Source organism: Eucyclogobius newberryi, unplaced genomic scaffold (assembly GCF_026437365.1).
Source record: "Eucyclogobius newberryi isolate DKJ021-1_F unplaced genomic scaffold, fEucNew1.0.hap1 SCAF_199, whole genome shotgun sequence".
Taxonomy (NCBI): domain Eukaryota; kingdom Metazoa; phylum Chordata; class Actinopteri; order Gobiiformes; family Gobiidae; genus Eucyclogobius; species Eucyclogobius newberryi.
The window spans coordinates 7,907-152,085 of record NW_027315833.1 but is presented as its reverse complement, the minus strand read 5'-3'; the positions used below and the strand labels follow the sequence as shown (position 1 = coordinate 152,085).

Sequence of the window (144,179 nt, the reverse complement as noted above, 5' to 3'; positions counted from 1 at the left end):
GACTAAGTAACGATTAGACTCTAAGTAATGATGAGACTCTAAGTAATGATGAGACTCTAAGTAATGATGAGACTCTAAGTAATGATGAGACTAAGTAATGATGAGACTAAGAAATGATGAGACTAAGTAATGATGAGACTCTAAGTAATGATGAGACTAAGTAATGATGAGACTCTAAGTAATGATGAGACTCTAAGTAATGATGAGACTAAGTAATGATGAGACTCTAAGTAATGATGAGACTAAGTAATGATGAGACTAAGTAATGATGAGACTCTAAGTAACAATGAGACTCTAAGTAACGATTAGACTCTAAGTAATGATGAGACTAAGTAATGATGAGACTAAGTAATGATGAGACTCTAAGTAATGATGAGACTCTAAGTAATGATGAGACTCTAAGTAATGATGAGACTAAGTAATGATGAGACTCTAAGTAACAATGAGATTCTAAGTAATGATGAGACTAAGTAATGATGAGACTAAGTAATGATGAGACTCTAAGTAACAATGAGATTCTAAGTAATGATGAGACTAAGTAATGATGAGACTCTAAGTAATGATGAGACTCTAAGTAATGATGAGACTCTAAGTAATGATGAGACTTTAAGTAATGATGAGACTCTAAGTAATGATGAGACTAAGTAATGATGAGGCTCTAAGTAATGATGAGACTCTAAGTAATGATGAGACTCTAAGTAATGAGATGACTAAGTAATGATGAGACTCTAAGTAATGATGAGACTCTAAGTAATGATGAGACTCTAAGTAATGATGAGACTCTAAGTAATGATGAGACTAAGTAATGATGAGACTCTAAGTAATGATGAGACTCTAAGTAACAATGAGACTCTAAGTAACGATTAGACTCTAAGTAATGATGAGACTAAGTAATGATGAGACTAAGTAATGATGAGACTCTAAGTAACGATTAGACTCTAAGTAATGATGAGACTAAGTAATGATGAGACTAAGTAATGATGAGACTCTAAGTAATGATGAGACTAAGTAATGATGAGACTCTAAGTAATGATGAGACTAAGTAATGATGAGACTCTAAGTAATGATGAGACTCTAAGTAATGATGAGACTAAGTAATGATGAGACTCTAAGTAATGATGAGACTCTAAGTAATGATGAGACTCTAAGTAATGATGAGACTAAGTAATGATGAGACTCTAAGTAATGATGAGACTCTAAGTAATGATGAGACTCTAAGTAATGATGAGACTAAGTAATGATGAGACTAAGTAATGATGAGACTCTAAGTAATGATGAGACTCTAAGTAATGATGAGACTAAGTAATGATGAGACTAAGTAATGATGAGACTCTAAGTAATGATGAGACTCTAAGTAATGATGAGACTAAGTAATGATGAGACTCTAAGTTATGATGAGACTAAGTAATGATGAGACTAAGTAATGATGAGACTCTAAGTAACAATGAGACTCTAAGTAACGATTAGACTCTAAGTAATGATGAGACTAAGTAATGATGAGACTAAGTAATGATGAGACTCTAAGTAATGATGAGACTCTAAGTAATGATGAGACTAAGTAATGATGAGACTCTAAGTAATGATGAGACTCTAAGTAATGATGAGACTAAGTAATGATGAGAGACTAAGTAATGATGAGACTAAGTAATGATGAGACTCTAAGTAATGATGAGACTCTAAGTAATGATGAGACTAAGTAATGATGAGACTAAGTAATGATGAGACTAAGTAATGATGAGACTCTAAGTAATGATGAGACTCTAAGTAATGATGAGACTCTAAATAATAATGAGACTCTAAGTAATGATGAGACTAAGTAATGATGAGACTCTAAGTAACGATGAGACTCTAAGTAACGATTAGACTCCAAGTAACGATTAGACTCTAAGTAATGATGAGACTAAGTAATGATGTAAGACTAAGTAATCATGTGAGACTAAGTAATGATGAGACTCTAAGTAATGATGAGACTCTAAGTAATGATGAGACTCTAAGTAACGATGAGACTCTAAGTAACGATGAGACTCTAAGTAATGATGAGATTAAGTAATGATGAGATTAAGTAATGATGAGACTAAGTAATGATGGGACTCTTAATAACGATGAGACTAAGTGATGATGAGACTCTAAGTAATGATGAGACTAAGTAATGATGAGACTAAGTAATGATGAGACTAAGTAATGATGAGACTCTAAGTAATGATGAGACTCTGTAATGATGAGACTCTAAGTTATGATGAGACTAAGTAATGATGAGACTCTAAGTAATGATGAGACCAAGTAATGATGAGACTCTAAGTAATGATGAGACTCTAAGTAATGATGAGACTCTAAGTAATGATGAGACTCTAAGTAACGATGAGACTCTAAGTAACGATTAGACTAAGTAATGATGAGACTAAGTAATGATGAGACTAAGTAATGATGAGACTCTAAGTAATGATGAGACTCTAAGTAATGAGACTCTAAGTAATGATGAGACTCTAAGTAATGATGAGACTAAGTAATGATGAGACTCTAAGTAATGATGAGACTCTAAGTAATGATGAGACTCTAAGTAACGATGAGACTCTAAGTAACGATGAGACTCTAAGTAACGATTAGACTAAGTAATGATGAGACTAAGTAATGATGAGACTAAGTAATGATGAGACTCTAAGTAATGATGAGACTCCAAGTAATGATGAGACTCTAAGTAATGATGAGACTAAGTAATGATGAGACTCTAAGTAATGATGAGACTAAGTAATGATGAGACTCTAAGTAATGATGAGACTCTAAGTAACGATTAGACTAAGTAATGATGAGACTAAGTAATGATGAGACTAAGTAATGATGAGACTCTAAGTAATGATGAGACTCTAAGTAATGATGAGACTAAGTAATGATGAGACTCTAAGTAACGATGAGATTCTAAGTAATGATGAGACTAAGTAATGATCAGACTCTAAGTAATGATGAGACTCTAAGTAATGATGAGCCTCTAAGTAACAATGAGACTCTAAGTAATGATGAGACTAAGTAATGATGAGACTAAGTAATGATGAGACTCTAAGTAATGATGAGCCTCTAAGTAACAATGAGACTCTAAGTAATGATGAGACTAAGTAATGATGAGACTCTAATTAATGATGAGACTCTAAGTAATGATGAGACTCTAAGTAATGATGAGACTAAGTAATCATGAGACTCTAAGTAATGATTAGACTAAGTAATGATGAGACTCTAAGTAACGATGAGACTCTAAGTAACGATTAGACTCTAAGTAATGATGAAACTAAGTAATGATGAGACTAAGTAATGATGTGAGACTAAGTAATGATGAGACTCTAAGTAATGATAAGACTCTAAGTAATGATGAGACTAAGTAATGATGAGACTCTAAGTAACGATGAGACTCTAAGTAACGATGAGACTCTAAGTAACGATGAGACTCTAAGTAATGATGAGACTCTAAGTAATGATGAGATTAAGTAATGATGAGACTAAGTAATGATGGGACTCTTAATAACGATGAGACTAAGTAATGATGAGACTCTAAGTAATGATGAGACTAAGTAATGATGAGACTAAGTAATGATGAGACTAAGTAATGATGAGACTCTAAGTAATGATGTGACTAAGTAATGATGAGACTAAGTAATGATGAGACTCTAAGTAATGATGAGACTCTAAGTAATGATGACTCTAAGTAACGATGAGACTCTAAGTAATGATGAGACTAAGTAATGATGAGACTCTAAGTAATGATGAGACTAAGTAATGATGAGACTCTAAGTAATGATGAGACTCTAAGTAATGATGAGACTAAGTAATGATGAGACTCTAAGTAACGATGAGATTCTAAGTAATGATGAGACTAAGTAATGATCAGACTCTAAGTAATGATGAGACTCTAAGTAATGATGAGCCTCTAAGTAACAATGAGACTCTAAGTAATGATGAGACTAAGTAATGATGAGACTAAGTAATGATGAGACTCTAAGTAATGATGAGCCTCTAAGTAACAATGAGACTCTAAGTAATGATGAGACTAAGTAATGATGAGACTCTAATTAATGATGAGACTCTAAGTAATGATGAGACTCTAAGTAATGATGAGACTAAGTAATGATGAGACTCTAAGTAATGATTAGACTAAGTAATGATGAGACTCTAAGTAACGATGAGACTCTAAGTAACGATTAGACTCTAAGTAATGATGAAACTAAGTAATGATGAGACTAAGTAATGATGTGAGACTAGGTAATGATGAGACTCTAAGTAATGATAAGACTCTAAGTAATGATGAGACTAAGTAATGATGAGACTCTAAGTAACGATGAGACTCTAAGTAACGATGAGACTCTAAGTAACGATGAGACTCTAAGTAATGATGAGACTCTAAGTAATGATGAGATTAAGTAATGATGAGACTAAGTAATGATGAGACTCTTAATAACGATGAGACTAAGTAATGATGAGACTCTAAGTAATGATGAGACTAAGTAATGATGAGACTAAGTAATGATGAGACTAAGTAATGATGAGACTCTAAGTAATGATGTGACTAAGTAATGATGAGACTAAGTAATGATGAGACTCTAAGTAATGATGAGACTCTAACTAATGATGACTCTAAGTAACGATGAGACTCTAAGTAATGATGAGACTAAGTAATGATTAGACTCTAAGTAATGATGAGACTAAGTAATGATGAGACTCTAAGTAACTATGAGACTCTAAGTAATGATGAGACTAAGTAATGACGAGAGACTAAGTAATGATGAGACTAAGTAATGATGAGACTCTAAGTAATGATGAGACTCTAAGTAATGATGAGACTAAGTAATGATGAGACTAAGTAATGATGAGACTAAGTAATGATGAGACTCTAAGTAATGATGAGACTCTAAGTAATGATGAGACTCTAAATAATAATGAGACTCTAAGTAATGATGAGACTAAGTAATGATGAGATTAAGTAATGATGAGACTAAGTAATGATGGGACTCTTAATAACGATGAGACTAAGTAATGATGAGACTCTAAGTAATGATGAGACTCTAAGTAATGATGAGACTAAGTAATGATGAGACTCTAAGTAATGATGAGACTAAGTAATGATGAGACTCTAAGTAACGATTAGACTCTAAGTAATGATGAGACTAAGTAATGATGAGACTAAGTAATGATGAGACTAAGCAATGATGAGACTCATAGTAATGATGAGACTCTAAGTAATGATGAGACTCTAAGTAATGATGAGACTCTAAGTAATGATGAGACTAAGTAATGATGAGACTAAGTAATAATGAGACTCTAAGTAATGATGAGACTCTAAGTAATGATGAGACTAAGTAATGATGAGACTCTAAGTAATGATGAGACTAAGTAATGATGAGACTAAGTAATGATGAGACTAAGTAATGATGAGACTCATAGTAATGATGAGACTCTAAGTAACGATGAGACTAAGTAATGATGAGACTCTAAGTAATGATGAGACTAAGTGATGATGAGACTCTAAGTAATGATGAGACTAAGTAATGATGAGACTAAGTAATGATGAGACTAAGTAATGATGAGACTCTAAGTAATGATGAGACTCTAAGTAATGATGAGACTCTAAGTAACGATGAGACTCTAAGTAACGATGAGACTCTAAGTAACGATTAGACTAAGTAATGATGAGACTAAGTAATGATGAGACTAAGTAATGATGAGACTCTAAGTAATGATGAGACTCTAAGTAATGAGACTCTAAGTAATGATGAGACTCTAAGTAATGATGAGACTAAGTAATGATGAGACTCTAAGTAATGATGAGACTCTAAGTAATGATGAGACTCTAAGTAACGATGAGACTCTAAGTAACGATGAGACTCTAAGTAACGATTAGACTAAGTAATGATGAGACTAAGTAATGATGAGACTAAGTAATGATGAGACTCTAAGTAATGATGCGACTCTAAGTAATGATGAGACTCTAAGTAATGATGAGACTAAGTAATGATGAGACTCTAAGTAATGATGAGACTAAGTAATGATGAGACTCTAAGTAATGATGAGACTCTAAGTAATGATGAGACTAAGTAATGATGAGACTCTAAGTAATGATGAGACTCTAAGTAATGATGAGACTAAGTAATGATGAGAGACTAAGTAATGATGAGACTAAGTAATGATGAGACTCTAAGTAATGATGAGACTCTAAGTAATGATGAGACTAAGTAATGATGAGACTAAGTAATGATGAGACTAAGTAATGATGAGACTCTAAGTAATGATGAGACTCTAAGTAATGATGAGACTCTAAATAATAATGAGACTCTAAGTAATGATGAGACTAAGTAATGATGAGACTCTAAGTAACGATGAGACTCTAAGTAACGATTAGACTCCAAGTAACGATTAGACTCTAAGTAATGATGAGACTAAGTAATGATGTAAGACTAAGTAATCATGTGAGACTAAGTAATGATGAGACTCTAAGTAATGATGAGACTCTAAGTAATGATGAGACTCTAAGTAACGATGAGACTCTAAGTAACGATGAGACTCTAAGTAATGATGAGATTAAGTAATGATGAGATTAAGTAATGATGAGACTAAGTAATGATGGGACTCTTAATAACGATGAGACTAAGTGATGATGAGACTCTAAGTAATGATGAGACTAAGTAATGATGAGACTAAGTAATGATGAGACTAAGTAATGATGAGACTCTAAGTAATGATGAGACTCTGTAATGATGAGACTCTAAGTTATGATGAGACTAAGTAATGATGAGACTCTAAGTAATGATGAGACCAAGTAATGATGAGACTCTAAGTAATGATGAGACTCTAAGTAATGATGAGACTCTAAGTAACGATGAGACTCTAAGTAACGATGAGACTCTAAGTAACGATTAGACTAAGTAATGATGAGACTAAGTAATGATGAGACTAAGTAATGATGAGACTCTAAGTAATGATGAGACTCTAAGTAATGAGACTCTAAGTAATGATGAGACTCTAAGTAATGATGAGACTAAGTAATGATGAGACTCTAAGTAATGATGAGACTCTAAGTAATGATGAGACTCTAAGTAACGATGAGACTCTAAGTAACGATGAGACTCTAAGTAACGATTAGACTAAGTAATGATGAGACTAAGTAATGATGAGACTAAGTAATGATGAGACTCTAAGTAATGATGAGACTCCAAGTAATGATGAGACTCTAAGTAATGATGAGACTAAGTAATGATGAGACTCTAAGTAATGATGAGACTAAGTAATGATGAGACTCTAAGTAATGATGAGACTCTAAGTAACGATTAGACTAAGTAATGATGAGACTAAGTAATGATGAGACTAAGTAATGATGAGACTCTAAGTAATGATGAGACTCTAAGTAATGATGAGACTAAGTAATGATGAGACTCTAAGTAACGATGAGATTCTAAGTAATGATGAGACTAAGTAATGATCAGACTCTAAGTAATGATGAGACTCTAAGTAATGATGAGCCTCTAAGTAACAATGAGACTCTAAGTAATGATGAGACTAAGTAATGATGAGACTAAGTAATGATGAGACTCTAAGTAATGATGAGCCTCTAAGTAACAATGAGACTCTAAGTAATGATGAGACTAAGTAATGATGAGACTCTAATTAATGATGAGACTCTAAGTAATGATGAGACTCTAAGTAATGATGAGACTAAGTAATCATGAGACTCTAAGTAATGATTAGACTAAGTAATGATGAGACTCTAAGTAACGATGAGACTCTAAGTAACGATTAGACTCTAAGTAATGATGAAACTAAGTAATGATGAGACTAAGTAATGATGTGAGACTAAGTAATGATGAGACTCTAAGTAATGATAAGACTCTAAGTAATGATGAGACTAAGTAATGATGAGACTCTAAGTAACGATGAGACTCTAAGTAACGATGAGACTCTAAGTAACGATGAGACTCTAAGTAATGATGAGACTCTAAGTAATGATGAGATTAAGTAATGATGAGACTAAGTAATGATGGGACTCTTAATAACGATGAGACTAAGTAATGATGAGACTCTAAGTAATGATGAGACTAAGTAATGATGAGACTAAGTAATGATGAGACTAAGTAATGATGAGACTCTAAGTAATGATGTGACTAAGTAATGATGAGACTAAGTAATGATGAGACTCTAAGTAATGATGAGACTCTAAGTAATGATGACTCTAAGTAACGATGAGACTCTAAGTAATGATGAGACTAAGTAATGATGAGACTCTAAGTAATGATGAGACTAAGTAATGATGAGACTCTAAGTAATGATGAGACTCTAAGTAATGATGAGACTAAGTAATGATGAGACTCTAAGTAACGATGAGATTCTAAGTAATGATGAGACTAAGTAATGATCAGACTCTAAGTAATGATGAGACTCTAAGTAATGATGAGCCTCTAAGTAACAATGAGACTCTAAGTAATGATGAGACTAAGTAATGATGAGACTAAGTAATGATGAGACTCTAAGTAATGATGAGCCTCTAAGTAACAATGAGACTCTAAGTAATGATGAGACTAAGTAATGATGAGACTCTAATTAATGATGAGACTCTAAGTAATGATGAGACTCTAAGTAATGATGAGACTAAGTAATGATGAGACTCTAAGTAATGATTAGACTAAGTAATGATGAGACTCTAAGTAACGATGAGACTCTAAGTAACGATTAGACTCTAAGTAATGATGAAACTAAGTAATGATGAGACTAAGTAATGATGTGAGACTAAGTAATGATGAGACTCTAAGTAATGATAAGACTCTAAGTAATGATGAGACTAAGTAATGATGAGACTCTAAGTAACGATGAGACTCTAAGTAACGATGAGACTCTAAGTAACGATGAGACTCTAAGTAATGATGAGACTCTAAGTAATGATGAGATTAAGTAATGATGAGACTAAGTAATGATGAGACTCTTAATAACGATGAGACTAAGTAATGATGAGACTCTAAGTAATGATGAGACTAAGTAATGATGAGACTAAGTAATGATGAGACTAAGTAATGATGAGACTCTAAGTAATGATGTGACTAAGTAATGATGAGACTAAGTAATGATGAGACTCTAAGTAATGATGAGACTCTAAGTAATGATGACTCTAAGTAACGATGAGACTCTAAGTAATGATGAGACTAAGTAATGATGAGACTCTAAGTAATGATGAGACTAAGTAATGATGAGACTCTAAGTAACTATGAGACTCTAAGTAATGATGAGACTAAGTAACTATGAGACTCTAAGTAATGATGAGACTAAGTAATGACGAGAGACTAAGTAATGATGAGACTAAGTAATGATGAGACTCTAAGTAATGATGAGACTCTAAGTAATGATGAGACTAAGTAATGATGAGACTAAGTAATGATGAGACTAAGTAATGATGAGACTCTAAGTAATGATGAGACTCTAAGTAATGATGAGACTCTAAATAATAATGAGACTCTAAGTAATGATGAGACTAAGTAATGATGAGATTAAGTAATGATGAGACTAAGTAATGATGGGACTCTTAATAACGATGAGACTAAGTAATGATGAGACTCTAAGTAATGATGAGACTCTAAGTAATGATGAGACTAAGTAATGATGAGACTCTAAGTAATGATGAGACTAAGTAATGATGAGACTCTAAGTAACGATTAGACTCTAAGTAATGATGAGACTAAGTAATGATGAGACTAAGTAATGATGAGACTAAGCAATGATGAGACTCATAGTAATGATGAGACTCTAAGTAATGATGAGACTCTAAGTAATGATGAGACTCTAAGTAATGATGAGACTAAGTAATGATGAGACTAAGTAATAATGAGACTCTAAGTAATGATGAGACTCTAAGTAATGATGAGACTAAGTAATGATGAGACTCTAAGTAATGATGAGACTAAGTAATGATGAGACTAAGTAATGATGAGACTAAGTAATGATGAGACTCATAGTAATGATGAGACTCTAAGTAACGATGAGACTAAGTAATGATGAGACTCTAAGTAATGATGAGACTAAGTGATGATGAGACTCTAAGTAATGATGAGACTAAGTAATGATGAGACTAAGTAATGATGAGACTAAGTAATGATGAGACTCTAAGTAATGATGAGACTCTAAGTAACGATGAGACTCTAAGTAACGATGAGACTCTAAGTTATGATGAGACTAAGTAATGATGAGACTCTAAGTAATGATGAGACCAAGTAATGATGAGACTCTAAGTAATGATGAGACTCTAAGTAATGATGAGACTCTAAGTAACGATGAGACTCTAAGTAACGATGAGACTCTAAGTAACGATTAGACTAAGTAATGATGAGACTAAGTAATGATGAGACTAAGTAATGATGAGACTCTAAGTAATGATGAGACTCTAAGTAATGAGACTCTAAGTAATGATGAGACTCTAAGTAATGATGAGACTAAGTAATGATGAGACTCTAAGTAATGATGAGACTCTAAGTAATGATGAGACTCTAAGTAACGATGAGACTCTAAGTAACGATGAGACTCTAAGTAACGATTAGACTAAGTAATGATGAGACTAAGTAATGATGAGACTAAGTAATGATGAGACTCTAAGTAATGATGAGACTCTAAGTAATGATGAGACTCTAAGTAATGATGAGACTAAGTAATGATGAGACTCTAAGTAATGATGAGACTAAGTAATGATGAGACTCTAAGTAATGATGAGACTCTAAGTAACGATTAGACTAAGTAATGATGAGACTAAGTAATGATTAGACTAAGTAATGATGAGACTCTAAGTAATGATGAGACTAAGTAATGATGAGACTCTAAGTAATGATGAGACTCTAAGTAATGATGAGACTAAGTAATGATGAGACTCTAAGTAACGATGAGATTCTAAGTAATGATGAGACTAAGTAATGATCAGACTCTAAGTAATGATGAGACTCTAAGTAATGATGAGCCTCTAAGTAACAATGAGACTCTAAGTAATGATGAGACTAAGTAATGATGAGACTAAGTAATGATGAGACTCTAAGTAATGATGAGCCTCTAAGTAACAATGAGACTCTAAGTAATGATGAGACTAAGTAATGATGAGACTCTAATTAATGATGAGACTCTAAGTAATGATGAGACTCTAAGTAATGATGAGACTAAGTAATGATGAGACTCTAAGTAATGATTAGACTAAGTAATGATGAGACTCTAAGTAACGATGAGACTCTAAGTAACGATTAGACTCTAAGTAATGATGAAACTAAGTAATGATGAGACTAAGTAATGATGTGAGACTAAGTAATGATGAGACTCTAAGTAATGATAAGACTCTAAGTAATGATGAGACTAAGTAATGATGAGACTCTAAGTAACGATGAGACTCTAAGTAACGATGAGACTCTAAGTAACGATGAGACTCTAAGTAATGATGAGACTCTAAGTAATGATGAGATTAAGTAATGATGAGACTAAGTAATGATGGGACTCTTAATAACGATGAGACTAAGTAATGATGAGACTCTAAGTAATGATGAGACTAAGTAATGATGAGACTAAGTAATGATGAGACTAAGTAATGATGAGACTCTAAGTAATGATGTGACTAAGTAATGATGAGACTAAGTAATGATGAGACTCTAAGTAATGATGAGACTCTAAGTAATGATGACTCTAAGTAACGATGAGACTCTAAGTAATGATGAGACTAAGTAATGATGAGACTCTAAGTAACTATGAGACTCTAAGTAATGATGAGACTAAGTAATGATGAGAGACTAAGTAATGATGAGACTAAGTAATGATGAGACTCTAAGTAATGATGAGACTCTAAGTAATGATGAGACTAAGTAATGATGAGACTAAGTAATGATGAGACTAAGTAATGATGAGACTCTAAGTAATGATGTGACTAAGTAATGATGAGACTAAGTAATGATGAGACTCTAAGTAATGATGAGACTCTAAGTAATGATGACTCTAAGTAACGATGAGACTCTAAGTAATGATGAGACTAAGTAATGATGAGACTAAGTAATGATGAGACTCTAAGTAATGATGAGACTCTAAGTAATGATAAGACTCTAAGTAATGATGAGACTAAGTAATGATGAGACTCTAAGTAACGATGAGACTCTAAGTAACGATGAGACTCTAAGTAACGATGAGACTCTAAGTAATGATGAGACTCTAAGTAATGATGAGATTAAGTAATGATGAGACTAAGTAATGATGGGACTCTTAATAACGATGAGACTAAGTAATGATGAGACTCTAAGTAATGATGAGACTAAGTAATGATGAGACTAAGTAATGATGAGACTAAGTAATGATGAGACTCTAAGTAATGATGTGACTAAGTAATGATGAGACTAAGTAATGATGAGACTCTAAGTAATGATGAGACTCTAAGTAATGATGACTCTAAGTAACGATGAGACTCTAAGTAATGATGAGACTAAGTAATGATGAGACTCTAAGTAACTATGAGACTCTAAGTAATGATGAGACTAAGTAATGATGAGAGACTAAGTAATGATGAGACTAAGTAATGATGAGACTCTAAGTAATGATGAGACTCTAAGTAATGATGAGACTAAGTAATGATGAGACTAAGTAATGATGAGACTAAGTAATGATGAGACTCTAAGTAATGATGTGACTAAGTAATGATGAGACTAAGTAATGATGAGACTCTAAGTAATGATGAGACTCTAAGTAATGATGACTCTAAGTAACGATGAGACTCTAAGTAATGATGAGACTAAGTAATGATGAGACTAAGTAATGATGAGACTCTAAGTAATGATGAGACTCTAAGTAATGATGAGACTAAGTAATGATGAGACTCTAAGTTATGATGAGACTAAGTAATGATGAGACTAAGTAATGATGAGACTCTAAGTAACAATGAGACTCTAAGTAACGATTAGACTCTAAGTAATGATGAGACTAAGTAATGATGAGACTAAGTAATGATGAGACTCTAAGTAATGATGAGACTCTAAGTAATGATGAGACTAAGTAATGATGAAACTCTAAGTAATGATGAGACTCTAAGTAATGATGAGACTAAGTAATGATGAGAGACTAAGTAATGATGAGACTAAGTAATGATGAGACTCTAAGTAATGATGAGACTCTAAGTAATGATGAGACTAAGTAATGATGAGACTAAGTAATGATGAGACTAAGTAATGATGAGACTCTAAGTAATGATGAGACTCTAAGTAATGATGAGACTCTAAATAATAATGAGACTCTAAGTAATGATGAGACTAAGTAATGATGAGACTCTAAGTAACGATGAGACTCTAAGTAACGATTAGACTCCAAGTAACGATTAGACTCTAAGTAATGATGAGACTAAGTAATGATGTAAGACTAAGTAATCATGTGAGACTAAGTAATGATGAGACTCTAAGTAATGATGAGACTCTAAGTAATGATGAGACTCTAAGTAACGATGAGACTCTAAGTAACGATGAGACTCTAAGTAATGATGAGATTAAGTAATGATGAGATTAAGTAATGATGAGACTAAGTAATGATGGGACTCTTAATAACGATGAGACTAAGTGATGATGAGACTCTAAGTAATGATGAGACTAAGTAATGATGAGACTAAGTAATGATGAGACTAAGTAATGATGAGACTCTAAGTAATGATGAGACTCTGTAATGATGAGACTCTAAGTTATGATGAGACTAAGTAATGATGAGACTCTAAGTAATGATGAGACCAAGTAATGATGAGACTCTAAGTAATGATGAGACTCTAAGTAATGATGAGACTCTAAGTAACGATGAGACTCTAAGTAACGATGAGACTCTAAGTAACGATTAGACTAAGTAATGATGAGACTAAGTAATGATGAGACTAAGTAATGATGAGACTCTAAGTAATGATGAGACTCTAAGTAATGAGACTCTAAGTAATGATGAGACTCTAAGTAATGATGAGACTAAGTAATGATGAGACTCTAAGTAATGATGAGACTCTAAGTAATGATGAGACTCTAAGTAACGATGAGACTCTAAGTAACGATGAGACTCTAAGTAACGATTAGACTAAGTAATGATGAGACTAAGTAATGATGAGACTAAGTAATGATGAGACTCTAAGTAATGATGAGACTCTAAGTAATGATGAGACTCTAAGTAATGATGAGACTAAGTAATGATGAGACTCTAAGTAATGATGAGACTAAGTAATGATGAGACTCTAAGTAATGATGAGACTCTAAGTAACGATTAGACTAAGTAATGATGAGACTAAATAATGATGAGACTAAGTAATGATGAGACTCTAAGTAATGATGAGACTCTAAGTAATGATGAGACTAAGTAATGATGAGACTCTAAGTAACGATGAGATTCTAAGTAATGATGAGACTAAGTAATGATCAGACTCTAAGTAATGATGAGACTCTAAGTAATGATGAGCCTCTAAGTAACAATGAGACTCTAAGTAATGATGAGACTAAGTAATGATGAGACTAAGTAATGATGAGACTCTAAGTAATGATGAGCCTCTAAGTAACAATGAGACTCTAAGTAATGATGAGACTAAGTAATGATGAGACTCTAATTAATGATGAGACTCTAAGTAATGATGAGACTCTAAGTAATGATGAGACTAAGTAATGATGAGACTCTAAGTAATGATTAGACTAAGTAATGATGAGACTCTAAGTAACGATGAGACTCTAAGTAACGATTAGACTCTAAGTAATGATGAAACTAAGTAATGATGAGACTAAGTAATGATGTGAGACTAAGTAATGATGAGACTCTAAGTAATGATAAGACTCTAAGTAATGATGAGACTAAGTAATGATGAGACTCTAAGTAACGATGAGACTCTAAGTAACGATGAGACTCTAAGTAACGATGAGACTCTAAGTAATGATGAGACTCTAAGTAATGATGAGATTAAGTAATGATGAGACTAAGTAATGATGGGACTCTTAATAACGATGAGACTAAGTAATGATGAGACTCTAAGTAATGATGAGACTAAGTAATGATGAGACTAAGTAATGATGAGACTAAGTAATGATGAGACTCTAAGTAATGATGTGACTAAGTAATGATGAGACTAAGTAATGATGAGACTCTAAGTAATGATGAGACTCTAAGTAATGATGACTCTAAGTAACGATGAGACTCTAAGTAATGATGAGACTAAGTAATGATGAGACTCTAAGTAATGATTAGACTAAGTAATGATGAGACTCTAAGTAATGATGAGACTCTAAGTAATGATGAGCCTCTAAGTAACAATGAGACTCTAAGTAATGATGAGACTAAGTAATGATGAGACTAAGTAATGATGAGACTCTAAGTAATGATGAGCCTCTAAGTAACAATGAGACTCTAAGTAATGATGAGACTAAGTAATGATGAGACTCTAATTAATGATGAGACTCTAAGTAATGATGAGACTCTAAGTAATGATGAGACTAAGTAATGATGAGACTCTAAGTAATGATTAGACTAAGTAATGATGAGACTCTAAGTAACGATGAGACTCTAAGTAACGATTAGACTCTAAGTAATGATGAAACTAAGTAATGATGAGACTAAGTAATGATGTGAGACTAAGTAATGATGAGACTCTAAGTAATGATAAGACTCTAAGTAATGATGAGACTAAGTAATGATGAGACTCTAAGTAACGATGAGACTCTAAGTAACGATGAGACTCTAAGTAACGATGAGACTCTAAGTAATGATGAGACTCTAAGTAATGATGAGATTAAGTAATGATGAGACTAAGTAATGATGGGACTCTTAATAACGATGAGACTAAGTAATGATGAGACTCTAAGTAATGATGAGACTAAGTAATGATGAGACTAAGTAATGATGAGACTAAGTAATGATGAGACTCTAAGTAATGATGAGACTAAGTAATGATGAGACTCTAAGTAACTATGAGACTCTAAGTAATGATGAGACTAAGTAATGATGAGAGACTAAGTAATGATGAGACTAAGTAATGATGAGACTCTAAGTAATGATGAGACTCTAAGTAATGATGAGACTAAGTAATGATGAGACTAAGTAATGATGAGACTAAGTAATGATGAGACTCTAAGTAATGATGACTCTAAGTAACGATGAGACTCTAAGTAATGATGAGACTAAGTAATGATGAGACTCTAAGTAATGATGAGACTAAGTAATGATGAGACTCTAAGTAACTATGAGACTCTAAGTAATGATGAGACTAAGTAATGATGAGAGACTAAGTAATGATGAGACTAAGTAATGATGAGACTCTAAGTAATGATGAGACTCTAAGTAATGATGAGACTAAGTAATGATGAGACTAAGTAATGATGAGACTAAGTAATGATGAGACTCTAAGTAATGATGAGACTCTAAGTAATGATGAGACTCTAAATAATAATGAGACTCTAAGTAATGATGAGACTAAGTAATGATGAGATTAAGTAATGATGAGACTAAGTAATGATGGGACTCTTAATAACGATGAGACTAAGTAATGATGAGACTCTAAGTAATGATGAGACTCTAAGTAATGATGAGACTAAGTAATGATGAGACTCTAAGTAATGATGAGACTAAGTAATGATGAGACTCTAAGTAACGATTAGACTCTAAGTAATGATGAGACTAAGTAATGATGAGACTAAGTAATGATGAGACTAAGCAATGATGAGACTCATAGTAATGATGAGACTCTAAGTAATGATGAGACTCTAAGTAATGATGAGACTCTAAGTAATGATGAGACTAAGTAATGATGAGACTAAGTAATAATGAGACTCTAAGTAATGATGAGACTCTAAGTAATGATGAGACTAAGTAATGATGAGACTCTAAGTAATGATGAGACTAAGTAATGATGAGACTAAGTAATGATGAGACTAAGTAATGATGAGACTCATAGTAATGATGAGACTCTAAGTAACGATGAGACTAAGTAATGATGAGACTCTAAGTAATGATGAGACTAAGTGATGATGAGACTCTAAGTAATGATGAGACTAAGTAATGATGAGACTAAGTAATGATGAGACTAAGTAATGATGAGACTCTAAGTAATGATGAGACTCTAAGTAACGATGAGACTCTAAGTAACGATGAGACTCTAAGTTATGATGAGACTAAGTAATGATGAGACTCTAAGTAATGATGAGACCAAGTAATGATGAGACTCTAAGTAATGATGAGACTCTAAGTAATGATGAGACTCTAAGTAACGATGAGACTCTAAGTAACGATGAGACTCTAAGTAACGATTAGACTAAGTAATGATGAGACTAAGTAATGATGAGACTAAGTAATGATGAGACTCTAAGTAATGATGAGACTCTAAGTAATGAGACTCTAAGTAATGATGAGACTCTAAGTAATGATGAGACTAAGTAATGATGAGACTCTAAGTAATGATGAGACTCTAAGTAATGATGAGACTCTAAGTAACGATGAGACTCTAAGTAACGATGAGACTCTAAGTAACGATTAGACTAAGTAATGATGAGACTAAGTAATGATGAGACTAAGTAATGATGAGACTCTAAGTAATGATGAGACTCTAAGTAATGATGAGACTCTAAGTAATGATGAGACTAAGTAATGATGAGACTCTAAGTAATGATGAGACTAAGTAATGATGAGACTCTAAGTAATGATGAGACTCTAAGTAACGATTAGACTAAGTAATGATGAGACTAAGTAATGATGAGACTAAGTAATGATGAGACTCTAAGTAATGATGAGACTAAGTAATGATGAGACTCTAAGTAATGATGAGACTCTAAGTAATGATGAGACTAAGTAATGATGAGACTCTAAGTAATGATGAGCCTCTAAGTAACAATGAGACTCTAAGTAATGATGAGACTAAGTAATGATGAGACTAAGTAATGATGAGACTCTAAGTAATGATGAGCCTCTAAGTAACAATGAGACTCTAAGTAATGATGAGACTAAGTAATGATGAGACTCTAATTAATGATGAGACTCTAAGTAATGATGAGACTCTAAGTAATGATGAGACTAAGTAATGATGAGACTCTAAGTAATGATTAGACTAAGTAATGATGAGACTCTAAGTAACGATGAGACTCTAAGTAACGATTAGACTCTAAGTAATGATGAAACTAAGTAATGATGAGACTAAGTAATGATGTGAGACTAAGTAATGATGAGACTCTAAGTAATGATAAGACTCTAAGTAATGATGAGACTAAGTAATGATGAGACTCTAAGTAACGATGCGACTCTAAGTAACGATGAGACTCTAAGTAACGATGAGACTCTAAGTAATGATGAGACTCTAAGTAATGATGAGATTAAGTAATGATGAGACTAAGTAATGATGGGACTCTTAATAACGATGAGACTAAGTAATGATGAGACTCTAAGTAATGATGAGACTAAGTAATGATGAGACTAAGTAATGATGAGACTAAGTAATGATGAGACTCTAAGTAATGATGTGACTAAGTAATGATGAGACTAAGTAATGATGAGACTCTAAGTAATGATGAGACTCTAAGTAATGATGACTCTAAGTAACGATGAGACTCTAAGTAATGATGAGACTAAGTAATGATGAGACTCTAAGTAATGATGAGACTAAGTAATGATGAGACTCTAAGTAACTATGAGACTCTAAGTAATGATGAGACTAAGTAATGATGAGAGACTAAGTAATGATGAGACTAAGTAATGATGAGACTCTAAGTAATGATGAGACTCTAAGTAATGATGAGACTAAGTAATGATGAGACTAAGTAATGATGAGACTAAGTAATGATGAGACTCTAAGTAATGATGAGACTCTAAGTAATGATGAGACTCTAAATAATAATGAGACTCTAAGTAATGATGAGACTAAGTAATAATGAGACTCTAAGTAACGATGAGACTCTAAGTAACGATTAGACTCCAAGTAACGATTAGACTCTAAGTAATGATGAGACTAAGTAATGATGTAAGACTAAGTAATCATGTGAGACTAAGTAATGATGAGACTCTAAGTAATGATGAGACTCTAAGTAATGATGAGACTCTAAGTAACGATGAGACTCTAAGTAACGATGAGACTCTAAGTAATGATGAGATTAAGTAATGATGAGATTAAGTAATGATGAGACTAAGTAATGATGGGACTCTTAATAACGATGAGACTAAGTGATGATGAGACTCTAAGTAATGATGAGACTAAGTAATGATGAGATTAAGTAATGATGAGACTAAGTAATGATGAGACTCTAAGTAACGATTAGACTAAGTAATGATGAGACTAAGTAATGATGAGACTGAGTAATGATGAGACTCTAAGTAATGATGAGACTAAGTAATGATGAGACTCTAAGTAATGATGAGACTCTAAGTAATGATGAGACTAAGTAATGATGAGACTCTAAGTAACGATGAGATTCTAAGTAATGATGAGACTAAGTAATGATCAGACTCTTAGTAATGATGAGACTCTAAGTAATGATGAGCCTCTAAGTAACAATAAGACTCTAAGTAATGATGAGACTAAGTAATGATGAGACTAAGTAATGATGAGACTCTAAGTAATGATGAGCCTCTAAGTAACAATGAGACTCTAAGTAATGATGAGACTAAGTAATGATGAGATTAAGTAATGATGAGACTAAGTAATGATGGGACTCTTAATAACGATGAGACTAAGTAATGATGAGACTCTAAGTAATGATGAGACTAAGTAATGATGAGACTAAGTAATGATGAGACTAAGTAATGATGAGACTCTAAGTAATGATGTGACTAAGTAATGATGAGACTAAGTAATGATGAGACTCTAAGTAATGATGAGACTCTAAGTAATGATGACTCTAAGTAACGATGAGACTCTAAGTAATGATGAGACTAAGTAATGATGAGACTCTAAGTAATGATGAGACTAAGTAATGATGAGACTCTAAGTAACTATGAGACTCTAAGTAATGATGAGACTAAGTAATGATGAGAGACTAAGTAATGATGAGACTAAGTAATGATGAGACTCTAAGTAATGATGAGACTCTAAGTAATGATGAGACTAAGTAATGATGAGACTAAGTAATGATGAGACTAAGTAATGATGAGACTCTAAGTAATGATGAGACTCTAAGTAATGATGAGACTCTAAATAATAATGAGACTCTAAGTAATGATGAGACTAAGTAATAATGAGACTCTAAGTAACGATGAGACTCTAAGTAACGATTAGACTCCAAGTAACGATTAGACTCTAAGTAATGATGAGACTAAGTAATGATGTAAGACTAAGTAATCATGTGAGACTAAGTAATGATGAGACTCTAAGTAATGATGAGACTCTAAGTAATGATGAGACTCTAAGTAACGATGAGACTCTAAGTAACGATGAGACTCTAAGTAATGATGAGATTAAGTAATGATGAGATTAAGTAATGATGAGACTAAGTAATGATGGGACTCTTAATAACGATGAGACTAAGTGATGATGAGACTCTAAGTAATGATGAGACTAAGTAATAATGAGACTAAGTAATGATGAGACTAAGTAATGATGAGACTCTAAGTAATGATGAGACTCTGTAATGATGAGACTCTAAGTTATGATGAGACTAAGTAATGATGAGACTCTAAGTAATGATGAGACCAAGTAATGATGAGACTCTAAGTAATGATGAGACTCTAAGTAATGATGAGACTCTAAGTAATGATGAGACTAAGTAATGATGAGACTCTAAGTAATGATGAGACTAAGTAATGATGAGACTCTAAGTAATGATGAGACTCTAAGTAACGATGAGACTCTAAGTAACGATGAGACTCTAAGTAACGATTAGACTAAGTAATGATGAGACTAAGTAATGATGAGACTAAGTAATGATGAGACTCTAAGTAATGATGAGACTAAGTAATGATGAGACTCTAAGTAATGATGAGACTCTAAGTAATGATGAGACTAAGTAATGATGAGACTCTAAGTAACGATGAGATTCTAAGTAATGATGAGACTAAGTAATGATCAGACTCTAAGTAATGATGAGACTCTAAGTAATGATGAGCCTCTAAGTAACAATGAGACTCTAAGTAATGATGAGACTAAGTAATGATGAGACTAAGTAATGATGAGACTCTAATTAATGATGAGACTCTAAGTAATGATGAGACTCTAAGTAATGATGAGAAAAAGTAATGATGAGACTCTAAGTAATTATTAGACTAAGTAATGATGAGACTCTAAGTAACGATGAGACTCTAAGTAACGATTAGACTCTAAGTAATGATGAAACTAAGTAATGATGAGACTAAGTAATGATGTGAGACTAAGTAATGATGAGACTCTAAGTAATGATAAGACTCTAAGTAATGATGAGACTAAGTAATGATGAGACTCTAAGTAACGATGAGACTCTAAGTAACGATGAGACTCTAAGTAACGATGAGACTCTAAGTAATGATGAGACTCTAAGTAATGATGAGATTAAGTAATGATGAGACTAAGTAATGATGGGACTCTTAATAACGATGAGACTAAGTAATGATGAGACTCTAAGTAATGATGAGACTAAGTAATGATGAGACTAAGTAATGATGAGACTAAGTAATGATGAGACTCTAAGTAATGATGTGACTAAGTAATGATGAGACTAAGTAATGATGAGACTCTAAGTAATGATGAGACTCTAAGTAATGATGAGACTCTAAGTAACGATGAGACTCTAAGTAATGATGAGACTAAGTAATGATGAGACTCTAAGTAATGATGAGACTAAGTAATGATGAGACTCTAAGTAACTATGAGACTCTAAGTAATGATGAGACTAAGTAATGATGAGACTAAGTAATGATGAGACTAAGTAATGATGAGACTCATAGTAATGATGAGACTCTAAGTAATGATGAGACTAAGTAATGATGAGACTCTAAGTAATGATGAGACTCTAAGTAATGATGAGACTAAGTAATGATGAGACTCTAAGTAATGATGAGACTAAGTAATGATGAGACTCTAAGTAACGATTAGACTCTAAGTAATGATGAGACTAAGAAATGATGAGACTAAGTAATGATGAGACTAAGTAATGATGAGACTAAGTAATGATGAGACTCTAAGTAATGATGAGACTCTAAGTAATGATGAGACTAAGTAATGATGAGACTAAGTAATGATGAGACTCTAAGTAATGATGAGACTCTAAGTAATGATGAGACTAAGTAATGATGAGACTCTAAGTAATGATGAGACTACGTAATGATGAGACTAAGTAATGATGAGACTCTAAGTAATGATGAGACTAAGTAATGATGAGACTCTAAGTAACGATTAGACTCTAAGTAATGATGAGACTAAGAAATGATGAGACTAAGTAATGATGAGACTAAGTAATGATGAGACTAAGTAATGATGAGACTCTAAGTAATGATGAGACTCTAAGTAATGATGAGACTAAGTAATGATGAGACTAAGTAATGATGAGACTCTAAGTAATGATGAGACTCTAAGTAATGATGAGACTAAGTAATGATGAGACTCTAAGTAATGATGAGACTACGTAATGATGAGACTAAGTAATGATGAGACTCTAAGTAATGATGAGACTAAGTAATGATGAGACTCTAAGTAACGATTAGACTCTAAGTAACGATTAGACTCTAAGTAATGATGAGACTAAGTAATGATGAGACTCTAAGTAATGATGAGACTCTAAGTAATGAGACTCTAAGTAATGATGAGACTCTAAGTAATGATGAGACTAAGTAATGATGAGACTCTAAGTAATGATGAGACTCTAAGTAATGATGAGACTCTAAGTAACGATGAGACTCTAAGTAACGATGAGACTCTAAGTAACGATTAGACTAAGTAATGATGAGACTAAGTAATGATGAGACTAAGTAATGATGAGACTCTAAGTAATGATGAGACTCCAAGTAATGATGAGACTCTAAGTAATGATGAGACTAAGTAATGATGAGACTCTAAGTAATGATGAGACTAAGTAATGATGAGACTCTAAGTAATGATGAGACTCTAAGTAACGATTAGACTAAGTAATGATGAGACTAAGTAATGATGAGACTAAGTAATGATGAGACTCTAAGTAATGATGAGACTCTAAGTAATGATGAGACTAAGTAATGATGAGACTCTAAGTAACGATGAGATTCTAAGTAATGATGAGACTAAGTAATGATCAGACTCTAAGTAATGATGAGACTCTAAGTAATGATGAGCCTCTAAGTAACAATGAGACTCTAAGTAATGATGAGACTAAGTAATGATGAGACTAAGTAATGATGAGACTCTAAGTAATGATGAGCCTCTAAGTAACAATGAGACTCTAAGTAATGATGAGACTAAGTAATGATGAGACTCTAATTAATGATGAGACTCTAAGTAATGATGAGACTCTAAGTAATGATGAGACTAAGTAATCATGAGACTCTAAGTAATGATTAGACTAAGTAATGATGAGACTCTAAGTAACGATGAGACTCTAAGTAACGATTAGACTCTAAGTAATGATGAAACTAAGTAATGATGAGACTAAGTAATGATGTGAGACTAAGTAATGATGAGACTCTAAGTAATGATAAGACTCTAAGTAATGATGAGACTAAGTAATGATGAGACTCTAAGTAACGATGAGACTCTAAGTAACGATGAGACTCTAAGTAACGATGAGACTCTAAGTAATGATGAGACTCTAAGTAATGATGAGATTAAGTAATGATGAGACTAAGTAATGATGGGACTCTTAATAACGATGAGACTAAGTAATGATGAGACTCTAAGTAATGATGAGACTAAGTAATGATGAGACTAAGTAATGATGAGACTAAGTAATGATGAGACTCTAAGTAATGATGTGACTAAGTAATGATGAGACTAAGTAATGATGAGACTCTAAGTAATGATGAGACTCTAAGTAATGATGACTCTAAGTAACGATGAGACTCTAAGTAATGATGAGACTAAGTAATGATGAGACTCTAAGTAATGATGAGACTAAGTAATGATGAGACTCTAAGTAATGATGAGACTCTAAGTAATGATGAGACTAAGTAATGATGAGACTCTAAGTAACGATGAGATTCTAAGTAATGATGAGACTAAGTAATGATCAGACTCTAAGTAATGATGAGACTCTAAGTAATGATGAGCCTCTAAGTAACAATGAGACTCTAAGTAATGATGAGACTAAGTAATGATGAGACTAAGTAATGATGAGACTCTAAGTAATGATGAGCCTCTAAGTAACAATGAGACTCTAAGTAATGATGAGACTAAGTAATGATGAGACTCTAATTAATGATGAGACTCTAAGTAATGATGAGACTCTAAGTAATGATGAGACTAAGTAATGATGAGACTCTAAGTAATGATTAGACTAAGTAATGATGAGACTCTAAGTAACGATGAGACTCTAAGTAACGATTAGACTCTAAGTAATGATGAAACTAAGTAATGATGAGACTAAGTAATGATGTGAGACTAAGTAATGATGAGACTCTAAGTAATGATAAGACTCTAAGTAATGATGAGACTAAGTAATGATGAGACTCTAAGTAACGATGAGACTCTAAGTAACGATGAGACTCTAAGTAACGATGAGACTCTAAGTAATGATGAGACTCTAAGTAATGATGAGATTAAGTAATGATGAGACTAAGTAATGATGAGACTCTTAATAACGATGAGACTAAGTAATGATGAGACTCTAAGTAATGATGAGACTAAGTAATGATGAGACTAAGTAATGATGAGACTAAGTAATGATGAGACTCTAAGTAATGATGTGACTAAGTAATGATGAGACTAAGTAATGATGAGACTCTAAGTAATGATGAGACTCTAAGTAATGATGACTCTAAGTAACGATGAGACTCTAAGTAATGATGAGACTAAGTAATGATGAGACTCTAAGTAATGATGAGACTAAGTAATGATGAGACTCTAAGTAACTATGAGACTCTAAGTAATGATGAGACTAAGTAATGACGAGAGACTAAGTAATGATGAGACTAAGTAATGATGAGACTCTAAGTAATGATGAGACTCTAAGTAATGATGAGACTAAGTAATGATGAGACTAAGTAATGATGAGACTAAGTAATGATGAGACTCTAAGTAATGATGAGACTCTAAGTAATGATGAGACTCTAAATAATAATGAGACTCTAAGTAATGATGAGACTAAGTAATGATGAGATTAAGTAATGATGAGACTAAGTAATGATGGGACTCTTAATAACGATGAGACTAAGTAATGATGAGACTCTAAGTAATGATGAGACTCTAAGTAATGATGAGACTAAGTAATGATGAGACTCTAAGTAATGATGAGACTAAGTAATGATGAGACTCTAAGTAACGATTAGACTCTAAGTAATGATGAGACTAAGTAATGATGAGACTAAGTAATGATGAGACTAAGCAATGATGAGACTCATAGTAATGATGAGACTCTAAGTAATGATGAGACTCTAAGTAATGATGAGACTCTAAGTAATGATGAGACTAAGTAATGATGAGACTAAGTAATAATGAGACTCTAAGTAATGATGAGACTCTAAGTAATGATGAGACTAAGTAATGATGAGACTCTAAGTAATGATGAGACTAAGTAATGATGAGACTAAGTAATGATGAGACTAAGTAATGATGAGACTCATAGTAATGATGAGACTCTAAGTAACGATGAGACTAAGTAATGATGAGACTCTAAGTAATGATGAGACTAAGTGATGATGAGACTCTAAGTAATGATGAGACTAAGTAATGATGAGACTAAGTAATGATGAGACTAAGTAATGATGAGACTCTAAGTAATGATGAGACTCTAAGTAACGATGAGACTCTAAGTAACGATGAGACTCTAAGTTATGATGAGACTAAGTAATGATGAGACTCTAAGTAATGATGAGACCAAGTAATGATGAGACTCTAAGTAATGATGAGACTCTAAGTAATGATGAGACTCTAAGTAACGATGAGACTCTAAGTAACGATGAGACTCTAAGTAACGATTAGACTAAGTAATGATGAGACTAAGTAATGATGAGACTAAGTAATGATGAGACTCTAAGTAATGATGAGACTCTAAGTAATGAGACTCTAAGTAATGATGAGACTCTAAGTAATGATGAGACTAAGTAATGATGAGACTCTAAGTAATGATGAGACTCTAAGTAATGATGAGACTCTAAGTAACGATGAGACTCTAAGTAACGATGAGACTCTAAGTAACGATTAGACTAAGTAATGATGAGACTAAGTAATGATGAGACTAAGTAATGATGAGACTCTAAGTAATGATGAGACTCTAAGTAATGATGAGACTCTAAGTAATGATGAGACTAAGTAATGATGAGACTCTAAGTAATGATGAGACTAAGTAATGATGAGACTCTAAGTAATGATGAGACTCTAAGTAACGATTAGACTAAGTAATGATGAGACTAAGTAATGATTAGACTAAGTAATGATGAGACTCTAAGTAATGATGAGACTAAGTAATGATGAGACTCTAAGTAATGATGAGACTCTAAGTAATGATGAGACTAAGTAATGATGAGACTCTAAGTAACGATGAGATTCTAAGTAATGATGAGACTAAGTAATGATCAGACTCTAAGTAATGATGAGACTCTAAGTAATGATGAGCCTCTAAGTAACAATGAGACTCTAAGTAATGATGAGACTAAGTAATGATGAGACTAAGTAATGATGAGACTCTAAGTAATGATGAGCCTCTAAGTAACAATGAGACTCTAAGTAATGATGAGACTAAGTAATGATGAGACTCTAATTAATGATGAGACTCTAAGTAATGATGAGACTCTAAGTAATGATGAGACTAAGTAATGATGAGACTCTAAGTAATGATTAGACTAAGTAATGATGAGACTCTAAGTAACGATGAGACTCTAAGTAACGATTAGACTCTAAGTAATGATGAAACTAAGTAATGATGAGACTAAGTAATGATGTGAGACTAAGTAATGATGAGACTCTAAGTAATGATAAGACTCTAAGTAATGATGAGACTAAGTAATGATGAGACTCTAAGTAACGATGAGACTCTAAGTAACGATGAGACTCTAAGTAACGATGAGACTCTAAGTAATGATGAGACTCTAAGTAATGATGAGATTAAGTAATGATGAGACTAAGTAATGATGGGACTCTTAATAACGATGAGACTAAGTAATGATGAGACTCTAAGTAATGATGAGACTAAGTAATGATGAGACTAAGTAATGATGAGACTAAGTAATGATGAGACTCTAAGTAATGATGTGACTAAGTAATGATGAGACTAAGTAATGATGAGACTCTAAGTAATGATGAGACTCTAAGTAATGATGACTCTAAGTAACGATGAGACTCTAAGTAATGATGAGACTAAGTAATGATGAGACTCTAAGTAACTATGAGACTCTAAGTAATGATGAGACTAAGTAATGATGAGAGACTAAGTAATGATGAGACTAAGTAATGATGAGACTCTAAGTAATGATGAGACTCTAAGTAATGATGAGACTAAGTAATGATGAGACTAAGTAATGATGAGACTAAGTAATGATGAGACTCTAAGTAATGATGTGACTAAGTAATGATGAGACTAAGTAATGATGAGACTCTAAGTAATGATGAGACTCTAAGTAATGATGACTCTAAGTAACGATGAGACTCTAAGTAATGATGAGACTAAGTAATGATTAGACTAAGTAATGATGAGACTCTAAGTAATGATGAGACTCTAAGTAATGATGAGACTAAGTAATGATGAGACTCTAAGTTATGATGAGACTAAGTAATGATGAGACTAAGTAATGATGAGACTCTAAGTAACAATGAGACTCTAAGTAACGATTAGACTCTAAGTAATGATGAGACTAAGTAATGATGAGACTAAGTAATGATGAGACTCTAAGTAATGATGAGACTCTAAGTAATGATGAGACTAAGTAATGATGAAACTCTAAGTAATGATGAGACTCTAAGTAATGATGAGACTAAGTAATGATGAGAGACTAAGTAATGATGAGACTAAGTAATGATGAGACTCTAAGTAATGATGAGACTCTAAGTAATGATGAGACTAAGTAATGATGAGACTAAGTAATGATGAGACTAAGTAATGATGAGACTCTAAGTAATGATGAGACTCTAAGTAATGATGAGACTCTAAATAATAATGAGACTCTAAGTAATGATGAGACTAAGTAATGATGAGACTCTAAGTAACGATGAGACTCTAAGTAACGATTAGACTCCAAGTAACGATTAGACTCTAAGTAATGATGAGACTAAGTAATGATGTAAGACTAAGTAATCATGTGAGACTAAGTAATGATGAGACTCTAAGTAATGATGAGACTCTAAGTAATGATGAGACTCTAAGTAACGATGAGACTCTAAGTAACGATGAGACTCTAAGTAATGATGAGATTAAGTAATGATGAGATTAAGTAATGATGAGACTAAGTAATGATGGGACTCTTAATAACGATGAGACTAAGTGATGATGAGACTCTAAGTAATGATGAGACTAAGTAATGATGAGACTAAGTAATGATGAGACTAAGTAATGATGAGACTCTAAGTAATGATGAGACTCTGTAATGATGAGACTCTAAGTTATGATGAGACTAAGTAATGATGAGACTCTAAGTAATGATGAGACCAAGTAATGATGAGACTCTAAGTAATGATGAGACTCTAAGTAATGATGAGACTCTAAGTAACGATGAGACTCTAAGTAACGATTAGACTAAGTAATGATGAGACTAAGTAATGATGAGACTAAGTAATGATGAGACTCTAAGTAATGATGAGACTCTAAGTAATGAGACTCTAAGTAATGATGAGACTCTAAGTAATGATGAGACTAAGTAATGATGAGACTCTAAGTAATGATGAGACTCTAAGTAATGATGAGACTCTAAGTAACGATGAGACTCTAAGTAACGATGAGACTCTAAGTAACGATTAGACTAAGTAATGATGAGACTAAGTAATGATGAGACTAAGTAATGATGAGACTCTAAGTAATGATGAGACTCTAAGTAATGATGAGACTCTAAGTAATGATGAGACTAAGTAATGATGAGACTCTAAGTAATGATGAGACTAAGTAATGATGAGACTCTAAGTAATGATGAGACTCTAAGTAACGATTAGACTAAGTAATGATGAGACTAAGTAATGATTAGACTAAGTAATGATGAGACTCTAAGTAATGATGAGACTAAGTAATGATGAGACTCTAAGTAATGATGAGACTCTAAGTAATGATGAGACTAAGTAATGATGAGACTCTAAGTAACGATGAGATTCTAAGTAATGATGAGACTAAGTAATGATCAGACTCTAAGTAATGATGAGACTCTAAGTAATGATGAGCCTCTAAGTAACAATGAGACTCTAAGTAATGATGAGACTAAGTAATGATGAGACTAAGTAATGATGAGACTCTAAGTAATGATGAGCCTCTAAGTAACAATGAGACTCTAAGTAATGATGAGACTAAGTAATGATGAGACTCTAATTAATGATGAGACTCTAAGTAATGATGAGACTCTAAGTAATGATGAGACTAAGTAATGATGAGACTCTAAGTAATGATTAGACTAAGTAATGATGAGACTCTAAGTAACGATGAGACTCTAAGTAACGATTAGACTCTAAGTAATGATGAAACTAAGTAATGATGAGACTAAGTAATGATGTGAGACTAAGTAATGATGAGACTCTAAGTAATGATAAGACTCTAAGTAATGATGAGACTAAGTAATGATGAGACTCTAAGTAACGATGAGACTCTAAGTAACGATGAGACTCTAAGTAACGATGAGACTCTAAGTAATGATGAGACTCTAAGTAATGATGAGATTAAGTAATGATGAGACTAAGTAATGATGGGACTCTTAATAACGATGAGACTAAGTAATGATGAGACTCTAAGTAATGATGAGACTAAGTAATGATGAGACTAAGTAATGATGAGACTAAGTAATGATGAGACTCTAAGTAATGATGTGACTAAGTAATGATGAGACTAAGTAATGATGAGACTCTAAGTAATGATGAGACTCTAAGTAATGATGACTCTAAGTAACGATGAGACTCTAAGTAATGATGAGACTAAGTAATGATGAGACTCTAAGTAACTATGAGACTCTAAGTAATGATGAGACTAAGTAATGATGAGAGACTAAGTAATGATGAGACTAAGTAATGATGAGACTCTAAGTAATGATGAGACTCTAAGTAATGATGAGACTAAGTAATGATGAGACTAAGTAATGATGAGACTAAGTAATGATGAGACTCTAAGTAATGATGTGACTAAGTAATGATGAGACTAAGTAATGATGAGACTCTAAGTAATGATGAGACTCTAAGTAATGATGACTCTAAGTAACGATGAGACTCTAAGTAATGATGAGACTAAGTAATGATTAGACTAAGTAATGATGAGACTCTAAGTAATGATGAGACTCTAAGTAATGATGAGACTAAGTAATGATGAGACTCTAAGTTATGATGAGACTAAGTAATGATGAGACTAAGTAATGATGAGACTCTAAGTAACAATGAGACTCTAAGTAACGATTAGACTCTAAGTAATGATGAGACTAAGTAATGATGAGACTAAGTAATGATGAGACTCTAAGTAATGATGAGACTCTAAGTAATGATGAGACTAAGTAATGATGAAACTCTAAGTAATGATGAGACTCTAAGTAATGATGAGACTAAGTAATGATGAGAGACTAAGTAATGATGAGACTAAGTAATGATGAGACTCTAAGTAATGATGAGACTCTAAGTAATGATGAGACTAAGTAATGATGAGACTAAGTAATGATGAGACTAAGTAATGATGAGACTCTAAGTAATGATGAGACTCTAAGTAATGATGAGACTCTAAATAATAATGAGACTCTAAGTAATGATGAGACTAAGTAATGATGAGACTCTAAGTAACGATGAGACTCTAAGTAACGATTAGACTCCAAGTAACGATTAGACTCTAAGTAATGATGAGACTAAGTAATGATGTAAGACTAAGTAATCATGTGAGACTAAGTAATGATGAGACTCTAAGTAATGATGAGACTCTAAGTAATGATGAGACTCTAAGTAACGATGAGACTCTAAGTAACGATGAGACTCTAAGTAATGATGAGATTAAGTAATGATGAGATTAAGTAATGATGAGACTAAGTAATGATGGGACTCTTAATAACGATGAGACTAAGTGATGATGAGACTCTAAGTAATGATGAGACTAAGTAATGATGAGACTAAGTAATGATGAGACTAAGTAATGATGAGACTCTAAGTAATGATGAGACTCTGTAATGATGAGACTCTAAGTTATGATGAGACTAAGTAATGATGAGACTCTAAGTAATGATGAGACCAAGTAATGATGAGACTCTAAGTAATGATGAGACTCTAAGTAATGATGAGACTCTAAGTAACGATGAGACTCTAAGTAACGATGAGACTCTAAGTAACGATTAGACTAAGTAATGATGAGACTAAGTAATGATGAGACTAAGTAATGATGAGACTCTAAGTAATGATGAGACTCTAAGTAATGAGACTCTAAGTAATGATGAGACTCTAAGTAATGATGAGACTAAGTAATGATGAGACTCTAAGTAATGATGAGACTCTAAGTAATGATGAGACTCTAAGTAACGATGAGACTCTAAGTAACGATGAGACTCTAAGTAACGATTAGACTAAGTAATGATGAGACTAAGTAATGATGAGACTAAGTAATGATGAGACTCTAAGTAATGATGAGACTCTAAGTAATGATGAGACTCTAAGTAATGATGAGACTAAGTAATGATGAGACTCTAAGTAATGATGAGACTAAGTAATGATGAGACTCTAAGTAATGATGAGACTCTAAGTAACGATTAGACTAAGTAATGATGAGACTAAGTAATGATGAGACTAAGTAATGATGAGACTCTAAGTAATGATGAGACTCTAAGTAATGATGAGACTAAGTAATGATGAGACTCTAAGTAACGATGAGATTCTAAGTAATGATGAGACTAAGTAATGATCAGACTCTAAGTAATGATGAGACTCTAAGTAATGATGAGCCTCTAAGTAACAATGAGACTCTAAGTAATGATGAGACTAAGTAATGATGAGACTAAGTAATGATGAGACTCTAAGTAATGATGAGCCTCTAAGTAACAATGAGACTCTAAGTAATGATGAGACTAAGTAATGATGAGACTCTAATTAATGATGAGACTCTAAGTAATGATGAGACTCTAAGTAATGATGAGACTAAGTAATGATGAGACTCTAAGTAATGATTAGACTAAGTAATGATGAGACTCTAAGTAACGATGAGACTCTAAGTAACGATTAGACTCTAAGTAATGATGAAACTAAGTAATGATGAGACTAAGTAATGATGTGAGACTAAGTAATGATGAGACTCTAAGTAATGATAAGACTCTAAGTAATGATGAGACTAAGTAATGATGAGACTCTAAGTAACGATGAGACTCTAAGTAACGATGAGACTCTAAGTAACGATGAGACTCTAAGTAATGATGAGACTCTAAGTAATGATGAGATTAAGTAATGATGAGACTAAGTAATGATGGGACTCTTAATAACGATGAGACTAAGTAATGATGAGACTCTAAGTAATGATGAGACTAAGTAATGATGAGACTAAGTAATGATGAGACTAAGTAATGATGAGACTCTAAGTAATGATGTGACTAAGTAATGATGAGACTAAGTAATGATGAGACTCTAAGTAATGATGAGACTCTAAGTAATGATGACTCTAAGTAACGATGAGACTCTAAGTAATGATGAGACTAAGTAATGATGAGACTCTAAGTAATGATTAGACTAAGTAATGATGAGACTCTAAGTAATGATGAGACTCTAAGTAATGATGAGCCTCTAAGTAACAATGAGACTCTAAGTAATGATGAGACTAAGTAATGATGAGACTAAGTAATGATGAGACTCTAAGTAATGATGAGCCTCTAAGTAACAATGAGACTCTAAGTAATGATGAGACTAAGTAATGATGAGACTCTAATTAATGATGAGACTCTAAGTAATGATGAGACTCTAAGTAATGATGAGACTAAGTAATGATGAGACTCTAAGTAATGATTAGACTAAGTAATGATGAGACTCTAAGTAACGATGAGACTCTAAGTAACGATTAGACTCTAAGTAATGATGAAACTAAGTAATGATGAGACTAAGTAATGATGTGAGACTAAGTAATGATGAGACTCTAAGTAATGATAAGACTCTAAGTAATGATGAGACTAAGTAATGATGAGACTCTAAGTAACGATGAGACTCTAAGTAACGATGAGACTCTAAGTAACGATGAGACTCTAAGTAATGATGAGACTCTAAGTAATGATGAGATTAAGTAATGATGAGACTAAGTAATGATGGGACTCTTAATAACGATGAGACTAAGTAATGATGAGACTCTAAGTAATGATGAGACTAAGTAATGATGAGACTAAGTAATGATGAGACTAAGTAATGATGAGACTCTAAGTAATGATGTGACTAAGTAATGATGAGACTAAGTAATGATGAGACTCTAAGTAATGATGAGACTCTAAGTAATGATGACTCTAAGTAACGATGAGACTCTAAGTAATGATGAGACTAAGTAATGATGAGACTCTAAGTAATGATGAGACTAAGTAATGATGAGACTCTAAGTAACTATGAGACTCTAAGTAATGATGAGACTAAGTAATGATGAGAGACTAAGTAATGATGAGACTAAGTAATGATGAGACTCTAAGTAATGATGAGACTCTAAGTAATGATGAGACTAAGTAATGATGAGACTAAGTAATGATGAGACTAAGTAATGATGAGACTCTAAGTAATGATGAGACTCTAAGTAATGATGAGACTCTAAATAATAATGAGACTCTAAGTAATGATGAGACTAAGTAATGATGAGATTAAGTAATGATGAGACTAAGTAATGATGGGACTCTTAATAACGATGAGACTAAGTAATGATGAGACTCTAAGTAATGATGAGACTCTAAGTAATGATGAGACTAAGTAATGATGAGACTCTAAGTAATGATGAGACTAAGTAATGATGAGACTCTAAGTAACGATTAGACTCTAAGTAATGATGAGACTAAGTAATGATGAGACTAAGTAATGATGAGACTAAGCAATGATGAGACTCATAGTAATGATGAGACTCTAAGTAATGATGAGACTCTAAGTAATGATGAGACTCTAAGTAATGATGAGACTAAGTAATGATGAGACTAAGTAATAATGAGACTCTAAGTAATGATGAGACTCTAAGTAATGATGAGACTAAGTAATGATGAGACTCTAAGTAATGATGAGACTAAGTAATGATGAGACTAAGTAATGATGAGACTAAGTAATGATGAGACTCATAGTAATGATGAGACTCTAAGTAACGATGAGACTAAGTAATGATGAGACTCTAAGTAATGATGAGACTAAGTGATGATGAGACTCTAAGTAATGATGAGACTAAGTAATGATGAGACTAAGTAATGATGAGACTAAGTAATGATGAGACTCTAAGTAATGATGAGACTCTAAGTAACGATGAGACTCTAAGTAACGATGAGACTCTAAGTTATGATGAGACTAAGTAATGATGAGACTCTAAGTAATGATGAGACCAAGTAATGATGAGACTCTAAGTAATGATGAGACTCTAAGTAATGATGAGACTCTAAGTAACGATGAGACTCTAAGTAACGATGAGACTCTAAGTAACGATTAGACTAAGTAATGATGAGACTAAGTAATGATGAGACTAAGTAATGATGAGACTCTAAGTAATGATGAGACTCTAAGTAATGAGACTCTAAGTAATGATGAGACTCTAAGTAATGATGAGACTAAGTAATGATGAGACTCTAAGTAATGATGAGACTCTAAGTAATGATGAGACTCTAAGTAACGATGAGACTCTAAGTAACGATGAGACTCTAAGTAACGATTAGACTAAGTAATGATGAGACTAAGTAATGATGAGACTAAGTAATGATGAGACTCTAAGTAATGATGAGACTCTAAGTAATGATGAGACTCTAAGTAATGATGAGACTAAGTAATGATGAGACTCTAAGTAATGATGAGACTAAGTAATGATGAGACTCTAAGTAATGATGAGACTCTAAGTAACGATTAGACTAAGTAATGATGAGACTAAGTAATGATGAGACTAAGTAATGATGAGACTCTAAGTAATGATGAGACTCTAAGTAATGATGAGACTAAGTAATGATGAGACTCTAAGTAACGATGAGATTCTAAGTAATGATGAGACTAAGTAATGATCAGACTCTAAGTAATGATGAGACTCTAAGTAATGATGAGCCTCTAAGTAACAATGAGACTCTAAGTAATGATGAGACTAAGTAATGATGAGACTAAGTAATGATGAGACTCTAAGTAATGATGAGCCTCTAAGTAACAATGAGACTCTAAGTAATGATGAGACTAAGTAATGATGAGACTCTAATTAATGATGAGACTCTAAGTAATGATGAGACTCTAAGTAATGATGAGACTAAGTAATGATGAGACTCTAAGTAATGATTAGACTAAGTAATGATGAGACTCTAAGTAACGATGAGACTCTAAGTAACGATTAGACTCTAAGTAATGATGAAACTAAGTAATGATGAGACTAAGTAATGATGTGAGACTAAGTAATGATGAGACTCTAAGTAATGATAAGACTCTAAGTAATGATGAGACTAAGTAATGATGAGACTCTAAGTAACGATGAGACTCTAAGTAACGATGAGACTCTAAGTAACGATGAGACTCTAAGTAATGATGAGACTCTAAGTAATGATGAGATTAAGTAATGATGAGACTAAGTAATGATGGGACTCTTAATAACGATGAGACTAAGTAATGATGAGACTCTAAGTAATGATGAGACTAAGTAATGATGAGACTAAGTAATGATGAGACTAAGTAATGATGAGACTCTAAGTAATGATGTGACTAAGTAATGATGAGACTAAGTAATGATGAGACTCTAAGTAATGATGAGACTCTAAGTAATGATGACTCTAAGTAACGATGAGACTCTAAGTAATGATGAGACTAAGTAATGATGAGACTCTAAGTAATGATTAGACTAAGTAATGATGAGACTCTAAGTAATGATGAGACTCTAAGTAATGATGAGCCTCTAAGTAACAATGAGACTCTAAGTAATGATGAGACTAAGTAATGATGAGACTAAGTAATGATGAGACTCTAAGTAATGATGAGCCTCTAAGTAACAATGAGACTCTAAGTAATGATGAGACTAAGTAATGATGAGACTCTAATTAATGATGAGACTCTAAGTAATGATGAGACTCTAAGTAATGATGAGACTAAGTAATGATGAGACTCTAAGTAATGATTAGACTAAGTAATGATGAGACTCTAAGTAACGATGAGACTCTAAGTAACGATTAGACTCTAAGTAATGATGAAACTAAGTAATGATGAGACTAAGTAATGATGTGAGACTAAGTAATGATGAGACTCTAAGTAATGATAAGACTCTAAGTAATGATGAGACTAAGTAATGATGAGACTCTAAGTAACGATGAGACTCTAAGTAACGATGAGACTCTAAGTAACGATGAGACTCTAAGTAATGATGAGACTCTAAGTAATGATGAGATTAAGTAATGATGAGACTAAGTAATGATGGGACTCTTAATAACGATGAGACTAAGTAATGATGAGACTCTAAGTAATGATGAGACTAAGTAATGATGAGACTAAGTAATGATGAGACTAAGTAATGATGAGACTCTAAGTAATGATGTGACTAAGTAATGATGAGACTAAGTAATGATGAGACTCTAAGTAATGATGAGACTCTAAGTAATGATGACTCTAAGTAACGATGAGACTCTAAGTAATGATGAGACTAAGTAATGATGAGACTCTAAGTAATGATGAGACTAAGTAATGATGAGACTCTAAGTAACTATGAGACTCTAAGTAATGATGAGACTAAGTAATGATGAGAGACTAAGTAATGATGAGACTAAGTAATGATGAGACTCTAAGTAATGATGAGACTCTAAGTAATGATGAGACTAAGTAATGATGAGACTAAGTAATGATGAGACTAAGTAATGATGAGACTCTAAGTAATGATGAGACTCTAAGTAATGATGAGACTCTAAATAATAATGAGACTCTAAGTAATGATGAGACTAAGTAATGATGAGATTAAGTAATGATGAGACTAAGTAATGATGGGACTCTTAATAACGATGAGACTAAGTAATGATGAGACTCTAAGTAATGATGAGACTCTAAGTAATGATGAGACTAAGTAATGATGAGACTCTAAGTAATGATGAGACTAAGTAATGATGAGACTCTAAGTAACGATTAGACTCTAAGTAATGATGAGACTAAGTAATGATGAGACTAAGTAATGATGAGACTAAGCAATGATGAGACTCATAGTAATGATGAGACTCTAAGTAATGATGAGACTCTAAGTAATGATGAGACTCTAAGTAATGATGAGACTAAGTAATGATGAGACTAAGTAATAATGAGACTCTAAGTAATGATGAGACTCTAAGTAATGATGAGACTAAGTAATGATGAGACTCTAAGTAATGATGAGACTAAGTAATGATGAGACTAAGTAATGATGAGACTAAGTAATGATGAGACTCATAGTAATGATGAGACTCTAAGTAACGATGAGACTAAGTAATGATGAGACTCTAAGTAATGATGAGACTAAGTGATGATGAGACTCTAAGTAATGATGAGACTAAGTAATGATGAGACTAAGTAATGATGAGACTAAGTAATGATGAGACTCTAAGTAATGATGAGACTCTAAGTAACGATGAGACTCTAAGTAACGATGAGACTCTAAGTTATGATGAGACTAAGTAATGATGAGACTCTAAGTAATGATGAGACCAAGTAATGATGAGACTCTAAGTAATGATGAGACTCTAAGTAATGATGAGACTCTAAGTAACGATGAGACTCTAAGTAACGATGAGACTCTAAGTAACGATTAGACTAAGTAATGATGAGACTAAGTAATGATGAGACTAAGTAATGATGAGACTCTAAGTAATGATGAGACTCTAAGTAATGAGACTCTAAGTAATGATGAGACTCTAAGTAATGATGAGACTAAGTAATGATGAGACTCTAAGTAATGATGAGACTCTAAGTAATGATGAGACTCTAAGTAACGATGAGACTCTAAGTAACGATGAGACTCTAAGTAACGATTAGACTAAGTAATGATGAGACTAAGTAATGATGAGACTAAGTAATGATGAGACTCTAAGTAATGATGAGACTCTAAGTAATGATGAGACTCTAAGTAATGATGAGACTAAGTAATGATGAGACTCTAAGTAATGATGAGACTAAGTAATGATGAGACTCTAAGTAATGATGAGACTCTAAGTAACGATTAGACTAAGTAATGATGAGACTAAGTAATGATGAGACTCTAAGTAATGATGAGACTCTAAGTAACGATGAGACTCTAAGTAACGATGAGACTCTAAGTAACGATTAGACTAAGTAATGATGAGACTAAGTAATGATGAGACTAAGTAATGATGAGACTCTAAGTAATGATGAGACTCTAAGTAATGATGAGACTCTAAGTAATGATGAGACTAAGTAATGATGAGACTCTAAGTAATGATGAGACTAAGTAATGATGAGACTCTAAGTAATGATGAGACTCTAAGTAACGATTAGACTAAGTAATGATGAGACTAAGTAATGATGAGACTAAGTAATGATGAGACTCTAAGTAATGATGAGACTAAGTAATGATGAGACTCTAAGTAATGATGAGACTCTAAGTAATGATGAGACTAAGTAATGATGAGACTCTAAGTAATGATGAGCCTCTAAGTAACAATGAGACTCTAAGTAATGATGAGACTAAGTAATGATGAGACTAAGTAATGATGAGACTCTAAGTAATGATGAGCCTCTAAGTAACAATGAGACTCTAAGTAATGATGAGACTAAGTAATGATGAGACTCTAATTAATGATGAGACTCTAAGTAATGATGAGACTCTAAGTAATGATGAGACTAAGTAATGATGAGACTCTAAGTAATGATTAGACTAAGTAATGATGAGACTCTAAGTAACGATGAGACTCTAAGTAACGATTAGACTCTAAGTAATGATGAAACTAAGTAATGATGAGACTAAGTAATGATGTGAGACTAAGTAATGATGAGACTCTAAGTAATGATAAGACTCTAAGTAATGATGAGACTAAGTAATGATGAGACTCTAAGTAACGATGCGACTCTAAGTAACGATGAGACTCTAAGTAACGATGAGACTCTAAGTAATGATGAGACTCTAAGTAATGATGAGATTAAGTAATGATGAGACTAAGTAATGATGGGACTCTTAATAACGATGAGACTAAGTAATGATGAGACTCTAAGTAATGATGAGACTAAGTAATGATGAGACTAAGTAATGATGAGACTAAGTAATGATGAGACTCTAAGTAATGATGTGACTAAGTAATGATGAGACTAAGTAATGATGAGACTCTAAGTAATGATGAGACTCTAAGTAATGATGACTCTAAGTAACGATGAGACTCTAAGTAATGATGAGACTAAGTAATGATGAGACTCTAAGTAATGATGAGACTAAGTAATGATGAGACTCTAAGTAACTATGAGACTCTAAGTAATGATGAGACTAAGTAATGATGAGAGACTAAGTAATGATGAGACTAAGTAATGATGAGACTCTAAGTAATGATGAGACTCTAAGTAATGATGAGACTAAGTAATGATGAGACTAAGTAATGATGAGACTAAGTAATGATGAGACTCTAAGTAATGATGAGACTCTAAGTAATGATGAGACTCTAAATAATAATGAGACTCTAAGTAATGATGAGACTAAGTAATAATGAGACTCTAAGTAACGATGAGACTCTAAGTAACGATTAGACTCCAAGTAACGATTAGACTCTAAGTAATGATGAGACTAAGTAATGATGTAAGACTAAGTAATCATGTGAGACTAAGTAATGATGAGACTCTAAGTAATGATGAGACTCTAAGTAATGATGAGACTCTAAGTAACGATGAGACTCTAAGTAACGATGAGACTCTAAGTAATGATGAGATTAAGTAATGATGAGATTAAGTAATGATGAGACTAAGTAATGATGGGACTCTTAATAACGATGAGACTAAGTGATGATGAGACTCTAAGTAATGATGAGACTAAGTAATGATGAGATTAAGTAATGATGAGACTAAGTAATGATGAGACTCTAAGTAACGATTAGACTAAGTAATGATGAGACTAAGTAATGATGAGACTGAGTAATGATGAGACTCTAAGTAATGATGAGACTAAGTAATGATGAGACTCTAAGTAATGATGAGACTCTAAGTAATGATGAGACTAAGTAATGATGAGACTCTAAGTAACGATGAGATTCTAAGTAATGATGAGACTAAGTAATGATCAGACTCTTAGTAATGATGAGACTCTAAGTAATGATGAGCCTCTAAGTAACAATAAGACTCTAAGTAATGATGAGACTAAGTAATGATAGACTAAGTAATGATGAGACTCTAAGTAATGATGAGCCTCTAAGTAACAATGAGACTCTAAGTAATGATGAGACTAAGTAATGATGAGATTAAGTAATGATGAGACTAAGTAATGATGGGACTCTTAATAACGATGAGACTAAGTAATGATGAGACTCTAAGTAATGATGAGACTAAGTAATGATGAGACTAAGTAATGATGAGACTAAGTAATGATGAGACTCTAAGTAATGATGTGACTAAGTAATGATGAGACTAAGTAATGATGAGACTCTAAGTAATGATGAGACTCTAAGTAATGATGACTCTAAGTAACGATGAGACTCTAAGTAATGATGAGACTAAGTAATGATGAGACTCTAAGTAATGATGAGACTAAGTAATGATGAGACTCTAAGTAACTATGAGACTCTAAGTAATGATGAGACTAAGTAATGATGAGAGACTAAGTAATGATGAGACTAAGTAATGATGAGACTCTAAGTAATGATGAGACTCTAAGTAATGATGAGACTAAGTAATGATGAGACTAAGTAATGATGAGACTAAGTAATGATGAGACTCTAAGTAATGATGAGACTCTAAGTAATGATGAGACTCTAAATAATAATGAGACTCTAAGTAATGATGAGACTAAGTAATAATGAGACTCTAAGTAACGATGAGACTCTAAGTAACGATTAGACTCCAAGTAACGATTAGACTCTAAGTAATGATGAGACTAAGTAATGATGTAAGACTAAGTAATCATGTGAGACTAAGTAATGATGAGACTCTAAGTAATGATGAGACTCTAAGTAATGATGAGACTCTAAGTAACGATGAGACTCTAAGTAACGATGAGACTCTAAGTAATGATGAGATTAAGTAATGATGAGATTAAGTAATGATGAGACTAAGTAATGATGGGACTCTTAATAACGATGAGACTAAGTGATGATGAGACTCTAAGTAATGATGAGACTAAGTAATAATGAGACTAAGTAATGATGAGACTAAGTAATGATGAGACTCTAAGTAATGATGAGACTCTGTAATGATGAGACTCTAAGTTATGATGAGACTAAGTAATGATGAGACTCTAAGTAATGATGAGACCAAGTAATGATGAGACTCTAAGTAATGATGAGACTCTAAGTAATGATGAGACTCTAAGTAATGATGAGACTAAGTAATGATGAGACTCTAAGTAATGATGAGACTAAGTAATGATGAGACTCTAAGTAATGATGAGACTCTAAGTAACGATGAGACTCTAAGTAACGATGAGACTCTAAGTAACGATTAGACTAAGTAATGATGAGACTAAGTAATGATGAGACTAAGTAATGATGAGACTCTAAGTAATGATGAGACTAAGTAATGATGAGACTCTAAGTAATGATGAGACTCTAAGTAATGATGAGACTAAGTAATGATGAGACTCTAAGTAACGATGAGATTCTAAGTAATGATGAGACTAAGTAATGATCAGACTCTAAGTAATGATGAGACTCTAAGTAATGATGAGCCTCTAAGTAACAATGAGACTCTAAGTAATGATGAGACTAAGTAATGATGAGACTAAGTAATGATGAGACTCTAATTAATGATGAGACTCTAAGTAACGATTAGACTCTAAGTAATGATGAGACTAAGAAATGATGAGACTAAGTAATGATGAGACTAAGTAATGATGAGACTAAGTAATGATGAGACTCTAAGTAATGATGAGACTCTAAGTAATGATGAGACTAAGTAATGATGAGACTAAGTAATGATGAGACTCTAAGTAATGATGAGACTCTAAGTAATGATGAGACTAAGTAATGATGAGACTCTAAGTAATGATGAGACTACGTAATGATGAGACTAAGTAATGATGAGACTCTAAGTAATGATGAGACTAAGTAATGATGAGACTCTAAGTAACGATTAGACTCTAAGTAATGATGAGACTAAGAAATGATGAGACTAAGTAATGATGAGACTAAGTAATGATGAGACTAAGTAATGATGAGACTCTAAGTAATGATGAGACTCTAAGTAATGATGAGACTAAGTAATGATGAGACTAAGTAATGATGAGACTCTAAGTAATGATGAGACTCTAAGTAATGATGAGACTAAGTAATGATGAGACTCTAAGTAATGATGAGACTACGTAATGATGAGACTAAGTAATGATGAGACTCTAAGTAATGATGAGACTAAGTAATGATGAGACTCTAAGTAACGATTAGACTCTAAGTAACGATTAGACTCTAAGTAATGATGAGACTAAGTAATGATGTGAGACTAAGTAATGATGTGAGACTAAGTAATGATGAGACTCTAAGTAATGATGAGACTCTAAGTAATGATGAGACTCTAAGTAACGATGATACTCTAAGTAACGATGAGACTCTAAGTAATGATGAGACTCTAAGTAACGATGAGACTCTAAGTAACGATGAGACTCTAAGTAACGATTAGACTCTAAGTAATGATGAGACTAAGTAATGATGAGACTAAGTAATGATGAGACTCTAAGTAATGATGAGACTCTAAGTAATGATGAGACTAAGTAATGATGAGACTCTAAGTAATAATGAGACTCTAAGTAACGATGAGATTAAGTAATGATGAGACTAAGTAATGATGGGACTCTTAATAACGATGAGACTAAGTAATGATGAGACTCTAAGTAATGATGAGACTCTAAGTAACGATGAGACTCTAAGTAACGATTAGACTCTAAGTAATGATGAGACTAAGTAATGATGAGACTAAGTAATGATGAGACTCTAAGTAATGATGAGACTCTAAGTAATGATGAGACTCTAAGTAATGATGAGACTAAGTAATGATGAGACTCTAAGTAATGATGAGACTAAGTAATGATGAGACTCTAAGTAACGATGAGACTCTAAGTAATGATGAGACTAAGTAATGATGAGACTAAGTAATGATGAGACTAAGCAATGATGAGACTCATAGTAATGATGAGACTCTAAGTAATGATGAGATTCTAAGTAATGATGAGACTAAGTAATGATGAGACTAAGTAATAATGAGACTCTAAGTAATGATGAGACTCTAAGTAATGATGAGACTAAGTAATGATGAGACTCTAAGTAATGATGAGACTAGGTAATGATGAGACTAAGTAATGATGAGACTAAGTAATGATGAGACTCATAGTAATGATGAGACTCTAAGTAACGATGAGACTAAGTAATGATGAGACTCTAAGTAATGATGAGACTAAGTAATGATGAGACTCTAAGTAATGATGAGACTCTAAGTAATGATGAGACTCTAAGTAATGATGAGACTAAGTAATGATGAGACTCTAAGTAACGATGAGACTAAGTAACGATTAGACTCTAAGTAATGATGAGACTAAGTAAAGATGAGACTCTAAGTAATGATGAGACTCTAAGTAATGATGAGACTCTAAGTAATGATGAGACTAAGTAATGATGAGACTAAGTAATGATGAGACTAAGTAATGATGAGACTCTAAGTAATGATGAGACTAAGTAATGATGAGACTCTAAGTAATGATGAGACTCTAAGTAATGATGAGACTAAGTAATGATGAGACTCTAAGTAATGATGAGACTAAGTAATGATGAGACTAAGTAATGATGAGACTCTAAGTAACAATGAGACTCTAAGTAACGATTAGACTCTAAGTAATGATGAGACTAAGTAATGATGAGACTAAGTAATGATGAGACTCTAAGTAATGATGAGACTCTAAGTAATGATGAGACTAAGTAATGATGAGACTCTAAGTAACAATGAGATTCTAAGTAATGATGAGACTAAGTAATGATGAGACTCTAAGTAATGATGAGACTCTAAGTAATGATGAGACTCTAAGTAATGATGAAACTAAGTAATGATGAGACTCTAAGTAATGATGAGACTCTAAGTAATGATGAGACTCTAAGTAATGATGAGACTCTATGTAATGATGAGACTAAGTAATGATGAGACTCTAAGTAATGATGAGACTCTAAGTAACAATGAGACTCTAAGTAACGATTAGACTCTAAGTAATGATGAGACTAAGTAATGATGAGACTAAGTAATGATGATACTCTAAGTAATGATGAGACTAAGTAATGATGAGACTCTAAGTAATGATGAGACTAAGTAATGATGAGACTCTAAGTAATGATGAGACTCTAAGTAATGATGAGACTCTAAGTAATGATGAGACTCTAAGTAATGATGATACTAAGTAATGATGAGACTCTAAGTAATGATGAGACTCTAAGTAATGATTAGACTAAGTAATGATGAGACTAAGTAATGATGAGACTCTAAGTAATGATGAGACTCTAAGTAATGATGAGACTAAGTAATGATGAGACTCTAAGTTATGATGAGACTAAGTAATGATGAGACTAAGTAATGATGAGACTCTAAGTAATGATGAGACTCTAAGTAATGATGAGACTCTAAGTAATGATGAGACTCTAAGTAATGATGAGACTAAGTAATGATGAGACTCTAAGTAACAATGAGACTCTAAGTAACGATTAGACTCTAAGTAATGATGAGACTAAGTAATGATGAGACTAAGTAATGATGAGACTAAGTAATGATGAGACTCTAAGTAATGATGAGACTAAGTAATGATGAGACTCTAAGTAATGATGAGACTAAGTAATGATGAGACTCTAAGTAATGATGAGACTCTAAGTAATGATGAGACTCTAAGTAATGATGAGACTAAGTAATGATGAGACTCTAAGTAATGATGAGACTCTAAGTAATGATGAGACTCTAAGTAATGATGAGACTCTATGTAATGATGAGACTAAGTAATGATGAGACTCTAAGTAATGATGAGACTCTAAGTAACAATGAGACTCTAAGTAACGATTAGACTCTAAGTAATGATGAGACTAAGTAATGATGAGACTAAGTAATGATGAGACTCTAAGTAATGATGAGACTAAGTAATGATGAGACTCTAAGTAATGATGAGACTAAGTAATGATGAGACTCTAAGTAATGATGAGACTCTAAGTAATGATGAGACTCTAAGTAATGATGAGACTCTAAGTAATGATGATACTAAGTAATGATGAGACTCTAAGTAATGATGAGACTCTAAGTAATGATGAGACTCTAAGTAATGATGAGACTAAGTAATGATGAGACTAAGTAATGATGAGACTCTAAGTAATGATGAGACTCTAAGTAATGATTAGACTAAGTAATGATGAGACTAAGTAATGATGAGACTCTAAGTAATGATGAGACTCTAAGTAATGATGAGACTAAGTAATGATGAGACTCTAAGTTATGATGAGACTAAGTAATGATGAGACTAAGTAATGATGAGACTCTAAGTAACAATGAGACTCTAAGTAACGATTAGACTCTAAGTAATGATGAGACTAAGTAATGATGAGACTAAGTAATGATGAGACTCTAAGTAATGATGAGACTCTAAGTAATGATGAGACTAAGTAATGATGAGACTCTAAGTAATGATGAGACTCTAAGTAATGATGAGACTAAGTAATGATGAGAGACTAAGTAATGATGAGACTAAGTAATGATGAGACTCTAAGTAATGATGAGACTCTAAGTAATGATGAGACTAAGTAATGATGAGACTAAGTAATGATGAGACTCTAAGTAATGATGAGACTCTAAGTAATGATGAGACTAAGTAATGATGAGACTCTAAGTAATGATGAGACTCTAAGTAACGATGAGACTAAGTAACGATTAGACTCTAAGTAATGATGAGACTAAGTAATGATGAGACTCTAAGTAATGATGAGACTCTAAGTAATGATGAGACTCTAAGTAATGATGAGACTAAGTAATGATGAGACTAAGTAATGATGAGACTAAGTAATGATGAGACTCTAAGTAATGATGAGACTAAGTAATGATGAGACTCTAAGTAATGATGAGACTCTAAGTAATGATGAGACTAAGTAATGATGAGACTCTAAGTAATGATGAGACTAAGTAATGATGAGACTAAGTAATGATGAGACTCTAAGTAACAATGAGACTCTAAGTAACGATTAGACTCTAAGTAATGATGAGACTAAGTAATGATGAGACTAAGTAATGATGAGACTCTAAGTAATGATGAGACTCTAAGTAATGATGAGACTCTAAGTAACAATGAGATTCTAAGTAATGATGAGACTAAGTAATGATGAGACTAAGTAATGATGAGACTCTAAGTAACAATGAGATTCTAAGTAATGATGAGACTAAGTAATGATGAGACTCTAAGTAATGATGAGACTCTAAGTAATGATGAGACTCTAAGTAATGATGAGACTCTAAGTAATGATGAGACTAAGTAATGATGAGACTCTAAGTAACAATGAGACTCTAAGTAACGATTAGACTCTAAGTAATGATGAGACTAAGTAATGATGAGACTAAGTAATGATGAGACTCTAAGTAATGATGAGACTAAGTAATGATGAGACTAAGTAATGATGAGACTCTAAGTAATGATGATACTAAGTAATGATGAGACTCTAAGTAATGATGAGACTCTAAGTAATGATGAGACTCTAAGTAATGATGAGACTAAGTAATGATGAGACTCTAAGTAATGATGAGACTAAGTAATGATGAGACTCTAAGTAACGATGAGACTCTAAGTAATGATGAGACTAAGTAATGATGAGACTAAGTAATGATGAGACTAAGCAATGATGAGACTCATAGTAATGATGAGACTCTAAGTAATGATGAGACTCTAAGTAATGATGAGACTAAGTAATGATGAGACTCTAAGTAATGATGAGACTCTAAGTAATGATGAGACTCTAAGTAATGATGAGACTCTAAGTAATGATGATACTAAGTAATGATGAGACTCTAAGTAATGATGAGACTCTAAGTAATGATGAGACTCTAAGTAATGATGAGACTAAGTAATGATGAGACTAAGTAATGATGAGACTCTAAGTAATGATGAGACTCTAAGTAATGATTAGACTAAGTAATGATGAGACTAAGTAATGATGAGACTCTAAGTAATGATGAGACTCTAAGTAATGATGAGACTAAGTAATGATGAGACTCTAAGTTATGATGAGACTAAGTAATGATGAGACTAAGTAATGATGAGACTCTAAGTAACGATGAGACTCTAAGTAACGATTAGACTCTAAGTAATGATGAGACTAAGTAATGATGAGACTAAGTAATGATGAGACCAAGTAATGATGAGACTAAGTAATGATGAGACTCTAAGTAATGATGAGACTCTAAGTAATGATGAGACTAAGTAATGATGAGACTCTAAGTAATGATGAGACTAAGTAATGATGAGACTCTAAGTAACGATGAGACTCTAAGTAATGATGAGACTAAGTAATGATGAGACTAAGTAATGATGAGACTAAGCAATGATGAGACTCATAGTAATGATGAGACTCTAAGTAATGATGAGACTCTAAGTAATGATGAGACTAAGTAATGATGAGACTAAGTAATAATGAGACTCTAAGTAATGATGAGACTCTAAGTAATGATGAGACTAAGTAATGATGAGACTCTAAGTAATGATGAGACTAAGTAATGATGAGACTAAGTAATGATGAGACTAAGTAATGATGAGACTCATAGTAATGATGAGACTCTAAGTAACGATGAGACTAAGTAATGATGAGACTCTAAGTAATGATGAGACTAAGTAATGATGAGACTCTAAGTAATGATGAGACTCTAAGTAATGATGAGACTCTAAGTAATGATGAGACTAAGTAATGATGAGACTCTAAGTAATGATGAGACTCTAAGTAACGATGAGACTAAGTAACGATTAGACTCTAAGTAATGATGAGACTCTAAGTAATGATGAGACTCTAAGTAATGATGAGACTCTAAGTAATGATGAGACTAAGTAATGATGAGACTAAGTAATGATGAGACTAAGTAATGATGAGACTCTAAGTAATGATGAGACTAAGTAATGATGAGACTCTAAGTAATGATGAGACTCTAAGTAATGATGAGACTAAGTAATGATGAGACTAAGTAATGATGAGACTCTAAGTAATGATGAGACTCTAAGTAATGATGAGACTCTAAGTAATGATGAGACTAAGTAATGATGAGACTCTAAGTAACAATGAGATTCTAAGTAATGATGAGACTAAGTAATGATGAGACTAAGTAATGATGAGACTCTAAGTAACAATGAGATTCTAAGTAATGATGAGACTAAGTAATGATGAGACTCTAAGTAATGATGAGACTCTAAGTAATGATGAGACTCTAAGTAATGATGAGACTCTAAGTAATGATGAGACTAAGTAATGATGAGACTCTAAGTAACAATGAGACTCTAAGTAACGATTAGACTCTAAGTAATGATGAGACTAAGTAATGATGAGACTACGTAATGATGAGACTCTAAGTAATGATGAGACTAAGTAATGATGAGACTAAGTAATGATGAGACTCTAAGTAATGATGAGACTAAGTAATGATGAGACTCTAAGTAATGATGAGACTCTAAGTAATGATGAGACTAAGTAATGATGAGAGACTAAGTAATGATGAGACTAAGTAATGATGAGACTCTAAGTAATGATGAGACTCTAAGTAATGATGAGACTAAGTAATGATGAGACTAAGTAATGATGAGACTCTAAGTAATGATGAGACTAAGTAATGATGAGACTCTAAGTAATGATGAGACTAAGTAATGATGAGACTAAGTAATGATGAGACTAAGTAATGATGAGACTCTAAGTAATGATGAGACTCTAAGTAATGATGAGACTCTAAGTAATGATGAGACTAAGTAATGATGAGACTAAGTAATGATGAGACTCTAAGTAATGATGAGACTAAGTAATGATGAGACTCTAAGTAATGATGAGACTCTAAGTAATGATGAGACTAAGTAATGATGAGACTCTAAGTAATGATGAGACTAAGTAATGATGAGACTAAGTAATGATGAGACTCTAAGTAACAATGAGACTCTAAGTAATGATGAGACTAAGTAATGATGAGACTAAGTAATGATGAGACTAAGTAATGATGAGACTCTAAGTAATGATGAGACTCTAAGTAATGATGAGACTCTAAGTAATGATGAGACTAAGTAATGATGAGACTCTAAGTAACAATGAGATTCTAAGTAATGATGAGACTAAGTAATGATGAGACTAAGTAATGATGAGACTCTAAGTAACAATGAGATTCTAAGTAATGATGAGACTAAGTAATGATGAGACTCTAAGTAATGATGAGACTCTAAGTAATGATGAGACTCTAAGTAATGATGAGACTAAGTAATGATGAGACTCTAAGTAACAATGAGACTCTAAGTAACGATTAGACTCTAAGTAATGATGAGACTAAGTAATGATGAGACTAAGTAATGATGAGACTCTAAGTAATGATGAGACTAAGTAATGATGAGACTAAGTAATGATGAGACTCTAAGTAATGATGAGACTAAGTAATGATGAGACTCTAAGTAATGATGAGACTCTAAGTAATGATGAGACTCTAAGTAATGATGAGACTCTAAGTAATGATGATACTAAGTAATGATGAGACTCTAAGTAATGATGAGACTCTAAGTAATGATGAGACTCTAAGTAATGATGAGATTAAGTAATGATGAGATTAAGTAATGATGAGACTAAGTAATGATGGGACTCTTAATAACGATGAGACTAAGTGATGATGAGACTCTAAGTAATGATGAGACTAAGTAATAATGAGACTAAGTAATGATGAGACTAAGTAATGATGGGACTCTAAGTAATGATGAGACTCTGTAATGATGAGACTCTAAGTTATGATGAGACTAAGTAATGATGAGACTCTAAGTAATGATGAGACCAAGTAATGATGAGACTCTAAGTAATGATGAGACTCTAAGTAATGATGAGACTAAGTAATGATGAGACTCTAAGTAATGATGAGACTAAGTAATGATGAGACTCTAAGTAATGATGAGACTCTAAGTAACGATGAGACTCTAAGTAACGATGAGACTCTAAGTAACGATTAGACTAAGTAATGATGAGACTAAGTAATGATGAGACTAAGTAATGATGAGACTCTAAGTAATGATGAGACTAAGTAATGATGAGACTCTAAGTAATGATGAGACTCTAAGTAATGATGAGACTAAGTAATGATGAGACTCTAAGTAACGATGAGATTCTAAGTAATGATGAGACTAAGTAATGATCAGACTCTAAGTAATGATGAGACTCTAAGTAATGATGAGCCTCTAAGTAACAATGAGACTCTAAGTAATGATGAGACTAAGTAATGATGAGACTAAGTAATGATGAGACTCTAATTAATGATGAGACTCTAAGTAATGATGAGACTCTAAGTAATGATGAGAAAAAGTAATGATGAGACTCTAAGTAATTATTAGACTAAGTAATGATGAGACTCTAAGTAGCGATGAGACTCTAAGTAACGATTAGACTCTAAGTAATGATGAAACTAAGTAATGATGAGACTAAGTAATGATGTGAGACTAAGTAATGATGAGACTCTAAGTAATGATAAGACTCTAAGTAATGATGAGACTAAGTAATGATGAGACTCTAAGTAACGATGAGACTCTAAGTAACGATGAGACTCTAAGTAACGATGAGACTCTAAGTAATGATGAGACTCTAAGTAATGATGAGATTAAGTAATGATGAGACTAAGTAATGATGGGACTCTTAATAACGATGAGACTAAGTAATGATGAGACTCTAAGTAATGATGAGACTAAGTAATGATGAGACTAAGTAATGATGAGACTCTAAGTAATGATGTGACTAAGTAATGATGAGACTAAGTAATGATGAGACTCTAAGTAATGATGAGACTCTAAGTAACGATGAGACTCTAAGTAATGATGAGACTAAGTAATGATGAGACTCTAAGTAATGATGAGACTAAGTAATGATGAGACTCTAAGTAACTATGAGACTCTAAGTAATGATGAGACTAAGTAATGATGAGACTAAGTAATGATGAGACTAAGTAATGATGAGACTCATAGTAATGATGAGACTCTAAGTAATGATGAGACTAAGTAATGATGAGACTCTAAGTAATGATGAGACTCTAAGTAATGATGAGACTAAGTAATGATGAGACTCTAAGTAATGATGAGACTAAGTAATGATGAGACTCTAAGTAACGATTAGACTCTAAGTAATGATGAGACTAAGAAATGATGAGACTAAGTAATGATGAGACTAAGTAATGATGAGACTAAGTAATGATGAGACTCTAAGTAATGATGAGACTCTAAGTAATGATGAGACTAAGTAATGATGAGACTAAGTAATGATGAGACTCTAAGTAATGATGAGACTCTAAGTAATGATGAGACTAAGTAATGATGAGACTCTAAGTAATGATGAGACTACGTAATGATGAGACTAAGTAATGATGAGACTCTAAGTAATGATGAGACTAAGTAATGATGAGACTCTAAGTAACGATTAGACTCTAAGTAATGATGAGACTAAGAAATGATGAGACTAAGTAATGATGAGACTAAGTAATGATGAGACTAAGTAATGATGAGACTCTAAGTAATGATGAGACTCTAAGTAATGATGAGACTAAGTAATGATGAGACTAAGTAATGATGAGACTCTAAGTAATGATGAGACTCTAAGTAATGATGAGACTAAGTAATGATGAGACTCTAAGTAATGATGAGACTACGTAATGATGAGACTAAGTAATGATGAGACTCTAAGTAATGATGAGACTAAGTAATGATGAGACTCTAAGTAACGATTAGACTCTAAGTAACGATTAGACTCTAAGTAATGATGAGACTAAGTAATGATGTGAGACTAAGTAATGATGTGAGACTAAGTAATGATGAGACTAAGTAATGATGAGACTCTAAGTAATGATGAGACTCTAAGTAATGATGAGACTCTAAGTAACGATGATACTCTAAGTAACGATGAGACTCTAAGTAATGATGAGATTAAGTAATGATGAGATTAAGTAATGATGAGACTAAGTAATGATGGGACTCTTAATAACGATGAGACTAAGTAATGATGAGACTAAGTAATGATGAGACTAAGTAATGATGAGACTCTAAGTAATGATGAGACTCTAAGTAATGATGAGACTAAGTAATGATGAGACTCTAAGTAATAATGAGACTCTAAGTAATGATGAGATTAAGTAATGATGAGACTAAGTAATGATGGGACTCTTAATAACGATGAGACTAAGTAATGATGAGACTCTAAGTAATGATGAGACTCTAAGTAACGATGAGACTCTAAGTAACGATTAGACTCTAAGTAATGATGAGACTAAGTAATGATGAGACTAAGTAATGATGAGACCAAGTAATGATGAGACTAAGTAATGATGAGACTCTAAGTAATGATGAGACTCTAAGTAATGATGAGACTAAGTAATGATGAGACCAAGTAATGATGAGACTAAGTAATGATGAGACTCTAAGTAATGATGAGACTCTAAGTAATGATGAGACTCTAAGTAATGATGAGACTAAGTAATGATGAGACTCTAAGTAATGATGAGACTAAGTAATGATGAGACTCTAAGTAACGATGAGACTCTAAGTAATGATGAGACTAAGTAATGATGAGACTAAGTAATAATGAGACTCTAAGTAATGATGAGACTCTAAGTAATGATGAGACTAAGTAATGATGAGACTCTAAGTAATGATGAGACTAGGTAATGATGAGACTAAGTAATGATGAGACTAAGTAATGATGGGACTCATAGTAATGATGAGACTCTAAGTAACGATGAGACTAAGTAATGATGAGACTCTAAGTAATGATGAGACTAAGTAATGATGAGACTCTAAGTAATGATGAGACTCTAAGTAATGATGAGACTCTAAGTAATGATGAGACTAAGTAATGATGAGACTCTAAGTAATGATGAGACTCTAAGTAACGATGAGACTAAGTAACGATTAGACTCTAAGTAATGATGAGACTAAGTAATGATGAGACTCTAAGTAATGATGAGACTCTAAGTAATGATGAGACTCTAAGTAATGATGAGACTAAGTAATGATGAGACTAAGTAATGATGAGACTAAGTAATGATGAGACTCTAAGTAATGATGAGACTAAGTAATGATGAGACTCTAAGTAATGATGAGACTCTAAGTAATGATGAGACTAAGTAATGATGAGACTCTAAGTAATGATGAGACTAAGTAATGATGAGACTAAGTAATGATGAGACTCTAAGTAACAATGAGACTCTAAGTAACGATTAGACTCTAAGTAATGATGAGACTAAGTAATGATGAGACTAAGTAATGATGAGACTCTAAGTAATGATGAGACTCTAAGTAATGATGAGACTAAGTAATGATGAGACTCTAAGTAACAATGAGATTCTAAGTAATGATGAGACTAAGTAATGATGAGACTCTAAGTAATGATGAGACTCTAAGTAATGATGAGACTCTAAGTAATGATGAAACTAAGTAATGATGAGACTCTAAGTAATGATGAGACTCTAAGTAATGATGAGACTCTAAGTAATGATGAGACTCTATGTAATGATGAGACTAAGTAATGATGAGACTCTAAGTAATGATGAGACTCTAAGTAACAATGAGACTCTAAGTAACGATTAGACTCTAAGTAATGATGAGACTAAGTAATGATGAGACTAAGTAATGATGATACTCTAAGTAATGATGAGACTAAGTAATGATGAGACTCTAAGTAATGATGAGACTAAGTAATGATGAGACTCTAAGTAATGATGAGACTCTAAGTAATGATGAGACTCTAAGTAATGATGAGACTCTAAGTAATGATGATACTAAGTAATGATGAGACTCTAAGTAATGATGAGACTCTAAGTAATGATGAGACTAAGTAATGATGAGACTCTAAGTTATGATGAGACTAAGTAATGATGAGACTAAGTAATGATGAGACTCTAAGTAACAATGAGACTCTAAGTAACGATTAGACTCTAAGTAATGATGAGACTAAGTAATGATGAGACTAAGTAATGATGAGACTCTAAGTAATGATGAGACTCTAAGTAATGATGAGACTCTAAGTAATGATGAGACTCTAAGTAATGATGAGACTAAGTAATGATGAGACTCTAAGTAACAATGAGACTCTAAGTAACGATTAGACTCTAAGTAATGATGAGACTAAGTAATGATGAGACTAAGTAATGATGAGACTAAGTAATGATGAGACTCTAAGTAATGATGAGACTAAGTAATGATGAGACTCTAAGTAATGATGAGACTAAGTAATGATGAGACTCTAAGTAATGATGAGACTCTAAGTAATGATGAGACTCTAAGTAATGATGAGACTAAGTAATGATGAGACTCTAAGTAATGATGAGACTCTAAGTAATGATGAGACTCTAAGTAATGATGAGACTCTATGTAATGATGAGACTAAGTAATGATGAGACTCTAAGTAATGATGAGACTCTAAGTAACAATGAGACTCTAAGTAACGATTAGACTCTAAGTAATGATGAGACTAAGTAATGATGAGACTAAGTAATGATGAGACTCTAAGTAATGATGAGACTAAGTAATGATGAGACTCTAAGTAATGATGAGACTAAGTAATGATGAGACTCTAAGTAATGATGAGACTCTAAGTAATGATGAGACTCTAAGTAATGATGAGACTCTAAGTAATGATGATACTAAGTAATGATGAGACTCTAAGTAATGATGAGACTCTAAGTAATGATGAGACTCTAAGTAATGATGAGACTAAGTAATGATGAGACTAAGTAATGATGAGACTCTAAGTAATGATGAGACTCTAAGTAATGATTAGACTAAGTAATGATGAGACTAAGTAATGATGAGACTCTAAGTAATGATGAGACTCTAAGTAATGATGAGACTAAGTAATGATGAGACTCTAAGTTATGATGAGACTAAGTAATGATGAGACTAAGTAATGATGAGACTCTAAGTAACAATGAGACTCTAAGTAACGATTAGACTCTAAGTAATGATGAGTCTAAGTAATGATGAGACTAAGTAATGATGAGACTCTAAGTAATGATGAGACTCTAAGTAATGATGAGACTAAGTAATGATGAGACTCTAAGTAATGATGAGACTCTAAGTAATGATGAGACTAAGTAATGATGAGAGACTAAGTAATGATGAGACTAAGTAATGATGAGACTCTAAGTAATGATGAGACTCTAAGTAATGATGAGACTAAGTAATGATGAGACTAAGTAATGATGAGACTCTAAGTAATGATGAGACTCTAAGTAATGATGAGACTAAGTAATGATGAGACTCTAAGTAATGATGAGACTCTAAGTAACGATGAGACTAAGTAACGATTAGACTCTAAGTAATGATGAGACTAAGTAATGATGAGACTCTAAGTAATGATGAGACTCTAAGTAATGATGAGACTCTAATTAATGATGAGACTAAGTAATGATGAGACTAAGTAATGATGAGACTAAGTAATGATGAGACTCTAAGTAATGATGAGACTAAGTAATGATGAGACTCTAAGTAATGATGAGACTCTAAGTAATGATGAGACTAAGTAATGATGAGACTCTAAGTAATGATGAGACTAAGTAACGATGAGACTAAGTAATGATGAGACTCTAAGTAACAATGAGACTCTAAGTAACGATTAGACTCTAAGTAATGATGAGACTAAGTAATGATGAGACTCTAAGTAATGATGAGACTCTAAGTAATGATGAGACTCTAAGTAATGATGAGACTAAGTAATGATGAGACTCTAAGTAACAATGAGATTCTAAGTAATGATGAGACTAAGTAATGATGAGACTAAGTAATGATGAGACTCTAAGTAACAATGAGATTCTAAGTAATGATGAGACTAAGTAATGATGAGACTCTAAGTAATGATGAGACTCTAAGTAATGATGAGACTCTAAGTAATGATGAGACTAAGTAATGATGAGACTCTAAGTAACAATGAGACTCTAAGTAACGATTAGACTCTAAGTAATGATGAGACTAAGTAATGATGAGACTAAGTAATGATGAGACTCTAAGTAATGATGAGACTAAGTAATGATGAGACTAAGTAATGATGAGACTCTAAGTAATGATGATACTAAGTAATGATGAGACTCTAAGTAATGATGAGACTCTAAGTAATGATGAGACTCTAAGTAATGATGAGACTAAGTAATGATGAGACTCTAAGTAATGATGAGACTAAGTAATGATGAGACTCTAAGTAACGATGAGACTCTAAGTAATGATGAGACTAAGTAATGATGAGACTAAGTAATGATGAGACTAAGCAATGATGAGACTCATAGTAATGATGAGACTCTAAGTAATGATGAGACTCTAAGTAATGATGAGACTAAGTAATGATGAGACTCTAAGTAATGATGAGACTCTAAGTAATGATGAGACTCTAAGTAATGATGAGACTCTAAGTAATGATGATACTAAGTAATGATGAGACTCTAAGTAATGATGAGACTCTAAGTAATGATGAGACTCTAAGTAATGATGAGACTAAGTAATGATGAGACTAAGTAATGATGAGACTCTAAGTAATGATGAGACTCTAAGTAATGATGAGACTAAGTAATGATGAGACTCTAAGTAATGATGAGACTAAGTAATGATGAGACTCTAAGTAATGATGAGACTCTAAGTAATGATGAGACTCTAAGTAATGATGAGACTAAGTAATGATGAGACTCTAAGTAATGATGAGACTCTAAGTAATGATGAGACTCTAAGTAATGATGAGACTCTATGTAATGATGAGACTAAGTAATGATGAGACTCTAAGTAATGATGAGACTCTAAGTAACAATGAGACTCTAAGTAACGATTAGACTCTAAGTAATGATGAGACTAAGTAATGATGAGACTAAGTAATGATGAGACTCTAAGTAATGATGAGACTAAGTAATGATGAGACTCTAAGTAATGATGAGACTAAGTAATGATGAGACTCTAAGTAATGATGAGACTCTAAGTAATGATGAGACTCTAAGTAATGATGAGACTCTAAGTAATGATGATACTAAGTAATGATGAGACTCTAAGTAATGATGAGACTCTAAGTAATGATGAGACTCTAAGTAATGATGAGACTAAGTAATGATGAGACTAAGTAATGATGAGACTCTAAGTAATGATGAGACTCTAAGTAATGATTAGACTAAGTAATGATGAGACTAAGTAATGATGAGACTCTAAGTAATGATGAGACTCTAAGTAATGATGAGACTAAGTAATGATGAGACTCTAAGTTATGATGAGACTAAGTAATGATGAGACTAAGTAATGATGAGACTCTAAGTAACAATGAGACTCTAAGTAACGATTAGACTCTAAGTAATGATGAGTCTAAGTAATGATGAGACTAAGTAATGATGAGACTCTAAGTAATGATGAGACTCTAAGTAATGATGAGACTAAGTAATGATGAGACTCTAAGTAATGATGAGACTCTAAGTAATGATGAGACTAAGTAATGATGAGAGACTAAGTAATGATGAGACTAAGTAATGATGAGACTCTAAGTAATGATGAGACTCTAAGTAATGATGAGACTAAGTAATGATGAGACTAAGTAATGATGAGACTCTAAGTAATGATGAGACTCTAAGTAATGATGAGACTAAGTAATGATGAGACTCTAAGTAATGATGAGACTCTAAGTAACGATGAGACTAAGTAACGATTAGACTCTAAGTAATGATGAGACTAAGTAATGATGAGACTCTAAGTAATGATGAGACTCTAAGTAATGATGAGACTCTAATTAATGATGAGACTAAGTAATGATGAGACTAAGTAATGATGAGACTAAGTAATGATGAGACTCTAAGTAATGATGAGACTAAGTAATGATGAGACTCTAAGTAATGATGAGACTCTAAGTAATGATGAGACTAAGTAATGATGAGACTCTAAGTAATGATGAGACTAAGTAACGATGAGACTAAGTAATGATGAGACTCTAAGTAACAATGAGACTCTAAGTAACGATTAGACTCTAAGTAATGATGAGACTAAGTAATGATGAGACTCTAAGTAATGATGAGACTCTAAGTAATGATGAGACTCTAAGTAATGATGAGACTAAGTAATGATGAGACTCTAAGTAACAATGAGATTCTAAGTAATGATGAGACTAAGTAATGATGAGACTAAGTAATGATGAGACTCTAAGTAACAATGAGATTCTAAGTAATGATGAGACTAAGTAATGATGAGACTCTAAGTAATGATGAGACTCTAAGTAATGATGAGACTCTAAGTAATGATGAGACTAAGTAATGATGAGACTCTAAGTAACAATGAGACTCTAAGTAACGATTAGACTCTAAGTAATGATGAGACTAAGTAATGATGAGACTAAGTAATGATGAGACTCTAAGTAATGATGAGACTAAGTAATGATGAGACTAAGTAATGATGAGACTCTAAGTAATGATGATACTAAGTAATGATGAGACTCTAAGTAATGATGAGACTCTAAGTAATGATGAGACTCTAAGTAATGATGAGACTAAGTAATGATGAGACTCTAAGTAATGATGAGACTAAGTAATGATGAGACTCTAAGTAACGATGAGACTCTAAGTAATGATGAGACTAAGTAATGATGAGACTAAGTAATGATGAGACTAAGCAATGATGAGACTCATAGTAATGATGAGACTCTAAGTAATGATGAGACTCTAAGTAATGATGAGACTAAGTAATGATGAGACTCTAAGTAATGATGAGACTCTAAGTAATGATGAGACTCTAAGTAATGATGAGACTCTAAGTAATGATGATACTAAGTAATGATGAGACTCTAAGTAATGATGAGACTCTAAGTAATGATGAGACTCTAAGTAATGATGAGACTAAGTAATGATGAGACTAAGTAATGATGAGACTCTAAGTAATGATGAGACTCTAAGTAATGATGAGACTAAGTAATGATGAGACTCTAAGTAATGATGAGACTCTAAGTAATGATGAGACTAAGTAATGATGAGACTCTAAGTTATGATGAGACTAAGTAATGATGAGACTAAGTAATGATGAGACTCTAAGTAACGATGAGACTCTAAGTAACGATTAGACTCTAAGTAATGATGAGACTAAGTAATGATGAGACTAAGTAATGATGAGACCAAGTAATGATGAGACTAAGTAATGATGAGACTCTAAGTAATGATGAGACTCTAAGTAATGATGAGACTAAGTAATGATGAGACTCTAAGTAATGATGAGACTAAGTAATGATGAGACTCTAAGTAACGATGAGACTCTAAGTAATGATGAGACTAAGTAATGATGAGACTAAGTAATGATGAGACTAAGCAATGATGAGACTCATAGTAATGATGAGACTCTAAGTAATGATGAGACTCTAAGTAATGATGAGACTAAGTAATGATGAGACTAAGTAATAATGAGACTCTAAGTAATGATGAGACTCTAAGTAATGATGAGACTAAGTAATGATGAGACTCTAAGTAATGATGAGACTAAGTAATGATGAGACTAAGTAATGATGAGACTAAGTAATGATGAGACTCATAGTAATGATGAGACTCTAAGTAACGATGAGACTAAGTAATGATGAGACTCTAAGTAATGATGAGACTAAGTAATGATGAGACTCTAAGTAATGATGAGACTCTAAGTAATGATGAGACTCTAAGTAATGATGAGACTAAGTAATGATGAGACTCTAAGTAATGATGAGACTCTAAGTAACGATGAGACTAAGTAACGATTAGACTCTAAGTAATGATGAGACTAAGTAATGATGAGACTCTAAGTAATGATGAGACTCTAAGTAATGATGAGACTCTAAGTAATGATGAGACTAAGTAATGATGAGACTAAGTAATGATGAGACTAAGTAATGATGAGACTCTAAGTAATGATGAGACTAAGTAATGATGAGACTCTAAGTAATGATGAGACTCTAAGTAATGATGAGACTAAGTAATGATGAGACTAAGTAATGATGAGACTCTAAGTAATGATGAGACTCTAAGTAATGATGAGACTCTAAGTAATGATGAGACTAAGTAATGATGAGACTCTAAGTAACAATGAGATTCTAAGTAATGATGAGACTAAGTAATGATGAGACTAAGTAATGATGAGACTCTAAGTAACAATGAGATTCTAAGTAATGATGAGACTAAGTAATGATGAGACTCTAAGTAATGATGAGACTCTAAGTAATGATGAGACTCTAAGTAATGATGAGACTCTAAGTAATGATGAGACTAAGTAATGATGAGACTCTAAGTAACGATTAGACTCTAAGTAATGATGAGACTAAGTAATGATGAGACTAAGTAATGATGAGACTCTAAGTAATGATGAGACTAAGTAATGATGAGACTAAGTAATGATGAGACTCTAAGTAATGATGAGACTAAGTAATGATGAGACTCTAAGTAATGATGAGACTCTAAGTAATGATGAGACTAAGTAATGATGAGAGACTAAGTAATGATGAGACTAAGTAATGATGAGACTCTAAGTAATGATGAGACTCTAAGTAATGATGAGACTAAGTAATGATGAGACTAAGTAATGATGAGACTCTAAGTAATGATGAGACTAAGTAATGATGAGACTCTAAGTAATGATGAGACTAAGTAATGATGAGACTAAGTAATGATGAGACTAAGTAATGATGAGACTCTAAGTAATGATGAGACTCTAAGTAATGATGAGACTCTAAGTAATGATGAGACTAAGTAATGATGAGACTAAGTAATGATGAGACTCTAAGTAATGATGAGACTAAGTAATGATGAGACTCTAAGTAATGATGAGACTAAGTAATGATGAGACTAAGTAATGATGAGACTCTAAGTAATGATGAGACTAAGTAATGATGATACTAAGTAATGATGAGACTCTAAGTAATAATGAGACTCTAAGTAACGATTAGACTCTAAGTAATGATGAGACTAAGTAATGATGAGACTCTAAGTAATGATGAGACTCTAAGTAATGATGAGACTCTAAGTAATGATGAGACTAAGTAATGATGAGACTCTAAGTAACAATGAGATTCTAAGTAATGATGAGACTAAGTAATGATGAGACTAAGTAATGATGAGACTCTAAGTAACAATGAGATTCTAAGTAATGATGAGACTAAGTAATGATGAGACTCTAAGTAATGATGAGACTCTAAGTAATGATGAGACTCTAAGTAATGATGAGACTAAGTAATGATGAGACTCTAAGTAACAATGAGACTCTAAGTAACGATTAGACTCTAAGTAATGATGAGACTAAGTAATGATGAGACTAAGTAATGATGAGACTCTAAGTAATGATGAGACTAAGTAATGATGAGACTAAGTAATGATGAGACTCTAAGTAATGATGAGACTAAGTAATGATGAGACTCTAAGTAATGATGAGACTCTAAGTAATGATGAGACTCTAAGTAATGATGAGACTCTAAGTAATGATGATACTAAGTAATGATGAGACTCTAAGTAATGATGAGACTCTAAGTAATGATGAGACTCTAAGTAATGATGAGACTAAGTAATGATGAGACTCTAAGTAATGATGAGACTAAGTAATGATGAGACTCTAAGTAACGATGAGACTCTAAGTAATGATGAGACTAAGTAATGATGAGACTAAGTAATGATGAGACTAAGCAATGATGAGACTCATAGTAATGATGAGACTCTAAGTAATGATGAGACTCTAAGTAATGATGAGACTAAGTAATGATGAGACTAAGTAATAATGAGACTCTAAGTAATGATGAGACTCTAAGTAATGATGAGACTAAGTAATGATGAGACTCTAAGTAATGATGAGACTAAGTAATGATGAGACTAAGTAATGATGAGACTAAGTAATCATGAGACTAAGTAATGATGAGACTCATAGTAATGATGAGACTCTAAGTAACGATGAGACTAAGTAATGATGAGACTCTAAGTAATGATGAGACTCTAAGTAATGATGAGACTCTAAGTAATGATGAGACTAAGTAATGATGAGACTCTAAGTAATGATGAGACTCTAAGTAACGATGAGACTAAGTAACGATTAGACTCTAAGTAATGATGAGACTAAGTAATGATGAGACTCTAAGTAATGATGAGACTCTATGTAATGATGAGACTCTAAGTAATGATGAGACTAAGTAATGATGAGACTAAGTAATGATGAGACTAAGTAATGATGAGACTCTAAGTAATGATGAGACTAAGTAATGATGAGACTCTAAGTAATGATGAGACTCTAAGTAATGATGAGACTAAGTAATGATGAGACTCTAAGTAATGATGAGACTAAGTAATGATGAGACTAAGTAATGATGAGACTATAAGTAACAATGAGACTCTAAGTAACGATTAGACTCTAAGTAATGATGAGACTAAGTAATGATGAGACTAAGTAATGATGAGACTCTAAGTAATGATGAGACTCTAAGTAATGATGAGACTCTAAGTAATGATGAGACTAAGTAATGATGAGACTCTAAGTAACAATGAGATTCTAAGTAATGATGAGACTAAGTAATGATGAGACTAAGTAATGATGAGACTCTAAGTAACAATGAGATTCTAAGTAATGATGAGACTAAGTAATGATGAGACTCTAAGTAATGATGAGACTCTAAGTAATGATGAGACTCTAAGTAATGATGAGACTCTAAGTAATGATGAGACTAAGTAATGATGAGACTCTAAGTAACAATGAGACTCTAAGTAACGATTAGACTCTAAGTAATGATGAGACTAAGTAATGATGAGACTAAGTAATGATGAGACTCTAAGTAATGATGAGACTAAGTAATGATGAGACTAAGTAATGATGAGACTCTAAGTAATGATGGGACTAAGTAATGATGAGACTCTAAGTAATGATGAGACTCTAAGTAATGATGAGACTCTAAGTAATGATGAGACTCTAAGTAATGATGATACTAAGTAATGATGAGACTCTAAGTAATGATGAGACTCTAAGTAATGATGAGACTCTAAGTAATGATGAGACTAAGTAATGATGAGACTAAGTAATGATGAGACTCTAAGTAATGATGAGACTCTAAGTAATGATTAGACTAAGTAATGATGAGACTAAGTAATGATGAGACTCTAAGTAATGATGAGACTCTAAGTAATGATGAGACTAAGTAATGATGAGACTCTAAGTTATGATGAGACTAAATAATGATGAGACTAAGTAATGATGAGACTCTAAGTAACAATGAGACTCTAAGTAACGATTAGACTCTAAGTAATGATGAGACTAAGTAATGATGAGACTAAGTAATGATGAGACTCTAAGTAATGATGAGACTCTAAGTAATGATGAGACTCTAAGTAATGATGAGACTAAGTAATGATGAGACTCTAAGTAATGATGAGACTCTAAGTAATGATGAGACTAAGTAATGATGAGAGACTAAGTAATGATGAGACTAAGTAATGATGAGACTCTAAGTAATGATGAGACTCTAAGTAATGATGAGACTCTAAGTAATGATGAGACTAAGTAATGATGAGACTCTAAGTAATGATGAGACTCTAAGTAACGATGAGACTAAGTAACGATTAGACTCTAAGTAATGATGAGACTAAGTAATGATGAGACTAAGTAATGATGAGACTCTAAGTAATGATGGGACTAAGTAATGATGAGACTCTAAGTAATGATGAGACTAAGTAATGATGAGACTAAGTAATGATGAGACTCTAAGTAATGATGGGACTAAGTAATGATGAGACTCTAAGTAATGATGAGACTCTAAGTAATGATGAGACTCTAAGTAATGATGAGACTCTAAGTAATGATGATACTAAGTAATGATGAGACTCTAAGTAATGATGAGACTCTAAGTAATGATGAGACTCTAAGTAATGATGAGACTAAGTAATGATGAGACTAAGTAATGATGAGACTCTAAGTAATGATGAGACTCTAAGTAATGATTAGACTAAGTAATGATGAGACTAAGTAATGATGAGACTCTAAGTAATGATGAGACTCTAAGTAATGATGAGACTAAGTAATGATGAGACTCTAAGTTATGATGAGACTAAATAATGATGAGACTAAGTAATGATGAGACTCTAAGTAACAATGAGACTCTAAGTAACGATTAGACTCTAAGTAATGATGAGACTAAGTAATGATGAGACTAAGTAATGATGAGACTCTAAGTAATGATGAGACTCTAAGTAATGATGAGACTCTAAGTAATGATGAGACTAAGTAATGATGAGACTCTAAGTAATGATGAGACTCTAAGTAATGATGAGACTAAGTAATGATGAGAGACTAAGTAATGATGAGACTAAGTAATGATGAGACTCTAAGTAATGATGAGACTCTAAGTAATGATGAGACTCTAAGTAATGATGAGACTAAGTAATGATGAGACTCTAAGTAATGATGAGACTCTAAGTAACGATGAGACTAAGTAACGATTAGACTCTAAGTAATGATGAGACTAAGTAATGATGAGACTCTAAGTAATGATGAGACTCTAAGTAACGATGAGACTAAGTAATGATGAGACTCTAAGTAATGATGAGACTAAGTAATGATGAGACTCTAAGTAATGATGAGACTCTAAGTAATGATGAGACTCTAAGTAATGATGAGACTAAGTAATGATGAGACTCTAAGTAATGATGAGACTCTAAGTAACGATGAGACTAAGTAACGATTAGACTCTAAGTAATGATGAGACTAAGTAATGATGAGACTCTAAGTAATGATGAGACTCTAAGTAATGATGAGACTAAGTAATGATGAGACTAAGTAATGATGAGACTCTAAGTAATGATGAGACTAAGTAATGATGAGACTCTAAGTAATGATGAGACTCTAAGTAATGATGAGACTAAGTAATGATGAGACTCTAAGTAATGATGAGACTAAGTAATGATGAGACTAAGTAATGATGAGACTCTAAGTAACAATGAGACTCTAAGTAACGATTAGACTCTAAGTAATGATGAGACTAAGTAATGATGAGACTAAGTAATGATGAGACTCTAAGTAATGATGAGACTCTAAGTAATGATGAGACTCTAAGTAATGATGAGACTAAGTAATGATGAGACTCTAAGTAACAATGAGATTCTAAGTAATGATGAGACTAAGTAATGATGAGACTCTAAGTAATGATGAGACTCTAAGTAATGATGAGACTCTAAGTAATGATGAGACTAAGTAATGATGAGACTCTAAGTAACAATGAGACTCTAAGTAACGATTAGACTCTAAGTAATGATGAGACTAAGTAATGATGAGACTAAGTAATGATGAGACTCTAAGTAATGATGAGACTAAGTAATGATGAGACTCTAAGTAATGATGAGACTAAGTAATGATGAGACTCTAAGTAATGATGAGACTCTAAGTAATGATGAGACTCTAAGTAATGATGAGACTCTAAGTAATGATGAGACTCTAAGTAATGATGAGACTCTAAGTAATGATGAGACTCTATGTAATGATGAGACTAAGTAATGATGAGACTCTAAGTAATGATGAGACTCTAAGTAACAATGAGACTCTAAGTAACGATTAGACTCTAAGTAATGATGAGACTAAGTAATGATGAGACTCTAAGTAATGATGAGACTAAGTAATGATGAGACTCTAAGTAATGATGAGACTAAGTAATGATGAGACTCTAAGTAATGATGAGACTCTAAGTAATGATGAGACTCTAAGTAATGATGATACTAAGTAATGATGAGACTCTAAGTAATGATGAGACTCTAAGTAATGATGAGACTCTAAGTAATGATGAGACTAAGTAATGATGAGACTAAGTAATGATGAGACTCTAAGTAATGATGAGACTCTAAGTAATGATTAGACTAAGTAATGATGAGACTAAGTAATGATGAGACTCTAAGTAATGATGAGACTCTAAGTAATGATGAGACTAAGTAATGATGAGACTCTAAGTTATGATGAGACTAAGTAATGATGAGACTAAGTAATGATGAGACTCTAAGTAACAATGAGACTCTAAGTAACGATTAGACTCTAAGTAATGATGAGACTAAGTAATGATGAGACTAAGTAATGATGAGACTCTAAGTAATGATGAGACTCTAAGTAATGATGAGACTCTAAGTAATGATGAGACTAAGTAATGATGAGACTCTAAGTAATGATGAGACTCTAAGTAATGATGAGACTAAGTAATGATGAGAGACTAAGTAATGATGAGACTAAGTAATGATGAGACTCTAAGTAATGATGAGACTCTAAGTAATGATGAGACTAAGTAATGATGAGACTAAGTAATGATGAGACTCTAAGTAATGATGAGACTAAGTAATGATGAGACTCTAAGTAATGATGAGACTAAGTAATGATGAGACTCTAAGTAATGATGAGACTCTAAGTAATGATGAGACTCTAAGTAATGATGATACTAAGTAATGATGAGACTCTAAGTAATGATGAGACTCTAAGTAATGATGAGACTCTAAGTAATGATGAGACTAAGTAATGATGAGACTAAGTAATGATGAGACTAAGTAATGATGAGACTCTAAGTAATGATGAGACTTTAAGTAATGATGAGACTCTAAGTAATGATGAGATTAAGTAATGATGAGACTCTAAGTAATGATGAGACTTTAAGTAATGATGAGACTCTAAGTAATGATGAGATTAAGTAATGATGAGACTAAGTAATGATGAGACTCTTAATAACGATGAGACTAAGTAATGATGAGACTCTAAGTAATGATGAGACTCTAAGTAATGATGAGACTCTAAGTAATGAGACTAAGTAATGATGAGACTAAGTAATGATGAGACTAAGTAATGATGAGACTCTAAGTAATGAGCTTCTAAGTAATGATGAGACTCTAAGTAATGATGAGACTCTAAGTAATGAGCTTCTAAGTAATGATGAGACTCTAAGTAATGATGAGACTAAGTAATGATGAGACTCTAAGTAATGATGAGACTAAGTAATGATGAGACTCTAAGTAATGATGAGACTCTAAGTAACGATGAGACTCTAAGTAACGATGAGACTCTAAGTAACGATTAGACTAAGTAACGATGAGACTAAGTAATGATGAGACTAAGTAATGATGAGACTCTAAGTAATGATGAGACTCTAAGTAATGATGAGACTCTAAGTAATGATGAGACTAAGTAATGATGAGACTCTAAGTAATGATGAGACTCTAAGTAATGATGAGACTCTAAGTAATGATGAGACTCTAAGTAATGATGAGACTAAGTAATGATGAGACTCTAAGTAACGATTAGACTCTAAGTAATGATGAGACTAAGTAATGATGAGACTTTAAGTAATGATGAGACTAAGTAATGATGAGACTCTAAGTAATGATGAGACTCTGTAATGATGAGACTCTAAGTAATGATGAGACTCTAAGTAATGATGAGACTCTAAGTAATGATGAGACTCTAAGTAATGATGAGACTAAGTAATGATGAGACTCTAAGTAATGATGAGACTCTAAGTAATGATGAGACTCTAAGTAATGATGAGACTCTAAGTAATGATGAGACTAAGTAATGATGAGACTCTAAGTAATGATGAGACTCTAAGTAATGATGAGACTAAGTAATGATGAGACTCTAAGTAATGATGAGACTAAGTAATGATGAGACTCTAAGTAACAATGAGACTCTAAGTAACGATTAGACTCTAAGTAATGATGAGACTAAGTAATGATGAGACTAAGTAATGATGAGACTCTAAGTAATGATGAGACTAAGTAATGATGAGACTCTAAGTAATGATGAGACTAAGTAATGATGAGACTCTAAGTAATGATGAGACTCTAAGTAATGATGAGACTCTAAGTAATGATGAGACTCTAAGTAATGATGATACTAAGTAATGATGAGACTCTAAGTAATTATGAGACTCTAAGTAATGATGAGACTCTAAGTAATGATGAGACTAAGTAATGATGAGACTAAGTAATGATGAGACTCTAAGTAATGATGAGACTCTAAGTAATGATTAGACTAAGTAATGATGAGACTAAGTAATGATGAGACTCTAAGTAATGATGAGACTCTAAGTAATGATGAGACTAAGTAATGATGAGACTCTAAGTTATGATGGGACTAAGTAATGATGAGACTAAGTAATGATGAGACTCTAAGTAACAATGAGACTCTAAGTAACGATTAGACTCTAAGTAATGATGAGACTAAGTAATGATGAGACTAAGTAATGATGAGACTCTAAGTAATGATGAGACTCTAAGTAATGATGAGACTCTAAGTAATGATGAGACTAAGTAATGATGAGACTCTAAGTAATGATGAGACTAAGTAATGATGAGACTCTAAGTAATGATGAGACTCTAAGTAATGATGAGACTAAGTAATGATGAGACTCTAAGTAATGATGAGACTAAGTAATGATGAGACTCTGAACATGGCCTGATTCCCTCAGGTGCAGAGCGAGCTGAAGAAGGCGTGGCGTCGCAGGGCCCTGGCTCTGGAGTGGAGGGCCCCGGTGCTGTTTGGCCGTTACCATTATGGGTCGGTGGTGGGCGGTCTGACCCACAGCACGAGCGGTCACTCCCCCCTGGGCCTGTGCACTCGCTCGACCTCCGGAGGGCGCTCTCTACTGACCCGCTGCCCTGTGCTGCCGCCGGCCCACGCTCCAGGTTCTCTGCCCGGGTACGTGTGCGGCTCCGCCCTGTCCCTGCCGGAGGAGGGGCGGGTGGTCCACATCAGCCTGAAGGACCACCACGGAGACCACCACGGAGACCACCACGGAGACCAGGACTAAACCAGGACTAGACCAGGTCCAAACCAGGACTAAACCAGGACTAAACCAGGTCTAAACCAGGACTAGACCAGGTCCAAACCAGGACTAAACCAGGACTAAACCAGGTCTAAACCAGGACTAAACCAGGTCTAAACCAGGACTAAACCAGGTCTAAACCAGGACTTAACCAGGTCTAAACCAGGCCTAAACCAGGTCTAAACCAGGACTAAACCAGGTCTAAACCAGGACTTAACCAGGTCTAAACCAGGCCTAAACCAGGCCTAAACCAGGTCTAAACCAGGACTAAACCAGGTCTAAACCAGGTCTAAACCAGGACTTAACCAGGACTAAACCAGGTCTAAACCAGGTCTAAACCAGGACTTAACCAGGACTTAACCAGGTCTAAACCAAGACTAAACCAGGACTAAACCAGGTCTAAATTTGAAAGATGATTCTTGATCAAAATGTAAACATTGTGGTTTGTTCTTTTTCTCTTTATTTGGATCAGAATAAATAAATACATCAATGTGACTCAGGTTCTGTCATTACTTTGTCAGTCACAGATTCATGAATAAAATCTGCATCAAAATTATTTTTGGATAATGACATTTATAATAAAAGTATAAACAAATCAAACTCATGAATAATAAAGAGCCACGACAGGAAACGATTCACCAAATATCACCAAATATCACCAAATATCACCAAATATCACTAAATATGGAAACAATGCAAACAAAGTCATTCATCAAATGTTAAATGTGTTTATAATGTATAAATAAGCTGTGCTGAGTGTTTCCATGGAAATGTAATAACATGGAAGGTTGTACGCAGTATGGCATCAAACACATCTATCTCCATGGAGACAGGTCAGCTCCGTGGAGAGGCGGAGTGCTGAAGCTGTAGCTTTATATTTCTGTTCCTGACTTACCATGGCTGACTGACCATAAGCCATTTCAAAGAGGAAAGTCAGACAGTTTGTGCTGAACAATAGGGTCAGACAGTTTGTGCTGAACAATAGGGTTCTTCTTCTTCAATATACAAAAAGAAGAATTACTGAGGCAGAAGTGTGAGAATAAAACAAACTGTGTTTGAGTCGGACTAAAACGACTTTCAGATGAAATCTGAATCTTTTCGGTTTGTGAGAGTTTAAATCTACTCACTAGAAAATCACTTTTTTCATTTGTGTATTTTTTGTTGTTTGGAATATTAGAAATACAAGTGACCGACTGAAACAGGTTCGATGAGGCCACAGATCATGGCCTTTGATGCCTTTGACTTGGAACATTAATATTAAGTCTGTTTCTCATCAAAATGTGAGATATTTAGGTTATTAAAGCAGAATTTTTTCAATTTGAAAGTAAAACTATTATTTTTTGTTGTTTTGGCCGGTTTAGCAGGAAGCCTGAGGGCCGCATGTGGCCCCTGGGCCATAGTTTGGACACCAATGAACTAGTAATAATTTAATTTAAGACAGATTTGTTGTAATGCCATAATGTGTATCTTTAAGAGCTCTTCAGACACTGCTTTTCCCACAATCCTGTGCGTGGCTGCAGTTCCCCTCCTGCTCTGTGGAGGGCGCTGTGTGGCTGCAGTTCCCCTCCTGCTCTGTGGAGGGCGCTGTGTGGCTGCAGTTCCCCTCCTGCTCTGTGGAGGGCGCTGTGTAACTGAGGCCGAACAGTCCAAACACCTTCTTCAGCATCAGCTGCACGATCTCCTCCTCGTCCGACACCTGAACACAGACACCTCATTTTACATTTATTTAGGACTAAACCAGGACTAAACCAGGTCTAAACCAGGACTAAAGCAGGTCTACACCAGGTCTAAACCAGGACTAAACCAGGACTAAACCAGGTCTAAACCAGGACTAAAGCAGGTCTACACCAGGTCTAAACCAGGACTAAACCAGGTCTAAACCAGGACTAAACCAGGACTAAACCAGGTCTAAACCAGGACTAAACCAGGACTAAACCAGGTCTAAACCAGGACTAAACCAGGTCTAAACCAGGTCTAAACCAGGTCTAAACCAGGTCTAAACCAGGACTAAACCAGGACTAAACCAGGTCTAAACCAGGACTAAACCAGGACTAAACCAGGTCTAAACCAGGTCTAAACCAGGTCTAAACCAGGACTAAACCAGGACTAAACCAGGTCTAAACCAGGACTAAAGCAGGTCTACACCAGGTCTAAACCAGGACTAAACCAGGTCTAAACCAGGACTAAACCAGGACTAAACCAGGAATAAACCAGGTCTAAACCAGGACTAAACCAGGTCTAAACCAGGTCTACACCAGGTGTAAACCAGGTCTAAACCAGGTCTACACCAGGTCTAAACCAGGTCTAAACCAGGTCTAAACCAGGACTAAACCAGGTCTAAACAAGCTCTACACCAGGACTAAACCAGGTCTAAACCAGGACTAAACCAGGTCTAAACCAGGTCTACACCAGGACTAAACCAGGTCTAAACCAGGACTAAACCAGGACTAAACCAGGTCTAAACCAGGTCTAAACCAGGACTAAACCAGGTCTACACCAGGACTAAACCAGGTCTAAACCAGGACTAAACCAGGTCTACACCAGGTCTAAACCAGGACTAAACCAGGTCTACACCAGGACTAAACCAGGACTAAACCAGGTCTACACCAGGTCTAAACCAGGTCTAAACCAGGACTAAACCAGGTCTACACCAGGACTAAACCAGGTCTAAACCAGGACTAAACCAGGTCTAAACCAGGACTAAACCAGGTCTACACCAGGTCTAAACCAGGACTAAACCAGGTCTAAACCAGGTCTAAACCAGGACTAAACCAGGTCTACACCAGGTCTAAACCAGGACTAAACCAGGACTAAACCAGGACTAAACCAGGTCTACACCAGGTCTAAACCAGGTCTAAACCAGGACTAAACCAGGACTAAACCAGGACTAAACCAGGTCTACACCAGGTCTAAACCAGGTCTAAACCAGGTCTAAACCAGGACTAAACCAGGACTAAACCAGGACTAAACCAGGTCTAAACCAGGACTAAACCAGGACTAAACCAGGTCTACACCAGGTCTAAACCAGGTCTAAACCAGGACTAAACCAGGACTAAACCAGGACTAAACCAGGTCTAAACCAGGACTAAACCAGGACTAAACCAGGTCTAAACCAGGACTAAACCAGGACTAAACCAGGTCTAAACCAGGACTAAACCAGGTCTACACCAGGTCTAAACCAGGTCTAAACCAGGACTAAACCAGGTCTAAACCAGGTCTACACCAGGACTAAACCAGGTCTAAACCAGGACTAAACCAGGTCTAAACCAGGTCTACACCAGGACTAAACCAGGTCTAAACCAGGACTAAACCAGGTCTAAACCAGGACTAAACCAGGTCTACACCAGGTCTAAACCAGGTCTAAACCAGGTCTACACCAGGACTAAACCAGGACTAAACCAGGTCTACACCAGGTCTAAACCAGGTCTAAACCAGGACTAAACCAGGACTAAACCAGGTCTAAACCAGGACTAAACCAGGACTAAACCAGGTCTACACCAGGTCTAAACCAGGTCTAAACCAGGACTAAACCAGGACTAAACCAGGTCTAAACCAGGTCTACACCAGGACTAAACCAGGACTAAACCAGGACTAAACCAGGACTAAACCAGGTCTAAACCAGGTCTAAACCAGGTCTAAACCAGGACTAAACCAGGTCTAAACCAGGACTAAACCAGGTCTAAACCAGGACTAAACCAGGACTAAACCAGGTCTAAACCAGGTCTAAACCAGGACTAAACCAGGTCTAAACCAGGTCTAAACCAGGACTAAACCAGGTCTAAACCAGGACTAAACCAGGTCTAAACCAGGACTAAACCAGGACTAAACCAGGTCTAAACCAGGTCTTTACCTGGTGCTGGATCTGCTCCTGTTGGAAGGCATCCAGGATCACAGAGATCAGGAGGTTTAGGGCCACAAACCCCATGAAGACCACACAAGAGCCGACCAGAAGACCCCCAAGGACCGGGCTGTAGTCCAGGACCTGAGGAGAGCGACCGGATTAAAGACTGAGACGAACAGAACTTTCCTCAAACTTTTCTGTTTCTTTAAAGTAAAACTAAGAACACAAAGAACTGAAGGACAGAAAAACAAGTCAAAGGATTGAAACTATGAAAATGAATGTTTCTCTCATGTAAACAGAGCTCCTCCCCTTGTTCAGAGCTCCTCCCCTTGTCCAGAGCTCCTCCCCTTGTCCAGAGCTCCTCCCCTTGTCCAGAGCTCCTCCCCTTGTCCAGAGCCCCTCCCCTTGTTCTAAAGTCACGGTGTGCCTCAGGGGTCAGTACTGGGTCCAGTTCTGTTTCCTCTTTACATGCTGCCGTTAGGTCACATCATCAGGTCACATGATCAGACAGACTTAGAGCTCGTGTGAAGGAGATAAAAACCTGGAGGACACTTAATGATCTGCTTCTTAACCCTGAACAAACCAAGGTCATTGTGCTGGAGGTCATTGTGCTGGAGGTCATTGTACTGGAGGTCATTGTGCTGGAGGTCATTGTGCTGGAGGTCATTGTGCTGGAGGTCATTGTACTGGAGGTCATTGTGCTGGAGGTCATTGTACTGGAGGTCATTGTGCTGGAGGTCATTGTGCTGGAGGTCATTGTGCTGGAGGTCATTGTGCTGGAGGTCATTGTGCTGGAGGTCATTGTGCTGGAGGTCATTGTGCAGGAGGTCATTGTGCTGGAGGTCATTGTGCTGGAGGTCATTGTGCTGGAGGTCATTGTGCTGGTCCTAAACATGTACGAGACGCTTTATCTGAGCAGATAGTCTCAGTGAAGCCTCCAGTTCTACTGTAAGAAACCTCAGAGTCTGATTGGACCAGGAGCTCTCATTTAAAGCTCAGATAAATCAAGTCTGTAAAACAGACTCTTTCCATTTGCACAACAAGAGCCAAAATCAGAAGAATCCGGCCTAAAAGTGAAGCTGAAACGTCTCCTGCATTTGTAACGTCTCGATTCTCCTGTAACTCCTGCTCACAGCAGGTCCTAAAAGATCCATAAAAAGCTTTAACTGGTTCAAAATGCAGCAGCAAGATTACAAACAGCAACTAAAAGAAGAGAGCACATTACACCGGTGCTGGAGTCTCTTCACTGGCTCCTGTTTAGAATCACATTTAAACTCCTCCTCCTGACTTATAAAGCCATAAATGACATGGCCCCTCCCACCTCAAAGATGCTCTAGAACCATCTCATCCAATCAGAGCTCTTCACTCTCAACATGCTGACCTTCTGGTGGTGCCAAGAGTCTCTAAAAGTACTGTAGGAGGTAGAGCCTTCTGGTGGTGCCAAGAGTCTCTAAAAGCACAGTAGGAGGTAGAGCCTTCTGGTGGTGCCAAGAGTCTCTAAAAGCACAGTAGGAGGTAGAGCCTTCTGGTGGTGCCAAGAGTCTCTAAAAGCACAGTAGGAGGTAGAGCCTTCTGGTGGTGCCAAGAGTCTCTAAAAGCACAGTAGGAGGTAGAACCTTCTGGTGGTGCCAAGAGTCTCTAAAAGCACAGTAGGAGGTAGAGCCTTCTGGTGTTGCCAAGAGTCTCTAAAAGTACTGTAGGAGGTAGAACCTTCTGGTGATGCCAAGAGTCTCTAAAAGCACAGTAGGAGGTAGAGCCTTCTGGTGGTCACATTTTAATCACAAAATAAACTTTTACCTCGCTGTAGTTGAATATTCCGAGCTGCAGTTTAATGAGCGTGAGCAGAGAGTCCGGCAGAGTTCTGTACGCCGCCATCTGCTGGCCGTACAGAACATTACACTGAGAGAACACACAAAAGTACAGAACATTACACTGACAGAACACAACCAGGACTAAACCAGGACTAAACCAGGACTGAACCAGGACTAAACCAGGTCTAAACCAGGTCTACACCAGGTCTAAACCAGGTCTAAACCAGGACTAAACCAGGTCTAAACCAGGTCTAAACCAGGACTAAACCAGGACTAAACCAGGTCTAAACCAGGTCTACACCAGGTCTAAACCAGGTCTAAACCAGGTCTAAACCAGGACTAAACCAGGACTAAACCAGGTCTAAACCAGGTCTACACCAGGTCTAAACCAGGACTAAACCAGGACTAAACCAGGACTAAACCAGGTCTAAACCAGGACTGAACCAGGACTAAACCAGGACTAAACCAAGACTAAACCAGGTCTAAACCAGGACTAAACCAGGTCTAAACCAGGACTAAACCAGGTCTAAATCAGGACTGAACCAGGACTAAACCAGGACTAAACCAGGTCTAAACCAGGACTAAACCAGGACTAAACCAGGACTGAACCAGGACTAAACCAGGACTAAACCAAGACTAAACCAGGTCTAAACCAGGACTAAACCAGGACTAAACCAGGTCTAAACCAGGTCTAAACCAGGACTAAACCAGGACTAAACCAGGTCTAAACCAGGACTAAACCAGGACTAAACCAGGACTAAACCAGGACTAAACCAGGACTAAACAGGACTAAAACAGGACTAAACCAGGACTAAACAGGACTAAAACAGGACTAAACCAGGACTAAACCAGGCCTCAGACTCACGGTGGTGGCGTAGGCGATCAGCATGAGCCCGATGACCAGGAGGAAGCCGGTTATGTCCCCAGAGGCGCGGTTCAGAGCAGATGAGATCAGCCTCATGTTTGGATTGAGTCTGAGGAGATGCCAAAGTTTCACCGTCGACAGAAGAACCACGAACGCCACGAGAAACTGAAGAGCCAAGTTTGAGGAGGCCGAGGAGGAGAAGGACGGGAACCTGAGGAGAACCCACAGAGAACCGGTCTGAACCAGGTCTGAACCAGGTCTGAACCAGGTCTGAACCAGGTCTGAACCAGGTCTGGACCAGGTCTGGACCAGGTCTGGACCAGGTCTGAACCAGGTCTGGATGAGAAAAGAACAGCTCTGACTTTGCCTGGTTCTTGTTAATTTGCTGAACTTAAGTTTTCATCACTTCAGGACATTTTTAAACTAAAGTCGCAAAGACTTTTACAATGATTTAATGCCATTTTATGAACTCAAAGCTCTAGAAATGACCCACTCTGTGCACATATATATACATATATATATACATATATACATATATATATACATATATATATATATATATATGTATATATATATATGTATATATATATATATGTATATATATATATATATATATATATATATATATATATATATATATATACATATATATATATACATATATATATATATATATATATATATGTATATATATATGTATATAGACACGTGGATCTGAGATGAAAGTGTGAAGGGCTTAAACTGTGAAGAGAGCAACGTGAGTTCAGAGTCATATTCATACTTGTCTTTGTTGTTGTGATACTCGTCCATCTCTCTCTGTCCAAGCAGTGTCCTCTGGATGAACAGTCCCACTCCCGTCCAGGAGAGGGTGATAATGCTCAGCTCCAGCAGGTTCCAGCGGTCTCTGAAGTAAGACCAGCGTTGGACCCTCAACCTTTGCACCTGAGGAAGAGAGAAAGTGAGTCCTCGAGCGACACACACTTCTGAGACCGCATCATCTCAAAAGTAATAAATAATGTTGTACGTGTAGAGGTGAGTACCTGTTTGTACATGTAGTATGTGCAGGGGAGTACCTGTTTGTACATGTAGTATGTGCAGGTGAGTACCTGTTTGTACATGTAGTATGTGCAGGGGAGTACCTGTTTGTACATGTAGTATGTGCAGGAGAGTACCTGTTTGTACATGTAGTATGTGCAGGTGAGTACCTGTTTGTACATGTAGTATGTGCAGGCGAGTACCTTTTTGTACATGTAGTATGTGCAGGAGAGTACCTGTTTGTACATGTAGTATGTGCAGGCGAGTACCTGTTTGTACATGTAGTATGTGCAGGCGAGTACCTGTTTGTTCATGTAGTATGTGCAGGAGAGTACCTGTTTGGACATGTAGTATGTGCAGGCGAGTACCTGTTTGTACATGTAGTATGTGCAGGGGAGTACCTGTTTGTACATGTAGTATGTGCAGGTGAGTACCTGTTTGTACATGTAGTATGTGCAGGCGAGTACCTGTTTGTACATGTAGTATGTGCAGGAGAGTACCTGTTTGTACATGTAGTATGTGCAGGGGAGTACCTGTTTGTACATGTAATAGAGCACAAAGAGCATGTAGACGATCTCTGCTGCCATCACAAACACGTGGAGCCCCCCAGTGGACGAGTAAAGACGCACAGACCTCAGCTCCCACCGGAACTCGAACGCTCCTGAAACACAAGAATGTGAACGCTCCTGAAAAAACACGAGAATGTGAACGCTCCTGAAGAAAAATGAGAATGTGAACGCTCCTGAAAAAAAACAAGAATGTGAACGCCTCTGAAGAAAAATGAGAATGTGAACGCTCCTGAAAAAAAACAAGAATGTGAACGCCTCTGAAGAAAAATGAGAATGTGAACGCTCCTGAAGAAACACAAGAATGTGAATGCTCCTGAAGAAAATATGAGAATGTGAACGCTCCTGAAGATACAGAAGAATGTGAACGCTCCTGAAGAAAACACGAGAATGTGAACGCTCCTGAAGAAACACAAGAATGTGAACGCTCCTGAGGAAACACGAGAATGTGAACGCTCCTGAAGAAACACGAGAATGTGAACGCTCCTGAAAAAACACGAGAATGTGAACGCTCCTGAAGAAAAATGAGAATGTGAACGCCCCTGAAGAAACACAAGAATGTGAATGCTCCTGAAGAAACACGAGAATGTGAACGCTCCTGAAGAAACATGAGAATGTGAACGCTCCTGAAGAAAGACGAAAATGTGAACGCCCCTGAAGAAAACATGAGAATGTGAACGCTCTTGAAGAAACACAAGAATGTGAACGCTCCTGAACAAACACGAGAATGTGAACGCTCCTGAAGAAAACATGAGAATGTGAACGCTCCTGAAGAAAAATGAGAATGTGAACGCTCCTGAAGAAACACAAGAATGTTAACGCTCCTGAAGAAACACAAGAATGTGAATGCTCCTGAAGAAAATATGAGAATGTGAACGCTCCTGAAGATACAGAAGAATGTGAACGCTCCTGAAGAAAACACGAGAATGTGAACGCTCCTGAAGAAACACAAGAATGTGAACGCTCCTGAGGAAACACGAGAATGTGAACGCTCCTGAAGAAACACGAGAATGTGAACGCTCCTGAAAAAACACGAGAATGTGAACGCTCCTGAAGAAAAATGAGAATGTGAACGCCCCTGAAGAAACACAAGAATGTGAATGCTCCTGAAGAAACACGAGAATGTGAACGCTCCTGAAGAAACATGAGAATGTGAACGCTCCTGAAGAAAGACGAAAATGTGAACGCCCCTGAAGAAAACATGAGAATGTGAACGCTCCTGAAGAAACACGGGAATGTGAACGCTCCTGAAGAAAACATGAGAATGTGAACGCTCTTGAAGAAACACAAGAATGTGAACGCTCCTGAACAAACACGAGAATGTGAACGCTCCTGAAGAAAACATGAGAATGTGAACGCTCTTGAAGAAACACAAGAATGTGAACGCTCCTGAAGACAACACGAGAATGTGAACGCTCCTGGAGAAACACGAGAATGTGAACGCTCCTGAACAAAACATAAGAATGTGAACGCTCCTGAAGAAAACATAAGAATGTGAACGCTCCTGAAGAAACACGAGAATGTGAACGCTCCTGAAGAAAACATAAGAATGTGAACGCTTCTGAAGAAACAAGAGAATGTGAACGCTCCTGAAGAAAAACAAGAATGTGAACGCTGCTGAAGAAACACAAGAATGTGAACGCTCCTGAAGAAACACAAGAATGTGAACGCTCCTGAAGAAAAACAAGAATGTGAACGCTCCTGAAGAAACACAAGAATGTGAACGATCCTGAAGAAACATGAGAATGTGAACGCTCCTGAAGAAACACAAGAATGTGAACGCTCCTGAAGAAAACACGAGAATGTGAATTCTCCTAAAGACGGGAATGTGAACGCTCCTGAAGAAACACAAGAATGTGAACGCTCCTGACGTAACACGAGAATGTGAACGCCCCTGAAGAAACACGAGAATGTGAACGCTCCTGATGAAACAAGAGAATGTGAACGCTCCTGAAGAAATACGAGAATGTGAACGCTCCTGAAGAAAATACGAGAATGTGAACGCTCCTGAAGAAACACAAGAATGTTAACGCTCCTGAAGAAAACATGAGAATGTGAACGCTCCTGAAGAAAAACAAGAATGTGAACGCTTCTGAAGAAACACGAGAATGTGAACGCCCCTGAAGAAAAACAAGAATGTGAACGCTCCTGAAGAAAACACGAGAATGTGAACGCTCCTGAAGAAACATGAGAATGTGAACGCTCCTGAAGACAACAAGAGAATGTGAACGCTCCTGAAAAAACATGAGAATGTGAACGCTCCTGAAGAAATACAAGAATGTGAACGCTCCTGAAGAAACACGAGAATGTGAACGCTCCTGAAGAAAAATGAGAATGTGAACGCCCCTGAAGAAAAACAAGAATGTGAACGCTCCTGAAGAAACCTGAGAATGTGAACGCTCCTGAAGAAAAACGAGAATGTGAACGCCTCTGAAGAAAACATGAGAATGTGAACACTCCTGAAGAAAAACAAGAATGTGAACGGTCCTGAAGAAAACATAAGAATGTGAACGCTCTTGAAGAAACACAAGAATGTGAACGCTCCTGAAGAAACACGAGAATGTGAACGCTCCTGAAGAAAAACAAGAATGTGAACGCTCCTGAAGACAACAAGAGAATGTGAACGCTCCTGAAAAAACATGAGAATGTGAACGCTCCTGAAGAAATACAAGAATGTGAACGCTCCTGAAGAAACACGAGAATGTGAACGCTCCTGAAGAAAAATGAGAATGTGAACGCTCCTGAAGAAAAACAAGAATGTGAACGCTCCTGAAGAAACCTGAGAATGTGAACGCTCCTGAAGAAAAACGAGAATGTGAACGCCTCTGAAGAAAACATGAGAATGTGAACGCTCCTGAAGAAAAACAAGAATGTGAACGGTCCTGAAGAAAACATAAGAATGTGAACGCTCTTGAAGAAACACAAGAATGTGAACGCTCCTGAAGAAACACGAGAATGTGAACGCTCCTGAAGAAAAACAAGAATGTGAACGCTCCTGAAGAAAACACGAGAATGTGAACGCTCCTGAAGAAAACACAAGAATGTGAACGCTTCTGAAGAAACAAGAGAATGTGAACGCTTCTGAAGAAACATGAGAATGTGAATGCTCCAGAAGAAAACAAGAATGTGAACGCTGCTGAAGAAACACAAGAATGTGAACGCTCCTGAAGAAAAACAAGAATGTGAACGCTCCTGAAGAAAAACAAGAATGTGAACGCTCCTGAAGAAACACAAGAATGTGAATGTTCCTGAAGAAAGACAAGAATGTGAACGCTCCTGAAGAAACATGAGAATGTGAATACTCCTCAAGAAACAAGAGAATGTGAACGCTCCTGAAGAAACACGAGAATGTGAACGCTCCTGAAGAAACACGAGAATGTGAACGCTCCTGAAAAAACACGAGAATGTGAACGCTCCTGAAGAAACACGAGAATGTGAACGCTCCTGAAAAAACACGAGAATGTGAACGCTCCTGAAGAAACACGAGAATGTGAACGCTCCTGAAGAAACACTAGAATGTGAACGCTCCTGAAGAAAAACAAGAATGTGAATGCTCCTTAAGAAACATGAGAATGTGAACGCTCCTGAAGAAACAAGAGAATGTGAATGCTCCTGAAGAAAAATGAGAATGTGAACGCACCTGAAGAAAATACGAGAATGTGAACGCCCCTGAAGAAACATGAGAATGTGAACGCTCTTGAAGAAATACAAGAATGTGAACGCCCCTGAAGAAACATGAGAATGTGAACGCTCCTGAAGAAATATGAAAACGTGAATGCTCCTGAAGAAACATGAGAATGTGAACGCTCCTGAAGAAATACGAGAATGTGAACGCTCCTGAAGAAATACGAGAATGTGAACGCTCCTGAAGAAATACGAGAATGTGAACGCTCCTGAAGAAATACGAGAATGTGAACGCTCCTGAAAAAAATACGAGAATGTGGACACTCCTGAAGAAACATGAGAATGTGAACGCTCCTGAAGAAACATGAGAATGTGAACGCTCCTGAAGAAACGAGAATGTGAACGCTCCTGAAGAAACACGAGAATGTGAACGCTCCTGAAGAAACATGAGAATGTGAACGCTCCTGAAGAAAAACAAGAATGTGAACTTTCCAGAAGAAACACAAGAATGTGAACGCTCCTGAACAAACATGAGAATGTGAACGCTCCTAAAGACAACAAGAGAATGTGAACGCTCCTGAAGAATCAGGAGAATGTGAACGCCCCTGAAGAAACACAAGAATGTGAACGCTCCTGAAGAAAAACAAGAATGTGAACGCTCCTGAAGAAACAAAAGAATGTGAACGCTCCTGAAGAAACACAAGAATGTGAACTTTCCAGAAGAAACACAAGAATGTGAACGCTTCTGAACAAACATGAGAATGTGAACGCTCCTGAAGAAAATACGAGAATGTGAATGCTCCAGAAGAAAACAAGAATGTGAACGCTGCTGAAGAAACACAAGAATGTGAACGCTCCTGAAGAAAAACAAGAATGTGAACGCTCCTGAAGAAAAACAAGAATGTGAACGCTCCTGAAGTAACACGAGAATGTGAACGGCCCTTAAGAAACACAAGAATGTGAACGCTCCTGAAGAAATACGAGAATGTGAACGCTCCTGAAGAAAATACGAGAAAATGAACGCTCCTGAAGAAACAAGAATGTGAACGCTCCTGAAGAAAACATGAGACTGTGAACGCTCCTGAAGAAAAACAAGAATTTGAACGCTTCTGAAGAAACACGAGAATGTGAACGCTCCTGAAGAAAAACAAGAATGTGAACGCTCCTGAGGAAACACGAGAATGTGAACGCTCCTGAAGAAATACGAGAATGTGAACGCTCCTGAAAAAAATACGAGAATGTGGACGCTCCTGAAGAATCATGAGAATGTGAACGCTCCTGAAGAAACATGAGAATGTGAACGCTCCTGAAGAAACGAGAATGTGAACGCTCCTGAAGAAAAACAAGAATGTGAACTTTCCAGAAGAAACACAAGAATGTGAACGCTCCTGAAGAAAAACAAGAATGTGAACGCTTCTGAAGAAACACGAGAATGTGAACGCCCCTGAAGAAAAACAAGAATGTGAACGCTCCTGAAGAAAACACGAGAATGTGAACGCTCCTGAAGAAACATGAGAATGTGAACGCTCCTGAAGACAACAAGAGAATGTGAACGCTCCTGAAAAAACATGAGAATGTGAACGCTCCTGAAGAAATACAAGAATGTGAACGCTCCTGAAGAAACACGAGAATGTGAACGCTCCTGAAGAAAAATGAGAATGTGAACGCCCCTGAAGAAAAACAAGAATGTGAACGCTCCTGAAGAAACCTGAGAATGTGAACGCTCCTGAAGAAAAACGAGAATGTGAACGCCTCTGAAGAAAACATGAGAATGTGAACACTCCTGAAGAAAAACAAGAATGTGAACGGTCCTGAAGAAAACATAAGAATGTGAACGCTCTTGAAGAAACACAAGAATGTGAACGCTCCTGAAGAAACACGAGAATGTGAACGCTCCTGAAGAAAAACAAGAATGTGAACGCTCCTGAAGACAACAAGAGAATGTGAACGCTCCTGAAAAAACATGAGAATGTGAACGCTCCTGAAGAAATACAAGAATGTGAACGCTCCTGAAGAAACACGAGAATGTGAACGCTCCTGAAGAAAAATGAGAATGTGAACGCCCCTGAAGAAAAACAAGAATGTGAACGCTCCTGAAGAAACCTGAGAATGTGAACGCTCCTGAAGAAAAACGAGAATGTGAACGCCTCTGAAGAAAACATGAGAATGTGAACGCTCCTGAAGAAAAACAAGAATGTGAACGGTCCTGAAGAAAACATAAGAATGTGAACGCTCTTGAAGAAACACAAGAATGTGAACGCTCCTGAAGAAACACGAGAATGTGAACGCTCCTGAAGAAAAACAAGAATGTGAACGCTCCTGAAGAAAACACGAGAATGTGAACGCTCCTGAAGAAAACACAAGAATGTGAACGCTTCTGAAGAAACAAGAGAATGTGAACGCTTCTGAAGAAACATGAGAATGTGAATGCTCCAGAAGAAAACAAGAATGTGAACGCTGCTGAAGAAACACAAGAATGTGAACGCTCCTGAAGAAAAACAAGAATGTGAACGCTCCTGAAGAAAAACAAGAATGTGAACGCTCCTGAAGAAACACAAGAATGTGAATGTTCCTGAAGAAAGACAAGAATGTGAACGCTCCTGAAGAAACATGAGAATGTGAATACTCCTCAAGAAACAAGAGAATGTGAACGCTCCTGAAGAAACACGAGAATGTGAACGCTCCTGAAGAAACACGAGAATGTGAACGCTCCTGAAAAAACACGAGAATGTGAACGCTCCTGAAGAAACACGAGAATGTGAACGCTCCTGAAAAAACACGAGAATGTGAACGCTCCTGAAGAAACACGAGAATGTGAACGCTCCTGAAGAAACACTAGAATGTGAACGCTCCTGAAGAAAAACAAGAATGTGAATGCTCCTTAAGAAACATGAGAATGTGAACGCTCCTGAAGAAACAAGAGAATGTGAATGCTCCTGAAGAAAAATGAGAATGTGAACGCACCTGAAGAAAATACGAGAATGTGAACGCCCCTGAAGAAACATGAGAATGTGAACGCTCTTGAAGAAATACAAGAATGTGAACGCCCCTGAAGAAACATGAGAATGTGAACGCTCCTGAAGAAATATGAAAACGTGAATGCTCCTGAAGAAACATGAGAATGTGAACGCTCCTGAAGAAATACGAGAATGTGAACGCTCCTGAAGAAATACGAGAATGTGAACGCTCCTGAAGAAATACGAGAATGTGAACGCTCCTGAAGAAATACGAGAATGTGAACGCTCCTGAAAAAAATACGAGAATGTGGACGCTCCTGAAGAAACATGAGAATGTGAACGCTCCTGAAGAAACATGAGAATGTGAACGCTCCTGAAGAAACGAGAATGTGAACGCTCCTGAAGAAACACGAGAATGTGAACGCTCCTGAAGAAACATGAGAATGTGAACGCTCCTGAAGAAAAACAAGAATGTGAACTTTCCAGAAGAAACACAAGAATGTGAACGCTCCTGAACAAACATGAGAATGTGAACGCTCCTAAAGACAACAAGAGAATGTGAACGCTCCTGAAGAATCAGGAGAATGTGAACGCCCCTGAAGAAACACAAGAATGTGAACGCTCCTGAAGAAAAACAAGAATGTGAACGCTCCTGAAGAAACAAAAGAATGTGAACGCTCCTGAAGAAACACAAGAATGTGAACTTTCCAGAAGAAACACAAGAATGTGAACGCTTCTGAACAAACATGAGAATGTGAACGCTCCTGAAGAAAATACGAGAATGTGAATGCTCCAGAAGAAAACAAGAATGTGAACGCTGCTGAAGAAACACAAGAATGTGAACGCTCCTGAAGAAAAACAAGAATGTGAACGCTCCTGAAGAAAAACAAGAATGTGAACGCTCCTGAAGTAACACGAGAATGTGAACGGCCCTTAAGAAACACAAGAATGTGAACGCTCCTGAAGAAATACGAGAATGTGAACGCTCCTGAAGAAAATACGAGAAAATGAACGCTCCTGAAGAAACAAGAATGTGAACGCTCCTGAAGAAAACATGAGACTGTGAACGCTCCTGAAGAAAAACAAGAATTTGAACGCTTCTGAAGAAACACGAGAATGTGAACGCTCCTGAAGAAAAACAAGAATGTGAACGCTCCTGAGGAAACACGAGAATGTGAACGCTCCTGAAGAAATACGAGAATGTGAACGCTCCTGAAAAAAATACGAGAATGTGGACGCTCCTGAAGAATCATGAGAATGTGAACGCTCCTGAAGAAACATGAGAATGTGAACGCTCCTGAAGAAACGAGAATGTGAACGCTCCTGAAGAAAAACAAGAATGTGAACTTTCCAGAAGAAACACAAGAATGTGAACGCTCCTGAAGAAACATGAGAATGTGAACGCTCCTGAAGAAAAACAAGAATGTGAACTTTCCAGAAGAAACACAAGAATGTGAACGCTCCTGAAGAATCAGGAGAATGTGAACGCTCCTGAAGAAAAACAAGAATGTGAACGCTCCTGAAGAAACAAAAGAATGTGAACGCTCCTGAAGAAACACAAGAATGTGAACTTTCCAGAAGAAACACAAGAATGTGAACGCTTCTGAAGAAACATGAGAATGTGAACGCTCCTGAAGAAAATACGAGAATGTGAATGCTCCAGAAGAAAACAAGAATGTGAACGCTGCTGAAGAAACACAAGAATGTGAACGCTCCTGAAGAAAAACAAGAATGTGAACGCTCCTGAAGAAAAACAAGAATGTGAACGCTCCTGAAGTAACACGAGAATGTGAACGGCCCTTAAGAAACACAAGAATGTGAACGCTCCTGAAGAAATACGAGAATGTGAACGCTCCTGAAGAAAATACGAGAAAATGAACGCTCCTGAAGAAACAAGAATGTGAACGCTCCTGAAGAAAAACAAGAATTTGAACGCTTCTGAAGAAACACGAGAATGTGAACGCTCCTGAAGAAAAACAAGAATGTGAACGCTCCTGAAGAAACACGAGAATGTGAACGCTCCTGAAGAAAAACAAGAATGTGAACGCTCCTGAAGAAAACACGAGAATGTGAACGCTCCTCAAGAAACAAGAGAATGTGAACGCTCCTGAAGAAACTCGAGAATGTGAACGCTCATGAAGAAACATGAGAATGTGAACGCTCCTGAAGAAAGACGAAAATGTGAACGCTCCTGAAGACAACACGAGAATGTGAACGCTCCTGACAAAACACGAGAATGTGAACGCTTCTGAAGAAACACGAGAATGTGAACGCTCCTGAAGAAACACAAGAATGTGAACGCTCCTGACAAAACACGAGAATGTGAACGCTCCTGAAGAAACACGAGAATGTGAACGCTCCTGAAGAACACAAGAATGTGAACGCTCCTGAAGAAAAACAAGAATGTGAATGCTCCTTAAGAAACATGAGAATGTGAACGCTCCTGAAGAAAGAGAATGTGAATGCTCCTGAAGAAAAATGAGAATGTGAACGCACCTGAAGAAAATACGAGAATGTGAACGCCCCTGAAGAAACATGAGAATGTGAACGCTCTTGAAGAAATACAAGAATGTGAACGCCCCTGAAGAAACACAAGAATGTGAACGCTCCTGAAGAAAAACAAGAATGTGAACGCTCCTGAAGAAACACGAGAATGTGAACGCTCCTGAAGAAACACAAGAATGTGAACGCTCCTGAAGAAACATGAGAATGTGAACGCTCATGAAGAAACATGAGAATGTGAACGCTCCTGAAGAAAGACGAAAATGTGAACGCTCCTGAAGAAACACGAGAATGTGAACGCTCCTGAAAAAACACGAGAATGTGAACGCTCCTGAAGAAAACACGAGAATGTGAACGCTCCTGAAGAAACACAAGAATGTGAACGCTCCTGAAGAAACACTAGAATGTGAACGCTCCTGAAGAAAAACAAGAATGTGAATGCTCCTTAAGAAACATGAGAATGTGAACGCTCCTGAAGAAACAAGAGAATGTGAATGCTCCTGAAGAAAAATGAGAATGTGAACGCACCTGAAGAAAATACGAGAATGTGAACGCCCCTGAAGAAACATGAGAATGTGAACGCTCTTGAAGAAATACAAGAATGTGAACGCCCCTGAAGAAACACAAGAATGTGAACGCTCCTGAAGAAAAACAAGAATGTGAACGCCCCTGAAGAAAAACAAGAATGTGAACGTTCCTCAAGAAAACACGAGAATGTGAACGCTCCTGAAGAAATATGAAAACGTGAATGCTCCTGAAGAAACATGAGAATGTGAACGCTCCGGAAGAAAGAGAATGTGAACGCTCCTGAAGAAAGACGAGAATGTGAACGCTCCTGAAGAAATACGAGAATGTGAACGCTCCTGAAGAAATACGAGAATGTGAACGCTCCTGAAAAAAATACGAGAATGTGGACGCTCCTGAAGAAACCCAAGAATGTGAACGCTCCTGAAGAAACACGAGAATGTGAACGCTCCAGAAGAAACACAAGAATGTGAACGCTCCTGAAGAAACACGAGAATGTGAACGCTCCTGAAGAAACATGAGAATGTGAACGCTCCTGAAGAAAAACAAGAATGTGAACTTTCCAGAAGAAACACAAGAATGTGAACGCTCCTGAAGAAACACGAGAATGTGAACGCTCCTAAAGACAACAAGAGAATGTGAACGCTCCTGAAGACAACACAAGAGTGTGAACGCTCCTGAAGAATCACGAGAATGTGAACGCCCCTGAAGAAAGACAAGAATGTGAACGCTCCTGAAGAAACACAAGAATGTGAACTTTCCAGAAGAAACACAAGAATGTGAACGCTCCTGAAGAAACACAAGAATGTGAACTTTCCAGAAGAAACACAAGAATGTGAACGCTCCTGAAGAAACATGAGAATGTGAACGCTCCGGAAGAAACAAGAGAATGTGAACGCTCCTGAAGAAAGACGAGAATGTGAACGCTCCTGAAGACAACACGAGAATGTGAACGCTCCTGAAGAAACATGAGAATGTGAACGCTCCTGAAGACAACACGAGAATGTGAACGCTCCTGAAGAAACACGAGAATGTGAATGCTCCTGAAGAAAACACAAGAATGTGAACTCTCCTGAAGAATCACGAGAATGTGAACGCTCCTGAAGAAAAACAAGAATGTGAACGCTCCTGAAGAAACAAAAGAATGTGAACGCTCCTGAAGAAACACAAGATCGTGAACGTTCCTGAAGAAAACACGAGAATGTGAACGCTCCTGAAGACAACACGAGAATGTGAACGCTCCTGAAGAAAGACGAGAATGTGAACGCTCCTGAAGAAATACGAGAATGTGAACGCTCCTGAAGACATCACGAGAATGTGAACGCTCCTGATGAAAAACAAGAATGTGAACGCTCCTGAAGAAACACAAGAATGTGAACGCTCCTGAAGAAATATGAGAACGTGAATGCTCCTGAAGAAACACGAGAATGTGAACGCTCCTGAAGAAACAAGAGAATGTTAACGCTCCTGAAGAAACATGAGAATGTGAACGCTCCTGAAGAAACACAAGAATGTGAACGCTCCTGAAGAAACACAAGAATGTGAACGCTCCTGAAGAAACATGAGAATGTGAACGCTCCTGAAGAAACACAAGAATGTGAACGCTCCTGAAGAAACAAGAGAATGTGAACGCTCCTGAAGAAACACAAGAATGTGAACGTTCCTCAAGAAAACACGAGAATGTGAACGCTCCTGAAGAAACACAAGAATGTGAACGCTCCTGAAGAAACACAAGAATGTGAACGCTCCTGAAGAAACATGAGAATGTGAACGCTCCTGAAGAAACACAAGAATGTGAACGCTCCTGAAGAAACAAGAGAATGTGAACGCTCCTGAAGAAACATGAGAATGTGAACGCTCATGAAGAAACATGAGAATGTGAACGCTCCTGAAGAAAGACGAAAATGTGAACGCTCCTGAAGACAACACGAGAATGTGAACGCTCCTGAAAAAACACGAGAATGTGAACGCTCCTGAAGAAACACAAGAATGTGAACGCTCCTGAAGAAAGACAAGAATGTGAACGCTCCTGAAGAAACATGAGAATGTGAATGCTCCTCAAGAAACAAGAGAATGTGAACGCTCCTGAAGAAAGTCGAGAATGTGAATGCTCCTGAAGAAACATGAGAATGTGAACGCTCCTGAAGAAACACGAGAATGTGAACGCTCCTGAAGAAAAACGAGAATGTGAACGCTCCTGAGGAAACACAAGAATGTGAACGCTCCTGAAGAAACACAAGAATGTGAACGTTCCTCAAGAAAACACGAGAATGTGAACCCCCCTGAAGAAACACAAGAATGTGAACGCTCCTGAAGAAAAACAAGAATGTGAACGCTCCTGAAGAAACACAAGAATGTGAACGCTCCTGAAGAAACACGAGAATGTGAACGCTCCTGAAGAAAACACAAGAATGTGAACTCTCCTGAAGAATCACGAGAATGTGAACGCTCCTGAAGAAAAACAAGAATGTGAACGCTCCTGAAGAAAACAAGAATGTGAACGCCCCTGAAGAAACACGAGAATGTGAACGCTCCTGAAGAAAACACGAGAATGTGAACACTCCTGAAGAAAACACGAGAATGTGAACGCTCCTGAAGAAAACAAGAATGTGAACGCTCCTGAAGAAACACAAGAATGTGAACGCTCCTGAAGAAACACAAGAATGTGAACGCTCCTGAAGAAACATGAGAATGTGAACGCTCCGGAAGAAACAAGAGAATGTGAACGCTCCTGAAGAAAGACGAGAATGTGAACGCTCCTGAAGAAAGACGAGAATGTGAACACTCCTGAAGAAATACGAGAATGTGAACGCTCCTGAAGAAAACATGAGAATGTGAACGCTCCTGAAAAAAATACGAGAATGTGAACGCTCCTGAAGAAACACAAGAATGTTAACGCTCCTGAAGAAACACGAGAATGTGAACGCTCCTGAAGAAACACCAGAATGTGAACGCCCCTGAAGAAATACAAGAATGTGAACGCTCCTGAAGAAAACACGAGAATGTGAACGCTCCTGAAGACATCACGACAATGTGAACGCTCCTGAAGACAACACGAGAATGTGAACGCTCCTGATGAAAAACAAGAATGTGAACGCTCCTGAAGACAACACGAGAATGTGAACGCTCCTGATGAAAAACAAGAATGTGAACGCTCCTGAAGAAACACAAGAATGTGAACGCTCCTGAAGAAATATGAGAACGTGAATGCTCCTGAAGAAACATGAGAATGTGAACGCTCCTGAAGAAACACAAGAATGTGAACGCTCCTGAAGAAAACATGAGAATGTGAACGCTCCTGAAGAAAAACAAGAATGTGAACGCTTCTGAAGAAACACGAGAATGTTAACGCTCCTGAAGAAAAACAAGAATGAGAACGCTCCTGAAGAAAATACGAGAATGTGAACGCTCCTGAAGAAACACAAGAATGTGAATGCTCCTGAAGAAACACAACAATGTGAATGCTCCTGAAGAAAAACAAGAATGTGAACGCTCCTGAAGAAAATACGAGAATGTGAACGCTCCTGAAGAAACACAAGAATGTGAATGCTCCTGAAGACAACACGAGAATGTGAACGCTCCTGAAGAAACATGAGAATGTGAACGCTCCTGAAGACAACACGAGAATGTGAACGCTCCTGAAGAAACATGAGAATGTGAACGCTCCTGAAGAAAACACAAGAATGTGAACTCTCCTGAAGAATCACGAGAATGTGAACGCTCCTGAAGAAAAACAAGAATGTGAACGCTCCTGAAGAAACACAAGAATGTGAACGCTCCTGAAGAAAAACAAGAATGTGAACACTCCTGAAGAAAACACGAGAATGTGAACACTCCTGAAGAAAACACGAGAATGTGAACGCTCCTGAAGAAACACAAGAATGTGAACGCTCCTGAAGAAAACATGAGAATGTGAACGCTCCTAAAGAAAACATGAGAATGTGAACGCCCCTGAAGAAACACGAGAATGTGAACGCTCCTGAAGAAAAACAAGAATGTGAACGCTCCTGAAGAAACAAAAGAATGTGAACGCTCCTGAAGAAACACAAGATCGTGAACGTTCCTCAAGAAAAAACGAGAATGTGAACGCTCCTGAAGAAACATGAGAATGTGAACGCTCCGGAAGAAACAAGAGAATGTGAACGCTCCTGAAGAAAGACGAGAATGTGAACGCTCCTGAAGAAAGACGAGAATGTGAACACTCCTGAAGAAATACGAGAATGTGAACGCTCCTGAAGAAAACATGAGAATGTGAACGCCCCAAAAAAAAATACGAGAATGTGAACGCTCCTGAAGAAACACAAGAATGTTAACGCTCCTGAAGAAACACAAGAATGTGAACGCTCCTGAAGAAACACCAGAATGTGAACGCCCCTGAAGAAATACAAGAATGTGAACGCTCCTGAAGAAAACACGAGAATGTGAACGCTCCTGAAGACATCACGACAATGTGAACGCTCCTGAAGACAACACGAGAATGTGAACGCTCCTGATGAAAAACAAGAATGTGAACGCTCCTGAAGACAACACGAGAATGTGAACGCTCCTGATGAAAAACAAGAATGTGAACGCTTCTGAAGAAATATGAGAACGTGAATGCTCCTGAAGAAATATGAGAACGTGAATGCTCCTGAAGAAACATGAGAATGTGAACGCTCCTGAAGAAACACAAGAATGTGAACGCTCCTGAAGAAAACATGAGAATGTGAACGCTCCTGAAGAAAAACAAGAATGTGAACGCTTCTGAAGAAACACGAGAATGTTAACGCTCCTGAAGAAAAACAAGAATGTGAACGCTCCTGAAGAAAACATGAGAATGTGAACGCTCCTGAAGAAAAACAAGAATGAGAACGCTCCTGAAGGAAATACGAGAATGTGAACGCTCCTGAAGAAACACAAGAATGTGAATGCTCCTGAAGAAACAAGAGAATGTGAACGCTCCTGAAGACAACACGAGAATGTGAACGCTCCTGAAGAAACATGAGAATGTGAACGCTCCTGAAGACAACACGAGAATGTGAACGCTCCTGAAGAAACACGAGAATGTGAACGCTCCTGAAGAAAACACAAGAATGTGAACTCTCCTGAAGAATCACGAGAATGTGAACGCTCCTGAAGAAAAACAAGAATGTGAACGCTCCTGAAGAAACAAGAGAATGTGAACGCTCCTGAAGAAACACAAGAATGTGAACGCTCCTGAAGACAACACGAGAATGTGAACGCTCCTGAAGAAAGACGAGAATGTGAACGCTCCTGAAGAAAGACGAGAATGTGAACGCTCCTGAAGAAATACGAGAATGTGAACGCTCCTGAAGAAACACAAGAATGTGAACGCTCCTGAAGAAACACAAGAATGTGAACGCTCCTGAAGAAAGACAAAAATGTGAACGCTCCTGAAGACAACACGAGAATGTGAACGCTGCTGAAAAAACACGAGAATGTGAACGCTCCTGAAGAAACGAGAATGTGAACGCTCCTGAAAAAACACGAGAATGTGAACGCTCCTGAAGAAACACGAGAATGTGAACGCTCCTGAAGAAACACTAGAATGTGAACGCTCCTGAAGACAACACGAGAATGTGAACGCTCCTGAACAAAGACGAGAATGTGAACGCTCCTGAAGAAATACGAGAATGTGAACGCTCCTGAAGACATCACGAGAATGTGAACGCTCCTGAAGACAACACTAGAATGTGAACGCTCCTGATGAAAAACAAGAATGTGAACGCTCCTGAAGAAACACAAGAATGTGAACGCTCCTGAAGAAATATGAGAACGTGAATGCTCCTGAAGAAACATGAGAATGTGAACGCTCCTGAAGAAAGACAAGAATGTGAACGCTCCTGAAGAAACATGAGAATGTGAACGCTCCTGAAGAAACAAGAGAATGTGAACGCTCCTGAAGAAACTCAAGAATGTGAACGCTCCTGAAGAAAACACAAGAATGTGAACCCCCCTGAAGAAACACAAGAATGTGAACGCTCCTGAAGAAAAACAAGAATGTGAACGCTCCTGAAGAAACACAAGAATGTGAACGCTCCTGAAGAAAACACAAGAATGTGAACGCTCCTGAAGAAAACACAAGAATGTGAACGCTCCTGAAGAAAACACAAGAATGTGAACGCTCCTGAAGAAAACACGAGAATGTGAACGCTCCTGAAGAAACACGAGAATGTGAACGCTCCTGAAAAAACACGAGAATGTGAACGCTCCTGAAGAAACACAAGAATGTGAACGCTCCTGAAGAAACACGAGAATGTGAACGCTCCTGAAGAAACACAAGAATGTGAACGCTCCTGAAAAAACACAAGAATGTGAACGCTCCTGAAGAAACACAAGAATGTGAACGCTCCTGAAGAAACATGAGAATGTGAACGCTCTTGAAGAAATACAAGAATGTGAACGCCCCTGAAGAAACACAAGAATGTGAACGCTCCTGAAGCAAAACAAGAATGTGAACGCTCTTGAAGAAAACAAGAATGTGAACGCTCCTGAAGAAACACAAGAATGTGAACGCTCCTGAAGAAAACATGAGAATGTGAACGCTCCTGAAGAAACACGAGAATGTGAACGCTCCTGAAGAAAATGAGAATGTGAACGCTCCTGAAGATACACAAGAATGTGAACGCTCCTGAAGACAACACAAGAATGTGAACGCTCCTGAAGAAACATGAGAATGTGAACGCTCCAAAGAAACACGAGAATGTGAACGCTCCTGAAGAAATGCAAGAATGTGAACGCTCCTGAAGACAACACAAGAATGTGAACGCTCCTGAAGAAAACATGAGAATGTGAACGCTCCTGAAGAATCACGAGAATGTGAACGCTCCTGAAGAAACACGAGAATGTGAACGCTCCAGAAGAAACACAAGAATGTGAACGCTCCTGAATAAACTCAAGAATGTGAACGCTCCTGAAGAAAACACAAGAATGTGAACCCCCCTGAAGAAACACAAGAATGTGAACGCTCCTGAAGAATCACGAGAATGTGAACGCTCCTGAAGAAAAACAAGAATGTGAACGCTCCTGAAGAAACAAGAGAATGTGAACGCTCCTGAAGAAACACAAGAATGTGAACGCTCCTGAAGACAACACGAGAATGTGAACGCTCCTGAAGAAAGACGAGAATGTGAACGCTCCTGAAGAAAGACGAGAATGTGAACGCTCCTGAAGAAATACGAGAATGTGAACGCTCCTGAAGAAACACAAGAATGTGAACGCTCCTGAAGAAACACAAGAATGTGAACGCTCCTGAAGAAAGACAAAAATGTGAACGCTCCTGAAGACAACACGAGAATGTGAACGCTGCTGAAAAAACACGAGAATGTGAACGCTCCTGAAGAAACGAGAATGTGAACGCTCCTGAAAAAACACGAGAATGTGAACGCTCCTGAAGAAACACGAGAATGTGAACGCTCCTGAAGAAACACTAGAATGTGAACGCTCCTGAAGACAACACGAGAATGTGAATGCTCCTGAACAAAGACGAGAATGTGAACGCTCCTGAAGAAATACGAGAATGTGAACGCTCCTGAAGACATCACGAGAATGTGAACGCTCCTGAAGACAACACTAGAATGTGAACGCTCCTGATGAAAAACAAGAATGTGAACGCTCCTGAAGAAACACAAGAATGTGAACGCTCCTGAAGAAATATGAGAACGTGAATGCTCCTGAAGAAACATGAGAATGTGAACGCTCCTGAAGAAAGACAAGAATGTGAACGCTCCTGAAGAAACATGAGAATGTGAACGCTCCTGAAGAAACAAGAGAATGTGAACGCTCCTGAAGAAACTCAAGAATGTGAACGCTCCTGAAGAAAACACAAGAATGTGAACCCCCCTGAAGAAACACAAGAATGTGAACGCTCCTGAAGAAAAACAAGAATGTGAACGCTCCTGAAGAAACACAAGAATGTGAACGCTCCTGAAGAAAACACAAGAATGTGAACGCTCCTGAAGAAAACACAAGAATGTGAACGCTCCTGAAGAAAACACAAGAATGTGAACGCTCCTGAAGAAAACACGAGAATGTGAACGCTCCTGAAGAAACACGAGAATGTGAACGCTCCTGAAAAAACACGAGAATGTGAACGCTCCTGAAGAAACACAAGAATGTGAACGCTCCTGAAGAAACACGAGAATGTGAACGCTCCTGAAGAAACACAAGAATGTGAACGCTCCTGAAAAAACACAAGAATGTGAACGCTCCTGAAGAAACACAAGAATGTGAACGCTCCTGAAGAAACATGAGAATGTGAACGCTCTTGAAGAAATACAAGAATGTGAACGCCCCTGAAGAAACACAAGAATGTGAACGCTCCTGAAGCAAAACAAGAATGTGAACGCTCTTGAAGAAAACAAGAATGTGAACGCTCCTGAAGAAACACAAGAATGTGAACGCTCCTGAAGAAAACATGAGAATGTGAACGCTCCTGAAGAAACACGAGAATGTGAACGCTCCTGAAGAAAATGAGAATGTGAACGCTCCTGAAGATACACAAGAATGTGAACGCTCCTGAAGACAACACAAGAATGTGAACGCTCCTGAAGAAACATGAGAATGTGAACGCTCCAAAGAAACACGAGAATGTGAACGCTCCTGAAGAAATGCAAGAATGTGAACGCTCCTGAAGACAACACAAGAATGTGAACGCTCCTGAAGAAAACATGAGAATGTGAACGCTCCTGAAGAATCACGAGAATGTGAACGCTCCTGAAGAAACACGAGAATGTGAACGCTCCAGAAGAAACACAAGAATGTGAACGCTCCTGAAGAAACATGAGAATGTGAACGCTCCTGAAGAAAAACAAGAGAATGTGAACGCTCCTGAAGAAACACAAGAATGTGAACGCTCCTGAAGAAATATAAGAATGTGAACGCTCCTGAAGAAAAACAAGAATGTGAACGCTTCTGAAGAAACAAGAGAATGTTAACGCTCCTGAAGAAAAACAAGAATGTGAACGCTCCTGAAGAAAACACGAGAATGTGAACGCTCCTGAAGAAACACAAGAATGTGAACGCTCCTCAAGAAAATACGAGAATGTGAACGCTCCTGAAGAAACACAAGAATGTGAATGCTCCTGAAGAAAACACGAGAATGAGAACGGCCCTGAAGAAAATACGAGAATGTGAATGCTCCTGAAGAAACATGAGAATGTGAACGCTCCTGAAGAAACATGAGAATGTGAACGCTCCTGAAGACAACACGAGAATGTGAACGCTCCTGAATAAACACGAGAATGTGAACGCTCCTGAAGAAAAACAAGAATGTGAACGCTCCTGAAGAAACACAAGAATGTGAACGCTCCTGAAGAAACACAAGAATGTGAACACTCCTGAAGAAAACACGAGAATGTGAACGCTCCTGAAAAAACACGAGAATGTGAACGCTCCTGAAGAAAACACAAGAATGTGAACGCTCCTGAAGAAAACACGAGAATGTGAACGCTCCTGAAAAAACACGAGAATGTGAACGCTCCTGAAGAAAGACGAGAATGTGAACGCTCCTGAAGAAAGACGAGAATGTGAACACTCCTGAAGAAATACGAGGATGTGAACGCTCCTGAAGAAAACATGAGAATGTGAACGCCCCAAAAAAAAATACGAGAATGTGAACGCTCCTGAAGAAACACAAGAATGTTAACGCTCCTGAAGAAACACGAGAATGTGAACGCTCCTGAAGAAACACCAGAATGTGAACGCCCCTGAAGAAATACAAGAATGTGAACGCTCCTGAAGAAAACACGAGAATGTGAACGCTCCTGAAGACATCACGACAATGTGAACGCTCCTGAAGACAACACGAGAATGTGAACGCTCCTGATGAAAAACAAGAATGTGAACGCTCCTGAAGACAACACGAGAATGTGAACGCTCCTGATGAAAAACAAGAATGTGAACGCTTCTGAAGAAATATGAGAACGTGAATGCTCCTGAAGAAATATGAGAACGTGAATGCTCCTGAAGAAACATGAGAATGTGAACGCTCCTGAAGAAACACAAGAATGTGAACGCTCCTGAAGAAAACATGAGAATGTGAACGCTCCTGAAGAAAAACAAGAATGTGAACGCTTCTGAAGAAACACGAGAATGTTAACGCTCCTGAAGAAAAACAAGAATGTGAACGCTCCTGAAGAAAACATGAGAATGTGAACGCTCCTGAAGAAAAACAAGAATGAGAACGCTCCTGAAGGAAATACGAGAATGTGAACGCTCCTGAAGAAACACAAGAATGTGAATGCTCCTGAAGAAACAAGAGAATGTGAACGCTCCTGAAGACAACACGAGAATGTGAACGCTCCTGAAGAAACATGAGAATGTGAACGCTCCTGAAGACAACACGAGAATGTGAACGCTCCTGAAGAAACACGAGAATGTGAACGCTCCTGAAGAAAACACAAGAATGTGAACTCTCCTGAAGAATCACGAGAATGTGAACGCTCCTGAAGAAAAACAAGAATGTGAACGCTCCTGAAGAAACAAGAGAATGTGAACGCTCCTGAAGAAACACAAGAATGTGAACGCTCCTGAAGACAACACGAGAATGTGAACGCTCCTGAAGAAAGACGAGAATGTGAACGCTCCTGAAGAAAGACGAGAATGTGAACGCTCCTGAAGAAATACGAGAATGTGAACGCTCCTGAAGAAACACAAGAATGTGAACGCTCCTGAAGAAACACAAGAATGTGAACGCTCCTGAAGAAAGACAAAAATGTGAACGCTCCTGAAGACAACACGAGAATGTGAACGCTGCTGAAAAAACACGAGAATGTGAACGCTCCTGAAGAAACGAGAATGTGAACGCTCCTGAAAAAATACGAGAATGTGAACGCTCCTGAAGAAACACGAGAATGTGAACGCTCCTGAAGAAACACTAGAATGTGAACGCTCCTGAAGACAACACGAGAATGTGAACGCTCCTGAACAAAGACGAGAATGTGAACGCTCCTGAAGAAATACGAGAATGTGAACGCTCCTGAAGACATCACGAGAATGTGAACGCTCCTGAAGACAACACTAGAATGTGAACGCTCCTGATGAAAAACAAGAATGTGAACGCTCCTGAAGAAACACAAGAATGTGAACGCTCCTGAAGAAATATGAGAACGTGAATGCTCCTGAAGAAACATGAGAATGTGAACGCTCCTGAAGAAAGACAAGAATGTGAACGCTCCTGAAGAAACATGAGAATGTGAACGCTCCTGAAGAAACAAGAGAATGTGAACGCTCCTGAAGAAACTCAAGAATGTGAACGCTCCTGAAGAAAACACAAGAATGTGAACCCCCCTGAAGAAACACAAGAATGTGAACGCTCCTGAAGAAAAACAAGAATGTGAACGCTCCTGAAGAAACACAAGAATGTGAACGCTCCTGAAGAAAACACAAGAATGTGAACGCTCCTGAAGAAAACACAAGAATGTGAACGCTCCTGAAGAAAACACAAGAATGTGAACGCTCCTGAAGAAAACACGAGAATGTGAACGCTCCTGAAGAAACACGAGAATGTGAACGCTCCTGAAAAAACACGAGAATGTGAACGCTCCTGAAGAAACACAAGAATGTGAACGCTCCTGAAGAAACACGAGAATGTGAACGCTCCTGAAGAAACACAAGAATGTGAACGCTCCTGAAAAAACACAAGAATGTGAACGCTCCTGAAGAAACACAAGAATGTGAACGCTCCTGAAGAAACACAAGAATGTGAACGCTCCTGAAGAAACATGAGAATGTGAACGCTCTTGAAGAAATACAAGAATGTGAACGCCCCTGAAGAAACACAAGAATGTGAACGCTCCTGAAGCAAAACAAGAATGTGAACGCTCTTGAAGAAAACAAGAATGTGAACGCTCCTGAAGAAACACAAGAATGTGAACGCTCCTGAAGAAAACATGAGAATGTGAACGCTCCTGAAGAAACACGAGAATGTGAACGCTCCTGAAGAAAATGAGAATGTGAACGCTCCTGAAGATACACAAGAATGTGAACGCTCCTGAAGACAACACAAGAATGTGAACGCTCCTGAAGAAACATGAGAATGTGAACGCTCCAAAGAAACACGAGAATGTGAACGCTCCTGAAGAAATGCAAGAATGTGAACGCTCCTGAAGACAACACAAGAATGTGAACGCTCCTGAAGAAAACATGAGAATGTGAACGCTCCTGAAGAATCACGAGAATGTGAACGCTCCTGAAGAAACACGAGAATGTGAACGCTCCAGAAGAAACACAAGAATGTGAACGCTCCTGAAGAAACATGAGAATGTGAACGCTCCTGAAGAAAAACAAGAGAATGTGAACGCTCCTGAAGAAACACGAGAATGTGAACGCTCCAGAAGAAACACAAGAATGTGAACGCTCCTGAAGAAACATGAGAATGTGAACGCTCCTGAAAAAAATACGAGAATGTGAACGCTCCTGAAGAAACACAAGAATGTTACGCTCCTGAAGAAACATGAGAATGTGAACGCTCCTGAAGAAACACAAGAATGTGAACGCTCCTGAAGAAATATAAGAATGTGAACGCTCCTGAAGAAAAACAAGAATGTGAACGCTTCTGAAGAAACAAGAGAATGTTAACGCTCCTGAAGAAAAACAAGAATGTGAACGCTCCTGAAGAAAACACGAGAATGTGAACGCTCCTGAAGAAACACAAGAATGTGAACGCTCCTCAAGAAAATACGAGAATGTGAACGCTCCTGAAGAAACACAAGAATGTGAATGCTCCTGAAGAAAACACGAGAATGAGAACGGCCCTGAAGAAAATACGAGAATGTGAATGCTCCTGAAGAAACATGAGAATGTGAACGCTCCTGAAGAAACATGAGAATGTGAACGCTCCTGAAGACAACACGAGAATGTGAACGCTCCTGAATAAACACGAGAATGTGAACGCTCCTGAAGAAAACACGAGAATGTGAACGCTCCTGAAAAAACACGAGAATGTGAACGCTCCTGAAGAAAACACAAGAATGTGAACGCTCCTGAAGAAAACACGAGAATGTGAACGCTCCTGAAAAAACACGAGAATGTGAACGCTCCTGAAGAAAACACAAGAATGTGAACGCTCCTGAAGAAACACGAAAATGTGAACGCTCCTGAAGAAAATACGAGAATGTGAATGCTCCTGAAGAAACATGAGAATGTGAACGCTCCTGAAGAAACATGAGAATGTGAACGCTCCTGAAGACAACACGAGAATGTGAACGCTCCTGAATAAACACGAGAATGTGAACGCTCCTGAAGAAAAACAAGAATGTGAACGCTCCTGAAGAAACACAAGAATGTGAACGCTCCTGAAGAAACACAAGAATGTGAACGCTCCTGAAGAAAACACGAGAATGTGAACGCTCCTGAAAAAACACGAGAATGTGAACGCTCCTGAAGAAAACACAAGAATGTGAACGCTCCTGAAGAAAACACGAGAATGTGAACGCTCCTGAAAAAATACGAGAATGTGAACGCTCCTGAAGAAAACACAAGAATGTGAACGCTCCTGAAGAAACACGAAAATGTGAACGCTCCTGAAGACAACACGAGAATGTGAACGCTGCTGAAAAAACACGAGAATGTGAACGCTCCTGAAAAAACACGAGAATGTGAACGCTCCTGAAGAAACACTAGAATGTGAACGCTCCTGAAGACAACACGAGAATGTGAACGCTCCTGAACAAAGACGAGAATGTGAACGCTCCTGAAGAAATACGAGAATGTGAACGCTCCTGAAGACAACACTAGAATGTGAATGCTCCTGAAGAAAACACAAGAATGTGAACGCTCCTGAAGAAACACAAGAATGTGAACGCTCCTGAAAAAACACAAGAATGTGAACGCTCCTGAAGAAAACACAAGAATGTGAACGCTCCTGAAGAAAACACGAGAATGTGAACGCTCCTGAAGAAACACGAGAATGTGAACGCTCCTGAAAAAACACGAGAATGTGAACGCTCCTGAAGAAACACAAGAATGTGAACGCTCCTGAAGAAACACGAGAATGTGAACGCTCCTGAAGAAACACAAGAATGTGAACGCTCCTGAAAAAACACAAGAATGTGAACGCTCCTGAAGAAACACAAGAATGTGAACGCTCCTGAAGAAACATGAGAATGTGAACGCTCTTGAAGAAATACAAGAATGTGAACGCCCCTGAAGAAACACAAGAATGTGAACGCTCCTGAAGCAAAACAAGAATGTGAACGCTCTTGAAGAAAACAAGAATGTGAACGCTCCTGAAGAAACACAAGAATGTGAACGCTCCTGAAGAAACATGAGAATGTGAACGCTCCTGAAGAAAATGAGAATGTGAACGCTCCTGAAGATACACAAGAATGTGAACGCTCCTGAAGACAACACAAGAATGTGAACGCTCCTGAAGACACACGAGAATGTGAACGCTCCAAAGAAACACTAGAATGTGAACGCTCCAGAAGAAACACAAGAATGTGAACGCTCCTGAAGAAACATGAGAATGTGAACGCTCCTGAAGAAAAACAAGAGAATGTGAACGCTCCTGAAGAAACACGAGAATGTGAACGCTCCAGAAGAAACACAAGAATGTGAACGCTCCTGAAGAAACATGAGAATGTGAACGCTCCTGAAGAAACCCAAGAATGTGAACGCTCCTGAAGAAACACGAGAATGTGAACGCTCCAGAAGAAACACAAGAATGTGAACGCTCCTGAAGAAACATGAGAATGTGAACGCTCCTGAAGAAAAACAAGAGAATGTGAACGCTCCTGAAGAAACACGAGAATGTGAACGCTCCAGAAGAAACACAAGAATGTGAACGCTCCTGAAGAAACATGAGAATGTGAACGCTCCTGAAGAAAAACAAGAGAATGTGAACGCTCCTGAAGAAACCCAAGAATGTGAACGCTCCTGAAGAAACAAGAATGTGAACGCTCCTGAAGACAACATGAGAATGTGAACGCTCCTGAAGAAAACATGAGAATGTGAACGCTCCCGAAGAAACACGAGAATGTGAACGCTCCTGAAGAAATATGAGAACGTGAATGCTCCTGAAGAAACACGAGAATGTGAACGCTCCTGAAGAAACATGAGAATGTGAACGCTCCTGAAGAAACAAGAGAATGTGAACGCTCCTGAAGAAACACAAGAATGTGAACGTTCCTCAAGAAAACACGAGAATGTGAACGCTCCTGAAGAAACACAAGAATGTGAACGCTCCTGAAGAAACACAAGAATGTGAACGCTCCTGAAGAAATATGAGAATGTGAATGCTCCTGAAGAAACATGAGAATGTGAACGCTCCTGAAGAAACACAAGAATGTGAACGCTCCTGAAGAAACAAGAGAATGTGAACGCTCCTGAAGAAAACACGAGAATGTGAACGCTCCTGAAGAAACACTAGAATGTGAACGCTCCTGAAGACAACACGAGAATGTGAACGCTCCTGAACAAAGACGAGAATGTGAACGCTCCTGAAGAAATACGAGAATGTGAACGCTCCTGAAGACATCACGAGAATGTGAACGCTCCTGAAGACAACACTAGAATGTGAACGCTCCTGATGAAAAACAAGAATGTGAACGCTCCTGAAGAAACACAAGAATGTGAACGCTCCTGAAGAAATATGAGAACGTGAATGCTCCTGAAGAAACATGAGAATGTGAACGCTCCTGAAGAAAGACAAGAATGTGAACGCTCCTGAAGAAACATGAGAATGTGAACGCTCCTGAAGAAACAAGAGAATGTGAACGCTCCTGAAGAAACTCAAGAATGTGAACGCTCCTGAAGAAAACACAAGAATGTGAACCCCCCTGAAGAAACACAAGAATGTGAACGCTCCTGAAGAAAAACAAGAATGTGAACGCTCCTGAAGAAACACAAGAATGTGAACGCTCCTGAAGAAAACACAAGAATGTGAACGCTCCTGAAGAAAACACAAGAATGTGAACGCTCCTGAAGAAAACACAAGAATGTGAACGCTCCTGAAGAAAACACGAGAATGTGAACGCTCCTGAAGAAACACGAGAATGTGAACGCTCCTGAAAAAACACGAGAATGTGAACGCTCCTGAAGAAACACAAGAATGTGAACGCTCCTGAAGAAACACGAGAATGTGAACGCTCCTGAAGAAACACAAGAATGTGAACGCTCCTGAAAAAACACAAGAATGTGAACGCTCCTGAAGAAACACAAGAATGTGAACGCTCCTGAAGAAACATGAGAATGTGAACGCTCTTGAAGAAATACAAGAATGTGAACGCCCCTGAAGAAACACAAGAATGTGAACGCTCCTGAAGCAAAACAAGAATGTGAACGCTCTTGAAGAAAACAAGAATGTGAACGCTCCTGAAGAAACACAAGAATGTGAACGCTCCTGAAGAAAACATGAGAATGTGAACGCTCCTGAAGAAACACGAGAATGTGAACGCTCCTGAAGAAAATGAGAATGTGAACGCTCCTGAAGATACACAAGAATGTGAACGCTCCTGAAGACAACACAAGAATGTGAACGCTCCTGAAGAAACATGAGAATGTGAACGCTCCAAAGAAACACGAGAATGTGAACGCTCCTGAAGAAATGCAAGAATGTGAACGCTCCTGAAGACAACACAAGAATGTGAACGCTCCTGAAGAAAACATGAGAATGTGAACGCTCCTGAAGAATCACGAGAATGTGAACGCTCCTGAAGAAACACGAGAATGTGAACGCTCCAGAAGAAACACAAGAATGTGAACGCTCCTGAATAAACTCAAGAATGTGAACGCTCCTGAAGAAAACACAAGAATGTGAACCCCCCTGAAGAAACACAAGAATGTGAACGCTCCTGAAGAATCACGAGAATGTGAACGCTCCTGAAGAAAAACAAGAATGTGAACGCTCCTGAAGAAACAAGAGAATGTGAACGCTCCTGAAGAAACACAAGAATGTGAACGCTCCTGAAGACAACACGAGAATGTGAACGCTCCTGAAGAAAGACGAGAATGTGAACGCTCCTGAAGAAAGACGAGAATGTGAACGCTCCTGAAGAAATACGAGAATGTGAACGCTCCTGAAGAAACACAAGAATGTGAACGCTCCTGAAGAAACACAAGAATGTGAACGCTCCTGAAGAAAGACAAAAATGTGAACGCTCCTGAAGACAACACGAGAATGTGAACGCTGCTGAAAAAACACGAGAATGTGAACGCTCCTGAAGAAACGAGAATGTGAACGCTCCTGAAAAAACACGAGAATGTGAACGCTCCTGAAGAAACACGAGAATGTGAACGCTCCTGAAGAAACACTAGAATGTGAACGCTCCTGAAGACAACACGAGAATGTGAATGCTCCTGAACAAAGACGAGAATGTGAACGCTCCTGAAGAAATACGAGAATGTGAACGCTCCTGAAGACATCACGAGAATGTGAACGCTCCTGAAGACAACACTAGAATGTGAACGCTCCTGATGAAAAACAAGAATGTGAACGCTCCTGAAGAAACACAAGAATGTGAACGCTCCTGAAGAAATATGAGAACGTGAATGCTCCTGAAGAAACATGAGAATGTGAACGCTCCTGAAGAAAGACAAGAATGTGAACGCTCCTGAAGAAACATGAGAATGTGAACGCTCCTGAAGAAACAAGAGAATGTGAACGCTCCTGAAGAAACTCAAGAATGTGAACGCTCCTGAAGAAAACACAAGAATGTGAACCCCCCTGAAGAAACACAAGAATGTGAACCCCCCTGAAGAAACACAAGAATGTGAACGCTCCTGAAGAAAAACAAGAATGTGAACGCTCCTGAAGAAAACACAAGAATGTGAACGCTCCTGAAGAAAACACAAGAATGTGAACGCTCCTGAAGAAAACACAAGAATGTGAACGCTCCTGAAGAAAACACGAGAATGTGAACGCTCCTGAAGAAACACGAGAATGTGAACGCTCCTGAAAAAACACGAGAATGTGAACGCTCCTGAAGAAACACAAGAATGTGAACGCTCCTGAAGAAACACGAGAATGTGAACGCTCCTGAAGAAACACAAGAATGTGAACGCTCCTGAAAAAACACAAGAATGTGAACGCTCCTGAAGAAACACAAGAATGTGAACGCTCCTGAAGAAACATGAGAATGTGAACGCTCTTGAAGAAATACAAGAATGTGAACGCCCCTGAAGAAACACAAGAATGTGAACGCTCCTGAAGCAAAACAAGAATGTGAACGCTCTTGAAGAAAACAAGAATGTGAACGCTCCTGAAGAAACACAAGAATGTGAACGCTCCTGAAGAAAACATGAGAATGTGAACGCTCCTGAAGAAACACGAGAATGTGAACGCTCCTGAAGAAAATGAGAATGTGAACGCTCCTGAAGATACACAAGAATGTGAACGCTCCTGAAGACAACACAAGAATGTGAACGCTCCTGAAGAAACATGAGAATGTGAACGCTCCAAAGAAACACGAGAATGTGAACGCTCCTGAAGAAATGCAAGAATGTGAACGCTCCTGAAGACAACACAAGAATGTGAACGCTCCTGAAGAAAACATGAGAATGTGAACGCTCCTGAAGAATCACGAGAATGTGAACGCTCCTGAAGAAACACGAGAATGTGAACGCTCCAGAAGAAACACAAGAATGTGAACGCTCCTGAAGAAACATGAGAATGTGAACGCTCCTGAAGAAAAACAAGAGAATGTGAACGCTCCTGAAGAAACACAAGAATGTGAACGCTCCTGAAGAAATATAAGAATGTGAACGCTCCTGAAGAAAAACAAGAATGTGAACGCTTCTGAAGAAACAAGAGAATGTTAACGCTCCTGAAGAAAAACAAGAATGTGAACGCTCCTGAAGAAAACACGAGAATGTGAACGCTCCTGAAGAAACACAAGAATGTGAACGCTCCTCAAGAAAATACGAGAATGTGAACGCTCCTGAAGAAACACAAGAATGTGAATGCTCCTGAAGAAAACACGAGAATGAGAACGGCCCTGAAGAAAATACGAGAATGTGAATGCTCCTGAAGAAACATGAGAATGTGAACGCTCCTGAAGAAACATGAGAATGTGAACGCTCCTGAAGACAACACGAGAATGTGAACGCTCCTGAATAAACACGAGAATGTGAACGCTCCTGAAGAAAAACAAGAATGTGAACGCTCCTGAAGAAACACAAGAATGTGAACGCTCCTGAAGAAACACAAGAATGTGAACACTCCTGAAGAAAACACGAGAATGTGAACGCTCCTGAAAAAACACGAGAATGTGAACGCTCCTGAAGAAAACACAAGAATGTGAACGCTCCTGAAGAAAACACGAGAATGTGAACGCTCCTGAAAAAACACGAGAATGTGAACGCTCCTGAAGAAAGACGAGAATGTGAACGCTCCTGAAGAAAGACGAGAATGTGAACACTCCTGAAGAAATACGAGGATGTGAACGCTCCTGAAGAAAACATGAGAATGTGAACGCCCCAAAAAAAAATACGAGAATGTGAACGCTCCTGAAGAAACACAAGAATGTTAACGCTCCTGAAGAAACACGAGAATGTGAACGCTCCTGAAGAAACACCAGAATGTGAACGCCCCTGAAGAAATACAAGAATGTGAACGCTCCTGAAGAAAACACGAGAATGTGAACGCTCCTGAAGACATCACGACAATGTGAACGCTCCTGAAGACAACACGAGAATGTGAACGCTCCTGATGAAAAACAAGAATGTGAACGCTCCTGAAGACAACACGAGAATGTGAACGCTCCTGATGAAAAACAAGAATGTGAACGCTTCTGAAGAAATATGAGAACGTGAATGCTCCTGAAGAAATATGAGAACGTGAATGCTCCTGAAGAAACATGAGAATGTGAACGCTCCTGAAGAAACACAAGAATGTGAACGCTCCTGAAGAAAACATGAGAATGTGAACGCTCCTGAAGAAAAACAAGAATGTGAACGCTTCTGAAGAAACACGAGAATGTTAACGCTCCTGAAGAAAAACAAGAATGTGAACGCTCCTGAAGAAAACATGAGAATGTGAACGCTCCTGAAGAAAAACAAGAATGAGAACGCTCCTGAAGGAAATACGAGAATGTGAACGCTCCTGAAGAAACACAAGAATGTGAATGCTCCTGAAGAAACAAGAGAATGTGAACGCTCCTGAAGACAACACGAGAATGTGAACGCTCCTGAAGAAACATGAGAATGTGAACGCTCCTGAAGACAACACGAGAATGTGAACGCTCCTGAAGAAACACGAGAATGTGAACGCTCCTGAAGAAAACACAAGAATGTGAACTCTCCTGAAGAATCACGAGAATGTGAACGCTCCTGAAGAAAAACAAGAATGTGAACGCTCCTGAAGAAACAAGAGAATGTGAACGCTCCTGAAGAAACACAAGAATGTGAACGCTCCTGAAGACAACACGAGAATGTGAACGCTCCTGAAGAAAGACGAGAATGTGAACGCTCCTGAAGAAAGACGAGAATGTGAACGCTCCTGAAGAAATACGAGAATGTGAACGCTCCTGAAGAAACACAAGAATGTGAACGCTCCTGAAGAAACACAAGAATGTGAACGCTCCTGAAGAAAGACAAAAATGTGAACGCTCCTGAAGACAACACGAGAATGTGAACGCTGCTGAAAAAACACGAGAATGTGAACGCTTCTGAAGAAACGAGAATGTGAACGCTCCTGAAAAAATACGAGAATGTGAACGCTCCTGAAGAAACACGAGAATGTGAACGCTCCTGAAGAAACACTAGAATGTGAACGCTCCTGAAGACAACACGAGAATGTGAACGCTCCTGAACAAAGACGAGAATGTGAACGCTCCTGAAGAAATACGAGAATGTGAACGCTCCTGAAGACATCACGAGAATGTGAACGCTCCTGAAGACAACACTAGAATGTGAACGCTCCTGATGAAAAACAAGAATGTGAACGCTCCTGAAGAAACACAAGAATGTGAACGCTCCTGAAGAAATATGAGAACGTGAATGCTCCTGAAGAAACATGAGAATGTGAACGCTCCTGAAGAAAGACAAGAATGTGAACGCTCCTGAAGAAACATGAGAATGTGAACGCTCCTGAAGAAACAAGAGAATGTGAACGCTCCTGAAGAAACTCAAGAATGTGAACGCTCCTGAAGAAAACACAAGAATGTGAACCCCCCTGAAGAAACACAAGAATGTGAACGCTCCTGAAGAAAAACAAGAATGTGAACGCTCCTGAAGAAACACAAGAATGTGAACGCTCCTGAAGAAAACACAAGAATGTGAACGCTCCTGAAGAAAACACAAGAATGTGAACGCTCCTGAAGAAAACACAAGAATGTGAACGCTCCTGAAGAAAACACGAGAATGTGAACGCTCCTGAAGAAACACGAGAATGTGAACGCTCCTGAAAAAACACGAGAATGTGAACGCTCCTGAAGAAACACAAGAATGTGAACGCTCCTGAAGAAACACGAGAATGTGAACGCTCCTGAAGAAACACAAGAATGTGAACGCTCCTGAAAAAACACAAGAATGTGAACGCTCCTGAAGAAACACAAGAATGTGAACGCTCCTGAAGAAACACAAGAATGTGAACGCTCCTGAAGAAACATGAGAATGTGAACGCTCTTGAAGAAATACAAGAATGTGAACGCCCCTGAAGAAACACAAGAATGTGAACGCTCCTGAAGCAAAACAAGAATGTGAACGCTCTTGAAGAAAACAAGAATGTGAACGCTCCTGAAGAAACACAAGAATGTGAACGCTCCTGAAGAAAACATGAGAATGTGAACGCTCCTGAAGAAACACGAGAATGTGAACGCTCCTGAAGAAAATGAGAATGTGAACGCTCCTGAAGATACACAAGAATGTGAACGCTCCTGAAGACAACACAAGAATGTGAACGCTCCTGAAGAAACATGAGAATGTGAACGCTCCAAAGAAACACGAGAATGTGAACGCTCCTGAAGAAATGCAAGAATGTGAACGCTCCTGAAGACAACACAAGAATGTGAACGCTCCTGAAGAAAACATGAGAATGTGAACGCTCCTGAAGAATCACGAGAATGTGAACGCTCCTGAAGAAACACGAGAATGTGAACGCTCCAGAAGAAACACAAGAATGTGAACGCTCCTGAAGAAACATGAGAATGTGAACGCTCCTGAAGAAAAACAAGAGAATGTGAACGCTCCTGAAGAAACACGAGAATGTGAACGCTCCAGAAGAAACACAAGAATGTGAACGCTCCTGAAGAAACATGAGAATGTGAACGCTCCTGAAAAAAATACGAGAATGTGAACGCTCCTGAAGAAACACAAGAATGTTACGCTCCTGAAGAAACATGAGAATGTGAACGCTCCTGAAGAAACACAAGAATGTGAACGCTCCTGAAGAAATATAAGAATGTGAACGCTCCTGAAGAAAAACAAGAATGTGAACGCTTCTGAAGAAACAAGAGAATGTTAACGCTCCTGAAGAAAAACAAGAATGTGAACGCTCCTGAAGAAAACACGAGAATGTGAACGCTCCTGAAGAAACACAAGAATGTGAACGCTCCTCAAGAAAATACGAGAATGTGAACGCTCCTGAAGAAACACAAGAATGTGAATGCTCCTGAAGAAAACACGAGAATGAGAACGGCCCTGAAGAAAATACGAGAATGTGAATGCTCCTGAAGAAACATGAGAATGTGAACGCTCCTGAAGAAACATGAGAATGTGAACGCTCCTGAAGACAACACGAGAATGTGAACGCTCCTGAATAAACACGAGAATGTGAACGCTCCTGAAGAAAAACAAGAATGTGAACGCTCCTGAAGAAACACAAGAATGTGAACGCTCCTGAAGAAACACAAGAATGTGAACGCTCCTGAAGAAAACACGAGAATGTGAACGCTCCTGAAAAAACACGAGAATGTGAACGCTCCTGAAGAAAACACAAGAATGTGAACGCTCCTGAAGAAAACACGAGAATGTGAACGCTCCTGAAAAAACACGAGAATGTGAACGCTCCTGAAGAAAACACAAGAATGTGAACGCTCCTGAAGAAACACGAAAATGTGAACGCTCCTGAAGAAAATACGAGAATGTGAATGCTCCTGAAGAAACATGAGAATGTGAACGCTCCTGAAGAAACATGAGAATGTGAACGCTCCTGAAGACAACACGAGAATGTGAACGCTCCTGAATAAACACGAGAATGTGAACGCTCCTGAAGAAAAACAAGAATGTGAACGCTCCTGAAGAAACACAAGAATGTGAACGCTCCTGAAGAAACACAAGAATGTGAACGCTCCTGAAGAAAACACGAGAATGTGAACGCTCCTGAAAAAACACGAGAATGTGAACGCTCCTGAAGAAAACACAAGAATGTGAACGCTCCTGAAGAAAACACGAGAATGTGAACGCTCCTGAAAAAACACGAGAATGTGAACGCTCCTGAAGAAAACACAAGAATGTGAACGCTCCTGAAGAAACACGAAAATGTGAACGCTCCTGAAGACAACACGAGAATGTGAACGCTGCTGAAAAAACACGAGAATGTGAACGCTCCTGAAAAAACACGAGAATGTGAACGCTCCTGAAGAAACACTAGAATGTGAACGCTCCTGAAGACAACACGAGAATGTGAACGCTCCTGAACAAAGACGAGAATGTGAACGCTCCTGAAGAAATACGAGAATGTGAACGCTCCTGAAGACAACACTAGAATGTGAACGCTCCTGAAGAAAACACAAGAATGTGAACGCTCCTGAAGAAACACAAGAATGTGAACGCTCCTGAAAAAACACAAGAATGTGAACGCTCCTGAAGAAAACACAAGAATGTGAACGCTCCTGAAGAAAACACGAGAATGTGAACGCTCCTGAAGAAACACGAGAATGTGAACGCTCCTGAAAAAACACGAGAATGTGAACGCTCCTGAAGAAACACAAGAATGTGAACGCTCCTGAAGAAACACGAGAATGTGAACGCTCCTGAAGAAACACAAGAATGTGAACGCTCCTGAAAAAACACAAGAATGTGAACGCTCCTGAAGAAACACAAGAATGTGAACGCTCCTGAAGAAACATGAGAATGTGAACGCTCTTGAAGAAATACAAGAATGTGAACGCCCCTGAAGAAACACAAGAATGTGAACGCTCCTGAAGCAAAACAAGAATGTGAACGCTCTTGAAGAAAACAAGAATGTGAACGCTCCTGAAGAAACACAAGAATGTGAACGCTCCTGAAGAAACATGAGAATGTGAACGCTCCTGAAGAAAATGAGAATGTGAACGCTCCTGAAGATACACAAGAATGTGAACGCTCCTGAAGACAACACAAGAATGTGAACGCTCCTGAAGACACACGAGAATGTGAACGCTCCAAAGAAACACTAGAATGTGAACGCTCCAGAAGAAACACAAGAATGTGAACGCTCCTGAAGAAACATGAGAATGTGAACGCTCCTGAAGAAAAACAAGAGAATGTGAACGCTCCTGAAGAAACACGAGAATGTGAACGCTCCAGAAGAAACACAAGAATGTGAACGCTCCTGAAGAAACATGAGAATGTGAACGCTCCTGAAGAAACCCAAGAATGTGAACGCTCCTGAAGAAACACGAGAATGTGAACGCTCCAGAAGAAACACAAGAATGTGAACGCTCCTGAAGAAACATGAGAATGTGAACGCTCCTGAAGAAAAACAAGAGAATGTGAACGCTCCTGAAGAAACACGAGAATGTGAACGCTCCAGAAGAAACACAAGAATGTGAACGCTCCTGAAGAAACATGAGAATGTGAACGCTCCTGAAGAAAAACAAGAGAATGTGAACGCTCCTGAAGAAACCCAAGAATGTGAACGCTCCTGAAGAAACAAGAATGTGAACGCTCCTGAAGACAACATGAGAATGTGAACGCTCCTGAAGAAAACATGAGAATGTGAACGCTCCCGAAGAAACACGAGAATGTGAACGCTCCTGAAGAAATATGAGAACGTGAATGCTCCTGAAGAAACACGAGAATGTGAACGCTCCTGAAGAAACATGAGAATGTGAACGCTCCTGAAGAAACAAGAGAATGTGAACGCTCCTGAAGAAACACAAGAATGTGAACGTTCCTCAAGAAAACACGAGAATGTGAACGCTCCTGAAGAAACACAAGAATGTGAACGCTCCTGAAGAAACACAAGAATGTGAACGCTCCTGAAGAAATATGAGAATGTGAATGCTCCTGAAGAAACATGAGAATGTGAACGCTCCTGAAGAAACACAAGAATGTGAACGCTCCTGAAGAAACAAGAGAATGTGAACGCTCCTGAAGAAAACACGAGAATGTGAACGCTCCTGAAAAAACACGAGAATGTGAACGCTCCTGAAGAAACATGAGAATGTGAACGCTCCTGAAGAAAGACAAAAATGTGAACGCTCCTGAAGACAACACGAGAATGTGAACGCTGCTGAAAAAACACGAGAATGTGAACGCTCCTGAAGAAACGAAAATGTGAACGCTCCTGAAAAAACACGAGAATGTGAACGCTCCTGAAGAAACACGAGAATGTGAACGCTCCTGAAGAAACGAGAATGTGAACGCTCCTGAAAAAACACGAGAATGTGAACGCTCCTGAAGAAACACGAGAATGTGAACGCTCCTGAAGAAACACTAGAATGTGAACGCTCCTGAAGAAACACAAGAATGTGAACGCTCCTGAAGAAAACATGAGAATGTGAACGCTCCTGAAGACATCACGAGAATGTGAACGCTCCTGAAGAAAACACGAGAATGTGAACGCTCCTGAAGAAAACACAAGAATGTGAACGCTCCTGAAGACATCACGAGAATGTGAACGCTCCTGATGAAAAACAAGAATGTGAACGCTCCTGAAGAAACACAAGAATGTGAACGCTCCTGAAGAAATATGAGAACGTGAATGCTCCTGAAGAAACATGAGAATGTGAACGCTCCTGAAGAAAGACAAGAATGTGAACGCTCCTGAAGAAACATGAGAATGTGAACGCTCCTGAAGAAACAAGAGAATGTGAACGCTCCTGAAGAAACTCAAGAATGTGAACGCTCCTGAAGAAAACACAAGAATGTGAACGCTCCTGAAGAAACACAAGAATGTGAACGCTCCTGAAGAAAAACAAGAATGTGAACGCTCCTGAAGAAACACAAGAATGTGAACGCTCCTGAAGAAAGCACAAGAATGTGAACGCTCCTGAAGAAACAAAAGAATGTGAACGCTCCTGAAGAAAACACAAGAATGTGAACGCTCCTGAAGAAAACACAAGAATGTGAACGCTCCTGAAGAAAACAAGAATGTGAACGCTCCTGAAGAAACACGAGAATGTGAACGCTCCTGAAAAAACACGAGATTGTGAACGCTCCTGAAGAAACACAAGAATGTGAACGCTCCTGAAGAAACACGAGAATGTGAACGCTCCTGAAGAAACACAAGAATGTGAACGCTCCTGAAAAAACACAAGAATGTGAACGCTCCTGAAGAAACACAAGAATGTGAACGCTCCTGAAGAAACATGAGAATGTGAACGCTCTTGAAGAAAACAAGAATGTGAACGCCCCTGAAGCAAAACAAGAATGTGAACGCTCTTGAAGAAAACAAGAATGTGAACGCTCCTGAAGAAACACAAGAATGTGAACGCTCCTGAAGAAACACGAGAATGTGAACGCTCCTGAAGAAAATGAGAATGTGAACGCTCCTGAAGATACACAAGAATGTGAACGCTCCTGAAGACAACACAAGAATGTGAACTCTCCTGAAGACACACGAGAATGTGAACGCTCCTGAAGAAACATGAGAATGTGAACGCTCCAAAGAAACACGAGAATGTGAACGCTCCTGAAGAAATGCAAGAATGTGAACGCTCCTGAAGACAACACAAGAATGTGAACGCTCCTGAAGAAAACATGAGAATGTGAACGCTCCTGAAGAATCACGAGAATGTGAACGCTCCTGAAGAAACCCAAGAATGTGAACGCTCCTGAAGAAACACGAGAATGTGAACGCTCCAGAAGAAACACAAGAATGTGAACGCTCCTGAAGAAACATGAGAATGTGAACGCTCCTGAAGAAAAACAAGAGAATGTGAACGCTCCTGAAGAAACACGAGAATGTGAACGCTCCAGAAGAAACACAAGAATGTGAACGCTCCTGAAGAAACATGAGAATGTGAACGCTCCTGAAAAAAATACGAGAATGTGAACGCTCCTGAAGAAACACAAGAATGTTAACGCTCCTGAAGAAACATGAGAATGTGAACGCTCCTGAAGAAACACAAGAATGTGAACGCTCCTGAAGAAATATAAGAATGTGAACGCTCCTGAAGAAAAACAAGAATGTGAACGCTTCTGAAGAAACACGAGAATGTTAACGCTCCTGAAGAAAAACAAGAATGTGAACGCTCCTGAAGAAAACACGAGAATGTGAACGCTCCTGAAGAAATATGAGAACGTGAATGCTCCTGAAGAAACATGAGAATGTGAACGCTCCTGAAGAAAACACGAGAATGTGAACGCTCCTGAAGAAACACAAGAATGTGAACGCTCCTGAAGAAAATACGAGAATGTGAACGCTCCTGAAGAAAACACAAGAATGTGAACGCTCCTGAAGAAAACACAAGAATGTGAACGCTCCTGAAGAAAACACGAGAATGTGAACGCTCCTGAAGAAACACGAGAATGTGAACGCTCCTGAAAAAACACGAGAATGTGAACGCTCCTGAAGAAACACAAGAATGTGAACGCTCCTGAAGAAACACGAGAATGTGAACGCTCCTGAAGAAACACAAGAATGTGAACGCTCCTGAAAAAACACAAGAATGTGAACGCTCCTGAAGAAACACAAGAATGTGAACGCTCCTGAAGAAACATGAGAATGTGAACGCTCTTGAAGAAATACAAGAATGTGAACGCCCCTGAAGAAACACAAGAATGTGAACGCTCCTGAAGCAAAACAAGAATGTGAACGCTCTTGAAGAAAACAAGAATGTGAACGCTCCTGAAGAAACACAAGAATGTGAACGCTCCTGAAGAAACACGAGAATGTGAACGCTCCTGAAGAAAATGAGAATGTGAACGCTCCTGAAGATACACAAGAATGTGAACGCTCCTGAAGACAACACAAGAATGTGAACGCTCCTGAAGACACACGAGAATGTGAACGCTCCTGAAGAAACATGAGAATGTGAACGCTCCAAAGAAACACGAGAATGTGAACGCTCCTGAAGAAAAGCAAGAATGTGAACGCTCCTGAAGACAACACAAGAATGTGAACGCTCCTGAAGAAAACATGAGAATGTGAACGCTCCTGAAGAATCACGAGAATGTGAACGCTCCTGAAGAAACCCAAGAATGTGAACGCTCCTGAAGATACACGAGAATGTGAACGCTCCAGAAGAAACACAAGAATGTGAACGCTCCTGAAGAAACATGAGAATGTGAACGCTCCTGAAGAAAAACAAGAGAATGTGAACGCTCCTGAAGAAACACGAGAATGTGAACGCTCCAGAAGAAACACAAGAATGTGAACGCTCCTGAAGAAACATGAGAATGTGAACGCTCCTGAAAAAAATACGAGAATGTGAACGCTCCTGAAGAAACACAAGAATGTTAACGCTCCTGAAGAAACATGAGAATGTGAACGCTCCTGAAGAAACACAAGAATGTGAACGCTCCTGAAGAAATATAAGAATGTGAACGCTCCTGAAGAAAAACAAGAATGTGAACGCTTCTGAAGAAACACGAGAATGTTAACGCTCCTGAAGAAAAACAAGAATGTGAACGCTCCTGAAGAAAACACGAGAATGTGAACGCTCCTGAAGAAACACAAGAATGTGAACGCTCCTGAAGAAAATACGAGAATGTGAACGCTCCTGAAGAAACACAAGAATGTGAATGCTCCTGAAGAAAACACGAGAATGAGAACGGCCCTGAAGAAAATACGAGAATGTGAATGCTCCTGAAGAAACATGAGAATGTGAACGCTCCTGAAGAAACATGAGAATGTGAACGCTCCTGAAGAAACAAGAAAATGTGAACGCTCCTGAAGACAACACGAGAATGTGAACGCTCCTGAAGAAACATGAGAATGTGAACGCTCCTGAAGACAACACGAGAATGTGAACGCTCCTGAAGAAACACGAGAATGTGAACGCTCCTGAAGAAAAACAAGAATGTGAACGCTCCTGAAGAAACACAAGAATGTGAACGCTCCTGAAGAAACACAAGAATGTGAACGCTCCTGAAGAAAACACGAGAATGTGAACGCTCCTGAAAAAACACGAGAATGTGAACGCTCCTGAAGAAAACACAAGAATGTGAACGCTCCTGAAGAAAACACGAGAATGTGAACGCTCCTGAAAAAACACGAGAATGTGAACGCTCCTGAAGAAAACACAAGAATGTGAACGCTCCTGAAGAAACACGAAAATGTGAACGCTCCTGAAGACAACACGAGAATGTGAACGCTGCTGAAAAAACACGAGAATGTGAACGCTCCTGAAGAAACGAGAATGTGAACGCTCCTGAAAAAACACGAGAATGTGAACGCTCCTGAAGAAACACTAGAATGTGAACGCTCCTGAAGACAACACGAGAATGTGAACGCTCCTGAACAAAGACGAGAATGTGAACGCTCCTGAAGAAATACGAGAATGTGAACGCTCCTGAAGACAACACTAGAATGTGAACGCTCCTGATGAAAAACAAGAATGTGAACGCTCCTGAAGAAACACAAGAATGTGAACGCTCCTGAAGAAATATGAGAACGTGAATGCTCCTGAAGAAACATGAGAATGTGAACGCTCCTGAAGAAAGACAAGAATGTGAACGCTCCTGAAGAAACATGAGAATGTGAACGCTCCTGAAGAAACAAGAGAATGTGAACGCTCCTGAAGAAACTCAAGAATGTGAACGCTCCTGAAGAAAACACAAGAATGTGAACCCCCCTGAAGAAACACAAGAATGTGAACGCTCCTGAAGAAAAACAAGAATGTGAACGCTCCTGAAGAAACACAAGAATGTGAACGCTCCTGAAGAAAACACAAGAATGTGAACGCTCCTGAAGAAACACAAGAATGTGAACGCTCCTGAAGAAAACACAAGAATGTGAACGCTCCTGAAGAAAACACAAGAATGTGAACGCTCCTGAAGAAAACACGAGAATGTGAACGCTCCTGAAGAAACACGAGAATGTGAACGCTCCTGAAAAAACACGAGAATGTGAACGCTCCTGAAGAAACACAAGAATGTGAACGCTCCTGAAGAAACACGAGAATGTGAACGCTCCTGAAGAAACACAAGAATGTGAACGCTCCTGAAAAAACACAAGAATGTGAACGCTCCTGAAGAAACACAAGAATGTGAACGCTCCTGAAGAAACATGAGAATGTGAACGCTCTTGAAGAAATACAAGAATGTGAACGCCCCTGAATAAACACAAGAATGTGAACGCTCCTGAAGCAAAACAAGAATGTGAACGCTCTTGAAGAAAACAAGAATGTGAACGCTCCTGAAGAAAACATGAGAATGTGAACGCTCCTGAAGAAACATGAGAATGTGAACGCTCCTGAAGAAAATGAGAATGTGAACGCTCTTGAAGATACACAAGAATGTGAACGCTCCTGAAGACAACACAAGAATGTGAACGCTCCTGAAGACACACGAGAATGTGAACGCTTCTGAAGAAACATGAGAATGTGAACGCTCCAAAGAAACACGAGAATGTGAACGCTCCTGAAGAAATGCAAGAATGTGAACGCTCCTGAAGACAACACAAGAATGTGAACGCTCCTGAAGAAAACATGAGAATGTGAACGCTCCTGAAGAATCACGAGAATGTGAACGCTCCTGAAGAAACCCAAGAATGTGAACGCTCCTGAAGAAACACGAGAATGTGAACGCTCCAGAAGAAACACAAGAATGTGAACGCTCCTGAAGAAAAACAAGAGAATGTGAACGCTCCTGAAGAAACACGAGAATGTGAACGCTCCAGAAGAAACACAAGAATGTGAACGCTTCTGAAGAAAAACATGAGAATGTGAACGCTCCTGAAGAAACACGAGAATGTGAACGCTCCTGAAGAAACAAGAATGTGAACGCTCCTGAAGACAACATGAGAATGTTAACGCTCCTGAAGAAAACATGAGAATGTGAACGCTCCCGAAGAAACACGAGAATGTGAACGCTCCAGAAGAAACACAAGAATGTGAACGCTCCTGAAGAAACATGAGAATGTGAACGCTCCTGAAGAAAAACAAGAGAATGTGAACGCTCCTGAAGAAACATGAGAATGTGAACGCTTAATAACAGCAGATACTCAGATCCGACCTCTGCTGTTTAGGCCTTATACTTCTGTCCTCACAATAATAAAAGGTAAATATAGCCGCAAGCGGCAATGATCGGCCCTCGCCAAGCCGCCGCCACGCCGCAATAGGAGGGGGCGTGGCTAACGCGCCCCAATTGTCCTTTTATTACGCCTACTGCTGAATCTGTGACGCTGTCACATCTTCTCCCCTTTGTTTTACATCAAAAAGCAATTTTATTTTGAATTCTTGGCAAAATGTGCGGCTCTGCTGCACAGACACCGTGACTCTTAGAATAAAAATGTGAATAACTTTTACCCCTGAAGATGAGTCTCACCACATTTCAGGTTCATATGTCTAACGCCCTGAGGGGGAGGAGTTTGTGAAAGTCTAAAGTGTAAACATGTTCTGGCGATTTCCCCATTGGAATAATATGGGAGGTTTTGGTCATCGCTACGGCAACGCCATAACAACTATGACATGAGTCATTGACTTTTTTGATGGGGCCAAAATTGAGTTTTGTGTCAAATTTCATATAATTTCGCAAAACTAAACATTTAACCTCCATATAAAATCTGTAGGGGGCGCTGTGGCGCCAAATTAATTTATTTCACCTCAAGTAGGTTTAGGGCAAAGAGTTTAACAACTGATTCTAATTTGACGCAATTCGGACTTTATCTGCGCAAACGGCAGAAATGTTACATTTGAGAGATTTCTGAAATTCTAGCTACAGTTTGTGGCTTCACCGCTCAGAGACCGTGACAGGGTCAATGTCATTTAATAACTTTAGATGTCCCACTCCTCAGTAGCATTTTCACACAATTTCAGCTTTTTAGAGCCAACGCCCCGGGAGGAGTTCATAAAAGTACGACGTTTGGAAAAACTCCTGAGTCATGCTTAGCCATTTTTGAAGCAATATGGCCGACATTTGGTTGGGTGGACGGCGTTGCCGTGATAATATTTTTTACTTCTCTTGTCACCATCTACCTCTGCGCCAAATTTCATGATTCTACGATCAGATCATTTTTGGGTCATTTCCCATCTCTCAATGCATTTTTGGTACATTTGGGGGCGCTGACGCGCCAATTTTTTTTATTTTAGAAAAGGGAAATAGCCAGAATGTAGAGAGGCACGATTTTTAGAGGTGTGCAAATTTTTGTGACTTTTCGTCAATTTTCACTGGGTGAAAAATAGAGAAGAAAGAAAGAAGAATATTCCGATGCGAAAACAATGTTTCCCATTTTTCAAATATCATAAACTATACATTTTGGGAAAGTGCTCGCGCTTTCCTACCTCATGGTGTGGGTCCCTGGTCACTGACGGGTACTTTCGTTAATTTTGAGTGGGCTCCGCCCACTTTGTGTTTTTGGCCCTCTAAACAGTAATAATGTTCAATTTTTGCATTACATGTTTATATGAACCGAACATGCAGGAGATGGAACGTATTCGTGAGCTACTTAGGGCAAATGAGTGCTTTATATTGGGATGACGACCGCGAAATGTAAAGTGCTCGTTTAGTGTGCTCTTTTGCACGGGCTTTGCCCGTTTACAACGGTAATGTTCCATTTTCCTACTACTAATTAGTATGCACGGGGCGTGCGTGAGTGAAGGAGTGCGTTAGTGAGTGTTTGGAAGTGGGCGAGCGCGGCCTTACGAGGTTAATAGGCCTCTCGCCAGCTTGTGGCGCTCGGGCCCAATAATAAATATATAATAATAAATACTAAAAATGAGTTTATACTGACCTGTGGCGTCCGGCGCCTCCAGCAGCAGCGTCACTAAACAGAACAGGTTCACGTTGGCGTTGTAAACCGTGAACTCAACAAACACGGCCCGTGTGAGCGAGTCCAGCCAGCGCAGAGAGTACAAGTGCTGCAGAGTACTGCAAATATACAGAGTACAAGTGCTGCAGAGTACTGCAAATATACAGAGTACAAGTGCTGCAGAGTACTGCAAATATACAGAGTACAAGTGCTGCAGAGTACTGCAAATATACAGAGTACAAGTGCTGCAGAGTACTGCAAATATACAGAGTACAAGTGCTGCAGAGTACTGCAAATACACAGAGTACAAGTGCTGCAGAGTACTGCAAATACACAGAGTACAAGTACTGCAGAGTACTGCAAATACACAGAGTACAAGTGCTGCAGAGTACTGCAAATATACAGAGTACAAGTGCTGCAGAGTACTGCAAATATACAGAGTACAAGTGCTGCAGAGTACTGCAAATATACAGAGTACAAGTGCTGCAGAGTACTGCAAATATACAGAGTACAAGTGCTGCAGAGTACTGCAAATATACAGAGTACAAGTGCTGCAGAGTACTGCAAATATACAGAGTACAAGTGCTGCAGAGTACTGCAAATACACAGAGTACAAGTGCTGCAGAGTACTGCAAATACACAGAGTACAAGTACTGCAGAGTACTGCAAATACACAGAGTACAAGTGCTGCAGAGTACTGCAAATATACAGAGTACAAGTGCTGCAGAGTACTGCAAATATACAGAGTACAAGTGCTGCAGAGTACTGCAAATATACAGAGTACAAGTGCTGCAGAGTACTGCAAATATACAGAGTACAAGTGCTGCAGAGTACTGCAAATATATTCTAAACCAGTCTAAACTAGTCTAAAGCAGTCTTACCTGGCGGCGTTCTGCAGGTTTGGTCCAAGCTCTGTAACAAACCCTCCTCCTTTGTACAAGACACTTCGGCCCCAGAACGGCGCGGCCCTCAGCTGCTCCTGGCTCTGGTACGTCCAGGGGCCAGTGCTGTTCCCACAGGGGGCGCTCTCGTCACTGGTGCAGTTGCTCGGCGCGGCCCATCGTGGGCTGTAGGAGCCAGTGTCCTCCCAGTCCCAGGAGTACGTGGGGTTACAGTCTCCGTGGAAGTGCAGAGCTTCGGGGGCCCGACACGAGGGGCCCTGTACACGGAGCTGACGGAGCCGAGCCGAACCAACCAGGAACGAGTTTCCGTCCGTGATGAAACCTGAGACAGAGTGTTTCATTTCCCCGTCAGTCACTTTTGTCCCACTTTGAACCTGGCTCAGACCATGACTCACTCTGAGGCACATGACACACGTTTGAACAGCACCAATATAAGAAGGAAAAGTTACACACTGTGTTTTAAACTCCTGCAGCGAGCATCTGAGGATGTAGTCCAAAAACAAAAGGATTCATTATTATTATTATGACTCATGTTTCAAAAAGGCAGCGTCTCAAACCACTTTAGACAAACTCCTCATTAAATCCAGATTATCTCACGAGATCATTTATCCACAGTTTAGCTCTTTAAATCCACTGAACGTTCAGGCGAGTCTCTGAGGGCCAATTAAATCCTGAGGACCCGAGCTTCAGCAGGAACAAGCACAAAATACACAAAATACACAAAATACACAAAATACACAGGTGGAGGAGGAACGGGGAAACACAACGTGAGACTTTCAGGCTCCGAATCATCTCTCGCTTCTTTAAAACGTGTGATTCTTCTTCTTTAATCAGTGCAACACAAACGACACAAAGATGTTTTAATCCAATGTCGTGTTTTTACACTTCTGCACTTCAAAGACAAAGTATTCTAAGTATTCAAATCGTTACTAATACGTGTTAATACAGATGATCAGTGTCCTGTAAGTAAATACATGTCCAAAGTATTCTGAGGTAATGCAGTATTCGGGAGTGACGCAGTGTTCTAGAGTAACGCAGGGTTCAGGAGTAACGCAGTGTTCTGGAGTAACGCAGTGTTCTGGAGTAACACAGTATTCTGGAGTAACGCAGTATTCTGGAGTTACGCAGTATTCTGGAGTACCGCAGTATTCTGGAGTAACGCCGGATTCTGGAGTAACGCAGTATTCCGGAGTAACTCATTATTCTGGGGGTAATGCAGTATTCTGGAGTAACGCAGTATTCTAGAGTAACGCAGGGTTCAGGAGTAACACAGTGTTCTGGAGTAACACAGTGTTCTGGAGTAACACAGTATTCTGGAGTAACGCAGGATTCTGGAGTAACGCAGTGTTCTGGAGTAACACAGTATTCTGGAGTTACGCAGTATTCTGGAGTAACGCAGTACTCTGGAGTAACGCAGTATTCTGGAGTACCGCAGTATTCTGGAGTAACGCAGGATTCTGGAGTAACGCAGGATTCTGGAGTAACGCAGTATTCTGGAGTAACGCAGTGGTCTGGAGTAACACAGTATTCTCGAGTAAGGCAGGATTCTGGAGTAACGCAGCATTCCGGAGTAACTCATTATTCTGGGGTAATGCAGTATTCTGGAGTAACGCAGTATTCTGGAGTGACGCAGGATTCTGGAGTTACGCAGGATTCTGGAGTAACGCAGGATTCTGGAGTAACGCAGTATTCTGGAGTTATGCAGTGTTCTAGAGTAACGCAGAGTTCTGGAGTAACGCAGTGTTCTGGAGTAACACAGGATTCTGGAGTTACGCGGTATTCTGGAGTAACACAGTATTCTGGAGTTACGCAGGATTCTGGAGTAACGCAGTATTCTGGAGTAACGCAGTATTCTGGAGTAACGCAGGATTCTGGAGTAACGCAGGATTCTGGAGTAACGCAGTATTCTGGAGTAACGCAGGATTCTGGAGTAACGCAGGATTCTGGAGTTACGCAGGATTCTGGAGTAATGCCGTATTCTGGAGTTACGCAATATTCTGGAGTAACTCATTATTCTGGGGTAATGCCGTATTCTGGAGTTACGCAGGATTCTTGAGTTACGTAGGATTCTGGAGTAACGCAGTATTCTGGAGTTACGCAGTGTTCTAGAGTTACGTAGGGTTCTGGAGTAACGCAGGGTTCTGGAGTTACGTAGTATTCTGGAGTGACGCAGTATTCTGGAGTTACGCAGTATTATGGAGTAACGCCGTATTCTGGAGTAACGCCGTATTCTGGAGTTACGCAGTTTTCTGGAGTAACACAGGATTCTGGAGTAACGCAGGATTCTGGAGTAACGCAGGATTCTGGAGTTACGCAGGATTCTGGAGTAATGCAGTATTCTGGTGTTACGCAATATTCTGGAGTTACGCAATATTCTGGAGTAATGCAGTATTCTGGAGTTACGCAATATTCTGGAGTTAAGCAATATTCTGGAGTAACGCAGTATTCTGGAGTTACGCAGGATTCTGGAGTAATGCAGTATTCTGGAGTAACGCAGTATTCTGGAGTAACTCATTATTCTGGGGTAATGCCATATTCTGGAGTAACGCAGTATCCTGGAGTGACGCAGTATTCTGGAGTTACGCAGGATTCTTGAGTTACGCAGGATTCTGGAGTAACGCAGTATTCTGGAGTTACGCAGTGTTCTAGAGTTACGCAGGGTTCTGGAGTAACGCAGGGTTCTGGGGTTACGTAGTATTCTGGAGTGACGCGGTATTCTGGAGTTACGCAGTATTATGGAGTAACGCCGTATTCTGGAGTTACGCAGTGTTCTAGAGTTAAGCAGGGTTCTGGAGTAACGCAGGGTTCTGGAGTTACGCAATATTCTGGAGTAACGCTGTATTCTGGAGTTACGCAGGATTCTGGAGTAATGCAGTATTCTGGAGTTACGCAATATTCTGGAGTTACGCAATATTCTGGAGTAACGCAGTATTCTGGAGTAACTCATTATTCTGGGGTAATGCAGTATTCTGGAGTAACGCAGTATCCTGGAATGACGCAGTATTCTGGAGTTACGCAGGATTCTTGAGTTACGCAGGATTCTGGAGTAACGCAGTATGCTGGAGTTACGCAGTGTTCTAGAGTTACGCAGGGTTCTGGAGTAACGCAGGGTTCTGGAGTTACGTAGTGTTCTGGAGTGACGCAGTATTCTGGAGTTACGCAGTTTTCTGGAGTAACACAGGATTCTGGAGTTACGCAGGATTCTGGAGCAACGCAGTATTCTGGAGTTACGCAGTGTTCTAGAGTTACGCAGGGTTCTGGAGTAACGCAGGGTTCTGGAGTTACGGAGTATTCTGGAGTAACGCAGGATTCTGGAGTAACGCAGTATTCTGGAGTAACGCAGGATTCTGGAGTAACGCAGGATTCTGGAGTTACGCAGGATTCTGGAGTAATGCCGTATTCTGGAGTTACGCAATATTCTGGAGTTACGCAATTTTCTGGAGTAACTCATTATTCTGGGGTAATGCCGTATTCTGGAGTTACGCAGGATTCTTGAGTTACGTAGGATTCTGGAGTAACGCAGTATTCTGGAGTTACGCAGTGTTCTAGAGTTACGTAGGGTTCTGGAGTAACGCAGGGTTCTGGAGTTACGTAGTATTCTGGAGTGACGCAGTATTCTGGAGTTACGCAGTATTATGGAGTAACGCCGTATTCTGGAGTTACGCAGTTTTCTGGAGTAACACAGGATTCTGGAGTAACGCAGGATTCTGGAGTAACGCAGTATTCTGGAGTAACGCAGGATTCTGGAGTTACGCAGGATTCTGGAGTAATGCAGTATTCTGGTGTTACGCAATATTCTGGAGTTACGCAATATTCTGGAGTAATGCAGTATTCTGGAGTTACGCAATATTCTGGAGTTAAGCAATATTCTGGAGTAACGCAGTATTCTGGAGTTACGCAGGATTCTGGAGTAATGCAGTATTCTGGAGTAACGCAGTATTCTGGAGTAACTCATTATTCTGGGGTAATGCCATATTCTGGAGTAACGCAGTATCCTGGAGTGACGCAGTATTCTGGAGTTACGCAGGATTCTTGAGTTACGCAGGATTCTGGAGTAACGCAGTATTCTGGAGTTACGCAGGATTCTGGAGTAACGCAGTATTCTGGAGTTACGCAGTGTTCTAGAGTTACGCAGGGTTCTGGAGTTACGCAGTGTTCTAGAGTTAAGCAGGGTTCTGGAGTTACGTAGTATTCTGGAGTGACGCGGTATTCTGGAGTTACGCAGTATTATGGAGTAACGCCGTATTCTGGAGTTACGCAGTGTTCTAGAGTTAAGCAGGGTTCTGGAGTAACGCAGGGTTCTGGAGTTACGCAATATTCTGGAGTAACGCTGTATTCTGGAGTTACGCAGGATTCTGGAGTAATGCAGTATTCTGGAGTTACGCAATATTCTGGAGTTACGCAATATTCTGGAGTAACGCAGTATTCTGGAGTAACTCATTATTCTGGGGTAATGCAGTATTCTGGAGTAACGCAGTATCCTGGAATGACGCAGTATTCTGGAGTTACGCAGGATTCTTGAGTTACGCAGGATTCTGGAGTAACGCAGTATGCTGGAGTTACGCAGTGTTCTAGAGTTACGCAGGGTTCTGGAGTAACGCAGGGTTCTGGAGTTACGTAGTGTTCTGGAGTGACGCAGTATTCTGGAGTTACGCAGTTTTCTGGAGTAACACAGGATTCTGGAGTTACGCAGGATTCTGGAGCAACGCAGTATTCTGGAGTTACGCAGTGTTCTAGAGTTACGCAGGGTTCTGGAGTAACGCAGGGTTCTGGAGTTACGGAGTATTCTGGAGTAACGCAGGATTCTGGAGTTACGCAGTATTATGGAGTAACGCCGTATTCTGGAGTTACGCAGTGTTCTAGAGTTAAGCAGGGTTCTGGAGTAACGCAGGGTTCTGGAGTTACGCAATATTCTGGAGTAACGCTGTATTCTGGAGTTACGCAGGATTCTGGAGTAATGCAGTATTCTGGAGTTACGCAATATTCTGGAGTAACGCAGTATTCTGGAGTAACTCATTATTCTGGGGTAATGCAGTATTCTGGAGTAACGCAGTATCCTGGAATGACGCAGTATTCTGGAGTTACGCAGGATTCTTGAGTTACGCAGGATTCTGGAGTAACGCAGTATGCTGGAGTTACGCAGTGTTCTAGAGTTACGCAGGGTTCTGGAGTAACGCAGGGTTCTGGAGTTAAGTAATGTTCTGGAGTGACGCAGTATTCTGGAGTTACGCAGTTTTCTGGAGTAACACAGGATTCTGGAGTTACGCAGGATTCTGGAGCAACGCAGTATTCTGGAGTTACGCAGTGTTCTAGAGTTACGCAGGGTTCTGGAGTTACGGAGTATTCTGGAGTAACGGAGGATTCTGGAGTAACGCAGGATTCTGGAGTAACGCAGGATTCTGGAGTAACGCAGTATTCTGGAGTTACGCAGTATTCTGGAGTAACGCAGGATTCTGGGGTTACGCAGTATTCTGGAGTGATGCAGTATTCTGGAGTAACACAGTATTATGGAGTAACGCCGTATTCTGGAGTTACGCAGTTTTCTGGAGTAACACAGGATTCTGGAGTAACGCAGTATTCTAGATTTACGCCGTATTCTGGAGTAACGCAGTATTCTTGAGTTATGCCATATTCTGGAGTAACGCAGTGTTCTGGAGTAACGCAGTATTCTGGGGTAACACAGTATTCTGGAGAAACGCCGTTTTCTGGAGTAACACAGGATTCTGGAGTAACGCAGTATTCTGGAGTAACGCAGTATTCTAGATTTACGCCGTATTCTGGAGTAACGCAGTATTCTTGAGTTATGCCATATTCTGGAGTAACGCAGTGTTCTGGAGTAACGCAGTATTCTGGGGTAACACAGTATTCTGGAGAAACGCCGTTTTCTGGAGTAACACAGGATTCTGGAGTAACGCAGTATTCTGGAGTAACGCAGTATTCTAGAGTTACGCCGTATTCTGGAGTAACGCAGTATTCTGCAGTTACGCCGTGTTCTGGAGTAACGCAGAGTTCTGGAGTAACGCAGTATTCTGGAGTAACGCAGTATTCTGGAGTAACGCAGTGTTCTGGAGTAACAAAGTATTCTGGACTAACAAAGTGTTCTGGAGTAAAGCAGTATTCTGGAGTAACGCAGTATTCTGGAGTAACGCAGTATTCTGGACTAACAAAGTTTTCTGGAGTAACGCAGTATTCTGGACTAACGAAGTGTTCTGGAGTAACACAGTATTCTGGAGTAACGCAGTATTCTGGACTAACAAAGTGTTCTGGAGTAACGCAGTATTCTGGACTAACAAAGTATTCTGGACTAACGAAGTGTTCTGGAGTAACGCAGCTCTTAATTTCTCAGGGAACATGCTTTTTAGTGTCTTCAATAAAAGTCAGTCTCCAGCGGACTGAGCGGTCAACTGGTTCCTGATCCAACACTAGCCCAGGAAGAGGCTGTGGTACCTGTGTAGGGTCCATACCTGGGTAGGGTCCATACCTGGGTAGGGTCCGTAGAGGCTGGGCAGCACGGTGCTCTGGGTCCAGAGGAAGACCTGCTCCAGGCTCAGACTCTGGTCTTCAGCAGGTCTGAAGGAGCCGAGGATGTGACGGTTCAAGTAAAAGGCGTTTGGATCTCGCTGACCGTAGGCCAAGAGCAGGAGCATCCACATAAAGCACACGTAGGCTGAAAACACACAGACACAGAGCGCCCCCTGGTGTCACGTACGATGAAACGCAGAACACATCAACACACAGACACAGAGCGCCCCCTGGTGTCACGTACCCAGGATTTCAGTGAGCAGAGCGTAGGCCTTCTGCTCCTTCTCTCGGTTCCTCTTCATCTTCTCGATGTCGCCAGCAGGAGGAGGTTTGTACAGACTCATGTTTGTCTCTCTGGCACCCGAATCTGGAAAACAGGTCAGAAGAACAGCCACAGGGGTCAGAAGAACATCCACAGCGGTCAGAACAACAGCCACAGCGGTCAGAACAACAGCCACAGCGGTCAGAACAACAGCCACAGCGGTCAGAACAACAGCCACAGCGGTCAGAAGAACAGCCACAGTGGTCAGAACAACACCCACAGCGGTCAGAAGAACAGCCACAGCGGTCAGAAGAACACCCACAGCGGTCAGAACAACAGCCACAGCGGTCAGAAGAACAGCCACAGCGGTCAGAACAACAGCCACAGGGGTCAGAAGAACATCCACAGCGGTCAGAACAACAGCCACAGCGGTCAGAACAACAGCCACAGCGGTCAGAACAACAGCCACAGCGGTCAGAACAACAGCCACAGCGGTCAGAACAACAGCCACAGCGGTCAGAAGAACAGCCACAGTGGTCAGAACAACACCCACAGCGGTCAGAAGAACAGCCACAGCGGTCAGAAGGTCAGAACAACACCCACAGCGGTCAGAACAACAGCCACAGCGGTCAGAACAACACCCAGAGCAGTCAGAAGAACAGCCACAGCGGGCAGAAGAACACCTACAACGGTCAGATCAGCACCCACAGCGGTCAGAACAACACCCACAGTGGTCAGAACAACACCCACAGCGGTCAGAAGAACACCCACAGCGGTCAGAAGAACAGCCACAGCGGTCAAAACAACACCCACAGCGGTCAGAACAACACCCACAGCGGTCAGAACAACACCCACAGCGGTCAGATCAACACCCACAGCGGTCAGAAGAACACCCACAGCGGTCAGAACAACAGCCACAGCGGTCAGAAGAACAGCCACAGCGGTCAGAACAACACCCACAGCGGTCAGAAGAGCACCCACAGCGGTCAGAAGAACAGCCACAGCGGTCAGAACATCAGCCACAGCGGTCAGAACAACACCCACAGCGGTCGGAACAACACCCACAGCGGTCAGAACAACACCCACAGCGGTCAGAAGAGCACCCACAGCGGTCAGATGAACAGCCACAGCGGTCAGAACAACACCCACAGCGGTCAGAAAAACACCCACAGCGGTCAGAAGGACACCCACAGCGGTCAGAAGAGTACCCACAGCGGTCAGAACAACACCCACAGCGGTCAGAAGAACAGCCACAGCGGTCAGAACAACACCCACAGCGGTCGGAACAACACCCACAGCGGTCAGAACAACACCCACAGCGGTCAGAAGAGCACCCACAGCGGTCAGATGAACAGCCACAGCGGTCAGAACAACACCCACAGCGGTCAGAAAAACACCCACAGCGGTCAGAAGGACACCCACAGCGGTCAGATGAACAGCCACAGCGGTCAGAACAACACCCACAGCGGTCAGAAAAACACCCACAGCGGTCAGAAGGACACCCACAGTGGTCAGAACAACACCCACAGCGGTCAGAAGAACACCCACAGCGGTCAGAAGAACAGCCACAGCGGTCAAAACAACACCCACAGCGGTCAGAACAACACCCACAGCGGTCAGAACAACACCCACAGCGGTCAGATCAACACCCACAGCGGTCAGAAGAACACCCACAGCGATCAGATCAACACCCACAGCGGTCAGAAGAACACCCACAGCGGTCAGAAGAACAGCCACAGCGGTCAAAACAACACCCACAACGGTCAGAAGAACACCCACAGCGGTCAGAACAACAGCCACAGCGGTCAGAAGAACAGCCACAGCGGTCAGAACAACAGCCACAGGGGTCAGAAGAACATCCACAGCGGTCAGAACAACAGCCACAGCGGTCAGAACAACAGCCACAGCGGTCAGAACAACAGCCACAGCGGTCAGAACAACAGCCACAGGGGTCAGAAGAACATCCACAGCGGTCAGAACAACACCCAGAGCAGTCAGAAGAACAGCCACAGCGGTCAGAACAACAGCCACAGCGGTCAGAACAACAGCCACAGCGGTCAGAAGAACAGCCACAGTGGTCAGAACAACACCCACAGCGGTCAGAAGAACAGCCACAGCGGTCAGAAGGTCAGAACAACACCCACAGCGGTCAGAACAACAGCCACAGCGGTCAGAACAACACCCAGAGCAGTCAGAAGAACAGCCACAGCGGTCAGAACAACAGCCACAGCGGTCAGAACAACAGCCACAGCGGTCAGAAGAACAGCCACAGTGGTCAGAACAACACCCACAGCGGTCAGAAGAACAGCCACAGCGGGCAGAAGAACACCTACAACGGTCAGATCAGCACCCACAGCGGTCAGAACAACACCCACAGTGGTCAGAACAACACCCACAGCGGTCAGAAGAACACCCACAGCGGTCAGAAGAACAGCCACAGCGGTCAAAACAACACCCACAGCGGTCAGAACAACACCCACAGCGGTCAGAACAACACCCACAGCGGTCAGATCAACACCCACAGCGGTCAGAAGAACACCCACAGCGATCAGATCAACACCCACAGCGGTCAGAAGAACACCCACAGCGGTCAGAACAACAGCCACAGCGGTCAGAAGAACAGCCACAGCGGTCAGAACAACAGCCACAGCGGTCAGAAGAGCACCCACAGCGGTCAGAAGAACACCCACAGCGGTCAGAACAACACCCACAGCGGTCAGAAGAGCACCCACAGCGGTCAGAAGAACAGCCACAGCGGTCAGAACATCAGCCACAGCGGTCAGAACAACACCCACAGCGGTCGGAACAACACCCACAGCGGTCAGAACAACACCCACAGCGGTCAGAAGAGCACCCACAGCGGTCAGATGAACAGCCACAGCGGTCAGAACAACACCCACAGCGGTCAGAAAAACACCCACAGCGGTCAGAAGGACACCCACAGCGGTCAGAAGAGTACCCACAGCGGTCAGAACAACACCCACAGCGGTCAGAAGAACAGCCACAGCGGTCAGAACAACACCCACAGCGGTCGGAACAACACCCACAGCGGTCAGAACAACACCCACAGCGGTCAGAAGAGCACCCACAGCGGTCAGATGAACAGCCACAGCGGTCAGAACAACACCCACAGCGGTCAGAAAAACACCCACAGCGGTCAGAAGGACACCCACAGCGGTCAGAAGAGTACCCACAGCGGTCAGAACAACACCCACAGCGGTCAGAACAACAGCCACAGCGGTCAGAACAACAGCCACAGCGGTCAGAACAACACCCACAGCGGTAAGAAGAACACCCACAGCGGTCAGAGGAGCACCCACAGCGGTCAGAACAACAGCCACAGAGGTCAGAACAACACCCACAGCGGTCAGAACAACACCCACAGCGGCCAGAACAACACCCACAGCGGTCAGAACAACACCCACAGCGGTCAGAACAACAGCCACAGCGGTCAGAACAACAGCCACAGCGGTCAGAACAACACCCACAGCGGTAAGAAGAACACCCACAGCGGTCAGAGGAGCACCCACAGCGGTCAGAACAACAGCCACAGAGGTCAGAACAACACCCACAGCGGTCAGAACAACACCCACAGCGGCCAGAACAACACCCACAGCGGTCAGAACAACAGCCACAGAGGTCAGAACAACACCCACAGCGGTCAGAACAACACCCACAGCGGTCAGAACAACACCCACAGCGGTCAGAACAACACCCACAGCGGTCAGAAGAACAGCCACAGCGGTCGTAATCATGCAGTAAATGAAGACGTTTACTCTTTGTTTGTGAAGTAAAGTGTTTTTTTTACTTGAGTCTTTGTGGATCTGGACGTCCCCCAGGTCCTCGTCCTCCACCTTCTTCACCACCAGAGCGAAGAACACAGCCAGACCCACCACCTAAAGAACACAGAGGAGGGTCTGGACTTTGAGGATCTGGACTTGAGGGTCTGGGCTTGAGGATCTGGACTTGAGGGTCTGGGCTTGAGGATCTGGACTTCAGGGTCTGGGCTTGAGGATCTGGACTTCAGGGTCTGGACTTGAGGGTCTGGACTTCAGGGTCTGGACTCACCTTGAGAGGCTGGATGAGCAGCAGGCTCTGGAAGAAGGACACGCTCATGGACACGAGCCAGCTGATAGACTTCTCTTTCCCAAACTTGAGTCCGTAGAGCATGGTGTAGTACCCCGAAACACAGGAGGAGGCAGCCACGAGCAGCCAGGCCACATACACACACCACCAGGGGAGCGCCCGCCTCGGGGGGAGGCGCGGGAGGCTGAGGGGGAGATGAGGCTGTTTAAGGAGAGGGAACCCAAACAGTTCTCCTCATCTGCAGTCCTCCTCACCTGTAGTTGTCCTCACCTGTAGTTCTCCTCACCTGTAGTCCTCCTCACCTGTAGTTCTCCTCACCTGTAGTCCTCCTGACCTGTAGTTATCCTCACCTGTAGTCCTCCTCACCTGTAGTTCTCCTCACCTGTAGTTCTTCTCACCTGTAGTCCTCCTCACCTGTAGTTCTCCTCACCTGTAGTTCTCCTCACCTGTAGTTCTCCTCACCTGTAGTCCTCCTCACCTGTAGTTCTCCTCACCTGTATTTCTCCTCACCTGTAGTTCTCCTCTCCTGTAGTTCTCCTCACCTGTAGTTCTCCTCACCTGTAGTTCTCCTCACCTGTATTTCTCCTCACCAGTAGTCCCCCTCACCAGTAGTCCTCCTCACCTGTAGTTCTCCTCACCTATAGTTCTCCTCACCTGTAGTCCTCCTCACCTGTAGTTCTCCTCACCTGTAGTCCTCCTCACCTGTAGTTCTCCTCACCTGTAGTTTTCCTCACCTGAAGTCCTCCTCACCTGTAGTTCTCCTCACCTGTAGTTCTCCTCACCTGTAGTCCTCCTCACCACTAGTTCTCCTCACCCGTAGTTCTCCTCACCCGTAGTCCTCCTCACCCGTAGTTCTCCTCACCTGTAGTTCTCCTCACCTGTAGTCCTCCTCACCTGTAGTCCTCCTCACCTGTAGTTCTCCTCACCTGTAGTCCTCCTAACCTGTAGTTATCCTCACCTGTAGTTCTCCTCACCTGTAGTCCTCCTCACCTGCAGTTCTCCTCACCTGTAGTCCTCCTCACCTGTAGTCCTCCTCACCTGTCGTTCTCCTCACCTGTAGTCCTCCTCACCTGTAGTTCTCCTCACCTGTAGTTCTCCTCACCTGTAGTTCTCCTCAACTGTAGTCTTCCTCACCTGTAGTTCTCCTCACCTGTAGTTCTCCTCACCTGTAGTTCTCCTCACATGTAGTTCTCCTCACCTGTAGTCTTCCTCACCTGTAGTTCTCCTCACCTGTAGTTCTCCTCACCTGTAGTCCTCCTCACCTGTAGTTCTCCTCACCTGTCGTTCTCCTCACCTGTAGTCCTCCTCACATGTAGTCCTCCTCACCTGTCGTTCTCCTCACCTGTAGTCCTCCTCACCTGTCGTTCTCCTCACCTGTAGTCGTCCTCACCTGTTGTCCTCCTCACCAGTAGTCCCCCTCACCAGTAGTCCTCCTCACCTGTAGTTCTCCTCACCTATAGTTCTCCTCACCTGTAGTTCTCCTCACCTGTAGTCCTCCTCACCTGTAGTTCTCCTCACCTGTAGTTCTCCTCACCTGTAGTTCTCCTCATCTGTAGTTCTCCTCACCTGTAGTTCTCCTCACCTGTAGTCCTCCTCACCTGTAGTTCTCCTCACCTGTATTTCTCCTCACCTGTATTTCTCCTCACCTTTAGTTCTCCTCACCTGTAGTTCTCCTCACCTGTAGTTCTCCTCACCTGTAGTTCTCCTCACCTTTAGTTCTCCTCATCTGTAGTTCTCCTCACCTGTAGTCCTCCTCACCTGTATTTCTCCTCACCTGTAGTTCTCCTCACCTGTAGTCCTCCTCACCTGTATTTCTCCTCACCTGTAGTCCTCACCTGTAGTTCTCCTCACCTGTATTTCTCCTCACCAGTAGTCCCCCTCACCAGTAGTCCTCCTCACCTGTAGTTCTCCTCACCTATAGTTCTCCTCACCTGTAGTCCTCCTCACCTGTAGTTCTCCTCACCTGTAGTCCTCCTCACCTGTAGTTCTCCTCACCTGTAGTTCTCCTCACCTGAAGTCCTCCTCACCTGAAGTCCTCCTCACCTGTAATTCTCCTCACCTGTAGTTCTCCTCACCTGTAGTTCTCCTCACCTGTAGTTCTCCTCACCTGTAGTCCTCCTCACCTGTAGTTCTCCTCACCTGTAGTTCTCCTCACCTGTAGTCCTCCTCACCTGTAGTTCTCCTCACCTGTAGTTCTCCTCACCTGCAGTTCTCCTCACCTGTAGTCCTCCTCACCTGTAGTCCTCCTCACCTGTCGTTCTCCTCACCTGTAGTCCTCCTCACCTGTAGTTCTTCTCACCTGTAGTTCTCCTCACCTGTAGTTCTCCTCACCTGTAGTCTTCCTCACCTGTAGTTCTCCTCACCTGTAGTTCTCATCACCTGTAGTTCTTCTCACCTGTAGTTCTTCTCACCTGTAGTCCTCCTCACCTGTAGTTCTCCTCACCTGTAGTTCTCCTCACCTGTTGTTCTCCTCACCTGTAGTTCTCCTCACCTTTAGTTCTCCTCACCTGTAGTTCTCCTCACCTGTAGTCCTCCTCACCTGTAGTTCTCCTCACCTGTATTTCTCCTCACCTGTAGTCCCCCTCACCAGTAGTCCTCCTCACCTGTAGTTCTCCTCACCTATAGTTCTTCTCACCTGTAGTCCTCCTCACCTGTAGTCCTCCTCACCTGTAGTTCTCCTCACCTGTAGTTCTCCTCACCTGAAGTCCTCCTCACCTGTAGTCCTCCTCACCTGTAGTTCTCCTCACCTGTAGTTCTCCTCACCTGTAGTCCTCCTCACCTGTAGTTCTCCTCACCTGTAGTCCTCCTCACCTGTAGTCCTCCTCACCTGTAGTCCTCCTCACCTGTAGTTCTCCTCACCTGTAGTTCTCCTCACCTGTAGTTTTCCTCACCTATAGTTCTCCTCACCTTTAGTCCTCCTCACCTGTAGTTTTCCTCACCTATAGTTCTCCTCACCTTTAGTCCTCCTCACCTGTAGTTCTCCTCACCTGTAATCCTCCTCACCTGTAGTTCTTCTCACCTGTAGTTCTCACCTTTAGTTCTCCTCACCTGTAGTCCTCCTCACCTGTAGTTCTCACCTGTAGTCCTCCTCACCTGTACTTCTCCTAACCTGTAGTTCTCCTCACCTTTAGTCCTTCTCACCTGCAGTTCTCCTCACCTGTAGTCCTCCTCACCTATAGTTCTTCTCACCTGTAGTCCTCCTCACCTGTAGTTCTCCTCACCTGTAGTTCTCCTCACCTGTAGTTCTCCTCACCTGTAGTCCTCCTCACCTGTAGTTCTCCTCACCTGTAGTTCTCCTCACCTGTAGTTCTCCTCACCTGTAGTTCTCCTCACCTTTAGTTCTCCTCACCTTTAGTTCTCCTCACCTGTAGTTCTCCTCACCTGTAGTCCTCCTCACCTGTAGTTCTCCTCACCTGTAGTTCTCCTCACCTGTAGTCCTCCTCACCAGTAGTCCCCCTGACCAGTAGTTCTCCTCACCTATAGTTCTCCTCACCTTTAGTTCTCCTCACCTGTAGTTCTCCTCACATTTAGTTCTCCTCACCTGTAGTTCTCCTCACCTTTAGTTCTCCTCACCTGTAGTTCTCCTCACCTTTAGTTCTCCTCACCTGTAGTTCTCCTCACCTGTAGTTCTCCTCACCTGTAGTTCTCCTCACCTGTAGTCCTCCTCACCTGTAGTTCTCCTCACCTGTAGTTCTCCTCACCTGTATTTCTTCTCACCTGTAGTCCTCCTCACCTGTAGTTCTCCTCACCTGTATTTCTCCTCACCAGTAGTCCTCCTCACCTATAGTTCTCCTCACCTGTAGTCCCCCTCACCTGTAGTCCCCCTCACCTGTAGTTCTCCTCACCTGTAGTTCTCCTCACCTGTAGTTCTCCTCACCTGTAGTCCTCCTCACCTGTAGTCCTCCTCACCTGTAGTTCTCCTCACCTGTAGTTCTCCTCACCTGAAGTCCTCCTCACCTGTAGTTCTCCTCACCTGTAGTTCTCCTCACCTGTAGTTCTCACCTGTAGTCCTCCTCACCTGTAGTTCTCCTCACCTGTAGTCCTCCTCACCTGTAGTTCTCCTCACGTATAGTTCTCCTCACCTGTAGTCCTCCTCACATGTAGTCCTCCTCACCTGTCGTTCTCCTCACCTGTAGTCCTCCTCACCTGTAGTCCTCCTCACCTGTAGTCCTCCTCACCTGTAGTTCTCCTCACCTGTAGTTCTCCTCACCTGTAGTCCTCCTCACCTGTAGTTCTCCTCACCTTTAGTCCTCCTCACCTGTAGTTCTCATCACCTGTAGTCCTCCTCACCTTTAGTCCTCCTCACCTGTCGTTCTCCTCACCTGTAGTCCTCCTCACCTGTAGTCCTCCTCACCAGTAGTCCCCCTCACCAGTAGTCCTCCTCACCTGTAGTCCTCCTCACCTGTAGTTCTCCTCACCTGTAGTCCTCCTCACCTGTAGTTCTCCTCACCTGTAGTCCTCCTCACCTGTAGTTCTCCTCACCTGTAGTTCTCCTCACCTGTAGTTCTCCTCACCTGTAGTTCTCCTCACCTTTAGTCCTCCTCACCTGTAGTTCTCCTCACCTGTAGTCCTCCTCACCTGTAGTTCTCCTCACCTGTAGTCCTCCTCACCTGTAGTTCTCCTCACCTGTAGTTCTCCTCACCTGTATTTCTCCTCACCTGTAGTTCTCCTCACCTGTAGTCCTCCTCACCTGTATTTCTCCTCACCTGTAGTTCTCCTCACCAGTAGCCCCCCTCACCAGTAGTCCTCCTCACCTGTAGTTCTCCTCACCTGTAGTCCTCCTCACCTGTAGTTCTCCTCACCTGTAGTCCTCCTCACCTGTAGTTCTCCTCACCTGTAGTCCTCCTCACCTGTCGTTCTCCTCACCTGTAGTCCTCCTCACCTGTAGTCCTCCTCACCTGTAGTTCTCACCTGTAGTCCTCCTCACCTGTACTTCTCCTAACCTGTAGTCCTCCTCACCTATAGTTCTTCTCACCTGTAGTCCTCCTCACCTGTAGTTCTCCTCACCTGTAGTTCTCACCTGTAGTCCTCCTCACCTGTAGTTCTCCTCACCTTTAGTTCTCCTCACCTGTAGTTCTCCTCACATGTAATCCTCCTCACCTGTCGTTCTCCTCACCTGTAGTCCCCCTCACCAATATTCCTCCTCACCTGTAGTTCTCCTCACCTATAGTTCTCCTCACCTGTAGTCCTCCTCACATGTAGTTCTCCTCACCTGTAGTCCTCCTCACCTGTAGTTCTCCTCACCTGTAGTTCTCCTCACCTGTAGTTCTCACCTGTAGTTCTCCTCACCTGTAGTCCTCCTCACCTGTAGTTCTCCTCACCTGTAGTTCTCCTCACCTGTAGTCCTCCTCACCAGTAGTCCCCCTGACCAGTAGTTCTCCTCACCTATAGTTCTCCTCACCTTTAGTTCTCCTCACCTGTAGTTCTCCTCACCTTTAGTCCTCCTCACCTTTAGTCCTCCTCACCTGTAGTTCTCCTCACCTGTAGTTCTCCTCACCTCTATTTCTCCTCACCTGTAGTTCTCCTCACCTGTAGTTCTCCTCACCTGTAGTTCTCCTCACCTGTAGTTCTCCTCACCTTTAGTTCTCCTCACCTGTAGTCCTCCTCACCTGTAGTCCTCCTCACCTGTAGTCCTCCTCACCTGTAGTTCTCCTCACCTATAGTTCTCCTCACCTGTAGTCCTCCTCACCTGTAGTCCTCCTCACCTGTAGTCCTCCTCACCTGTAGTCCTCCTCACCTGTAGTTCTCCTCACCTGTAGTCCTCCTCACCTGTAGTTCTCCTCACCTGTAGTTCTCCTCACCTGTAGTTCTCCTCACCTTTAGTTCTCCTCACCTGTAGTCCTCCTCACCTGTAGTCCTCCTCACCTGTAGTCCTCCTCACCTGTAGTTCTCCTCACCTATAGTTCTCCTCACCTGTAGTCCTCCTCACCTGTAGTCCTCCTCACCTGTAGTCCTCCTCACCTGTAGTCCTCCTCACCTGTAGTTCTCCTCACCTGTAGTCCTCCTCACCTGTAGTTCTCCTCACCTGTAGTTCTCCTCACCTGTAGTTCTCCTCACCTGTAGTCCTCCTCACCAGTAGTCCCCCTCACCAGTAGTCCTCCTCACCTGTAGTTCTCCTCACCTATAGTTCTCCTCACCTTTAGTTCTCCTCACCTATAGTTCTCCTCACCTTTAGTCCTCCTCACCTGTAGTTCTCCTCACCTCTATTTCTCCTCACCTGTAGTCCTCCTCACCTGTAGTTCTCCTCACCTGTAGTTCTCCTCACCTGTAGTTCTCCTCACCTGTAGTCCTCCTCACCTGTAGTTCTCCTCACCTGTATTTCTCCTCACCTGTAGTCCTCCTCACCTGTAGTTCTCCTCACCTGTATTTCTCCTCACCAGTAGTCCCCCTCACCAGTAGTCCTCCTCACCTGTAGTTCTCCTCACCTATAGTTCTCCTCACCAGTAGTCCTCCTCACCTGTAGTTCTCCTCACCTGTAGTCCTCCTCACCTGTAGTTCTCCTCACCTGTAGTTCTCCTCACCTGAAGTCCTCCTCACCTGTAGTTCTCCTCACCTGTAGTCCTCCTCACCTGTAGTTCTCCTCACCTGTAGTTCTCCTCACCTGTAGTCCTCCTCACCTGTAGTTCTCCTCACGTATAGTTCTCCTCACCTGTAGTCCTCCTCACATGTAGTCCTCCTCACCTGTCGTTCTCCTCACCTGTAGTCCTCCTCACCTGTAGTCCTCCTCACCTGTAGTCCTCCTCACCTGTAGTTCTCCTCACCTGTAGTTCTCCTCACCTGTAGTCCTCCTCACCTGTCGTTCTCCTCACCTGTAGTCCTCCTCACCTGTAGTCCTCCTCACCAGTAGTCCCCCTCACCAGTAGTCCTCCTCACCAGTAGTTCTCCTCACCTATAGTTCTCCTCACCTGTAGTCCTCCTCACCTGTAGTTCTCCTCACCTGTAGTCCTCCTCACCTGTAGTTCTCCACACCTGTAGTTCTCCTCATCTTTAGTTCTCCTCACCTGTAGTTCTCCTCACCTGTAGTCCTCCTCACCTGTAGTTCTCCTCACCTGTAGTTCTCCTCACCTGTAGTCCTCCTCACCAGTAGTCCCCCTCACCAGTAGTCCTCCTCACCTGTAGTTCTCCTCACCTATAGTTCTCCTCACCTTTAGTTCTCCTCACCTGTAGTTCTCCTCACCTGTAGTCCTCCTCACCTGTAGTTCTCCTCACCTGTATTCCTCCTCACCTGTAGTTCTCCTCACCTGTAGTTCTCCTCACCTGTAGTTCTCCTCACCTGTAGTTCTCCTCACCTGTAGTTCTCCTCACCTGTAGTCCTCCTCACCTGTAGTCCTCCTCACCTGTAGTCCTCCTCACCTGTAGTTCTCCTCACCTCTATTTCTCCTCACCTGTAGTCCTCCTCACCTGTAGTTCTCCTCACCTGTATTTCTCCTCACCAGTAGTCCCCCTCACCAGTAGTCCTCCTCACCTGTAGTTCTCCTCACCTATAGTTCTCCTCACCAGTAGTCCTCCTCACCAGTAGTCCCCCTCACCAGTAGTCCTCCTCACCTGTAGTTCTCCTCACCTATAGTTCTTCTCACCTTTAGTTCTCCTCACCTGTAGTTCTCCTCACCTTTAGTCCTCCTCACCTGTATTTCTCCTCACCTGTAGTCCTCCTCACCTGTAGTTCTCCTCACCTGTAGTTCTCCTCACCTGTAGTTCTCCTCACCTGTAGTCCTCCTCACCTGTAGTTCTCCTCACCTGTATTTCTCCTCACCCGTAGTCCCCCTCACCAGTAGTCCTCCTCACCTGTAGTTCTCCTCACCTATAGTTCTCCTCACCTGTAGTCCTCCTCACCTGTAGTTCTCCTCACCTGTAGTCCTCCTCACCTGTAGTTCTCCTCACCTGTAGTCCTCCTCACCTGTAGTTATCCTCACCTGAAGTCCTCCTCACCTGTAGTTCTCCTCACCTGTAGTTCTCCTCACCTTTAGTTCTCCTCACCTGTAGTTCTCCTCACCTGTAGTCCTCCTCACCTGTCGTTCTCCTCACCTGTAGTCCTCCTCACCTTTAGTTCTCCTCACCTGTAGTTCTCACCTGTAGTCCTCCTCACCTGTAATTCTCCTCACCTATAGTTCTCCTCACCTGTAGTCCTCCTCACATGTAGTCCTCCTCACCTGTAGTCCTCCTCACCTGTAGTTATCCTCACCTGAAGTCCTCCTCACCTGTAGTTCTCCTCACCTGTAGTTCTCCTCACCTGCAGTCCTCCTCACCTGTAGTCCTCCTCACCTGTCGTTCTCCTCACCTGTAGTCCTCCTCACCAGAGTTCTCCTCACCTGTAGTTCTCCTCACCTGTAGTTCTCCTCACCTGTAGTTCTCCTCACCTGTAGTTCTTCTCACCTGTAGTTCTTCTCACCAGTAGTCCTCCTCACCTGTAGTTCTCCTCACCTATAGTTCTCCTCACCTGCAGTCCTCCTCACCTGTAGTTCTCCTCACCTGTAGTCCTCACCTGTAGTTCTCCTCACCTGTAGTTCTCCTCACCTGAAGTCCTCCTCACCTGTAGTTCTCCTCACCTGTAGTTCTCCTCACCTGTAGTCCTCCTCACCTGTAGTTCTCCTCACCTGTAGTTCTCCTCACCTGTAGTCCTCCTCACCTGTAGTTCTCCTCACCTGTAGTTCTCCTCACCTGTAGTTCTCCTCACCTGTAGTCCTCCTCACCTGTAGTTCTCCTCACCTGTAGTTCTCCTCACCTATAGTCCTCCTAACCTGTAGTCCTCCTCACCTGTAGTTCTCCTCACCTGTAGTTCTCCTCACCTGTAGTCCTCCTCACCTGTAGTCCTCCTCACCTGTAGTCCTCCTCACCTGTAGTTCTCCTCACCTGTAGTTCTCCTCACCTGTAGTCCTCCTCACCTGTAGTCCTCCTCAACTGTAGTCCTCCTCACCTGTAGTTCTCCTCACCTGTAGTTCTCCTCACCTATAGTCCTCCTCACCTGCCGTTCTCCTCACCTGTAGTCCTCCTCACCTTTAGTTCTCCTCACCTGTAGTTCTCCTCACCTGTAGTTCTCCTCACCTGTAGTTCTCCTCACCTGCCGTTCTCCTCACCTGTAGTCCTCCTCACCTGTAGTCCTCCTCACCTGTCGTTCTCCTCACCTGTAGTCCTCCTCACCTGTAGTCCTCCTCACCTGTAGTCCTCCTCACCTGTCGTTCTCCTCACCTGTAGTCCTCCTCACCTGTAGTCCTCCTCACCTGTCGTTCTCCTCACCTGTAGTCCTCCTCACCTGTCGTTCTCCTCACCTGTAGTCCTCCTCACCTGTAGTCCTCCTCACCAGTAGTCCCCCTCACCAGTAGTCCTCCTCACCTGTAGTTCTCCTCACCTATAGTTCTCCTCACCTGTAGTCCTCCTCACCTTTAGTTCTCCTCACCTGTAGTCCTCCTCACCTGTAGTCCTCCTCACCTGTAGTTCTCCTCACCTGTAGTTCTCCTCACCTGTAGTCCTCTTCACCAGTAGTCCCCCTCACTAGTAGTCCTCCTCACCTGTAGTTCTCCTCACCTATAGTTCTCCTCACCTTTAGTTCTCCTCACCTGTAGTTCTCCTCACCTGTAGTTCTCCTCACCTTTAGTCCTCCTCACCTTTAGTCCTCCTCACCTGTAGTTCTCCTCACCTGTAGTCCTCTTCACCTGTAGTTCTCCTCACCTGAAGTCCTCCTCACCTGTAGTTCTCCTCACCTGTAGTTCTCCTCACCTGTAGTCCTCCTCACCTGTAGTTCTCCTCACCTATAGTTCTCCTCACCTGTAGTCCTCCTCACCTGTAGTTCTCCTCACCTGTAGTTCTCCTCACCTGCAGTCCTCCTCACCTGTAGTCCTCCTCACCTGTAGTTCTCTTTTTCTCTCAGTCTCTCCTTCAGGACCTGGACTCTCTTGAGGCTCTGGCTGAAGCTTTGTAGATTCGGTCCTTTGGGTCTCAGGAGTCTGGTCCGGCTCGGTTTCTGGTTCTGGTCCTGGTTCTGGTCCTGGTTCTGGTCCAGCGTGATGTCACTGAGCTGCTTCTCCAGGCGACAGAGTTCAGAGTAAAGTTCCTCTTCACTGTCACTGGGATCAGGACCAGCTTCTGAAAGCACACGACAAATGTGTCAGATGCCCTCCCTGTGACTACGTCTGTGGTCATGAAGTCATTTGAGCACATGGTCCTCTCCCACCTCAAGTCTCTCACCTCCCCCCTACTGGACCCCCTGTTGGACCTCCTGCTGGACCCCCTGCTGGACCCCCTGTTGGACCTCCTGCTGGACCCCCTACTGGACCCCCTACTGGACCTCCTGTTGGACCTCCTGCTGGACCCCCTGCTGGACCCCCTGTTGGACCTCCTGCTGGACCCCCTACTGGACCTCCTGTTGGACCTCCTGCTGGACCCCCTGCTGGACCCCCTGTTGGACCTCCTGCTGGACCCCCTACTGGACCCCCTACTGGACCTCCTGTTGGACCTCCTGCTGGACCCCCTGCTGGACCCCCTGTTGGACCTCCTGCTGGACCCCCTGCTGGATCCCCTGTTGGACCTCCTGCTGGACCCCCTACTGGACCCCCTGTTGGACCTCCTGCTGGACCCCCTACTGGACCCCCTGTTGGACCTCCTGCTGGACCCCCTACTGGACCCCCTACTGGACCTCCTGTTGGACCTCCTGCTGGACCCCCTGCTGGACCCCCTGTTGGACCTCCTGCTGGACCCCCTACTGGACCCCCTGTTGGACCTCCTGCTGGACCCCCTGCTGGACCCCCTGTTGGACCTCCTGCTGGACCCCCTACTGGACCCCCTGTTGGACCTCCTGCTGGACCCCCTGCTGGACCCCCTGTTGGACCTCCTGCTGGACCCCCTACTGGACCCCTTGCTGGACCCCCTGCTGGACCCCCTACTGGACCCCCTACTGGACCCCCTGCTGGACCCCCTCCCCTTGTTGGACCTCCTGCTGGACCCCCTACTGGACCCCCTGTTGGACCTCCTGCTGGACCCCCTGTTGGACCTCCTGCTGGACCCCCTACTGGACCCCCTGTTGGACCTCCTGCTGGACCCCCTGCTGGACCCCCTGTTGGACCTCCTGCTGGACCTCCTGCTGGACCCCCTACTGGACCCCCTACTGGACCCCCTACTGGACCTCCTGTTGGACCTCCTGCTGGACCCCCTGTTGGACCTCCTGCTGGACACCCTACTGGACCCCCTGTTGGACCTCCTGCTGGACCCCCTACTGGACCCCCTGTTGGACCTCCTGCTGGACCCCCTGCTGGACCCCCTGTTGGATCTCCTGCTGGACCTCCTGCTGGACCCCCTACTGAACCCCCTGTTGGACCTCCTGCTGGACCCCCTGCTGGACCTCCTGTTGGACCTCCTGCTGGACCCCCTACTGGACCCCCTGTTGGACCTCCTGCTGGACCCCCTGCTGGACCCCCTGTTGGACCTCCTGCTGGACCCCCTACTGGACCCCTTGCTGGACCCCCTGCTGGACCCCCTACTGGACCCCCTACTGGACCCCCTGCTGGACCCCCTCCCCCTGTTGGACCTCCTGCTGGACCCCCTACTGGACCCCCTGTTGGACCTCATGCTGGACCCCCTGTTGGACCTCCTGCTGGACCCCCTACTGGACCCCCTGTTGGACCTCCTGCTGGACCCCCTGCTGGACCCCCTGTTGGACCTCCTGCTGGACCTCCTGCTGGACCCCCTACTGGACCCCCTACTGGACCTCCTGTTGGACCTCCTGCTGGACCCCCTGTTGGACCTCCTGCTGGACCCCCTACTGGACCTCCTGCTGGACCCCCTACTGGACCCCCTGTTGGACCTCCTGCTGGACCCCCTGCTGGACCCCCTGTTGGACCTCCTGCTGGACCCCCTACTGGACCCCCTACTGGACTTCCTGTTGGACCTCCTGCTGGACCCCCTGCTGGACCCCCTGCTGGATCCCCTGCTGGATCCCCTGTTGGACCTCCTGCTGGACCCCCTACTGGACCTCCTGCCCCTGTTGGACCTCCTGCTAGACCCCCTTCTGGACCCCCTGTTGGACCTCCTGCTGGACCTCCTGCTGGACCCCCTGCTGGACCCCCTGTTGGACCTCCTGCTGGACCCCCTACTTGACCCCCTACTGGACCTCCTGTTGGACCTCCTGCTGGACCCCCTGCTGGATCCCCTGTTGGACCTCCTGCTGGACCCCCTACTGGACCCCCTGTTGGACCTCCTGCTGGACCCCCTGCTGG

The 144,179-nt window shown here is 39.6% G+C and overlaps 1 protein-coding gene across 1 annotated transcript; it reads right to left on the bottom strand.

Annotated features, from left to right (window-relative positions):
- Positions 1 to 70,902: 70,902 nt before the first annotated feature.
- Positions 70,903 to 132,065, bottom strand: LOC140366859 (polycystin-1-like protein 2). The gene is made up of 12 exons (XM_072453045.1): positions 131,956 to 132,065; positions 131,696 to 131,783; positions 127,870 to 127,992; positions 127,585 to 127,770; positions 121,083 to 121,425; positions 120,184 to 120,320; positions 77,563 to 77,690; positions 76,776 to 76,936; positions 75,995 to 76,205; positions 75,116 to 75,217; positions 73,328 to 73,459; positions 70,903 to 71,173 (listed from the first exon to the last, which is right to left on the bottom strand). The coding sequence occupies exons 1-12, from the start codon at positions 132,055 to 132,057 to the stop codon at positions 70,958 to 70,960; spliced, it is 1,929 nt and encodes a 642-aa protein (XP_072309146.1). The 5' UTR covers positions 132,058 to 132,065; the 3' UTR covers positions 70,903 to 70,957.
- Positions 132,066 to 144,179: the final 12,114 nt, after the last annotated feature.

Bases quoted from the DNA above. Each gene is read 5' to 3' on its own strand.
- LOC140366859 (XM_072453045.1), bottom strand. From the start codon at position 132,057: ATGCTCTACGGACTCAAGTTTGGGAAAGAGAAGTCTATCAGCTGGCTC. The intron at 77,691-120,183 runs GTCAGTATAAAC...CTTGTGTTTCAG, and splicing joins GGAGGCGCCGGACGCCACAG to GAGCGTTCGAGTTCCGGTGG. The intron at 75,218-75,994 runs GTGAGTCTGAGG...GTGTTCTCTCAG, and splicing joins TGATCGCCTACGCCACCACC to TGTAATGTTCTGTACGGCCA.